This window comes from Martes martes (assembly GCF_963455335.1).
Source record: "Martes martes genome assembly, chromosome: 17".
NCBI lineage: Eukaryota > Metazoa > Chordata > Mammalia > Carnivora > Mustelidae > Martes > Martes martes.
Genome location: NC_137905.1, coordinates 28,344,580 through 28,487,940, shown reverse-complemented (window position 1 = coordinate 28,487,940; position 143,361 = coordinate 28,344,580). Strand labels below are relative to the sequence as shown.

General features: G+C 46.6%; 3 protein-coding genes across 4 annotated transcripts; all 3 read left to right on the top strand.

Moving 5' to 3' along the window:
• The first annotated feature begins 37,657 nt into the window (after nucleotides 1–37,657).
• MMP2 (matrix metallopeptidase 2) lies at nucleotides 37,658–62,332 on the top strand. Its single transcript, XM_080828401.1, has 13 exons — nucleotides 37,658–37,901; nucleotides 40,407–40,633; nucleotides 41,568–41,716; nucleotides 42,784–42,912; nucleotides 43,149–43,322; nucleotides 46,068–46,241; nucleotides 47,144–47,317; nucleotides 49,017–49,172; nucleotides 50,545–50,680; nucleotides 54,268–54,404; nucleotides 55,446–55,605; nucleotides 59,862–59,971; nucleotides 61,427–62,332. Exons 1-13 carry the CDS (start codon nucleotides 37,746–37,748, stop codon nucleotides 61,528–61,530), a joined length of 1,986 nt encoding a protein of 661 aa, XP_080684527.1. The 5' UTR covers nucleotides 37,658–37,745; the 3' UTR covers nucleotides 61,531–62,332.
• Nucleotides 62,333–64,131: 1,799 nt separating this feature from the next.
• LPCAT2 (lysophosphatidylcholine acyltransferase 2) lies at nucleotides 64,132–131,478 on the top strand. Of its 2 annotated transcripts, none has more exons than XM_080829548.1 (14): nucleotides 64,132–64,587; nucleotides 75,883–76,022; nucleotides 78,691–78,908; nucleotides 80,732–80,844; nucleotides 82,793–82,853; nucleotides 83,893–83,951; nucleotides 85,200–85,234; nucleotides 89,751–89,805; nucleotides 99,104–99,186; nucleotides 101,462–101,587; nucleotides 103,360–103,513; nucleotides 122,020–122,118; nucleotides 126,417–126,552; nucleotides 129,727–131,478. In XM_080829548.1, the coding sequence occupies exons 1-14, from the start codon at nucleotides 64,417–64,419 to the stop codon at nucleotides 129,909–129,911; spliced, it is 1,635 nt and encodes a 544-aa protein (XP_080685674.1). In that variant the 5' UTR covers nucleotides 64,132–64,416; the 3' UTR covers nucleotides 129,912–131,478. The 2 variants fall into 2 exon arrangements, with proteins under 2 accessions (XP_080685674.1, XP_080685675.1); XM_080829549.1 differs by lacking the exon at nucleotides 64,132–64,587 and adding an exon at nucleotides 64,791–64,909.
• On the top strand, nucleotides 113,932–114,859 carry CAPNS2 (calpain small subunit 2; the record flags this gene model as incomplete). Its single annotated transcript, XM_080829405.1, has 1 exon — nucleotides 113,932–114,859. One exon carries the CDS (start codon nucleotides 113,932–113,934, stop codon nucleotides 114,688–114,690), a length of 759 nt encoding a protein of 252 aa, XP_080685531.1. The 3' UTR covers nucleotides 114,691–114,859.
• Nucleotides 131,479–143,361: the final 11,883 nt, after the last annotated feature.

Below are 143,361 nucleotides of genomic sequence, written 5' to 3'. Positions count from 1 at the left end.
CCTCCTACTCCATTACCCTTCAGAGCAGTGGACTTATTCCTATATTTTTACTGAATTCATAGCTGTCTACCCCTGCTTGATTTTGAACTCTTTGAAAGCAGAGACGATGGTGTGTGACTATGACATAGAATGAGTGCTAGCTATATGGATATGAGTTGGAAGAAAAAAGAAGTATTTTCAATGGGAATGAGCAAAGAATCTGACCATATCCCCAGCATCCCTGTATATGAAAGACCACAGAACACCCTGCAAGGCCTTACATGGTCTGCACCCTTTACCCAGCCTCCCTCCTTCACTCACTCCTGTTCTGCCACCTCCTCTGGAACACTTAGCTCTGGCCTCACTGGTGTTCCTCGTGTCCTGGCTTCCTCAGTGTTCCTGCAATGGACCAAACACATTCTAGCCACAGGGCCTTTGCATATGCTACTCCTGGAATTCTTTCAATATCCATGTGGCTGATTCCCTCTTTTCATTCCAATCTCTGCTCATATAACACCTTTCCAGTGAGGACTTCTCTGATCTCCACACAAAAAAAATAAGCCTCCCCTCGCCACACTTGCTAACCCTCTCTGCTCTGCTTCATTTTCTTCTCATAGCCCTTATCACTTCCTGGATCCTGTGCTCAAAGACTCGTTTTCCCTGGATCCTGTGGCAAGGAAAATGAAGCTCTATCCTCAGCTGAGCTCTTGAATATGGGTGGGCTCCAAATTCCCAGCTGCTGTTAATAGCATTCGTGATAATCACTAAGTACTAACTGTATCCCAGATATTCTGCTAAATGGTATATCTGCGTGTATAACTCCTACAGTACCACTATGGAAAAGGTAGTTAGAAGCCCCACTTGGTGGCTAAGGAAAATTGTATTCAGAGAGGTTAAGTGACTTGCTGCCCATGCCACAGCTGGGATTTGTACGCGCACCGTCAAATTTCGAGAGCAGAGTAGTTGGCAAACAAGGGTCCTTGGCCAACCCCAGCCCACTACATGGTTCTGTACCACCCGCAAGCTGAGAATAACAATTTCCATTTTTAAGTAGTTGGGGAAAAAATAAGCAACAGGATCACACCAAGTCCACAAAGCCTAAAATGTGTACTAGAGCAAATGTACCGAATTACGAATCCCCTGCATGTTCCCCATGCGTACAGAGGGGGTGTGGAGAATGGGCGCATATATAAGTAACATTTATTGGGTCCCCCTTATGCTCCAGACACCAGCTAAGCCCCTTTGTGGTTTTTCTCCTACCTCGTCCCCTGGAAGCTTGGCTGTAGCTCGGAGGGAATGGAGTCCTGGAGAGGAAGGGACGGGGACCGGGTCAGACATTAAGAGACAGAAAAGGATGTGGAATCACAAACTAATGGCTGGTGAGGCCTCTAACGTTCATCTGATACCAGCACCTTGTTTTATGGATTCAAAACAGGAAGCAGCCCGGAGTCCCCTGGGGAGTCCTGGAGAGGCCAGGGGCAGCGGGCTAACGTTGCAAGCCTATTGCAATCCCTTGACCAGACGTTTACCCCGGTGCTGTCGGTCCTTCCCTCCCCCATCATTTCCAACTCCTGGGGCGTCTTCCCCAGCCTACATCCGGCCCCCATCCTCTCCCGTCCTGACCTTCCTCCTCACCCACCGCTGCCCGCCTGCCAGGACGACTCCAACGACAAATTAAGCGAAGGGAAAAACTGAATTGATATGATCTGAGCGAGGGAAGCACAAAGGCCCCAGTTTCCTCTGCACATTATACAGGAAGATCTGGGCCACGTGGGGAGCGGGCACCGGGCCCTTTGATGTTTGCTTTCCTGCAAGTAACAAGCAGAAGGACATGGGAAGCCTCCACCTCCTCCATCCAAACTCACAACAGCAGGTTTCCAACCATGCTTGAAACAAATCCAGAGATGAAAAAAAAAAAAAAAAGAAAGAAAGAAAGAGAGAAAGAAAGAAAAGAAAGGAAGCCTAGGAGGAGGAGAGAGACAATTGTTGTTTAGAGAGCTTTCAGGACAACGGGACCCTTCAAAACTGACTATAGGACACGTTAAAGAGCCTACGGACACCTGCAACACAGCGCTGGGCTGAACTCCCAAGGGGGCATCCGCAGGAACATGGGCCTGAACTGAGGCTGGGGACACCAGGCCCTCCTCTGCACACGTAAGCTGGGATTTCTGACAGCCTGGCCCAGGATGCTGCCACCTTGCCAGCTCCCGTGCTCACTTTCACCAGTCAAGGCACCTGGTCTGTAAATGTAAAAATCCAGAGACCCTCATGCCCAACTCTGGTATTCATGGTTCAGTGCGTGACGTGGGTCACAAATCATGGCCGCAGTTAGGTACTAAGGGGAAGATCTAGTCGATTTATCTCTCTCTCATTCTGTCCAAATTTTTATTGCAGTGAGGTGGGAGGCTAATATGTGGCTCCCAAATCACCTTGGGCTTATTCTGTAGCATTAGAAGTTCTAGAATATTCCAAGATGCCGACTGGAGATCAAAGCTCTTGTACCATTACAACACCTTCCTGCTTTCATTCACCATGTTGGCCAAAAACATTATTTAGGAATTAGAGAAGAAATAGATATAGGCAAGAAATAGCAATAGGATTTTCCTTCCAGGAGGTGGGGGGATTGAGTAAGATGCATTAGTCTTTTCTCTTTGTTGAATTATTTGTGGAATGACTTTTTTTTTTTAATCTTAATATGCCAACAACTCTACTGTCATTATTCTACAGGTGGCAGAACTAAGGCTCAGCAAAGGTAATCGAGTTGCCCAGAGATCATAGAGTTTTAAGTGATGGAGCCAGACATCCAGCCCGGGGCTCTCTGATTTTAAAACCTGAGCTCCTTCAGAAATACCCATTCATATTCATCTTAAAATGGCCATGTGGGGGCGCCTGGGTGGCTCAGTGGGTTAAACATCCAATTTTTTATTTTGATTCAGGTCATGATCTCAGGGTCATGAAATTGAGCCCTGTGTAGGATTCTGCACTCAACAGGGAGTCTGCTTGGGATTCTCTCTCTTCCTTCCTTCCCCTCTGCCTCTCCTCTCTCTCTCTCTCTCTCCTCAATAAATAAATAAAATATTTTTTAAAAATGTCCTTGTGGCCCCCTGTGCATTGAAAGGGTCCAGCTGATGTTCTTTGAAAATGATACCAGAGTAACTTGGACTTGGCACCAGCCTGGGCTTGGACGTGTCAGCATTGTCCACTCTGCCAGCAAAGTTGGAAGGTGAAGGTCTTTTGCTGTTGACATACATAAGTACCAGCATGATCTGCACTCAGATTTATTTCCCCATCCTTGACCTCAACTCTCAATTTCTTAGACTTGTATTTCCACCTGACTACTCAGCAGTTTGACTTGAATCTCAAACTCAACTTGGCCAGATCTACAATCTTGACATCTTCCCCTAAGCTTTCTCCCTGACCATTGCCCAGGTCTTTCTTATTCCAACAACGGCACCACCATTCATCTGGTCAACCTAGCCAAATGCTTTGGAAGTATCTATTTGATGAATCCTGGAATTTGAACCCAGATCCTGCCCCAAGGGACCAACTGATCTGAACCCGTGGGTGCAGCGTGAGCATCTGGAAAGAATGGGTTAGTGGGATGGCTCTCCTGAGGGCAATCATACAGAGAAGAGGTTGCACAAGAGACTAGAATATGGGTCTCTAGAAAAGAATGCCTCAGTGGAACCACTTAAGCATGTAGGAGGGAAGAAAGCTTCCAAGGGCCTCTCAGTCAATACAAGTTCCTTTGGCGGAAGCTCTAGGGTCCAAACTTAACATGGCATTTTCTCCGTGCCTGACCCTGCTTATGTGTTTTAACCACTGTCTGTCTATTAACTCATTGAGTCCTCACAATAACACAGGGAGTGGGGAGGTATATTTCTCTCCCATCTAAAACTTCCAGGGTTGGTGGTCTGGGTTCTCCTCCCCAGTGGGGACCCTTGTGCCTTCTATCTTGTTACCCTGCCTCATTTGAGGTGGCTGCTGGAGCTCCAGCCTTTACGCACAGTTCCAGCCTGCAGGAAAGAGGAAGCTATAAAGAAAGGAAGATATAAGACAGTGTCTCTAGTGAGGACACCCTCCAGAAGTTGCATGTCCCCCCTCCCCATATGACCACTAACCAGAATGTGGTCACGTAATCACACCTAGTTCGAGGGAAGCTGGACAGGACCTCTTCCAGGCAGCCAAGGAGACATTTAAAAGCCAGGGGTCTCTCTTGGGGAGGAAGAACAGAAAATACCCATTAGGGCACAGTAAGGGAGCTCTGCCCCACAGACTGAGTAAGCTGGCCTGGAGCAGCCCAGAGAGCCTTGGGACTAGTTCACCAGTGTATCAGCTATCTGTTTCTGCATAATAACTTTTTCCCAGCCTTCACAGCTTTAAACAAAGCATGCGTTATATCACGCAGTCTCTGAGGGTCAGGATCCACAAGCAGGTAGGCTGGCTGGCTCTGGGTCTCTCGGGGGCTCTCACAAGCAGTTGGAGCCACTGTCATCTGAAGGTTCAGCTGGGGTTGGCGTACCCACTTCTAGTCTCCCTCACACGGTTGTTGGCGGGCCTCAGCCTCAATTGAAGGCTTCAGTTCTTGGCAGGGTGGGTGTCTCTGGGTGGCTTCTGGCAACATAGAAACTTGTTTTCTCCAGAGCCAGAGATCCAAGGGAGGAAGGCAGGGGAGGAAGAGAGAGAAAAAGAGAGAGAGAGAGCATTCAACATAGAAGCCAATCTTTTATGACCCGTCCTCAAACAACATACACCATTACTTCTGCCATTTTGTTTTGGTCACACAGCCCCACCTTCGTGCAAAACCAGAGGGGACTAAGCAAGAATGTGAATGTCAAGAGTTGGGATCTGTGGACCAACTTGACGCCCGACTAGCAACCATGGGTAGGTAAGCGAGAGGCAGGGGATAGACAGAGGCTCAGGAAGGTTCACTGGCCCCAGACAGCAGCAGGTCAAAGGGTAAGGAATGCAATAGAATATTCCTTGGGACTGCCCCCTGATACCTACCCGATCACCCCTAAGGAATAAACCTTTTTCCAGTTCAAGGAGAAAGACAGTCTTACTAGCACGGAATGAGCAGCACTGGTACCCACACTACCTGCCCTTCAAGCGTCCCCAGGAACGAAGACAAGACCACTGCATGGGTAAACATCTTAGCTAAGTAGGGATGCAGGGCACCACCGAGAAGTGAGCTCACAGAGGGCTTCGCCAGCTCCCGAAAGACCGCTGCTCACTGTTGGAACTCGCTAGTATGGACGAGCCAGTCATTCCCGGGACTGACAGTCTCCACCAGCTCATTATCTGGAACCGGGGACCCAATACCTTGTAGAAGGTATAAGTCATCATAGAGGCAATGAAATGCTCACCTCCCTAACCAAATGCCAACATGGAGGCCTTTGTGCCCTCTTTCAGCAGGGGAAAAAAATCTTTAGTCTTATTTTCTCCCAAGCCCAGGGGTTACTCAGGAAACCAGCTTCCATGACTTGTACACAGAGGCTAATTTGTACAGCTGTTGCCTAAGAGTGGGGAACAAGGCAGGGTGGGGAGGACAATGGCAGGCAAAGCACATTGCTGGAGACAGTCCGCCATTGAACTCGACCTTAATATTCTAGTCCATGAGCCAGCACTTGCACTAGAGCCTGGTTTAAAAAAAAAAAAAAAAGGAAAAACCCACACACATTCTTTCAATTTCTAAAGGGAAATTTGACTCGCGTTGCAGAACAAAGGATGAAGAAATAGAAGTAAAAGAAAATCAAAGAAAAAGTGATTTGGATTCAAGGGGATCAGATGTTTCATTTACTGCAGGTTGGAGACCTTCAATCAGTCAAATGAAAGGAACATTTGTATTAAAATACCTACGAGGCAGAGAGAAAAGCCTTGATCGGGCGCGGGAGAGTAAAGTTACAGCAATCTTGCTGAGAGATATGAACCCACCTTCGAGGCTATCTGTTCCCAATATTGGAGGTTTTCTGTGTTACGAACCTGAGATGAAAGGTAGTCGTTTTAACGTCTGGGTCTGGAAGCCAGACGCTGAAATTAGCAGCATTCTCGAAGTGCATGCTGGAGGGCCGGGGAGCCCAGAAGGGGGTGAAAATGTAGTTGCTTGATGAAGATGAAAAAATGTTAATGTAACACTGAGGGTTTGTCACCTCTGCAAGCAGGTGGTGGACAGGAAGTATGAAAACACCTTCTACCAGATGAGAAGGGGTAGGGAAGGAGCACTAGACTGGGAATCAGGGGACCTGGGATATAGCCGCTAAGATGGTAGCTCCATGATGATGGGATTTGGTGGGTCTGGTTCACAGTGTCAAGCATATAGGGGGTGTCCCATGGATAGACATCAAATGAATGTACGAACGATTAAGTGAATGTGACCTTAGGTAAACCCTTCTCCTTTGGGGCATAAGTCTTGCAAACGAGAGAGGGTTTTCCCAGTGGGATGGGTACCATCTGGTTGGGATTAGGTGATAGACATGAATGTGACACTGAATCATATTGACAAACAGATAAGGGGATTGCTAGTGAACTATCCTTCGAGCTTTCTGAGTTCCTGTAGGAGAAAGTCTCAGTCCAAAAGTACTATGATTTTAACACCGCTGTTCTGTTTCTAAACCCCTTTTCATCATTATAAGAGGGAGGCCTCAGGCAGGGCATCCAGCTAAGGTTAATAACACGATTTCTTTGCTTTGTATTTATTTTTATAGTTACTTATTTATGGCGAGCGATAATAGTTTTCCTTTTACAGGACTGATTTTTTTTTAAGGTTTCTTTGTCAGACAAAATTATAGTTCAATAATAGAAATAATAAATAGTTCAAGAGGGTTGTAGATAAGGCAAACATTTTTTTTCATTTTATGTTATTTTATTTCTCTTCAGTGTTCCAAAATTCATTGTTGATGCACCACACCCAGGGCTCCATGCAATACGTGCCCTCCTTAACACCCACCACCAGGCTCACCCATCCCCCCACCTCCACTCCTCTCCAAAACCCTCAGTTTGTTTCTCAGAGTCCATCGTGATGGGGAGACTTGAATGCCTTGGGCTTGGGAAAAACTGTCTCAGCTGACCTCCAAGGTCCCTTCTTGGCAACACCGACCATGGGACATGTAGAATCACACACCTCTGGTTTGTGAAAACAGAACCAGGTGTCTCCAGCAGAGGCAGGTGTAGCCTAAACTTTAGGAGGATAAGTCCGTCCATTCAGTAAATATTTATATGGGAGCCTGGTTGACTCAGTCGGTTAAGCGACTGCCTTCAACTCTGGTCATGATCGCAGGGTCCTGGGACCTTCTCCCTCTCCCTGCTTGTTCTCTCTCTCTCTCTCTATCTCTATCTCTCTTCCTGCCAAATAAATAAATAAAACCTTTAAAAATATATTTATCAAGGGCATTCTATGTGTTCACTGCTGTCCTAGGTACTGGAGATACAGCAGGGGGAGAAAATAAACCAAAGAATCCTTGTCCTTGTGGAATATCTATTCTAGGGTTTTGAGACAGGATGGGGTTGAGCACATGAAGTACACTGGGGTGCAAAATTTAAGAAGGTAGCCACTGTCAAGGTCATGCACACCCAGACTGAGCTTGAGCACGGTGTTCAACTTGACATAGTTGATCATTATGAGGGCTGCGGACTCTGCCCCTGGAGGCTCTGCTGTTTGATCTTGGGTGGGCCCCCGAATCAGTATTTTGCCGTGGTTTTCCAGATCATTCCATGAGTGGTTCATGAGAACCACTGAGTTATAGCTCATTTTTATAGTCTGGCATTTTTTCAAAGGCATCTATTTCCTAAAGTCAATCATTATTTATCAAACAATTTCACTTAGAATCGAATAAGTCAGTGAGTTGTCACTCACCACGATGACAAAAATAGCTCCTTTCCTTTATGTGTTTATCAGGTATCAGGGCTGTTCTGAGCTCATTACACTTGTTGCCTTATAGAGTCTGGCAATCCCCTATGGATAGGTATGATTCCCATCATGGCCTCATTTTGCAGATGATGAAACAGAGGCAGAGAGAGTTTAAAGAACTTGCCCAAGGTCACCAGAAGAGCCACACTCCTAACCACGGTGCCCTACCACCTCTGTGGAATGACCTTGGTGTCTGAGCCCTTGGGCACAGGGGTGACAGTGAAAGTGAGTGAAGGAGGGGGTCATTTGTAACTTAAAGCTAGCACAGAGAAGTAGTCTTTACTTCTCCTCTCGTCCTCCCAACATCAGGCACATTCCAGCTTCATTTTGCTTGAAGTCACATGTTAAAGCCATGACTATGTAATAACATTTCTCTCTGAGGGAAAAAAACAACAATGCACGCTCAAGAATCCATAACAACGGTCCTCCCACCCTAACGCTGGGGTCGTCTTGGGGAATGGTAGGGTGTGCGGTAAACTGAGATTCAGATCTGATTTAGCAAAAGAAACAAGAAACTCAAACTTAGCATGAAGGCCCTCAATTTCTATGTGGGTTCTCACTTATATATACCTGTGAGGGGCAGATATATGCTTTGTAAAATGTACAAGACAAAGCTGGAGGGAAAAAAAAAAATCCCTCAGGGTCTGGTCTAAGATCTTTGCATGATCTAGGACAAGCGCTTGGGTTTCTCTGGGCCTTAAATCTAAAGCCTAAGAACATAAAAAGCATCATTTATTCTTTCTTCAACTTTCAGTGACCATTTCTACATATTAATTCTAGTCAATACGTTGGTATTTCCAAAACCCAGATCTGACAGCATCCTCTGTGGTTTTAAACCTGCAATGGGCCTCAGGCCAAAATGGAGCAGGGCGTCCTGGGTCCTTGGCACTCTGGCCCTGCCTACCTTTCATTCCTCACCATCCCTAAAACAGATGCTCCCCAACGCCCTCTTCCCCTCCCTCCCCCAACATTCCTGGCACTGTCCTACCCCTTGGGGGGAGGGGCGGCTGCCACAGGCTCTTCTAGCTTCCTTGTGTGATCTACCCGCAGCCTTTAGCTATGGACCCATGGCCAGGCTCAAGCTTTCCCCCCTGGGGAGGGCTTCTCCTGCTGTCTTACAGCTTGGGGGCCCAGCAAACGGGGGAGGCAGAGCTAACAGTTAACCCCGTGAGGTAGGCAGGGGAGGTCTTGAACGTCAGAGAAAAGCCTTTCTGAAAAGTCACTTTTGCAAAAGCCTCCAACCGGAGGACTCATTCGCCAAGCATGGAACCCACCCGCAGAAAGAACGAGAAAGCAATTTCACATGTTGGAAAAAGGCCCAGGGCAGAAGAAATGAAAAGCCACCAGTTGGCAGGAGGTGTGACAGAGGTTGAGCAGAAAACCCAGATCGAATGGGAGGCTGAACGTGCCTGGGCCGCATATGGGCCCCAGCCCTCAGCAGGCTGACACTCGCTTCTAAAGGGCTCAGACAGCCCCTCCCACACACAAACACAAACACACACAGGGCCTCCTTGGCCAACAGGCGGGGAGAGGGGCACACGCACAAGGCCGGCTCTGGGCTCCAGGCTGCGGGGGACAGGCTGATCCTTTCAAGGCAGAGCAAGGTCCTGGCTGTGTCTCCATCAGTCACCAGGAAGGAGACCAACACCCCCACCAGGAGCATACCCCCTTTTCTGCCTTGGACCTTCTCCCTGGAAAGCAGAGTCTCAGACACCAAAATGTCACCCATGCAGGGACAGGACGAGAACACCATGCCCAGCGCAGCCTGGCACTCTCCTGCTCAGCCCCAGCTGGCTGCAGCCAGATCCGGATTGTCCCTGACATATCAGACTGGCACTTTCATGGGAAATCTTTGGTTGGTTATGAAGATGATGCTCGGTTTTTCAAAAATACCGTACGGTACAAAATAAAGAAGGCCTCCCGTGTCTGAGCTCTGATGCATGGGCTCAGATTAAGCTCATTGAATTCAGACAAAATAAATATGGCCCTTAAGTCTGCATCACTCTCTTTCTTTGGCTGAGAATTAAAATTCTGTCGTTGAATTGAATTTTTCTTAAGATCAAGATGTTTGGCTTCGTGGGAGACAGGGTTTCAGTAGGCAATATATTATTGCCTACTGAATGTGTTATCCATAGACCTATTGCCTACTGTGTACTGATAACAGGCCTATCTGTAGTATATTATCTATCAGGCAATCAGTAGTATATAGGCAATAGTAATCAATAGTAGTATATTATCAATATATTATCATGATCAGTTTTCTGGGCGTTCTCAGCGCATCTGTATTTTTATCTCAGAGCAGTCTCCATAGCATTACTTTCTGTTTTAATTTTAAGAACAAGAAACTTTCTGCACCCTCATAGGTTGGACTCCGTGCCACAATTTTACAGTTTGGGGAACTGAGGCCCAGAGAGGAGATAGGCTTCTGGGGCTCATGGAGCAGGCTAGACGCCCCCATCCCGGGCTCCTCTTCTATCCATCCTGGCTTCGCGCCCCTCGGCGTATTTGTCTAGCCTGCACACCCACACCCGCTGTGTTTGTGTTTTCCCTGGTCCCAAAAGGGAAGCCCACCAGGTTGCCAGATGTCCCAGGCTCCAGGGAGCGTGCGGAAGTGGTCTGCCCTCGATGAGAAGCAGGCCCGGGCCGGGGTGTAATCTGGCCTTCTCATCAGGCCCGACTTTCCGCCCACAGCAGATAAGAAGCCGGTGTGGCGGGGACTGACGCACGGTCACGCACCCAGGGCCCCCTCTGCGTTCTTTCATCTGGGGTCTGTGGCGGGCCTGTCCTCCCCCTCTTAGGCACCAGCGAAGCCCTGGGACCCCTCAGCCCATGTGTGAGGGAGAGGCATCTCTACCTTTGCTGGGTCCCGTCCTTTCCCCCCTCCTTCCCTTTCTCGGGGCCCTCCGGTTTCTGGGGGATCTGTTGAACCAAAGCACCTGACACCAGAATTTTCTGCTTTATAGTGGGCTCCTGCATCTCCCTAGGGAGCCTGCAGAAGCTGGGCGAAGCCAAACTTAGGTTCTAATGGGGGCATCGCAGGCTGCTCGGCTGAGAGGGACTTCCTGGGTCATGTCAGAGGGCACCTCTTCAGGGAGCCCTTGCTCCAGCTTCTGGAAAGTGGTCTTGATGCTTGAGGGACTCCGGCTCACTGAGCCCAGCGAGGAGCCTGGTGCAGGGCCTGATCTCACAACCCTGAGCCGAAATCAAGAGTCGGATGCTTAACCGGACTGAGCCACCCAGGCGCCCCCATTATGTCTTTTTTCTAACTCCTTTGAACCCTCCTAGTTACATCACAAGAGTCTCTGTTTGAAGGTAGTGTGTCTTCAACACCCAACACAGGCTGAGTATTTTTGTTGTTTCCTTCGTGTTTTAACAAAGAGAGAGTACGCTTTGGCCTCGAGTCTGTCCCAGGCCGTCATTCGAAGGTAGAATTTAAGAAACAGTTTCTTTTGATTGAAGGGATTTGCATGGTTCCTAACCACATGTCTATTTACGGTAGCGACATGGACTTTGCTCTGTAGATAAATAGACCTAATTCTGAAAAGCACATCCACTGAAACGGGAAAAAAAAATCACTAAGTAGATAAGTTTCGATGACACTCAGATATGGCCAAATTTATAAAGCGAGCCACAAGGGAAGGAAGTTCTGAAATCACCGAGATAATCCACATGGCGGGGGCGGGGGGGGGCGCGCCTTGGCTATCAGCGTGATTACGATTGCTGTTTTTTGGTGTCAGTTCAAGAGATGCCACGAATCCTGAGAAGCCGGACAGGTTCCAAGCCCAGACGCCCTCCCCCATCGCCTCCATCACCAGGACTCAGGCTGAAGAAGAAACCAGAAGATACTCAGGCTGATACCAGGACACTAAGACTCAGCCCAATGGGCTCAGAGATCCTGCAAAACAGGTGGGACAAGCTGAATGGCCTCTCCCATTCTGAGGATCAGACAATCCTTGCTTGCTGGGTCCCTCATTTCTCTCTGCTGGGTTCAAAGCCAGATTCACCAATGAGATATGATCTTTATGTAACGCAGCCCTGGGCTTCCATGGAGAAACTTCACGGCAGAAAGATATTCGATGCAGAAGATCTCTGGGGTCCGGCAGATTCACCTTTCCGAGCCTCGGTTCCTCATCACAAAGTGCTGTTCCCAATGACACCAACATCACAGGGATTATAGAACCACTAAGATGAGAGAGAGAGTGTCTCACAAAATGTGGGAACATTACACTGAGATTAGGTGAGCGGTGCGTGGACAAAGCATTAAGTAATTACTATTCACTCGAGTTTCTCCGTCGCACCAAGGGGAAGTCTCGGTGTGGTACTAACATGGCTTAACCACACTCCTCCGATGCTTGCCAAGTTAACCCTCCCCCCGAGGCGGAGAGCAAGGCCCTGGGCGAGGTCCAGCTGGGATCTTAGGAGCTTGCCAGGAGGGATGTGAAGACTATGCCCTCAGGTGAGCCCTGGGAACAGAATAGAAGCCACGGGGACAGCACCAGTTAGAGCCGGACCCTGAAGAAGGAGGAATATTCCTCGGACCAAACAGGCTTGGAAGAGCGTACAGGCATGAGGAAGGACAACCCCTCCAGAATGGGGGGGTGGGGGGGCTAGTCTCAGCCTAGTTTGTGATATGCAGCCCTCCAGTAAGGCCGAGGAACCCCTTTACAGGGTATATCTTTTTAAAAATGTGACAGGAAAAAAATATGTATTGTTCCCAAGGATTTTAAAAAATTGTGAAAAAATATACATAATATAAAATGTACCATTCTAGTCATTTTTAAGCATAGGGTGAATGGCATTAGGTACACAATGTGGTAAACCGTGACCACCATCCATCTCCAGGACTTTTTTCATCTTCCCAAGCTGAAACTCTGTTCCCATTAGACAATACTTCCCTCACCCCTCCTCCCCCAGCCCCAGCACCACCCTGCTGTCTGCCTCCATGAATTTGACTCTTGGTACCTCATCAGAGCGGAATCACACAGTACATGCCTTTTTTTTTTTATATGTTTCTTTCTAAGATTTTTGTATTTATTTTTTTGAGAAACAGAGAGAGCAAGCAGGAGGAGCAGCAGAGAGAGAGGGAGAAGCAGGCTCCCCGCTGAGCAGGGAGCTCAATGCGGGACTCAAACCCAGGACCCTGAGATCATGACCCAAGCTGAAGGCAGAAGAGTAACCCACTGAGCCACCCAGGCGCCCAGAATTTGTCCTTTTGTGCCTGGCTCATGTCATTCAACATCACATTCTCATGTTTTGTTACAGAGTAACAGTTTCACAAGGATACAAAAAAAAAAAAAGACTACAAAGAAAATAAATTCAATGGAATGACCGTTGTGTGAATAATCTTAAAAGATACAGTAATTCCTGTGCATTTATCAGCCTTTACATAACGTGATATAGAAGTGGGTCTCATGGTTATTTCGGGATAGTAATGAGTCTCTTTCAAGATATCCTATAAGAACTATCACGTGGCATGAAATATCTGTGATATCGACGAGTGACAAAGACATACAAGTCGGAAGTGATAGTGCCGATACACTTGTGGTTTGTTATCCGAAGGAACTTTCCTTTGAGACTGAAGGAAATGCTAACTTTCAGACAGAAATTCACACCCCACAAAATGTGTGTGTGCCCATGGGTGTGTGCAGGTGTGTGTGTGTATAAATTTCCCCCATGTAACCTCATCCGCTTCCTGAATTCTTCTCATGGGCCTTCTGGGGGTTTTCTGCTCCATGAACGCCAAGTTAATGAGCCCCACCCGAGAATGGGCATTTTTTGTTCTCCGCTGGCTATTTATTTTGTAAAGATTTATTTGTTCATTTTAAAGATTTTATTTTATTTATGTATTTAACAGACAGAGATCACAAGTAGGCAGAGAGGGAGGCAGAGAGAGAGAGAGAAGAGGAAGCAGGCTCCCCGCTGAGCAGAGAGCCTGATGCGGGGCTCGATCCCAGGACCCTGGGATCATGACCTGGGCCGAAGGCAGAGGCCCAACCCACTGAGCCACCCAGCTGCCCCTGTTTGTTCATTTTAGAGAGAATGTGCAGGAGCAGAGGGAGAGGGAGAAGCAGACTCCATTCACACTGAGCGGGGAGCCCCATGCGGGGCTCGATCCCAGGACACTGACCGAAGGCATGACCTGAGCGGAAATCAACCGTTCAAATCTCAACCCACTGAGCTCCTCTCCCAAAGCTTATTTCAGTCTTGGCTCTTAGGTGGGGCCGAGCCAGAGTCTCCCCACTTCCACCTGACCCCAGAAACTGGCATGGACAGTGGGCTGGTCTCTGAACCCCAAGCAACCTTTCTTAACCCCCCACCCGCCCTCCGGGCGGCCTAAAGAAGGGAGCGATTCAGATCCAGGACAAGCCCGTCATCCTTGCTCTGAAAACCCTTCCCTTAAGCCTCGTGGCTCATTTCCATTTGTGCCCCCCGAGACGCACTCCGCACTCGGATGAAGCCAGCGTGGCTGAAATGGAGGAGACCGTCCCCCCAGTGTAGACGGCCGTGTTCCCACCAACAGAGGAGGCGCACTGCCTGCTTCATAGCGTTGTTTCATTTTTCTCATCTGCAAACAGGCTTTGGATGGCCAACCTTTAATTAAGATGCCGTTTTCTTGTCAAAAGCAATGTGTTCTAATAAATACCATCTGAGCTGGGGCGGGGGTACCACAGAAATTATAGCTGTAGCTGAAAACCATGAAGGCCTTCTGGAAGGGAATAGTTTCCATGTGCTTCGGAGAGGAGGACACGCCCCGTGGACCATGTTCCCCGGCTTCAGAGCCAAGCCACGGGGCCGGGGTCCTGCCTTCTCTGGTGGAGAGAGGGCAAAGAGAGGCCGGGCTTAGGCTTAAATGATCCCTGCTCCGGCGCTTCAACTTTAGAATCAAGAAGGTACAGGGCAGGGAACCTGGGTGGCTCAGTGGGTTAAAGCCTCTGCTTTCGGCTCAGGTCATGATCCCAGGGTCCTGGGATCGAGTCCCACATCGGGCTCTCTGCTCAGCAGGGAGCCTGCTTCCTCCTCTCTCTCTGCCTGCCTCTCTGCCTACTTGTGATCTCTGTCTGTCAAATAAATAAATAAAATCTTAAAAAAAAAAAAAGTGCCTGGGTTATACATGAAGAAGATCTACTGACCAATTTAAAAAAAAAAAAAAGAAGGTACAGGGCATGCGATGACTGTGGACAAGACCCATGGGCTTTGGAGGAGGGAGTTTCTAGAAAGGAAAATGTTTATGCAGCCTGACATATCTCAGCATCCCTGTGACCACCCCTCACCCCCAGCACCTAGAGCCGCCAGATAAAATCCAAGATGTCCAGTTACATCTGAATTTCAGGTGAATAATGAATAGATTTCTTTTTTTTTTTTTAAGACTTTATTAATTTGACAGAGACACAGTGAGAGAGGAAACACAAGCAGGGGGGAGTGGGAGAGGGAAAAGCAGGCTTCCCGCAGAGTGGAGAGACCCATGTGGGAGTCGAACCCAGGACCCTGGGATCATGACCTGAGCCAAAGGCAGACACTCAACCACTGAGCCACCGAGGCACCTCAATGAATAGGTTTCTTTAGTGTAAGTGTGTCCTTTGCAATGTGCTAAAAATATACAAAAACATGATCATTGTTTTCCTGAAATTCAGATTTAATGGAGTGTCCTGTATTTGCTAAATCGGGCAGCTCTACCACCCCTCTAACAGGATTCGGGAACCTCTCCTTATAAAGAAACGCTGGGCCAGCCTGGGACATATTGAGGTCAGCTTAGAGAGATCTTCACAGTCAGCACAGTGGTTAAGAACGTGAACCTGGGAGTCTTAAAGGCTCAAAGTGACTCCCAATCCAGGGCAGTTGCTGCCTAGAGGGTTGACCTTGAGAAGGTTCCTTGGCCCCCCAGACCCTCATGTTTGTCCTCTGCAGCATGGGGAGACTGAAATTCAGGGCCAGTATTTGCCAATATCTAGTGTGACTGCCTTGTACTGGTTATTTAAAAATGAGAGCATTTCCCAGGCCAGTTGTTAAACAGCCTCGCATCCCTACCTCCTCCAAACTCCTCCCCTTCTCATAGTCAGTGAGTATCTGGCACAGACAAGAGCATCCGGGGCTCAGCCAGGGGTCTCTTCTGATGGGCAGGTGTCATGATTTAGGGACCGTGATGTAGGTTGACTATCACTCCTGTAAGGAATACCCCTCTAGGAAGTTTAAGGGTTAAATGAAATGATGTGGAAGAACTATGTGTTTCAGGACCTGGCCCATAGATCTCTCTCTCTCTCTCTCTCTCTCTCTCTAGCACACACACACACACACACACACACACACACACACATGGTGCAAGAATGAATCCATATTCTACCTACAAGGAAGAGCCTTGTTTTTCTTGTTTCCTTTGCACATAACAAAGTTTTCTCTCTCTGTGTATATGTATGTATAGATACACACACATACATACATATATAGACACATATACGTGATGTGTGTGCTAGAATTGCAAATCACATTAATTTTAACAAATCGTAAAGATCATTCTAGTTCTAGTTCCATTCCTTCCCTTTAACATGGTAGAAAACTGAGATCTGGCTTCATTTACTGACTTACCTAAACACGACCAACTCTATACATTGGAGGAGAATAGTTTTGAGGAATCGTAGGAAAGATGTTTTGCTCAAAAAGGTCTCTTTCATCCAACCGCCACAAAACCTGAAATTCCACCATTAGTATTTTATGCATCTTTTAAAATCAAACAGGTGTATCAAGGTGTTTCTCAAAGCTCCCTCTGTTCAAGCCTGCAATGACCCAGGGTTATCCTGGGTCACTTGAGTGCTGGGAAGACGGAGAGAGGGGGCAGTAGGAAGGAGATTCTAAAGAAGCTGAGAGACACATGTGGTCAACTTGAAAACTTTGTGACAGGCTGGCTATGCACAAAAATGTCCCACTGTGACAGGTGTCTGTTTGGGCCATTGCATGATACAGAAGACAAAATGCATAAATACTAACTGATCATTTCATTCAAAAGAACTCTGACTAGAAAGCTGGACCCTTGATGCCGTCTTATGCTAAACAGAGCTAAAAGCCTCTCTTATTTTGTTGGCCAAGGATTTTTTGACTGGGTAGACGGAAATGTTTTTCACAGATCTACAAAGCATCGATGGTAAAACAAAGCCTCGAAATGTCCAGGAGCAAAAGTGTAGCCAGGACCGTATCTGTTCATATACACAAATTGGTTCTCCCACTTGGGTGAGAGCTCTAACTGTTGGAGATCAACGTCCCTTGCATTTGGATGTGTCCTTCCCTGCTGTCAGTGAAAGTCAGTCCACCTATGTGTTATTTTGGGGACAGCTGACGAGAGCTAACCAGTTTCTGGGATCAACTGGTTGATCCATTTTCTCTACAACCAAGGAAATACAACCCCTTCCAATAATTTTGGTTGGTTTGGAAGATCGGCATCTAAGGAAAGGAAGGAAACTTCTAGAAAACCGGGGGGATTAAAATTCTGGCGATTTCTTCTAATACCAATATTTGTGACTTATTAATTACCAATGGGTGATCACTAAACGCAGAGAGGTTTTCCCATCAGAGTCTAATTAGTTTCATTGTCTTCTCTCTGAGTTCTATTGTATTGCACTCTACCCATCGGCTGCCTGTTTTAATTAATTTTGCTCCGCATTCAAAGCTTTTGCTTTTGTGCCTCTCCGTTTGATTTAAATTCCTTTTTGGAGATAAATAAATAAATAAATATCAAAGCTAATGAGACTCTGAAGATTCGAGATGTAAATATCATATGCAAATTCCTTTTTGGGTCCCAGCTCGGCGGAAGACCAAAAATAACACTTGGAAGTTTGATTAAGAAATCTCAGGCTCCCCTTTCCAGACCTCCCTCCAGACAATCTTTCTGCTGGCAAATTCGGTTATTTGACAAAAAAAACGTTCCCCACACACGCAAAACCCCAGAAGCGAGTTGCTTTCAAGAAGAGCGCAAACGGGCCTCAGATTATGCTGAGCTACGGAAGAGCCATCTCCAACGGACTGATTCGGGTCTGTCCTGAGAGGTTTCCGTGTCTGTGTGTGTGTGTGTGTGTGTGTGTGTGTAGGCACGTGTTCACACGCTCATACATCTTTCACACACATGCGGACTCACGAATACCAAGACCACAGACATGTGCATACACAAGTTCATGCAGACACACAGACAGATTCCACATATACACTCACACATACCTACACCAAATGCACACACGCACACACACACACACACACACTCATGCAACTTCACACACATGCGCAAAATCACACACACCGACACTCACACAAACGCACACACATTCGCGACACACATTTTCACACACACACACAACCTCGCACTCCTATCCATGCACACACACACGTGCATCATCCCCTCACACACGCACCCTCATTCACCTACAAATTCACACACGTGCACGCGCACACACGCCCACGTTCTCCCACACAGCGGGACACGTGTATCATGCCTCGGCTGGTCCAGCTTTCCCGTTTCAAACCTCTGTCTCCAGCGTCCTCCCAAGGGACACCTCTGTCAGACAGACCAGGACCCTCTCCACCCCTCCACCTCCCCCCTCTCCCCGCCTCCCCACCCCCTTATTCCCCCAACCCTGTGAGGTGCAGGGCAGGCTACACAGTTATTAAACTGTATCCAAAGTGCTCTGACATTGTGCAATCTGCTTTTACCCGGGCTATTTGTATCCTTTCCCGAGAAAGTCTGATTCATTTCCCAGAAAGGTTCATCTGCTATTAATCTTTCAGGATATAGTTAGTGTTGTGATATTTTCAGATATTGTTTTCGGGTGGCAGGGGGAGGGGAGGGCGGATTTCACATGGCTGTCCCCTGGCAGATTCTGAGCTTACACAGTGCCTGTAAGCAGCTCAGAATTGTGTGACAACATTTCCATGCAAGGGACTTACAATCATGTTTCATTAATTCGACGTGAATGAAGCCTCATTTCTGGCCTTGAGGAGCTTAAGATTTATGTGAAATTAATAACAGAACAGATGTCTTCACAATTTGGTTCCTCTGGAAAAAAAAAAAAAAAGAACCTGATTACTTTGAAAACTTCAATGCTTTAAAATGCAGACCCAGGGAGTTTTTACTCTGGGGTAAAGAGTGATGCCTTGATATCATCCACATTGCAGAACTAAGTGGAATTTAAATGTCAGATTTATATTAAATAGTCATATTCCCCATTATGACATATAATAAACAACAGCTTATTACTTTCATTAATAAGATGTGTTGGACATTTAAACTAAAGCTTCCAAGATAGAGCTGGCACCTCGTAAGCAGGAGACACTGGGGAGGTGTGGGAAATATGCAAGCAGCCTGGTTTTTAGCTTGGTTTCTGATAATTTAATCACTGATTCCTCCCAGGAAAACAAAATGCATCTGTGCTCACACAAAACTCACCACTTTATAAAGGACTTGAGTCATCTCCTGCAGACATGTGTGCCGAGGGCCAAATGCTCTCCATTTCACAGGACATTTTAAGTCTTGCCTCTTTATTTTATTTTTCCCTCTTGCCTGAAATCCTTTCCCTTCATCTAGCCTTCTGTAGCACTAGGTGCCTCTCCAGCTGAATTTTAACACTCCTCCGGGTTCCAGTGTGGCTACACAGCAGTGGGGGCTGGGTTTTTAATTCCCGAAGTCCAAAGAGGGCAAGAGCGATGGAAAGCTCCCTCCATGGGGATGGGTTGTTCTGGAAGTGGGAGAGAGAGAGCTGAGACACCCCCCCGCCCACTCCCTACCCTCCCCCGCCCCGCCCCACGCCAAGGCATCAGGTAGTTCCCTTTCCTCCGGCAACACGGCAACACAGGTTAATGAGGGTTGCAGAGGGTGGGAATTGTCCAATGGCAAAGCCCGGAGTTAACTACTAGCTTCCAGAATCCGTTCCCTACAACCACTGTGATGGTTCTCTCTTCCAATCCAACCACGGCGGCTGGACTTGGAACCTTCCCCACTTTCCCCACGAGAAAACAAGAACATGGAGCCAAATAATCTGAAAGCCCCTCACTTTAACAGGCTCCGTTGTTGGGGTCTAGTCGCTGCCTTCCCTGTCCCTTGTTCTCTTATTTCTCTCCTTTCCCTCCCTTCTTCCCCACCTGGACCGGGTTAAGGATCCCAAGGTCCAGTCATCTCTGCTGACTGACCCACAGATGACGGTCTGGAGAAGCTCCAAAGGGAAGTGACCGGTCCTAGCACCTCCTAAGGGAGTGTGGCCTTGGGCAAGACACAGAGTAGTTGGAGTCCCTGTCCCCTCATTTGAAAGGGGACAGAAGCAGCCCCGTCCAGGGCTCTTGCGATGATGCTAAGAGCCGATGCCTGGAAAGTGCTCGGCAGGAGGCTCTCCACCAATTGAGCTACTGGAGGGGTGATAAGCCCTTCAGAAATTTGCAGGTTTGAAAAGACTATACAACGCACCTGCCATCTATTCCCAGACATCCCTGAGTGGGGCTCTGAAGCGACAGGACACAGTCGAACTCTTTGATATCTCTGTATCACAGGACCGGTCACCACTTCCTTCTCCCCATGGGGCACTGGGGCCAGCAGGCCCTCACCACACTGGCAGTTCGGGAATGAATTCTGGCAGAGGGGGGCATCCGCGGTGGCCGTCTTATGACCCAGTTTCCTATAGCTGGCCCCGCTCACTTTAGAGGGGCTTGCAGGAGCCGTGAACCTTTGAGATTCCTGAGCTGAGAGATGCCTGATGATTGTGGCATGAGTCACTCAGCTCTAAGTGGTGGAAACCCAAGTCAGATAGGGTTCGGCGAATAATGGTGGTAATGATCCATTTACTAGTTTATGCAACAGAAGAGTACAGGGGTGGATCGAGGTACTCTGACAAGGTTCCTAGGACTCAGTTCCTCCTAACTCTCTCCTTCACTTTCACTTTGTGTTGGCCCCAACCTCAAGCAGATGCTTCCCTCATGGTGACAAAATTGTTGCCAACAGCGCCAGCTACACGTTTCTGAGGTTGGGTCCCATGAAAAACAACACATACTTCTGCCCCGAAATCTAAACAACAGCCATTGGGCATCTCCATGGCTCTGATGGAGTCATTTGTCCATCATGAAACCAATCAGTGCCCAAGGTCACACGTTAACCTGGACCTGGGGATGGATTCCTGTTGGCCCAACCTGCCCAAACTTGAGAGTAGAGAATTCTAAATGGAGGCCAGGGCTGGGGGCAAAACCACCGATGCCTGTTACCATGGTGACCTCTTTTTTCATGCTGAAGGGATGACAGCCATCTTGTTTCAGCAGAAAAGGTATCAAAACTAACGGGGGAGGGGGGGCGCCTGGGTGGCTCAGTGGGTTAAAGCCTCTGCCTTCAGCTCAAGTCACGATCCCAGGGTTCTGGGATCGAGCCCCACACCCTGGGATCGAGCCCCACATCGGGCTCTCTGCTCCGTGGGGAGCCTGCTTCCCCCTCTCTCTCTGCCTACTTGTGATCCCTGTCTGTCAAATAAATAATATAAATAAAATCTAAAAAAAAAAAAAAAAAAAAAAACTAAGGGAGGAGACACCTGGCCAATCAGCCATCAAGGCTCTGGCAGAGCCAAGGCTCTGACCCAGATGTCTCAGTTCAGGACTCCCTTTGCCACAGCAGGGCTCCTATCCCAGGCTGCTTGACAGAGCCTGCTCCAAAGCCTTGTATGAGATTGTTTTTAAAGTTCCCCCATATTTCCTTCCAATCCATTTATGCATTATTGAATGTATACAAACATGGATTTATCTGGAATTTATTTGGATATAAGTTGTGAGGTAGGGGTCTAATTTTATATATTTTTTTTCTAGATGACTGCTTAGTTATTCCAAAGACAAATATTTATTCAGTAAGTCATACCCTCACCCCCACTTCTTTGAAATTCCCAAACCTTGGAATGTTTCAGCATTCTACATTTAACTCATTGTCTGGAGGCTACGCAATTATTCCACAAGGCCAAGATCACTCCTGGGCTCGTGGGAGCCATCTTGCACACAAGGGAGACGATACAGGTGTAATAATTCTGATAAAGAACCAGGGCTGTGAGCAGGCACCCACCATAGAACTACAGCAACCCACGCCATCAATAAAAGCGCGGTGGGAATACTTCCCACCGTGAACCTCTGCTTGTGTGTAGGTTTCAGCCACGAAGTGGAAAAATTTGAACACCGAAACAAGACATAAAAGTGCACAGCTCTGTAAACAAAAACTTGTAGCGCAAGCATTGAGGAGGTTCTCCTGTAAGCTTAAATTCCCAGGACACGTGGATTCACCCCCAGCTAGGACAGCTTCTGGAACATGCTGTTAAGTTTGTGACTCTATAGACATAACCAGACAATTACCTTCTCACCAGCAGCAGTGTTAACTCCTGGAAATTTCCTTGAGCTTGAGGTGATCTTGGGACCTCCCTCCCACAGGGGAAGGCCTGGGCACCCTTTAATCTTCTTAGAGCAAAATCCACTGGGTAAAATTATAATTTGATATGGCTGCACTCAGCCAATAGAAACTCATAAACCGTCTTAACATCATAATGCATTGTGAAAAAGAATCTCTAAGTACCAGGAAACATATGAGAACCCCAGGCTTCCATTCATCTCATCGCTAGCTTTATGCGAGGGCAGCATATTAAAGTGATTTCAACTTCAGAGCAGAGCTCCCCGAAGAGTGCTCCAGTCTTAATTAAAATGTCAATGAAATACAAAAGTGCATAGGGGACATTCTCAGAAATCATTCCCTTGTAACTTCCGGCTGGCTGGCCACTCCTTCCTTCGAGCCTGCTAGCTTGGCCACTCAGTACAGGTACTCAACCCACCCTTGTACTCTGCCATCGGGGAGCCCTGGTCCAGGCGTTCCCATCCCCCAGGGAGACCAGAGGGAGGTGGCCCACAGATCCTGCTTGTAGGCTCCCCGGATCTCGAGCTGCCCCGAGTGGAAAGCATGGAGTAGCCTTACTTGGGTGCAGAGCCCAGAGCTGCAGAATAAGGGTGGGCTGGAAAGGTAGGGGGAAATAAGAGAAAAATCAGCCTCAGACCAGCTGCGTGCAGCGTCAGTGAACTGAGGGAAACAAGAGGGACGTGGGAATTTTTTTTAACTCAGAAATTGAAAATGCAGAGACCTATGGTAACATAAGGGAGGCTGTAGAGAAGGGGCAGAGGAGGAGGGAGTGGTAGAGATGGCCACGAGCTAGAAATCACTGTACTCTCAAAAGGGGTCCCTACTCAGCTTCCAGACGGTTTACGTGGGGGAGTGCTAACCTGATATCACTATACCTTCTGAGTTTTTTTAAGGAAAAATCCAGAAGTCTGCATTTTGCAAATGTGAGATCTCATGATTTTGTATTGGCTACTTATTAAATATTTAAATAGTATTTATATTTGTTAATATTATTTGGAATTTAAAATCTTTGCATGGATCAACGTATGACCAAAAGGAAACATGTGTGGATGAGTTTCTGTCCTGGGAGGGCACTATTAGGTCCCAGGGATGTCCCTTCCTTAATCTCTATACCCATCCATCCATCCATGCACCCGTCCTCCAGTGAACAGTCACCCATGCCTCCAAGTTCAAGTGTATACAATAAAATAGAAATGAGTCTAACCACAAATTCAGTCTTCTCTCCAGTCCCATTCTGATCCTGTCTTGGCTTGAGAAAGGGAGGTAGCCAGATATAGTATTTAAATAATATTGTGTGTTGGGGACGCCTGGGTGGCTCAGTGGGTTAAAGCCTCTGCCTTCGGCTCAGGTCCTGATCCCAGGGTCCTGGGATTGAGTCCCACATCGGGCTCCTTGCTCAGCAGGGAGCCTGCTTCTCCCTCTGGCTCTGCCTGCTTCTCTCTCTGCCTGTGCTCACTCTCTCTCTGACAAATAAATAAATAAATAAATCTTAAAAAAAATTAATAATATTGTGTGTGTTTTAAGCACAGACCAGGAATTAAAAGGCAAACTTTTTTGACACACCTGTTTTGACTTCTAAGTCGCCTATGACCTTGGATTCATGCCTTCCCTTCTTTCTCACAGCACAAGCTGAAGAATCTTTTATGAGACTTTTCCATTATCAGAGCGACCTTTCCTGGTCTGGTTCACGACCTCACTTCAGGCTCCCAGCCGATGGTCACTCTTCTGTTGACGTCCCCTCTGGCAAGCTAGCCTTCAGAGGCTTGCTTGTCTGAATCATGACTTCCATGTCCCCGGGGGTCCTTGTGCATGGTGGGGGAGGGGTGGGGAGGGGTGAGGCTCTTAATAGCAGGGGTAAGGCAAGCCCTGCTCTGTAGGTGGTGGCCTTCCTTTTGGTTTGAGGTGAGGGCTTTGGGAAGAGGCCTATCCTAATTATCCCCCACCTGATGTCACTGATACCTTTTGAGCGCAGGGACCTCCACTTGTCGCTTCTACAACCCCAGTGCCCAGCACAGGGACTGCACAGAGCAGGTGTGTCATTGCCAGGGGAACTGGCCCACTGCGGGGGGGGGGGGGGGGGAGAGACCATTTTGCTGAGGGGGAATTAAAGATCAGAGAAGACAAGGGACTTGCCTGAAGCCCGTTCCTCTCTTGTCCCTCACACCTCTGTCAAAGGAACCCAGTTCGTGCTAAATACTTAACTGTCACTCGACTGCCCCTTCCAGAAAAGTGTCCCTGTTTAGCATGATCTCTGCTGGAAAGACAGTTGCACTGACGGGGGCGGGGGAGGGGGGAGGGGGATTCCAGTCATTTCTGAAGTCCCACCTTTAAGGAAGCATTTAACTTCCCTTGAGGCACAAGCAGGGGGCCCAACCAGCCTTGACCTTGGGATGGCTAGTAACGCATCAGCTCAAATAGGTCTGGGGTTGCAAAAATGCAACACCGCTTCTGGGCTATTCTGTAGGAAGAGCTCAGAAAGCTGCTGCTAGATCGCGGACGCCTGCTTTTTCTGTGCCTAGTTTGCTGAGTCCGAAGTTCCTGTTCTCCTTATCTGCTTGTCTTTTCCTGTGTAGCAGGGACTGGGGGCCCACATGTTCTCTTGTGCGTATTCGGGGGGGCTGGAGCCTTTCAGGCTGTGTTTTCTGATCACCCAGCCTGGGATCTTTATTCAAGTGTTTTTCCAAATGTGTGGGTCGGCCTCTTCTTCAGCGGATAACTTGGCCATAATTGAACGTGTGTGTTCTTTCCACTGTGTCAAACGCTCTCCTTTTATGGGGCCAGCCGTGCTTTTGGAGAGGCAGGGATGGGGACAGAGGCTTAGGTTCCTTCTCCTTCGGATGTGCCTGTTGCTGAGAACTAATGTATATTTTCTTCATCTTATCTGTCTTTCCAGCTTTTGATTGATAGGAGTGGGTATGTTTCTTCTATAAGAACGAACCACATTTATTCAACAGATTACACATTAATTTCACTGCCAGGACATCGTATGAACAGATAATCTCCTAAAAAAAAAAGTTCTGGATTTCTTAAAAAGTGAATTTAATTATAAATAGTAACATGTGCTGGAGAATTACAATTATGAGAAGTCATGTTCTGTAAGTCTGAAATGACAGATTATGTTTCAACGACTTATTGGGGAGGAATTAAAGAACCCCATTTATTAGTTGTAAATGTATGATTATTATGGCTTTGCTTGAACACGCACGCGCGTGCGCACACACACACACACACACATGCACACCGCTCACGGCATATTCTAGCTGGATTTAGCACCCCTAATCCTTTCGACAAGAATCATATTTTGCACCAAAAGCTGCCACTCCATTAATTTGTTTGTGAGACAGAAGCAGGCAAGTAATCTTTGTCTTCTGATCCCTGAATGGCAATAATTTCAAGTCCTTTGTGGGCATGTTTTTCGGTGTCCCTCCCTCCCTCCTTGAAAAGTGATTACAAAGTTGACACAGGTCAGAGAACAGAAATGCTATTGTCACGGAGGAAATGAAGAGGGTTTTGTGGGTATTGGTGGGGAGGGTGGGGGTAGGGTATTGGTGGGGGAGGAGGTGGGTGGCAGAGGCTGCAAAGGGCCTGGGACGGAGCTGTGCTTATTCCCAACCACAAAATATTTACTGAGCATCTACTACATTCCAGGCAGCATTCCAGGCACATTTGAGGGGTTATCTCAATTAAGCCTCTCGGAACAACCCCCAAGGTAGATATCTGGTGAATTTATTTTACAGATGGAGGAAAACTGAGGTTCAGAGAGATCATCGAGCAACTAGCCCAAGGTAACTGAGTTTAGGGAGCAGGTATTAGAAGGGCCAAATCCTACATAGTCGGCACAGCTCCCCGTTCCCGGCCGTGGGTGAGACACACAGGCTCACTGGGAGGGAAGGAGAGTTGTGGGCAGTGCATGAGCTGAGAGGTCTGTCTGTATAGTGCTCTTGGAGACAGGAAGAGAAGGAGGGATTCGTGGTGCTAGGACAGGATGGGGAGAGTGGTGGGGGGGCTATGAGAAGGCTTCTCTGGACAAAGGAGAAGCATTCCCAGCAGAAGGAACAGCCCATGCAGTAGACAATTTTTTTTTTAAGATTTTATTTATTTATTTGAAAGAGAGAGAGAGCGCAAGCAGAAGGAGAAGCAGGCTCCCCGCTGAGCAAGGAGCCCAAGGCGGGACTCGACCCCAGGACCCTGGGATCATGACCTGAGCCAAAGGCAGACACTCCACCGACTGAACCACCCAGGCATCCTGAAGTAGACAAATTCTGAAGTGTGCAAAGAAAGGGCTTGTGTTTGCAAACGTGTGAGGAGGGCTTATGGCACAAGGAAAAGCAGGGGAGGAGGAAGGGGAGGCAGAGACAGGACTTAAGTCTGGAAAAGTCACAAAGGAGGGTCTCTAGCACCAAGCTAAGGGGCTTAGACCTTCTCCTGTAGACGGTGGGAAACCATCGGTGGTTCACAAACATGAGCTGGCCTTGGGGAAAAACGTAGGCAACTCTTTCACCTATAGGCGGGTAACACAGGCCCGGGAAGGCTGTAGAAGCCAGAGAAAGCCCACGCCATCCAAAGGGGCAGCCAATCCTTGGCTCTGATCCACTGTGGACAGAGAACCCAGAGCTCCCCGCTGGTTACCCGAAGCTGGAGACGCGGTGGCTGGGTTACAGAAATAGTCCCTCCTTTTTCTGGATCCGTGCCCCACACAGTGTGACTTGCTCCCTCTTCCCACCGCATGTCGGAACCTTCCTCCCCAACCCTGGAGCTGTTCACCGACGTCTCCTCGGCCAGAACGGAGCCTGGCTTTCGGGCGGCCTCGCACACCTCCACTGTCTCCCTCGGGAGCCTGTCCCCACGCTGAGCACCAGCCCAGACCCCGCCCGCCCGCCCGCCAGCCCACGGGCTAATGACAAATAACAAAGGTTTCTTGTTTCACGCCCGGAGCTGTGGAGTCTTCTGTTCCGCGGAGAGAGCTGATACAATAACTAATTCGTGTTTTGAGAAACAACTCTGGGGACATCCTTCCCCTCCCCTGCTCCCCCCACCACCCCGCCACCCACACACACATCGAGGGACCAGAGACTCAGCAAACATTTCTGGGTCACCAAACATCCGAAAGGGTTCTGTTCTAAGTTGCTGGGGTCCAGAAAAGGGGAGGAAGCCCAAGAACAGGTCACCCCCGGCCACCCACCCTGTCCTTGCTGCAGGAGGCGTGGCCCACCCCCGGGGCCGCTGTGGCCTCAGCACCCAGTGCCCCCAACTCATGCACGACCACAGGCCCCGATCCCACCATGTCTCCCTCAGCGCCAGCTTCCAGGGCCGTGTCAGGGGCTGGGACACCCAAGGGCTCTGAGCCCCAAGCATTTGAATCTGAAATCTCTCCCTTTGGGGTACCACCTGGTTTGAACACTCTGTGGACCGAACAAGCCCTCGGGCAGGCCGCAGTCCACCCTCCAGCCTCCAGTGGGCCTACGAAGGGACCTGCATCCCCGGATGAGAGCTCAGTGAGGCCCAGGGGCTCAGAGCAGCCTCTCAAGCTAGATCTTCCTCTGTCCCCAAGGCCCTGCTGTTGTGTGAATTGGAAACTCTCTGGGCAGAGGCCCCTCCAGCAGCTGTGGAGACACACACAGCAGGTCAGGGCTGGTCTTAGCTGGAGGTAAGCCCCACTCAACCCCCAGCCAGGGCCTATGGTTTAAGGTGCCATGTGACATACATCGGAACTTGAATCAGCCCAAGGGTCTTTCCCCTCCTCAGCCTTCAAGGCCCCACTCCAGTGACGCCTCCTCTGGGAAGTCCTCCCTGCTGCCCTCCTTTGACTGAGATTGCTCCTTCTGAAACTCTTAAAGCCCTGGGAGCCCCCTTCTTCAGCTTCTGTCTTGTCCTGGGGGTCCCTTGTCACCTCCCAGTCACCCCCTACCACGTGACCAAGGAGGGATGCCCACCTGCCACCCACATGGGTGTCCACAGGCTCCAGGACAGGAGTGGGAGGGGGGAGTGGTGCCTCTGAAGGAAAGGGGGGATGCATGGAGGGGTCCTCTGGGAATCTGAATCAAGGGGAACCTAAAGGCATCGAAGGAGGCTGGCCTCCCTCTCTCCCACTCTGCTTTGCTGGGGGTGGTGTGCCTCGCGAAGATTCCCCAGGGAGACTGGCATCGCCTACAAGGTGCACGGTGGACACCCCTCACCCCTCCCTTTCCTCGGTCTCCCTCCTAGCTGCTAATCTGCGTTCCCACCATAAATCCCCCTCAGAGTCTGGCCCAGAGGCACGTACTCCGGCGAACCTCCACCAGGTGAAGGAAGGGGCTTGTCAACCCCTTCCCGTTGGTCACCGAGCAGGGAGGCAAGGACTAGGCGAGTTTGACGAGCTGGAACAGCACCTGGAGAAAGTTCCAGACTTGGAGATGGACTTGGGCATCCCAGTTGGGACTCCAGGAGCCTGGACTGGTCTGCGGGTCTCTGGGCGGTGGCAGGGAGGACAGGGGACTGAAGTCAAGCTAAGGGGATGAAGGGAGCTGAAGCCCTGGGGAGCAGAGGGGAGCCGAGTGGCATCTGTGGCCAACCTGGGGGAGGGGGAGGTCGGGGTGGTACTTACAGCAGAGGGATTTTCTGGATTCTTAGAAAAACAATAGCCAGGGCTTGTTGCTGGGGCAAAAGGATTGGGGTCACCAGCTGGCTGTTAGGTACTGTGATTGGTTCCTGATGCTTCGGAATTCAAGGACAAGAGGCTCTTGGGGACACCGGCTAACCCCCAAGCGCCCTAGCCTTCTCCTCAGCCCCCACCCGGGGCCCCACAGTATGTAGGATGTTCTGATTGTCCATTCCCCTCTCCTTCTCACTTTGCTCTTCTTTCCCTGGGGCGTGTGGTGGGGATGAATTCTTAGCGGTGTTTCTCCGAGCCATGTAGTGACCGCACAGGCACAGGAAATAGACAAATCATCTCAAAGCCCTGGGCTTCTTGTCCTTTGCCTGGGCACCTGCTGAAGGCAATCGTTTGCTAGGCGTAGAGTAGGGTACAGATCTGGGCTTGGGTGAGGAAGGGGGACATTCTGGGTGGGGGGCTGGTGGAATAAGGCCATCCCTGAAGGTAGGGAGACAACAAACCCCAGTCCTAGGATCTCAGAAAGGTGTGACAGAGGCATCCCCGGGTTCCCATCGTCCTCAGGGCACAATCCAATTCCTTAGCTCAGCCAAACAGCATCATTTGGCCCCACTGACCTCCCCCGCAACTTCATCTTCCTTTATTGCAACAATGAACCCTTCCCGCCATTGGGGTGCAAGCAACAGAAATAAATCCTGACTAACTTAAGGGCAATGGGGATTATTGGGGTGACACCAAGCAAGAGCCTCACAACCGACGCAGGGGTCAAGATGGGGATACCAGTCCATGAGGCCCTACAGCCAGCATGCTTGGGCTGCCAGAATTCTCTTTATGTTTCTGTCACTCAGGATTTCACGGGCTTCCCATTGGCTGAGCCTAGATCACAGCCCAGCCGTAAGGTAGTCAGAGGAAGGGTCTGGCCCAAGAAAGCTTCAAGGACTCACTTGGCTGCTGAAGAGTGAAAGCAAGTGCCCCAGTTTATCGTCCTCAGTGGGAAGGACGGAACTCCCCCAGAGGAAGAGGGGACACGTGTTTGGTGATCAAACCCACAAATGTCCATTGTGCCTTTCACTTGCTTTGTAGCAGCCACAGTGCCCTGCTTTTTGTTCCTCAAATACCTTTGCACTTGGCATGCTCTCTACCTAGAACATTCTTCCATCTGTTCTGTACATGTCTGGTTCCCTTTCTTTCTTACTTTCTTTCTTAGAACTCAGATCTAAAGTCTGTTCCCCTCAAAGTCTCCCACCCCACCACCCCTTCTCAAGATTTCCCCATCAGATCATCTCGAGACCATCGTCCAAAGGGCTTCCCACCAGGCCAAATCACTTTATCTATGACCATGTCTGCTTTGTGTTGCCTGTCTCCTTCCACTAGAATGTAGGCACCATGAAAGCAGTGACTGTAGTTAGTCATTAAGCCTTTACCATGTAAATAAGCAAATAGGAACAAGGAGACCCAGACAAGGGATGGGCAGCCTGGCCAAGGAGGCCCAGAGAGGAGACCATGATGGCATTGAGGGTGCAGAAGCCAAACTTCGCCCATGCTGGGACACTGGGTATAGGCTGGCTGGGAGGATGGGCTCCGCAGCACATTGCCTGGGTAGGTGCTCACTGATTGTGCCTCAGTTTCCTCATCTTGGAAATGAGAATCCCAGACACGAAGTGGGTGACTATTTTATTGCTGAACAAGTGGGGAGAGGCTACAAATAAAACCGCAGAAGTCCCTTTAAAGGCATGCTTCTCAAACTTCACCTTTCCCAGAATTATAATAACGTGGAATGTCGTCAAAAGGTCCTCAGGAAGCATTCCTCCTACCCCAAAATTCTGATTCAGTAGCTCTCAAGTGGAATCCTGGAACATTCCAGGCACAGCCTCCCATGATTTTCAAGTTGAAACCGAGAGGCTGTAATTGCGCCTTAATGACACTAGATAGAGCCACGAGCCCAGAGAAATGGTCCGACCCAGGCCTCTCAGAGCCCTGTGGCTGCTTCCCCAAGAGTGGCCACCAGATGGCGTAGGCTGCCTACAGAAGGAGCCACACCTCTGCTGTGCGGCAGGGAGAAAGGGATACCCCTGCCTTATAGAATGAGAGGCAGAAGGGGTACACACACACACCCTTCCCTGCTAAGGTGGGTTTTAGCCACAGGGAGGAGACCTGAGACCAGGGGAGACCCAGTTTATTTCAGGGTGATGGATTTCCAACCCCTGTCCCAATCAGGGTCCCATCCGTCAATAATCTCAGCAGTTCCTCCCAGGGCAAAGGCTTTGCATTCAGTAGGTGCTCAACAAAGACCTGATCACTTGAACAGATGCACACACATACGCACAAGCCTGCTTGGTGAGCCCCATGGAAAACAATTAGTATAAAGGTAGTGATCATTTCATTATTAAGTGCCTACTGCATGCATGCCAGGCACCGTGTTAAGTGTTTAATACACACTGACAGATCCTCCCCCAAAGCTCTGAGAGGTGGCTCTTATGATTACTGGACACAGAAGGGGAATGAGGCTCCATGGGGTTAATCACACAGTCAGGAAGCCGTAGGCAGCCCTCAAGCGTTGTTGCAGAGCAAGTGCTCTGAACCAAGGAGGGCTTCCTGGGGGGTGAGTTCGGAGCAGGCTCCAAAGTAGGAGAGAGTCATGGACTAGCAAAGGGAGGGCATTGAGAGAACACCCCTGAGCAAACGGGAAACCAGTGGGCTGAGAGTGGAGGAGAGGCAGGTGTTTGGCTGCAGGGGTGCTGGAAGGGGGTGGAAGCCAGTGGGGTGGGGAGCTGGCTGACAGAGGACCCACTGGCTGGGGAGGTAGCAGCTGCTGCGGGGGAAAGAGTCAATAGACTCAGGTTCCAGTGCTACACGCCCATGCTGTGTGTCCTTAGTCAAGTTTCCTAACTTCTCTGGGCTCCCTTTCTCTCCTATTCACAGCCCAGTCACAGGTTCATTGGGAGACCTGAGTGTAGCGACCTATGAGAAGGTACCTGCCACAGTTCCCCTTTCAAAGTGAGCCCCCTCGGGTTGTCGCTTTTCTTTTTTTCTTTTTTTTTTTTTAAAGATTATTTATTTATTTGACAGAGATAACAAGTAGGCAGAGAGAGGAAGGGAAGCAGGCTCCCCACTGAGCAGAGAGCCCGATGTGGGGCTCAATTCCAGGACCCCGGGATCATGACCTGAGCTGAAGGCAGAGGCTTTAACCCACTGAGCCACCCAGGCACCCTGGTTGCCACTTTTCTTTCCCTTATCATGTAACCTAAGCAAATCTTTCTCTGTGCCTCAGTTTCCCCCATCTCTCCTGGGTGGCTGGGTAGAGTCGTGTTTGGGTGCAAGGGCTCTGGTGTCAGAGAGCCCCGGGGGTCTCCTGGTGCTGATACTAGGTGTATGACCTCAGAGGCATCCAACCGGGGCATAGGGATGCTGTTCCAGGGGGAGGACATGGCCTTGGGAGGGCAAGGAGCAAGGATGGGGTAATGCACTTCTGCTAAGCCAGTTCCCAAAGGGTTGACCGCTGGTTCCCAGCATATCAGCAGCCGGCGGCACAGGTCCTCTGGTCCAAAGGGGATGCAAGCAGCACATCAGCACTGCAGAGGACAGATTACAGGAGTCCTCTCTGCAGCCTCCCTGACACCAGGAGCCCTGGCCTTCTTAAATGCCTCCAAGCACGGGGAGCTTACTACCTCCTGGTATTCTGTGCTTCTCTTTGTCTGCTCAAGCAATGGCAGGAATGGGGCCCCTTCCTAGCTGATGCCCTGGTGAGGTATGAATAAAGAATCAAGCAGACAGACTGGCACCATCAAGTCCATAATCCGCACAGTCTCATCCACTGAGGACGCGTACCACTGCTCCCCCCGCCCACCCCGTCCCCGGCAGGATCCTGCCTGCATTAGCAGCCTGGTGGTGGACCCTTCCCAGGTACCACAGGCATCACCCAGCATGATTTAAGGTACAAATAACAGAAATGCTACTCAAATTGGACCAAGTCTAAAAGGACTCATTAAATCGAAAAATCCAAGGTGAGATTGGTTTCAGGTAAAGCTAGATCTGGGGGTCTCAATGAGTGTCCCCAAGTCTGTGTCTCCTGCTTCCCTCTCCACTCTCAGGCAGCCACGAACCCCTCAGGTAGAAACCTCCAAGTGTCTCCCACGCCTCAAGGCGACTCGAGGCTCCTCAGGCCCAGCCTGCACCACAGGGGAGGGAGGAGCCGTATCCTGAGCCAAGCTCAGAGTGCTGTGAACACAAGAACAGAGCGGAGTGCTGAGCAGGCACAAAGAGTACCACGTTCCATCCTGACCATCCCAGCCAGAGACCACACATCTGGACAAAGACAAAGGCCGAGGCTAGAGCTAATGGCATGGGGGAGAGCCAGGGGGGTGGGCAGGGAGGGAGCCCCGGAGGAGGCAGTGACTCAGGGACCTCAAAGTTGGCGTGGTAGGAAGAGAACAAAGGGACAACGGGCAAGGTGGGGGCAGCAAGGAAGGAAGCCAACGGCCTACTTGTCTGTCCCTGCCCAGACAGGATCTTTAAGCTGTCTGAAGGCCTTTGTGTCCACCCGACTAGTCCACGAAAGGTCAAACACATCTTGCCTGTCTTCTGCCTCTGCCTATTAAGGAGGCCACTGTCTCAGCCTACCTTGTGGACACTTTAAGGTCTCATTCCATTTTTTTCCTACTGTTGGGAAGTTCTACCTGATGTCTACCCTAACTTTCTCCTGCTGTTGGTCACAAATGAACAACTCTGCCCTCAGGCTCCCCAAAGTCTGAAGTGGTCTGTCCTTACCTCACTCCACGTGGCAGGAAGGGAAAATGTAGGACGCAGTCCTGGCCTTTCTAAGATAAGAGAAGCCGCAGAGGTTTGAGTTATCCAAAATGACTTCCAGACCACCCAGTTCAGAGCCCTCACGTGCTCCTTCTGGCCTCTCCTTTTGCTCCAGGGACACCCCACCACTGTCTCCCATGGTTACTGAAACTTTTTCCCATGTCCCCACATCTAGGGGAAAACCATTCATTAATTCAACCATTTATTTGACACATACAGTACCTTCTTTGTGAAAAACCCTATTCCAGTGCAGGAGTCAAGAAACAAATGAGAAATTAAAGTAACAGCATTGGTTCAAGGCTATTGTAACTTCCCAGAAGGAAATAACACGGGTGGGGGGTGGTATCCTTCTAGGGGATGGTCAGTCCAGGAAGGCTTCATAGAGGAGGCCGCATTTGAGCTGAGACCTAATAGACAAGAAGCGTGCAGGCCAAGAGGGATGGGTGTGTCAGCTGGGTCATCCTGGAAGTACATTCTGAGATGGACTTGGCTCTCTGCCTTGTGATCTCTCTGTCAAATAAATAAATAAAATCATTTAAAAAATAAAAAGAAGATGCAGTTGGGAGTTGTCTTTGCTCCTGCAGAAGGTGCTCCAACCTCCCACCCCCGAGCCCAGCCCCCTCCCAGAATGCATGGCTCGGCTCTCTGCCCTTGGCTTTGGGCTGCGGGAGCCCAGCTAAAGGCTGGAGGGAAGAGAACAAGACCAGGGAATTCGTTCCTGGGTCCCTCCTCCCACCAACACCAGAGAGGTTTGGGGGCACCTGCTCTGTGCAATTCTCCCTCCTCTTGGTTTCCTGTGACCCCCTGTCCTGTCACTCCTCTGGGCCTGTAGTGGTCACAGTCCTGGAGCTCCTGGCCCAGGTTCCTGTACTTCAGGCTGGCTTCCCCAGCACCCCGCCCACAGGCTTTGGATTTTAATCCCTTCCTCAATAAGCTTTCCTAGAATTATCCTCCTTCAGGAGGGCCATCTGCCCCCTCCTGGATCCCTGACTCCAAGGGAGAGGCCATGGCAGGTCAGGGAGGGTTCCCCAGCCATGGCAAGGAAGTGGGGTTTTTTCCTAAGACTGGGTTTCAGTCGGCAAAGAGTTTTAAGCATAAGCAGAGCGTAGCCAAACCTTCTGAGCCTGGCAACCACAGGCCTGGGTCCGTTGACCCGAAGGCTTACTGATAATATAAACAGCAAGTGAACGCTCTTTTGATGGTATATGTATGTATGATATGATATATTCTTACAACAAAAGAAGCTAGAGACAAGAAAATGCTATTAAGAAAATCATAAAGGAGAGGAAAATACATTTATAGTCTTGTATTGTATTTATGGGAAAAAAAATCTGCATACAAGTGGACCCACACAGTTCAAGCAAGGGTCATGCTGTTCATGGGCCAACCCGATTTCCCAAGGAGGACACACTGACTACAGGTCCTGGGGGTTAGGGTTTGATCGTATCCTGTTGGGGGGGGGTCACAGTTCTCCCCACCATACAACCCCTTTACGCTGACCTGTACTAGGATTGCCTAAAAGATGCTGCGGTCCCAAAAATAGCTCCAAATCTTGGCGGCTATCATGCAAAAGTTTGTCTGGTTGCTTTCTTGTTGTGGTTCCATTGCACCGACATGGGGCTACCAGGATTAGCATGGTGAAAGGGGTACACAGGGAGCTCATGTGGTCACCAACAAGTTCATTACCACCAGACCCAGCCTATGCTCTCCGGGTGCCTTAGGCCCGAGTCGCTGCGGGGCACGGCCACTCCTCCCTCATTTCTGCAGCTGATGCCATCTCTACATGGGCACCAGGGGCCTAAGCTGAACACCTTGGAATGCCAAAGCCACAGAGGTGGTCAAAGGCACATTCACGGCACCTGAGTGGCTCAGTTGGTTAAGCGGCATTTAGCTCGGGCCATGATCCCAGGGTCCTGGGATTGAGCCCTGCATCGGGCTTCCTGCTCGGTGGGGAGCCTGCTTCTCCCTCTGCCCCTCCCCTCTGTCTATCTCACTCAAATAATTTTTTTTTTTTAAAGAGGCATAGTCAAAGCTACTCTCTGCAGAGAAGCCCCCAAGCTTTGATGTTTAAGCCCCAGTGTCTTACAAAGCCTTCTGAGAAACGATTAAACCCTGAATGGGGCCAGCGATGTAAATGAGCACAGCTGAGCATGTGGAGCCCCACGAGAGGCAACAGAGAACAGTGGGGACTGTGGCAAACCAAAGGCCACGCCTCATCTAAACCGGGCAGCTGTGATTGAGCTCTAGGTACTGGCTGCCATGGGAAAGTTGGCACCCAGGACTGCCAGATCTTGGGGCATTTTTAAAAGAAAGCCAGAAAGTCAGATTTCTACATGAAGTTGCCCAAGTTTCAAAACGCTGTTCAGGCTGGATTCAGCCCACAGGCCACGAGCTTGCAAGCCGGCTTTAGTGAGACAAGTTTTTCCATCTCCCCAGCTCTCCACTCTACAGCTTGGCTCTCTGACTATCCGCAGGACATGGACCTGTGTCAAATGGGGGCAGAGCCAGGAACAATCCCCTCCTCTGCTGACCTCAGACTCACGCTCCCTCAAATATCCAGGGCTTCTCCGGGTGGGTCAGGCAGATGGGTCCGACTCCCCCCCCCGTGGGGCTAAGTCCCTCCCCAGGGCCTCCTTTCAGAATGAGAACTGGCAGGCCTGCAGCACAGGGCCTCCAGGCAAGCCTGTGCATGCCCGAAGCCCACTGAGACCTTTGGAGGCTTTTCTGGTTCTCAATAGAAAGTCCAGACTCGTCACAATGACCCCAGAAGGCTCTCACTGGCAGATGGTTCCTGACCCTTGCAGCCTGTGACTTTGTCCCTCAAACGGGTCCCTGCTGACCCCAGTGCCATTTCTTCACCCTGCCCCCCCACCGCAACCCCAATGGTACCCATTTCGGATAGAGGGAACTTCCTCCTGCAGGGCATCTTGCTGTCTGTCTTCCCTCTGGACCTTTGCAGGACTGTGCCTGAAACATCCCTCCCACCACAACCCCCACCCAGCACTCCTGTGTTTCTGTACGCATTAGCTCAGAAGTCACATGTCCCTTCTTCCAGGACACTTCTCCGACCATGTGTACTAGTTTAGGGGCAGAGGACAGATGTTCCCACAGCCTGCTGGAGTTTCCCCTTAGCGCTTAATTCTCTTCCCTGAGAGAGGGAGGGGATAGGGTCCGTAACTGCTGTGTTTCCAAGTGTCTCCCAGCATCATGCCCGAGGCCAAGCAAATGCTTCAGTATTTGCAGTAGGAAGAAAGGAAGGAAGGAAAGAGGGGAGGCAAGGAGAGGGAGCGACTTTCCCTGTTTCCATCTCTCTCTCTTTCCTTTTCTGTCCATCTCTCTCCCTGCTCTCTGTCCTCATCTCTGAAGTTCTAAAACCTCCCCTGACAATGCAGCGGATCATCTGTTTCTGAGTGCGCCTCCCCATCTTGGACCAGCAGGCCGTCTTGCCCTCGCCACCCCACCCCCACCTCCACCAAGGCGTCCCTCCGGGAACGCTGCTCTTCAGCCTCAGGACGTGGAGCGTCTAGGGGGGTCGCTCCAGATGTTTCCCCGCAGGGGGTCCTGAGGCTAGACCGCAGGGGTGCCGAGGTCGCGCACGGGACGGGGCACGCCAAGGCCCGGAGCGGCGGGGCTGGCGGCGGGCGGTGGGGCTCAGAGGCGGGGAGAGGAGAGAGGGGAGGGAGGGCGGGGCGGCGCGGGGCGGGCCTGAGCGCGCCCCCCTCCCTGCGCAGCCCGCGCCCTCCCAGCCCAGCAGGCCACATCTGGCGGCTGCCCCCTCCTTGTTTCCGCCGCATCCAGACTTCCTCCGGCGGTGGCTGGAGGCTGCGCATCTGGGGCTTGAAACATACAAAGGGGCTGCCAGGACCGGCGGGAACGGGCGGCGGCGGCGGCGCGGGCTGGGGGCGCGGGGGCCGGACCATGCGCCGCTGAGCCGGGCCAACCCCAGGCCACCGAGTCGAGCGGCCCCTCGGAGCGCAGCGCCGCGCGGCGGAGCAGGCGCCAGCCAGGCGGCGACGCGGCCACACGCACCGAGCCAGCGACCCCCCGGGCGACGCTCGGGGCCCGGGAGCGCAATGACCGAGGCGCGAGGGGCCCGGGGCGCGCTCGCCGGCCCGCTGCGGGTGCTCTGCGTGCTGGGCTGCCTGTGGGGCCGCGCCGCCGCCGCGCCGTCGCCCATCATCAAGTTTCCTGGAGATGTCGCCCCCAAAACGGACAAAGAGCTGGCTGTGGTGAGTCGCAGCGCCCGCCGGCGGGAGTCAACTTCGGAGAAACTTCAGAGGACGGGGGTCTCCCGAGCGGCCGCCCCCGCGGTGGGCACGCGGCGTGGGGAGGAGCTTCGGGAAATGGCTTGGGGGAGGGGGGCTTTCTTTGGCTGGCTGAGGGAGGGATCTCTGGCAAACTGTAGGGGAGCCTTAGTAACTGGAGAAGGCCTTTGATAACTTGGCAACTTCGGAGACCGGCAGGGTGGGCTTCTCGCCGGTGGTGGTAGGCAGGGGACGCTTTGGCAAACAGCTGGAAGGGAGCTCCTTGGTAAATAAGGCGGCATTGTCTAGTATCTGGGGGATCTGGCACGGGAGCCGCTCCGTAAACAACTTTTGGACACATCTGGGAGGTTGGCTAACAGGCCCTTGGCAAGCGTCTTCCTAGGCCTTTGGCCAAAGGCCTGAAAGGGGTCTCTTTTGAACACGGATCCTTTGAACCCCTGTGAGACTTTGGGAAGAGGGTCCTTTGGCACACAATTTGGGTTAACTTTTGCACACGTGTGGCTGGGAACTCAGGGCAAAGCAGAGCTTGGCCAACGTCAAGGGGCCTTTGGCATACATCTGGAGAGAGGCCCTGGAGCCGATCTTTTGGCAAGTTTGGGAGGCAGGAGGGAAGCAGAGGGCGCATCTTTTTCACCTGGCTCAATGGACCAGTTGGCCACGAGGGTCAAGGGTTGCACCTCGGAAAGTTTCCTCGAACTTCTGCAGCGGGGTTGGAGAACCAGAGGACTGAACTGGCCACTGGCCGGCCAGGCGCCGGGAGGGGCCGGTGCACGAGGGCCCTGGCGCGTGGGGCGGGGGCGGATGGAGCCCCGAGCTCTGGTAGGAGCACCGCCAGCCCGCCCTCCCTCCTGGCGGCACTCCGAGCTGTGGCTCAGAGGTTGTTTTGCCTCAAGCTGGGCCGGCTGGAGGAGCTCCCCACTGCCCTGCCACAGACCGCAGCGTTACACAAGGGGGCTGGGGGCATCAGAGGTGCACTTCCTCTCACCCTGTGAGCGCCTCAGGGGCAGGGACCCCTCCAGATGTGCCTTCCAGCCTGCAAGACATCTGCTTCCTCACTCCTTCAGCCACCAGAGGAATCTATTCTCCTGCAACCTTGTCCCCAACCAGCCCAGGACAGGACTTTCATATCCTCTGGTCACCCAAGGAACCCCTTCTTGGGATGTGACACCATCACTCCTCTTCCCTGCATACAGGCCTCTGTCCCTGCTGGGCAAATGGGTGGGGAGACCTTACACTTTTAGGGGGCTCCTTATTTCAGGGGCCTGAAGCTGGACTGCACGATGAGATGGCTGTTGGTAGAGGGTGAGCTCTGGAGCCTTGAAAAATCTTGGTGGGTCCCCACACCTCCTACAGCACAGGGAAGTTGGTGTAGCCTGGAGGCCATGCAGGAGGAGGCTTGAGAAGCCTTTTCTGGACTTACATTGTCTGGCTTCACATCAGGCAGTCATGAGCAACTGGCCTCCTTGGGGAATTGATGCCACTTCTCATTCTTAGCTGCTTCTGCAAACAGCATGATGGTGGAGTCTCAGGGTTAAGGAGAAGGTCATCCAGGACATCTTTGAAGGGTACCCAGGTCATGGTAGACACTCAACAAGAGATATATTTGTCATTATTCTCATTGTCACTATTATTATATTCTCTAGTCCCCTTTCCTAACTACCCCCCCCCAAAAAAGGTTAGGGCCCCTGTAATAAAGTCTTTTGGTTCTTTTCATTATTCCGACATAGCATACATCACACATCCCATTTTCAATTGACTGTGGTCCATCTGCCTCCCCACACCGGGGTCTGAACCCTGGAGACTAGAAACTTCTGCCATGTTCACTAGTTTCTCCCCAGTACTGGCACAGGGCTTGACACACGGTAGGAGTCAAAAAACACTTGTTGAACAGATAAATGAGCTCGTTCGTCCCTGAAACTCCCTAGAGGCCTGTTTGCTTTAGGCCTCAGTGAGCACAGAGGACGGGATGATTTTCTTTTTAGAAAGGACCTCTCTGGGATTTGAACCCAGGTCTGTCTGCTCCTGGAGTCCAGACACATAAGCCTTGAATCTCTTTATAAGGAAAGTGAGGGAACCAGTCCCGCTGTCATCAGCAGTGGGGTGAATTAAAAGAGGGGCAGAGGTAAAGAAGAGAGGCAGAGAGTTAGGAGTTCCGAGCATGGGCTCTGGAGCCGGATGGCTTGGGTCCGAATCCGCTTCTGCCATTTGTGAGCTGTGGGTTCGTAGGCAAGTTTCTTAACCTCTCTGCGCTTGAATGTCTTTCTCTGTATGAGGGAGGTAGTACGAGTAACGCATTGTGGAGTTGCTATATGGGGCATACAGTAAGCGTCCACTCCGTGCCATGTGTTACAGCTTTTCTGTCACTCAGCTGGTGGGTGACAGAGTGGGTTTGGGAACCCGGGATGTTACCCAGGACCATTGGGTCCCAGACTGCTTGGGTCAGTACGACGCCATGTTCATTTCTTCCAGCAATATCTGAACACCTTCTACGGCTGCCCCAAGGAGAGTTGCAACCTGTTTGTGCTGAAGGACACACTGAAGAAGATGCAGAAGTTCTTTGGGCTACCGCAGACGGGGGAGCTCGACCAGAGCACCATCGAGACCATGAGGAAGCCACGCTGTGGCAACCCCGACGTGGCCAACTACAACTTCTTCCCCCGCAAGCCCAAGTGGGACAAGAACCAGATCACATACAGGTGCCAAGGCTAGGTGGCCGGAAGCAGGGCCCCGGGGCTGGGGGACACTGGGTCTCCTTGTACCTTGACTTCTCCTTTCTTGGGGACCCGGGGAGTAGCCGGTGTGGGCCTGGCCCCTTGTGGAGTTCTGTCAATAAGGTTCTTAGGAAGTGGAGTCAGACCGGAGCTTGAGTCTCAAGCTCTTACTGGCTTTGGGGCAGCGGGCTCCTTAGGTTCCGGTGCATTGAGTCTTGACTTTCCAGTCAACAGAATGGGGCTAAAACCTAACCTTCTTTGTAGGTTCGCTGGAAACTAAGCTTGGTCCCATATATAACGGGATATCAAGAGAGACATCAGCGTTCAGCATACAGTGAGAGCATAAGGAATGCTAGTCACTCTAGTTCTTAGACAGGCTCGCTAGGGCGGGGTGGAGGGAGTTGATGACTGGCTGCTGATTGAATTTTATATCCTATCATTGAGTTGTTACCATGGGTCGTTGGTTGGGCTGAGAGCTCTGTTCTGTATGGCTCATGCTGGATTCCAAGGGTGAGCTCTCTGTCCCGTAGCCTCCCTGCCCACCAGCCAGAGGTGAGAAAGGAGACTCTTGAGCTGGGGCCATGGAGATGCGGGCTGGTCTAGGGCCCCACGGAAGCTCAAGGCATCCTGGGCAGGCTGTTCTCCCAGTGAGTTCTGCTCCACACGCACACATACACCTGCCCACGTGTACACACTCATGCACTCAGACGTGCGCACAGCAGCAGCCTGTGCACTCCTCACATACTCAGGCACACACTCGGGAACAGCACGCGGGCATGCACATTCACACCCATTCCTGCACGGTCACACAGCGGCACACACACACGTTTAGGCACGTACGTGCACGCTTGCGTGCATGTGCACACTCCCATTCCCCCGTGCACACAGACACACTCGCATGCATTTCTATCCCCTGCAGGATCATTGGCTACACGCCGGACCTGGACCCTGAGACGGTGGATGACGCCTTTGCCCGTGCCTTCCAAGTCTGGAGCGACGTAACTCCACTACGGTTTTCTCGTATCCACGATGGGGAGGCGGACATCATGATCAACTTTGGCCGCTGGGGTAGGCAGAAGAGGGGTGCAGAGACAGAGCGGTGGTCTGGCCATCGGGGGGCCCCGGGATCCTGAGCAGAGCTTAGACAGGAGGGTAGAAGACGTAGACACTGGGCGGCCACACTGATATGGGGTCAGGTGACGTGACAGTGGGTACAGAGGGTGTAATCCTGAAGGCAGGCGGTCTGTCTGCCCCATCCAGCATGGTGGCCACTAGGGGCACAGGACCATTCACATTTAAATTAGTTAGAATTAAACTGAACTGAAAATTCCATTTCTCTATCAAACCAGCCACATTTTGGCTTCTCAGTGGCCACATGAGATCAGTGGCTCTTGAGCTGAACGCCACAAAGAATACCCCATCATCACAGAAAGTTCTCTTGGCTAATGCTGGTGGACACTGAGGCATTCTAGATGTGAGACTGAGTCAGGAAGAGTGGAGCAGTGTAGACTCGGGAGGAAGTGGGCTAGATCCAGGGACCAAGGACGCCGTGTGGATTGGTCCTGTGAATGCTGGCGGCAGTGCGGACCTGAAGGTGGGTGGTGTGGACATTGTGAGTAATACTGTGATGTGGGTAAACGACATGGGCACAGGCAACAGTGTTGACACATGGGTGGGTGGCGAGCTCCTGGGTGGCAAAGCATAGCTGAAGGTTAACGTGGATTTTGGCGATGGGATGACTTGAGGGTAAGCGACAGGGCTGGATGGGCAGTGTGGATGTGGGGTAGGTGATACAGACAACGGTATAGATGAGGGACAGTGGAGAGTGGTGAGGACATGGGTGGGCGTATTAGTCTGTGGGTAGGTATAATGTCGTCGGCCGTCGTGTGGACAGTGAAGGTCAGCGGTAGAGATAACGGGGGGACATATAGACTTGAGGGGGCAGTGCAGACCATCAGATGATAACAGTCAAGTCAGGAACACTCTACTGAGATGCTCTGTTCCCAGGATTGAATAACCACACCGGACAGGGAAGGGGACGGACGTCAGGGCAGCTAAGGCCCCACAGATGGGAGTGTGGCTAGGTTTCGGGGCCCAGCTGGGGCAGTTGGAAGCCGACACCCTGTGTGTTGCAGAACATGGAGACGGATACCCTTTCGATGGCAAGGACGGGCTCCTGGCTCATGCCTTTGCCCCCGGTCCCGGCGTTGGGGGAGACTCCCACTTTGACGACGATGAGCTGTGGACCCTGGGAGAAGGGCAAGGTAAGAGAGTGAATATCCGGGGCACGCCCGGGTCTCCTCTCTGGTCCCCCGCATGCCTCGCTGTCCCTTGGCCACAAGGACTCTGGCTTCCCTGGCCACCTCGGGCCTCTCCATCTGCTCTGATGGGACCAGAGAGCTGGCCATGGGAAGGAGGTCCCGTAACCCGGCTGAGTCAGAATCCCGGTCTCCAAAGAAGCGCCTGGAGGGGCTGACCGCCCACCCTGTGTCGCCCTCAGTGGTCCGAGTGAAGTATGGGAACGCCGATGGCGAGTACTGCAAGTTCCCCTTCCTGTTCAACGGCCGGGAGTACACCAGCTGCACAGACACGGGCCGCTCCGACGGCTTCCTCTGGTGCTCCACCACCTACAATTTCGAGAAGGACGGCAAGTACGGCTTCTGCCCCCACGAAGGTGAGCGGCCGCCTGGCCCCAGGCTTTCCTCCTCAGCCTCCACCTCCCCAGGTCGCCCCCCACCCCCGTGCCCACTCCTCCGCAGGCCTGATGCTGCCCATCAGCCAGCGTCCTCCCACCACCTCATTCGCGCAGGCCCCCACCCTCACGTGAGCCACAGCTTCGTCCTTCTTGTCCACACATTTATGTGATACTGTCATTAAATCAGTTGGTTTGTTGGTTAGTTTTGCCATTAGCAATAATAGTTGTGAAATCACAGGTTTGGTGTGCTAATTATGTTTTTTCTAATATGTGTGAGAATGAACTTGGAACTACTCAAATGCCCAGTGGTTTTCTCTAGAATCACTCTCTGCCCCCAGACCAGGATGGGGGTGGGGGTGGGCGCGCCTCAAGGACATGAGGAGAGAGGCTGGGGGATGGATTGGAAGCCCAGCAGCAGGAGTGGGAAGCAAGACTCAGACACCAAGGCTGGTACCCAACCCAGCTTGGGGACTCCGGCCCTGGGAATGTCAGTGAGTGTTCCCGGTCCTGATGCTAACTCTTCTAGTGTGTGCATGTGTGTGTGTGCATGTGTGTGTGTGTGACACACACACACACATCTGGTTGTGGGGGCGGTTTCATATCTGTCCGAGTCTTTGTCTTTGCTTGTGTCTGCGTCTCTGTGTCCTGGCAAAAGAAGTAGCCTGACTCAGTATTCTCGTACGTGTTTTTGCCAATGCTTGGGACACGACATTTTCAGATATTTTGAAACCATATAGAAGGAGAAGTTTTTTAAAGGGATAAGGTACTGATGTACACACTCAATCCTTTCTTAATATATTCTTCATCGTGAGACACACTTCGTAACCAGAAATCATAAAAAGACAGCGTGTACATCTTCGTACGTGGTCACGTCATTAGATTGGATGATTCGAGAGGTCAAAAGCCCAGAAAACTGGGGGGAACACAGGAAAAAAACTCCAAAATTCATTTTGTGGATACGTGTTTCTTCTGCATCCCGTAAAGACTCTTTGACCTATCTATGCCTCTGTCTTTTCAGATGTAATTTGATGAGTTTGTGACTCTCTCTGACCCCATTGCAACTGAACGCTGAGCACCAGCCGTCTTAACAGAAGGGAGGGAACAAAGAGCTAGTTAATCGTGTTCCTGTTTACACTTTTAATACCAAAGCTCGCACAATACTTTGTATTAAGTAAGAGCTCAAGCCATTGACCATTCATGAGTCAGAAACTTTTAAACAAAAGTAGTTTATGTATGTGGCTTTTCCCAGGAGGGATTCAAGCAGCCTTAACCCTGCCATGTGTCAGTCCCTGTGATTAGAACAGAATGCCTTGATCGTGGAAGTGGAAACAGCTGTAATTCATAAATCTGGTTTATCCCCACACTGGCCATTAGCCATTTACTTGGTCTTTAGCCAGATGCAAATACGTAGAACACGCACGGGTTTGGGTCTTGGGATAGATGTTCTGGTTACTCAGGCCCTCCTGACTGCTGAGTCAGTGGCTGTTTGTCTTTATCCTTGTTGGGGGCTGGATCTGAAAGGAGATGGGGGCTTCCTGGGGGGTAGACCTGCAGCTGTCGGGAGGCCAAAGGCAGAGGCTGGCCTCTGTGGAGGTTAACACTTTGCCTTTCCTTCTCTGAGGCCAACAAGGCATCTGGCTTCAGTTTGGGCTCTCCCCGGTATCTCACTGTTTGTGGCCTTGTGGGGGAAGGTCTCTTGGTTGGGGAGAGGGGAGTAGTGAGGATATGGGGCCCTGATCCTGTGATCCCTGGCCCCCATTTTGGTCATGGTGGAGTTAACGGGGGGCTGATGAGGTCACTTCTGGCGCCTTTGCGCACAGACTGCCCTTGTTACGCACTTGTGGTTTTTGCTCATTGGCAATTCCGGAGACACATCATTTTGTAGCTTTGGGGTGGATGAAGGCACGGGGGAGTGGGGGGAGAACCCATGCAGATGAGCCCAGACTCTGAACCCCACTCCCCCCAATTCTCCAGTCCTAGCCTCTGTCCTGGGGAGATCGGAGAGGGATCTCAGAGAGCGTGTTAAAAGGTTTCTGAAGACACCACCTCCCTTCTGTTCCCTCTGTCCTCCTCTGCTCCTCCTCTCTGTCCAGCAGGGACCACAGCAGGCCATCCAGGAAAGCCCCTGGGGTTGAAAGGGAGGTGAAGCTTCCTGTGTGTGTGTGTGTGTGTGTGTGTGTGCGCGCGCGTGCGCATGTGCAATAAAGACTGTGAGCAAGAGAGAGAGAGGAGGACCAGGAGCCTTCTCAGAACTGTTTTCCTATCTCTCCAATGGAAAGACTCTTATGGTCCTGCCATCCACAGTCTGCACGGTGTGGGCACGGCCAGGCAGCTTGGACCGTGACCTTGAGGTGTGGGCCGGGCTCTGCAGACCCTGTGCTGTGTGCCAGGTTTTAACTGTTTCGTTGTTGGGAGGAGAGGGTTTGGGTGCATTGAGGCGGGCATCCCTAAGGTCTCTGGGAACGGGTGGAGCCGGCCAGGGAGGCAGGGATGCTCTCCAGGAGCCCAGAGAAGCACCAGGGCAGGGTTGCTCTCCAGGAGCCCAGAGAAGCACCAGGTCCCCCACCACGGGAGACGGTTTTGAATATTCTCACGATGCTATAACCTCACAGGTGTGACCTGGCCACCGGCGCCTTCCCCACGCAGGCGCCCAGCTGATCCCCAGCCAGGCAGGCGGGTGGCCTCTCACATTCACACCCCTTCCCTCTCTCCCCCCCTCCCCAGCCCTGTTCACCATGGGTGGCAACGCTGACGGGCAGCCCTGCAAGTTCCCGTTCCGCTTCCAGGGTACATCTTACGACAGCTGCACCACCGAGGGCCGCACGGACGGCTACCGCTGGTGCGGCACCACCGAGGACTACGACCGTGACAAGAAGTATGGCTTCTGCCCCGAGACCGGTGGGTGTTGCCGCCTCTCCCTGCCCCTTGAGGCCGGCAGCCCGTCCTGAGAGAGAAAACCTACCAGAGCCCCCTCCCCACCCCAACCTCCTTTCCCCAGAACTGGGGTGCCAGCCAGAGTGCTTAGTGGCTGGGACAGCATGGGCACCCACATCAGACAGACAGTGCATGGGCACCAGTAGCCCATTGAGCTGAGTTGGAGATGCCTAACGTCCGGCCAGCTCAGAACCCTGTCTGAATGGTCCACATTCCCTCAGCCTCCCGGGTAATCCTCTTTCTCTCTCTCTCTCTCTCTCTCTCTCTCCCCGTCTCATCTTCAAGTTTTTCTTCCCTGCCTTTCTTTGCTCTCATCCGCATCTCTAGCCTTCAGTTTCTGTTTTGCAGTAAGGACTCCCTGCTTCCTTTCTCCCTCCCTCCCTTCCTTGCTTCCTTCTGCTTCTTCCAGTAGATCTTTACCGAACACCTGCTTTCTGCAGGAGACCCAGGTAGGTCCTCCCCAGGACCCTGCGTGAGGGCGCTCACGGTCTAAGGAAGTATGTGGGCACCGTTAGCTCTGCCCGGCCCCTTCTGCCTCGGGTCCCTCTGGCCCCATCCATGGGAGGCTGAATAAAGCTCTGGAATCTGGCTGTGTGGGTTTGAGTCTTAGCCCTCACACTTCTGGCAATAACTGCTCAGGCAAGTTTCTTTACTTCTCCAAGCTCCATTTTCCCATCCATGAAATGGGGGTAATGAATGGTCCCTACTGCCCAGGGTTGTCGAGACGTGTATAAAGTGCTTGCTTCGGGGCCCGGGGCTGAGCGAGTACCCCGGACGCGTGGCTCATTAAAGTCCGCATTGTGTCATTCCCTGGTGGTGGCCTCAGATGCCTTACTGCCCCCTGACCCATGCCCCTCCCTCCACAGCCATGTCCACCGTTGGAGGGAACTCGGAAGGCGCCCCCTGTGTCTTCCCCTTCACCTTCTTGGGCAACAAGCATGAGAGCTGTACCAGCGCGGGCCGCAGCGACGGCAAAATGTGGTGTGCGACCACGGCCAACTATGACGATGACCGCAAATGGGGCTTCTGCCCGGACCAAGGTACGAGGCTCTGACCATTGGGCAGAAACACCAGACACCGCCCCACCCCTGCACCAGAAACCTTCCAGGGCACCCCCACCACTTATGGCATAGACTCCAACCCCCCAGACCCCCGCCTGTGTTGGTCGAGACACGGTGGTGGCGGAGGTCCTGCCCAACCACAGAGATGCTGTCTTTCCCCTCCAATCTTGACCACCCTTCCAATGGGGTTCTTACCATCCCAAACATTCAGCACTGGGCACAGGGTACCCTATACCAAAGAATGATTCCCCTATGGGGCATCCCCACCTTCAAGGGCCTGGGTGGGCAGGAGAAGGGAAAAAAACAGAAGTAACCTCATTCTCCAATGCCACTGTCCACACAGCACAAGAGAGCCCCCCGAGCCTTCCTTGCCCCCTCGACACCATCCTTGGCCAAGTTGTGAATGGGGGTTCTCTGACAGTGCTGAGTGCTAAGGACAGAGCCACCTGAGACAGCTCTCAGCCCTCCAGGGCACACAGGCTGGGGCAGGAGAGTGACCAGGAGGTAGGCCATGACCTTACCATGTGGTCAGTGCAGTGAGCAGGCTGCCTGGGGGCCCCATCTGATGGCCCCAGATGGCCAGGTGAGAGGGTTGGTCCGTGGCTGGTCAGAATTCGATCAGCCTCTTTTTCTGTGACTTTTCTTCTTTTTTACTCACAGTGAGGTGGAGTTTGGATCATGCTAACTGAGAGAGGCTGGACAGAGGAGTGTTTTTTAAACCCCTGTCAAACACCATGCTGGGGCCTAGCATTACCCGCTCTGCCCTAGTTTCTCCTTAGAGGCGGGAGTCTCCCTCTGCTGGTAAATGGCGTGGGACTCTGGGGCTTGTGTGGCACCCTTGGGGTGTACGTTAGGTTGCCAGGGCTGTCATAGCCCAGTGCCACAACCCGGGTGTCTTAAAACGATAGGAATTCATTCTCGTGCATTTTAGAAGCTACGGGTTCAAAGTCAAGGCATTGGCAGGGCCAAGTTCTCCCAGAGGGCTGCCTTGTCCCTGTCCCTGTCTTTCTTGTTACGTGGACTTCTATGTATCTTCTCTTCGTAGAACGACTCGGTCACATTGGATTAAGGGCCCACCGTACCCCAGGATGACCTCATTTTCACTGAATTTATCTGTAAAGCTATTTCCAAATAAGTTCCCATTCCGCGGTGCTTGGGGTTAGGCACCCCACTTATTTTTGGGGGGAGACTCAATTCATCCCACAGCAGGGTAGAAATGGGGTTTGCCCTCTGTGGCCGAGCCTGGGCAGCCACTCCAAGGGAGAGTGGTTTTTACTGCTTCCTGGGGAAGATATGGTGGACCCACTCTCTTACCTCTTTGGAGACCGTGCATGCAAGTTTTGCCCCTACTCTTTGTAGAGAAGTACATAGAGCCAGAGAACAGGATTTTTAACAAATGGGACTTGAAGTAGAGGATTTGCATCTGCTCCTTGCTCTCCTTTATAGCACCCAGGAATCCCACCCTGGAAAGGGACAAAGGGACTTTGGCTGGCCCTACTTGAAGGCAGTGGACATAGTCTCTTGGTCCCAGAACTCTTAGGAGAAAGAAGAATCGATATAAGCCAACCGCAGAGCTCTCAGCCCCACTCAGGTCCCATTGCTGGGGCCAGAGCCTCGCTGCTCTCTCAACTCTCTCCCTGTCTCTCTGCCCCCACCCTTTCCCTCCTGCGGCCCTCAGGGTACAGCTTGTTCCTGGTGGCAGCCCATGAGTTTGGCCATGCAATGGGGCTGGAGCACTCGGAGGATCCTGGAGCCTTGATGGCACCCATTTACACCTTCACCAAGAACTTCCGCCTGTCCCATGATGACGTCAAGGGCATTCAAGAGCTCTACGGTAAACCTCAGCGTGGGGGCCTCCGGATGGGGGTCTGGGGCGGTCCTGCAGCCTGGGATGGAGGCCCAGGGTTCTCCAGGACTGCAGGAGACAAAGGCAGGCGGCAGGAGCGTTGATCTGGTCTGGGGGTAGCAGAGCCACCCCCCAAGGGTTAGCCCCTTTCCTTTGGCTGGTCCTTTTCCTTTCCAAATAACACCAGGGTTCATGCCCCTCTTGGCTTCCCAGAGCCACTGCGTGAGGTCGGCAGGGGAGAAACTGGCTCCCTATTTTCTAGGTGAGTAAACTGAGGCCCAAGGAAAGTGACTCTTCTGGCCCACGGTCACCAGGTTTAGAACCCAGGACAACGAGCTAAACGCAAGGCAGAATCACCCAGTGTATAGAAAGACCCTGATGATATGGTGAATGAAAGTGCCTGATTTTCATGCCGATTTTTTTCTTCTCTTTTAAGATTTTATTTATTCATGTGTGAGAGAGACAGAGATAGCAAGAGAGAGCATGATCCAGGAGGAAAGGGGGAAGCAGGCTCTCCACTGAGCAAGAAGCCTGACTCGGGGTTTGATCCCAGGATCCTGGGATCATGACCTGAGCCAAAGGCAGACGCTTAGCCGACTGAGCCACCCAGGCGCCCGATTGTTTTTTACTTTAATGTGTAGTAGAGCTTGAAACCAGTGATAAATTTACTAACACTTATGGTGAGGTTAGAGTGGGCCCATTTAAAAAAAAAGAAGGTAGCTATAAAATGGTCCTGGACCAAGTCACAGCAGCGGGAGTGGTGCTGGGTGACAGGGCTGGGGGCACATGGATTTGGGAATGAACACCAGATCGAGGGAGAGACGCCGGGTTCGAATGTGTCCACCACTCACCAGCAGCAAGAGAGGGAGCAGGTCTTTACCCCCCTGGACTTGGTTTCCTCATCTCTAAACTATGGCTGGTTGCCACGAGGGACAAAGGGATGAATCCTGGAGAAAGTTCCACACACCCAGTGCTGGACACAGAGGTGGCCGCGGATGTCCCTGACTGTCCTGCGGGCTTGAGAACCTGAGCTTTGGGTTTGAACGCTTGGGCGAGTCACTCAACCTCTGTGGGCCTCAGTTTCCCTACCTATAAAGCAGAAGTAATAATGGTAATAATAACGGTGGTGGGGACCGGTCAGCATCAGCAAACAGCCTCTGTCAAGATTCAGGTTTCTCTTTACTGTCCTCCCCGCGCCACGTCCAGGCATCCTCTCTGTGTCTTCCCCATGCTCACTCCAAGGCCAGAATACTATTTTTTCTGATCTTTCGCAGGCAGGGGTGGGTGGTCTTAGAAGCTCAGCCTGGTGGGGATAGTCGCTGGACCTGGGAGGGTCTGAGGTCACGTCCTCCTTTTCCAGGGGCTTCCCCTGATACCGGCACGGGCACCGGCCCCACTCCAACTCTAGGACCCGTCACTCCTGAGATCTGCAAGCAGGACATCGTCTTCGATGGCATCTCTCAGATCCGTGGGGAGATCTTCTTCTTTAAGGACAGGTGAGTGCGGGCGCTTGCTCCTTGTCCCTGCCCTCTGCCCATTCCCTGTTATTTTTGGTTCCCCAACCCTCGGTCAGGGAGCCTCCTGGGGGCTTCACAGAATGGCCTGTGGAGACACTTTGTCCCGTGTATCAGACAGCCCCCAGATGTCAGTGGCTTACGGCAGCGGACATCTCTTTCGCTCTCTCCTAGTCTCTGGGTCTGCTCTATTTGCTTTGGTTGTCTGGTTTTCAGTCTGCGGTTTGGGTTCGGGGATGTTCAGCACGTCCCTCATTCTCCCGGGGTTAGCAGCTGCTCGTGGCAGATGACAAGCACAAGAGGCAGAATCAAACCACATGAGCACATTTAAAGCCTCCACACACATCACGTCTGAGAATTTTCCATTGACTAAAGCAGATTGCATGGCCAGCCCCAACCCCTGCTGTAGAGGGTGGTGCCGTGAGGTCACATGGCAAACGCACATGGATGTAGAATTTTGAAATAGGGGCAGAGGGAAGAATTGGGAACAACAAACCAGGCTCCCACAGGCTTTCTCCTGGAATGGCCTTGACCCCAGACAGCCAGATCATTCCTTGGAGGGGGAGCAAGTAACCACAGGGGAGATGTGGTCGCCTTTGTGCTAGAGATAAAGGCCCCAGCTCAATCAGCCAAGAGCTGAGACTCACCCAGCCGCCCTAGCCCTCCCAGAGAATGGCAGACATAATGTAGGACTGCATTAAGGTGTCTGTCCATTATCCATCTGTACATATACATACATTTATACTTTCATCCATCGTTCATGTATTTGCTCATCATGTATCCATCCATTATCCATTTATCTATTACCCATTGGTCTGTCATCATCCATCCGTCATCCATCCACCCATCCATTTATCCTTCTACCCATCCATCCACACACCCAGCCAGCCACCCAGCCAGCCAGCCATCCACTCATCCATTCATCCATCCATCCATCCAGTCTGGTAATTGACAGAATGGGCTCTGGACCCAGACTGCCTAGCTGGGTTGGAATCCAGGCCCTGCAGCTCACTGGTTGCGTGAATATAGGCAAGTTAATCATGAGGCTTCTGTGTACCTTGATTTCCTCATCTATAAAACGGGACTAGTCTTCTCACCTATTTCATGGGGCTGTTTTTGGGATTCGAGGCTGTAAGATTAGATGCTTAGAATAATGCCTGACGCGGGGTAAGTGTATGCAATCGCGCTAGCTAGGATTGTCAGCAACAAGCCATTTGGGACCTACAGTGCCAGCTACTTTGCTTTAAGAACTGGGGGTGGAGGTGGTGTGCTGGGAGCGGAGGGGACACCTAATGCCTAGAGGAGCGTTGTCAAAGAGAGGTCCAGGGGCCTTCTACGCCAGAGCCCCTTAGGGAGTGAATGTTAAGAGTGTGGGTTGCTGCACCTGTCCGCGTGCCCTCTGGCTGAAATCTCTGGGAGTGGGCCCTGGGCATCTCCATTTTTGCAAATTCCCCATGAATCTTAGGCACATTGAAGTGTGAGTAGCAGCGGCCAAGTCTGGGAAACAAAGGCAGGGAGCGCTGACAGCAGTCCGTAGCCGAGTGAAAGGATGAAATTGCAGAAGCATTTGGAACATGCTTGCCTGGACAACCTCAAGTCAGGAAAGGCTCTGAGTAGGAAGCAGCACTTCAGCGGGCCTTTACACTAGAAGCAGATCCAGGGAGAGTGATGAGCTGACAGGTTGGGAGGGTGTTTGGGTCAGGGGGCCCTGCAGGACCAGAGCCACTGAGATGTGAGAATTCCTGGCTTGGGGGAGGGATGGAGGGAGCCTGATGAGGCTAGAAGGTGTTCTGCGAACTTTCGTGAAGGACCTCCTCCTCTGGTCTAGGCCCTGGGCTAGGTGCTGGGGGACAAGTGCCCTGCTTTTTCCAGAGTCTTCTGGCCCACAGGGAGATGACCAGGATGCAGAGAGAGAGAGGGGAGACTCAAAATGCAGTGAGAAGTCAGGTACCATCGGGCCCCCCTCCCCAACAGAGTCCTTAACCTGGAGCCCTTCCCACTTGGGAGGCCCTGACCACGTTCAGAGCTGAGACATGCGGACCTGGGAAAGTGTGCAGAGCACAGGCTTGGGTTTGGAGCCATCCCTGGCCTGACACAGCATCATTTCGAAAGGAAGTTGATGAGTGTTTGATGAGTTCATTGAATTAGCCAGTAAATACTTAAGCACCGCCCATGTGCAGAACGGGTGGTAGGCACTGATTTGGGGGCGGGGGTGGGGGAGGGGATGAGAAGGGTAATAGGCAAGAAAATTAAACTCAAACTTTGGAGTCAGGTCTGGGTTTGAATCCTGACAATACCATGATCTCTCTGAGTTTCATTTGTCGGGTAAAGATGGTGATACCTTCTTACAGTATCAGGGTGCCAGGAACAGGGAACCCCAACTCAAACCAACTTACACAGCAGAGAGAAACTGCTCTCATGCGGTATGAAGTCCAGAGATGGGGCTGCCTCGGGGGGCGGAAAGAGTTTCAGTGATTCAGTGATGCCTTTGTCCACTGTTATCCTCTGCATTGATTTTCCCTGAAGGCTGGGTCCCTCGTGGTCACACAGTGACTGCCAGGGGCCGGGGTGGGGTTGCATGGAGGGGGCTGCAGGCTTCCTTGGCCACATCCAGCAGGAAAGAGTGAGAGGTTCCCCAGCTGTGAATTCCAAGTCTGTTCAGTCTCGTGGGCCCACATGAATCATACAGTCACTGCTGAATCAATGCCAGTTGCCAAGAAATGCTGATAGGCTTAGACCAGCGGTTCTCAAAGGAGACGGCATGTGTTAGGATCATCTGGAAGGCGTGTTAAAACAGATTGCTGGGCCCCAAGCCCAGAGAGTCTGGTGCATAGGTCCCGAGTGGGACCCAGCGATGTTGTGTTCCCCAGTTCCCAGATGATGCTCATGCTGCTGGTCTGGGGATCATACTTGGAGACCAGCGGCTTAAGCTCATCAGGATGGGGATGGGGTCCGAAGGTGGGCAAGCTTGGATCATAAACACAGGAGTGGGGTGAGGAAGGATGATAGGGAAATAAACGTATCATAGATGCTGGTAGACCACCAAGAGTGCATATTATCTTGTCGTACTGTGCGATTGCATTTTACGCGACACACAAAGTGCTTGGCACTTAGTAGGTCCTCCATAAATAATAATAGTTCTCACCCTTGCCAAAATGCACGTGTCCATTCCATTGCAATTCAGGAAATACTTTGAATACCATCGGCTCCTGCCTCAGTGGACTTCTGATTTAGTAAGAGACATTTTAAAAAACAAACTACTTTTCCAAGGCACTCAGTGTTAAAAGGCTCAGAGGAGGAAGACTATGGTAGAGACAGAAGTAGTTAGGGAAGGCTTCCTGGAGGAGGGAGCAAGACAGGGAGCGAAAACGTGGCTTCTCAGCCCTGGCATCTTGCAGAGGGGGCTCTGCCCATTCTCCAGTCCTTCTCCATTGTGCCTTTGACCTTGCCTCCCCCTCTGGAGATACCACCACTGGGAAGTTTTTGAGTGGGTTTGGGGAGGCATATGTGGGAACAGCTGCAGAGTGACAGAAGGTGTGGTTTCCTTCGTCCCCTGCCCCCCACCCCAGGTTCATTTGGCGGACGGTGACGCCGCGGAACAAGCCCATGGGGCCCCTGCTGGTAGCCACGTTCTGGCCTGAGCTCCCAGAGAAGATTGATGCCGTGTACGAGGCCCCACAGGAGGAGAAAGCTGTGTTCTTTGCAGGTGTGTGGGAAGGGCTCTGCCTTGCCCTCAGCTCCCCAGGGTTCCTGTGCACCTATGCGTGCTCCCTTTCCTTTCTGGATCTGTTCTCTCAGTCATTAGTTCCGAAAGCATGGGCTTCAGGGAGAAGGGCTCAGACACCCAGCATCAAACAGCACTAGCCCACAGAATGAATGTTCCCTTACATTTTAATTTTCAATCCTTTCAACTCCTCTTCTAGAAGGAAAATCACAGTTCAGTGCGTTGTCTCTAACACTTTTCCAGTACTAGAGCCTTCGGCAGACAGTGATTTTAGCTGGAACTTTTTAAAGGGCCGGGTCATCTTTAACATTTAAAGAGAATTTATTTCCAAAAAATAAATGTCTTTCTATGGATTTCAAGATAAATTCCTCGAAAGCAAAGAATAAATGTACTAAATAATAGTATAGGAAGTCTCTGTAAGCAGTAAAAACAACCGAGGTAGGGTCCCGTGGCCAACATTTAGGAAACCCTGCTCACCCAGGTTTCATCGGAACCTACCGTGTGACAGGGGTCCAGGCCCTGCCCTCATGGAGCTCACAAGCTAGCAGGGGAGATGGAAAAGCAGGCTTTTAGGAGGAAATGCAGTAAGGCTGTGGCTGGGGAGGGAGGACCCACAGGAGCCTGCCCTGGTCTGAAACGTGGGCCCAAAGGCTGGGCAGCGTGACGAGTACACGTTCCCCCAGCCAGCTCCCTACCTCCTCCATCCCAGAGGGATCCTGAGTTGTGGCTCCAGTCAGGAGAAGGTCTCATGGCAGGTGTGACACTTAGGGTACGTGGCTTGGTGCGTGAGCGAGGGCTGGAGGCACCCCACCGCCCTCACTCACCTCCTCGGCCAGATAAGCACTTTGTAAAAACCATATATGGGAGACCAGATTCTGGGCACTGAACCGGAAGGGAGCAGGACCCTGTGTCCCCATTGAGAACGGCCACAGTGGGGCCCCCGGCAGTCAGACGACAGAAGGAACAGGCCAGGCTGAGGGATTCCAGCATGAGGCACCAACACAACCTTTGCTTCCGCCCCAGGAAATGAATACTGGGTCTATTCAGCCAGTACCCTGGAGCGAGGGTACCCCAAGCCGCTGACCAGCCTGGGGCTGCCCCCTGATGTTCAGCGTGTGGATGCGGCCTTTAACTGGAGCAAGAACAAGAAGACCTACATCTTCGCCGGAGACAAGTTCTGGAGGTGAGGGGAGGGCTGGGAGGGCGTGGAGGCGGGGGGCGGGGCAGTGGAAAGGAGGACAGCGCGGCCAGCACGCGGACGTGGAGAAGACGCTCTGTGGTTTCCGGCTTCCTGGGTTAGGGTCGGCGGTTTGGGGCCTCAGATACCCCCTCTCTGACCTCTAACTTGACAGGGCTGCAGGCCCTCTGAGAGGTCCGCAAAGGATGAACAGCACACTGCTGGTACAGGGCTGCTCGGAACCTCCTTTCCTTGTCCGAAGGCTTTGGCGGGGCCCATGTCTGCCCGGCCTGGAGCTTCCCATTTGGGGGTGACTCGCTGTAGAAGGGGATAATAAAAATGAGGCCAACAGCTGCTACTTCTGACTCTATATGCCAGACACTATGTCAAGGGCTTTATGAGATCAGTATTGTTACTATTATTCCCATTTTGCAGATGAGCATCTGAAGTTCAGAGAGGTTAGGTGTCTACCTTAAAGTCACCCAGCCACATCGTGGCGGGCTGGGATTTGAACCTCGGAATTCTGGCTCCCAGAGAACATGCTATTTATTCTTTACTGTTCAGTACTGTACCGAAGATAGCAGGGTCCTCTGAAATAGTGGTGGTAAAGGCAGGGGGAGGGCAGAGGATGAAATATGATGAAGAGAGGGATGGGGGCACCAGCTGCCTGCAGGAACATCCAAATTGGGCCCCCCTGGGAAGCAGCAGGTGTGTCTGGTGTGTCTGCCATGGGCCCAGTGTCTGTGGACGCAGACTGGCAGGGGGCCGGTTCAGAAGCAAGTAGCTCCCTGCTCTAGGTCATCAAAAGGGAAGGGTTCAATTCCAAGAGGCCACGGTCAGGGGTACAGGTCAGGGAGCCCGATAACCAAGAACAGTCAGTGAAAGGCCGCCCAGACTTCCGGAGTTTGATTATAATTCTTCATATTTCCCAGACAAGGAAACAGTGGCCCAAAGAAATGAAATAACGTGGTCTGTGTTATTTAAATGCAAGTGTGTTGACCACAGAGCCAGGACGATGACCGCATCTCCTGTGCCCTAACCCCACGCTCCTCCCCGGTACCCTCAGGGTCATTCGGTCAGTGGGAAGGGGTGGGGGGAGCAGGGGCTGGTTCCTGCTTTCCTCCTGTGGCTGCCTCTGGTGGGCCCTTTGTCTGGAACAGTCCAGCTTCCCTCCCAGGCCTCTCTCTTCTCCCTCCACCCCCGCCCCCAGCTGCCCTGCATTCAGAAGCTATTTGCCGGTGTCAGGGAGGAATTCCAGACATATTGCTAAGACACTTAGCAACTCAAGCTGATGGATATCTCAAGCCTCAAGAAAGAACACAGTCAGCCAGGAAACCTCGGAGCGGGCTTTCCGCCCACAGGATCCAGAACAATCCTCAGCACAAGCACATACTACAAATGGCCTTTCTGCATGGTAGGCGCCCTGAATCTCCTCTCCAAATCTTAGAATGTGGACAGTGAAACACACGGACACACAGAAACGTGAATCTCAGAATCCGATCATAAGGACGGGTGTCTACGGCTCATGGTGTTGGAAGGACTTCTCTAATCTCCCTCCAGTGCCTCCTGGGGGATTGGTAAACACACAGGACAGATGTAGCCACGTGTGAACGCAAGGGTGTGTGAACGCAAGGGTGTGTGCTGTGCTGGTATATTGCTGGGTTTCGGGGAGAGTTACCTGCTCCCCGGTCCCTTTCTGCAACAAGCCCACCTTCCCAAGCTGGGATCCAGGAGGCCCTGCTCTAGGTCAGCGACGCTTACTTAAAAGCGGCTGAGCTGAAGGCCTTACTGGATGCTCTGGACTGGGTTTCCAGAAGAGACAGATGTGTCTCCCAGAAGAGGTGGTTGATGAACTTGACACTGTTACCGGAGCTGAGTCTGCAGAGGGCCCAGAGGAGAAGGACAGAGAGCCCCCGATGACAGAAGACAAGCATCTGCCTCCAGCCTGGTATCTCCCTTATGCCAGGGAGTACTCAGCTTCTGCTTCTGGAAGCTTCCACTAAACCCACCAATATACACTCAGCATCCCCTATGTCCCAGGTGGGACATAGGAGATGTATGTCCATCCACACCACCCACCATAGCTGGGTGCTGGAAGGCAGTGGTCGAGAAATAGTCACACTTTAACTTGTGGAGCTTATGTGAGAATGCGGGAAATAGACATGTGTGCATTTCACCTTTATTTTTTATTTAAGGTAGATACTATTCTTAGCCCCATTTTCCAGGTTTAGAAACTGAGGCTGAAGTGTCTCAAGGATACACACCCATGGAAAAGTTGGGATGCAGGTGTCTGTGTTCTTAACACCTGCTCTACACTGCCAATTCCTACAGCTGCAGGGAAATATAGGGTGTCACAGAGAAAGAAACCTTTTTTTTTTTTTTAAGATTTTATTTATTTATTTGAAAGAGAGAGTGTGAAAGAGAGAGAGAGCATGAACAGGAGGGAGAGGGAGAGGGAGAAGCAGGCTCCCCGTTGAGCAGGGAGCCCAATGTGGGGCTCGATCCCAGGATCCTGAGATCATGACTTGAGCCGAAGGCAGAACCTTAACCGACTGAGCCATCCAGGCGCCCTGAAAGAAACCCTCTAAAAGACTGCCAGCAGGAGACACTGTAAGAGCCTGGGGACAGAGCTAAATGAAGAGCTCCAAGCCCCTGCAAGAGGCAGCACCTTCTGATGCCATGATGCCGTGTTCTTCCCTGAGAAACAGAACTTGGAACCAAATCAGTTCACTTCTCTAAGCCTTCGTTTCCGCATCTCTAAAATGGGATTGCTTCCTACCCTGCCTGCCCTCTGCGGGCAGACTGGACACTAGCAGAAGACACATAGCTCCAAGCGGGGGTGTCAGGGAAGGCGATGTGGGTGGAGTGCTGGGACTCTGAGCTGCACACTTGAGTTTGGGATGCCAGGTCACGAGGAAGCATGTTAGGTTTTGCAAGCAGCCTTATGATGCAGCTGGGATCAAGGAAGGCTTTTCTGACAGTTCTCAGGGTGACGAGGAAAGGGGGAAGCAAAGCCCCCTGTAGAAGGGAACTTACAGGGGACGTTGTTGGTGGTGTCTTGGGTCGGGGTGGTCGGGCTGGCCGTGGGGACGAGGATCCACTCCGAGGCACGGCCGAGGAAAGCCTGGCTGTCACCCGAGTGGCATTCAAACACAGGTCTGTCTAGACAATGAGCTCTGCAAGGCCAGGACTTTATCTTGACTAATGCAGTAACCACAGGCAGACAGAGGTGGGGGAGCTCATTAAGTATTTGGGGAACAATGAATAGGTTGAATGTAAGTGGAGAAGCAAAGGAACCAAAGGGACCCCAGCATTTAAAAAATTCTCTCCGAAATGAAAAAGGTGGTGGCATGGCTAGCCAGGAAGAAGACTCTGCCAGCTAATACTCAAGGTATTTAGCTGCATAACAGGCACAGCCCAGTGTAACTACTCACCCTGGTAGCTGCAGCAGGGACGGGGGTGGTGGGAGAACCGCCCTGTGACTAACAGGGTCTAGGTTCCCAAACCACCTTGCCCTGTAACCTGGCCATCCCGGGTGAGATCATCTCCTGGGATGGGGACTGTCACCTCCATCTGATTGATAAAGAAACAGCAGTTTGTCCAAGCCTCTCAGCCTCACAGTGAAAGAATAATGAGGCTGGAACCTGTCCTTGTCCAGTGCTCCTCATACCACAGCAGGGATCAGAGTTTGGAAAGAGACTAACATTTCCCAAATACCTACAAAGTACCAGATACGGAGACAGACACTTTGCGTATGTTCTCTCATTTGCTCTCTATGCTAATTAAAAACATTAACTACAGCCCCATTTTACAGTTGGTAAAGTAGAGGTTCAGAGAGCAGCTCGCAGCCCTGGAGTCAGACAGGCCTGGGTTGGATTACCACTGGGAAGCTGGGTGCCCTTTCGAAGTCTCTGGTCTGTGAAATGGATATTACGGTAATAACTGTGTCCTGGGATTGTCACAAGGATTGACTGAGAAAGTATATGGAAAGCGGTTAGCACATTGCTTTACACGTTAGCAGTAATCACAAGATTGCTTTTAGGGGACTGTTGAAGGTCATGTAATTAGTGAGTAGTGGAGTTGGGATCCAGACCCCAGTCTGACTCTCTGGCCTTCCCCTCCAGCCGGCTGCCTCCCTGCAGGGCTAGGTCTGATTTCCCAGGCTCAGCCAGGAACCGGCGGCTGGGCCCTCCCAGCCAGGTTTGGAGGAGGGCTGGCCTTTCGGGAGGTCCCATGGGTTCCTCATATCTGTTTCCTTGCAGATATAATGAAGTCAAGAAGAAGATGGATCCTGGCTTCCCCAAGCTCATCGCCGATGCCTGGAATGCCATCCCGGATAACCTGGACGCCGTGGTGGACCTGCAGGGCGGCGGTGAGCCGCCCGAGCCCCTCTCCGCTTTCTAGGACGTGCCTCCCCGCCCCCAGCCGGACCCAGCTCCTCCCAAGCACACACTCCCTCATTGTGCAGGGAGGCAGGCAGCGCTCAGGGGGGAAAAACAAACCAGCCCCTTCAGCCCAGTGCTGGGAAGGCATCCAGACCCCTGACCTCCGCTCACTCAGCCGGCTCCAGGCAGTAAGACCCAGAAAGGCCCGTCACAGCTGCAGGGCCTGGAGCCAGGAAAGGGAAAGGCAGGAGGCCTGCTGGAACAGGAAACACGGGCTCTGTGCCCTGGATTCATTCTGGGGTTTGGTCCAGGCCCTTTCAGGTTCCATAGGAGGCCTTGTGACTGCCTCTCATTAGCAGAACGATGGCTCCATTTGAGACAGGACAGACTTTGTCGTGCCCTGCTGCTAATGTGGCAAAGATCTCCCACTCACCTCCATGTGCCCCTGGGCCCTCACTGAATAAAACACAACCAGTATCGGCAAGGGATAGCATTTGGAGTTTGCAAAACATCTTCCTGGGGAGGCTTCTGTGAGGTCTGCAGGGGCCTGGAAAGGGGTCCCAGTTTGGCCTTTTTAGAAGAAGGTTGCATTTAAATTTCTCAAGGATTTCTTCTGAGCCCCTCTGCTACTCGAAGCACATAGCCCTAACTTCCGGTGGTAAAAGGTCTCACACGTCCAAGAGAGACCTGTGTATTATCTAGAGGGGACTAGGTTAAGGAGTATCTTCAAGAATAAACATCTAGGGAGCACCTCCTAGGTGCAGGGATTTTCAAGGAAGTAAATGGGGTCATGTACGTAGGGGTCCCACATTTTCAAGTCCATGGTGCCAATGAGCAAGGCAGGCAGGGCAGACAGGGGTCTGTGGCGAACCGAAGGCACGTGGGTTATTTACAATCACCTGCTTCTCCTGGTTGCTGCAAGAAAAGGGGGGGGGGCGTGCCGTTAAGATATTCTAGCTGTTTTAAAAGGAGGTGAGAAATGCATATTTCCGTGTGGAATTTCCAGATGTTTTTGGGTTGGCAGCTTACTCAGAATTCAGAACAAAACAAAACAAAAACCTTTTGGTGTGAGCCAAATACAACCCATCTGTAGGCCGGACAGAGCTAGAAGCCTCCTGGTGTTCCATATCTGGTCTCTGGGAAGTGCTTCGTCTGTGCCCGTGCTCAGTGGAGTGTTGTTATTTGTATTTATAATAGCACATAGTATCTCATTTAATCCTTGCCACAAGCTCGAAGAGGTTGGTATCTTTAGCCCCATCTTCAAGATGAAGAAACAGGGATTCCGAGCGCTTACTTCCACAGCCATCCCCCTTCTACCGCTCTCCAAGGGCTCTCCTCTGGTTGGAAAGCTTGTTCCCTATGGCGGGTGACGCTCAAAGCTCCCGGGAACCTTCCATGTCTCAGAACGCGGTGGTGACAGCCTCCCCTCTTTCTCCTCCCAGGTCACAGCTACTTCTTCAAGGGTGCCTATTACCTGAAGTTGGAGAACCAAAGTTTGAAGAGTGTGAAATTCGGAAGCATCAAATCCGACTGGCTGGGCTGCTGAGCGGGCTCTGTCTCCCCCAGGCCCTGCCTCTCCGTCATCTTCTGCCAACCGAGCCCTGAAGCCAGGGAAGGACCCGGATGGCCTGGCAGCCTTCAGCTCTGTACTTAACCAGCGTGCTCACCCCTCCCTGGTAATTTAAGGTTCTGGAGAGTGGCTCTGCCCTGTGTCCAAGGAACGGTGCTGATTGTCCCCCTCCCAGCCGCCCTCACCTCCCCACTCCGTATCCTACCAGCCCTCCAAAGCCACCCCCCAAAGAGATGCTTTGATGTTCTCAATGCAGCCCTGCCCTGGGCTGCCCTGGTGCTCCCACACTTCAGGCTCTCCACCCCCCCGCCACGACTTTCTGTGGCTGACAGCACCCTCAGAGCCAACAGACAGAGACTGTCTCAAGAGGGCACTGGTGGCCCGAGAGCCCGGCCTGGCAGTGGGATGGGGACATGGCCCCGCGGCCACCCCACACACCCGGCTTCTCACTGCTGGCTGCCTTAGGAAACTCTCCTACCTTAGCAGATCGCTTTGTACACACTTTGTTCTTTTCTTTCAGTTTTTATGTTTCCACTTTGACGTTGAATTTCTTGACAGAAGGACTCAGGTTGTCTGAAGTCACTCCACGAGGCATCTCAGCCCACTGTCGGGATGGTTCTTTCATTCCCTCTATTTAGTACGTCCCTAACCCATCACTTCCTCCACTGGCTGGAGGAAACCCCGCTCAGTCCCGTCCCCCCTTCCCTTCAACAGTTCCCCATGGGAAATGTCAACAAGTACGAATAAAGACACCAACTGCGTGGCAGTGTTTGTGGGCTGTTTTGTTTTGTTTTGTTTTGTTTTGTTTGCAGCGTCTAGAGAGGATAGAGGAAAACAATGTAAAAAGTTTACATCTCTGCTCCCTCTGGGGCTCAGGTGACCTTTGCTGCAAAGGTCAGAGCTGCCAAAATAAATAGCAAGAGACCCTCCGAGTGGGGGAGCTGCAGTCCCTCTGTCCCGTGGAAAGAGCCTTGATATAGGGGTTCAGTCACTTTGCGGCAGGGTCTCGTTCAAGACCCCCTGCCTTTCTGAGTCTCTGTTTCTTCGCTGACAAGAACGCCAGTTCTAACACTGCTACTACTAACAGTGAACAATAGTAACACCCCCTCCATCAATAGAACGTTTACTCTGTGCCAGGCCCTTGACGTGCCTCCCTTGGTTTAACCTTTACGACAACCTAAAGACGCGGAACCTATGATCCCCTTCTCTGGAAATCCCGGAGCTGCTGGGATAACAAGTTGAAGGACTGGGGTTATCTCAGAGCCCCCTTCTGGCTTTAATTAGACTTATTGCTTCAGGCCTCTCATGGTGGGGCTGGTGGAGAAGGGGATGAGGAGTAGACCCGACTCTCTGCGGGTGACCTTAGTGGGCGGGGAGTCGTCTTTTCTCCTCCCTGTGGCCTGCCCCATGGCTCAGGTCCTTGAGGGTCCTAAAGAAATGTCTTCGGTGCAAGTTTCTGGCTAAAGAGCCACATGGGACTGCCAGCCCCAACTTGAAGACCCCCGAGGCTTATATCGTGACTGTAATACACTATTATTAACCTGCTCTATTACACTGAGAACATTCAGCTGCTCCACGACGTAACACCTAAATGATGCCATTTCTGAACTGCTTTTCTATGAACATGGCACATTTTTAAAAAATTGTTTCCACAGGGGCACCTGGGTGGCTCAGTGGGTTAAAGCCTCTGCCTTCGGCTCAGGTCATGATCTCAGCGTCCTGGGATCGAGCCCCACATCGGGCTCTCTGCTCGGCGGGGAGCCTGCTTCCCTTCCTCTCTCTCTCTCTGCCTGCCTCTCTGCCTACTTGTGATCTCTGTCAAATAAAAAAAAAAAAATTGTTTCCACAACCCTATGGCATAGACATTAATCTTTCCCCATGCTTCGATGAGAGTACAGGCTCAGAGAGGTTAATCAAGGAGCTGCAAGCCACACATTTCTCTGGTGGGGTTGGAAGATTTTGAGATTCTGCAGTAGATGAGTATGAAGCATCGCTGAGCCAGGGCCCAGATTCAGATTCTCACCATGCCCTCCAGCCTGATGTGAGCAGCTCACCTGTAATTGTAAATCATTCCCCATCTTCAGCCTCTTCTTCCCTGAACTCAGGGCTTGACCTGCTGACCTCAGGCTTATCTTACCCAGAACACCCCCCCCCCCATCTACGTCCAGATAGGCCCCTGAACTTCCTCAGGGTGAAATGGAGTCACAGCCCAAATCATTTCCCTTTTCGGGGCCAAGTTCCTCATCAAATGTGGAAGGCAATAGTTGTTTCTGCCTTTTTCTAGTAACAGCATTGGGAAAGCTCAGTTTTCCTTTGGACAGCCATCTCCCAGAGTCAGTCCATGTTTTGAGGGGAAGATTCGACCCCAGGTACCAATCCCTCCGTTGTCAAGTTTCTTTTAGCTGTAAATCTGAGTTCCGTATATCCCCATTTTACAGAAGGGGCCAACTGAGGCTCATGGAGACATGGATTTAGCCAAGGTCAGCCACAGAGCCCGGAAAAGAGATTGGTACTCCAGGTGGGCGTGACCCTTAAGCAGAGAACTCTGCCTAAACTGTCATTGGGGTGCCCTGCTCTGAGGGAGAAAGTCACCTCCAGGGGGCGGAGCTATATGACCAAAGAGGAAGATCCCACACCTTAAGGGGTGTGGCTAGCGCTCAGTGGGTGGAGCCAGGCCCGGAGCCTATGGAGTCAGAAGGGTGGGGCGAGACCGGACTGTGTCTAGGTGACTCGCGCCTGCGCGGAGGGCCCGCAGCAGCGCCGCGGGCTGGGACTCCGGAGAAGCTTCACTGGGTCTCCCGGGGCGCTTACTCCAGTGTTTCGCATCCGTAGCTGGGTCCGGTCCGACGGTCCGGCTGGGCCATGAGCCAGTGTGCGGAGGCGGCGGCGGTCGCGGCCACTGTGCCGGGCGCGGGCATGGGGAAAGCCGGGCTGCGGCCGCCTATGGTGCCCCGCCAGGCGTCCTTCTTCCCGCCGCCTGTGCCCAACCCTTTCGTGCAGCAGACGCGGATGGGCGCCGCGAGGTGTCTCCAGGTGAGAGCGTGGGTCTGACGGTGGAGGCAGACGCAGGTGAGAGATGTGGGACCGAAAGAGGAGGCAGATCCAGAGAGGGATGTGGGTCTGAGAGAGGAGGCAGATCCAGGGGAGGGGTGCGGATCTGAGAGGGGAGGCGGAGCCAGGTGAGGGAGGTGAGGGATGTGGGTCTGAGAGAGGAGGCAGATCCGGGGGAGGGGCCTGGATTGGCGGGGAGCTGTTGTCTGAGAGGAGTGTGGATATGATGGGGAGGTGTCCTGGGTGGGGGGCGCAAGTCTGAGAAGCAAAGGCTCTGCGGGATAAAGAGATGCGGATCTGCAAGGTGAAGCCTTTTGAAGAGACCATAAGTCTGGAAGGGGCAGAGATGTGCGTATGAGAATAGAGGGCACTTGGAGGATGGTCCGAGGGTGTGTGAGAGGAGAAAATGCAAAGAACATGTGGGTCTGAGAGGTAGGTCCTAAACAGGAGAAAGCTGAGCCAGTGGCAGTGGAGACATTCCATGCGGAGAAGGGAGATCAGTCTGTGACAAGAGCTTCAACTTGAGTTTGTTAGAGTGGAGGGCTGGGCAATCTATAGGAAAGTGGGCTTGGGGAACTATTTTCTTTCTTTCTTTCTTTTTTCTTCTGCCTTAGGGAAGGAGAGGAGTCAGTCTAGGAGGTGAAGAGTGAGGGAGAAGGCAGAGAACCCAGGTCTGGAATTAGAACAAGTAAGGCTGGGGTGATCCAGCTGAGAAGGAGCGTCAAGGATAGGAAATCATAGTCTAGGAAAAGGGATAATGTGGGTCAACTTAAGGTATATCAGAAGTCTTCACCCTGATTCAGTTCTGAATCAGTCTTCACTCAAACGCTTCTAGATTCAACACTTCTCCAAACTTTCTTCCACTGTTAAAAACTGCTGAATACAAAAAGGAAGTTTCCTTTTCTTTCCTTTTTCTTGTAAAACGCTCTTTTACCATTAGCAGTTACAATTCGGTCTGTGGACTTCCTCTTTGGTGCAGTTAGCGATCAAAGAACAAGATAGAGTGTGCAAGCTACGTTTGTCCTGTGTGCTCTGCATGAAAAAAGAGGTTTTGATGTTTTCCTGTCCATCTCACGTATTTCTTTACTTCAGATTAGAAATCGTGTTATTTTTGCATAGCCCGCTTATATGCACTGAGACTTGTCCCCCGCAGTGGGTTAGAGTAATGGTAAATGGGGGTCTGTTGCAGAAGGGTGTGAGAGAGGAAGAGGAAGATAATGTAGTAATACCTCTTTGTAAAGAAACTAAATGTTTAAAAATTTAATCTTCGTGTCTTTAAATGGACAGGTGCCCCCTTTGTATCTTAAAATTTCTGAAACATTTCTAAATACTATTACTCAAGACTATTACTCAAGATTAATTTTAGTCTGATTTGGTCAAAGTAGTCATTCTTCAATGTAAATATGTCTATTTGGCTTCATGTTTTGGAGAGAGGACCAAAGTGGTATATTTATAAAGAGACTAATTGTTGGTGTTGGTTTTCTTTTTCTTTTCTTTTCTTTTTTTCATAGCATGGCCTGTTACTATTTGGAGAGCACTTTGGCATAGCTTTACGAGAGCTGTAGTATAATGGAAAGATGACTAGTCTTAAATCGGGAAACCTGCTCAGGCTGTGCCGTTTTATCAGTTCGTTGTATGACTTTGGCCAAGTCACTTAACTTCTTTGAACTTCGCTTTTCTTATTTATTAAATTGAAAGAGTCTTACACCAAAGAAGGGTTAAAATTAAGTGAGAAAATGTGTGGAAGAATCTGGACTGTTTGGTGATGTTAATATTGATAGTTATGCTATACTATGTTGCCTACAAATCTTATACTGTATTTAAAATTTATGATTTGTATTGAATGGAATTGAATAGGTCTAGATTTTTTATGTTTTGTTTTGTTTTGTTTTTAATTAAAAATGTAGACTGGAGATGGCTACAACAATGGCTTCAACAGTCTAGGCAAAGGGAAGATTTAACCAGACATGATTGAAAAACAGTATTGTCTGTATTATCAAGTTTAAAAGATCAATATGCTTTCACTTAAGTATGACTTACTATGATCAATTCAGACTAAATTTAACCTTGAATAATGATCAATATCTTGCTTCAGGGCTGTTGTCACTTTTGTATCTCATTGTAGAACTTAGCTTTGCCCTTCCCCTTCTCTTTTTGACAGTTTAAGGTCCTGCTGCTTAGTGGCATGGAAACAAGTAGCCTAGCTTTCATTTCCTCAATAGAATATGGAATTGAAATAAGTGTTTGGTAGTAATTGTGGGTCATTTATCATACCAAAAGTATTTGTTAAATATCATTGTGTACCAGGCACAATGCTAATTTCTGGAGATATAGCAGTGGACAAGAGAAACAAGAACTCGGCCTATGAAGAAAATCCAGAGAAGAAGATTACGTTAATAGAGTGTTGAAAGCAGGTCTCCCTCCAAAGATGATGCATTACCAAATGGGAATATGATGGGCAATCCTCTTATTTTGTCAAAGAGTTAATCAAAGTTGGTTTATTTACTGTTAAACACTATTATTTGTTGCAGACCTGGAAATGGCACACAAAAAAATTTGCCCAATATTTGACAACTTAATTAAGGTGTTCATTCACATTTTGAATGTGAGTTAGCTTATGTGAATATACTATAACCTCATTCTAACTCTATCTTCAGGATCTATGCTATGGTCTTTTCTTGCAGTAAAGATTATTTCTAGGTCATTTTGCAAGGCTGTTTGCAAGGCTTATTTGACCCGCCTTGGAGGTCACCCACTGCAGTCTTTTCTCCAGGGGTGTTTGCCAAAACAATCAGAGGCAATTGCTTAACGTGACAGCTACCTGAGGCAGTGACTAGTGATTGGAGTGAACAATAGGCTTAACCAAACAGCTTGCAAGAAGAAGCAAGGGAATGAGATACCCTTAGGGGTTTGACATATTCATGGGAATCTAGAAGGGTATCTACATGTATAGGTCTGTGTGTATTCCCAGGACTATGCACGTGACCTGAAAACAACAACAACAGAGACTATCCTAAGCTCTCATCTCTAGCTAACCATCAGGCTTTGTACAAAGAGGAGGTAAAAGCTAAGACAGAGCTGTGGACTTCCACTTGGCTATGTGTTGAAGGTGTGTTCCAACATGTGCACAGAGACTCTTCACAAACATTGAGGAACTTACTGATTCCAGGCGCTGAAGGAAATCTTATCTAATATTAGCTGACTCCCAAACTAATTGGTCAGAGACTTCAGTAGCCACACATGACCCATGACGAAGAATACATCCTTTATAGAATTACATCATAACAGTTACTGAACAAGCAAATAAAAACAACAGATAGCAATAACGATGCACCTTGGTGATGGAAGAGAATCTGATTTTCAGAATTGTTACTTATTTAAAATGTTTGGTTTTCAACAAAAAAAATTGCAAAATATGCAACAAACAATAAAGTATGTCCCATAATAGCAGTCAATAAAAACTATCTCCAAGGATCCCAGATGTTGGACCTACTATCCAAAAACTTTAAATCAGCTATTTTAAATATGTTCAAATAACTAAAGGAAAAAAACCATGTGAAAAGAATCAAAGGAAAATATGAGACAGTGAATCACCAAATAGAGATGATCATTAGAGATAGAAATTATTTTAAAAAGAACCAAAAAGAAGTACAATAACTGAAATGAAAAATTCACTAGAGGGACTCAACAGCAGACTTGAGCAAACAGAAGAATCAGCAAATTTAAAGATAGTTCAATTGAGATTAATTGATCTGAGGAACAGAAAGAAAAAAGGTTGAAGAAAAGTGAATAGAACCTCAGAGACCTGTAAGATAATATCAAGTGTATCAACATAAGCAGAATGGGAGCCACAGAAGGAGGCAAAGAATTTTTGAAGAAAAAATGGCTGAAAACTTGCCAAATTTAGTGAAAAATATTAACACATTCAAAAAGCATAATGACTTCTGAGTATAATAAACTCAAAGATATCCATACCTATACATATCATAATCAAACTGTTAAAAGGCAAAGAAAGAAAGAGACTCTTGAAAGCAGAGAGAGAGAAGTAATTCATCATACAGAAAAGGATCCTGAATAAGAGTGATGTCTGACTGCTCATCAGGAACCATGGAGGCTAGAAGGCAATAGGATGATATACTCAAAGTGCTGAAGGCAGAATATTGTCAACCAGGATTTATATAGTCAGAAAAACTATCCTTCAAAAATAGTGGAGAAATTAACAAAAACAGAAGGTGTCACTAATACACACGCTCTGAAAGAGATACTGCAGGGAGACCTTTGGTTGAAATGACACTAGAGAATAACTCCAATCCACATGAAGAAATTAAAATACTGGTAAAGATAACTACGTGTATAAATATAAAAGACACCATAAATATAATTTTTATTTGTAAATCTTTTGTCTTCTATGTGATCTTTTTAAAAATTAATTAATTAATTTATTTGACAGACAGAGATCACAAGTAGGCAGAGAGGCAGGCAGAGAGAGAGGGGGAAGCAGGCTCCCCGCTGAGCCGAGAGCCAGATGCGGGGCTCAATCCCAGGACCCTGGGATGATGACCCAAGCCGAAGGCAGAGGCTTTAACCCACTGAACCACCCAGGCACCACTGTCTTTTATGATTTAAAAGACAACTACATAGGGACACCTAGGTGGCTCAGTCAGTTAAGCATCCAACTCTTGATTTCAGCTCGGGCCATGATCTCAGGATTCTGGGATCAAGTTCTGTATTAGGCTCCACACTCAGTGGGGAATCTGCTTCTCTGCTTCTCCCTTTGCCCCTCCCCTGATTCATGTGTACACATATGCTCTCTCTCTAAAATAAATAAATCTTTTTTAAAAAGACAATTACACAAAGCAATGTTTAGAAATCTGTGTTGATAGATATACAATGTATAAGATGTAATTTATATGACAAAATTAGCAAACAGGAGGAAGGAAGAAATAGAGTTGAGCTATTAGAGCACAATTTTTATATCCTATTATAATTAAGTTGGTATTAATCCAAGCTAGGTTACTGTAAATGAAGTTAGGAACACTTAGGGCAACCACTAAGAAAATTAATTTTTAAAAAAGTGACAAGGGGGGGTACCTGGGTGGCTCAGTGGGTTAAGCCTCTGCCTTCGGCTCGGGCCATGATCTCAGGGTCCTGAGATCGAGCCCCGCTTGGGGCTCTCTGCTCAGCAGGGAGCCTGCTTTCCTCTCTCTCTCTGCCTGCCTCTCTGCCTAATTGTGATCGCTCTCTCTCTGTCAAATAAATAAATAAATAAATATTTTTTTTTAAAGTGACAAGGGAATTAAGATAGTACACTAGAAAATATTACTTAACATAAAAGAAGGTAATAATGGAGAACTAGAGAAATGAAAAAGACATAGATATGTAGAAAGCAAGTAGCAAAAGAGCAGATGTAAATCTTATCAGTAATTATGTTAAATATAAATGGAAGCAAGAGATGGAAGAATTGATAAAAATATACAATCCAACTCTATGCTATCTAAAAAGACACACTTCAGATTCAAAGACCCAAATAGGTTGAAAATAAAAGAATAGAAAAGATATACCATGCAAACAATAACCAGGAGAGAACCAGAGGGGCCATATTAATATCAAATAAAAAAGATCTTAAGACAGAAATTGTTACTAGAGATAAAGGAAGACACATTACAGTGATAAAAGGGTTACATCATCAAGAAAACAATTAGAACCATATATGCACCTAACAACAGAGCACCAAATACACAAAGCAAAACAAATTGAAGCAGAAAATACACAATTCAACAATAGTAGTTAGAGACTTCAATTCCCCACTTTGAGTAGTGGTAGAACAATGAAACAAAATATAAACAAGGAAAAGTCTTGAACAACACTCAACTAAGAAATATATAAAGAGAGCAGTCCATCCAGCAATAGCAGAAAACACATTTTTCTCAAGTGCCCATGGAATATTCTGTAAGACTATTATAATAGGCTATAAAACAGGTTTCAATAAATGTAGGAGGATTACAATAATATAATGTATGTCATCCAACCACAATGGATTGCAATTAGGAAAAAATAAGAAATTGGGACACCTGGGTGGCTCAGTGGGTTAAAGCCTCTGCCTTCGGCTCAGGTCGTGATCCTGGGGTCCTGGGATCAGGCCCCACATTGGGCTCTCTGCTCGGCATGGGGCCTGCTTCCTCCTCTCTCTCTGCCTGCCTCTCTGCTTACCTGTGATCTCTGTCTATCAAATAAATAAATAAAATCTTTTAAAAAAATAAGAAATTTAGGAAATTCACAAATAAGTGGAAATTAAATTACTGCTAAATAATCAATGATTCAAAGAAGAAATCATAAGAAATATTTGTAAATACTTTGGGATGAATGAAAATGAAGACAGTGTGTAAAAAATATGTGGCTAGCATTACCTTGATAACAGCATCTGAAAAAATATAAGAAAGGGTTACACTTCTATTCAACATTAAACTGAGGGTCCTAGCCAGTGCAATGAAATAAGGGAAGAATTACAAGACAGAGAGATGAGAAGAGAAAGTGAATTTTCTCAGTCAGAGAAAATCAAATACCATATGATTTCTCTCATATGTGGAATTTAAGAAACAGACAAATAACAAACAAAATAAGCAAAGGGGAAAAGAGAGAGACAAACTGAGAAACAGACTCATAACCACAGAGAACAAACTGATAGTTACCAAAGGGGAAGTGGGTGGGGGGATTGGTAAGATAGGTGACGGGGAGTAAGGAATGCACTCTTCCTGATGAGCACGGGGTGATGTATGGAATTGTTGAATCACTATATTGCACATCTGAAACTAGTAGGACACTGTAATGTTCCCCTAACTAGAAATTAAAATAAAATCTAAAAAAATTAAAAATACAAAAAGAAAGGAAAAAATATAACTATTTATTTCACAGCTGTCATGTTTGTATATGTAGAACATTCTAAAGAATCTACAAAATGGCTAACAGCTAGAACTAGTAAGTGAACTTGGCTAGGTTATAGGACATAAGATTAAAATTTAAAATCAGTTACATGTTTATATACCAGTAGCAAACGATTGCCATGTAAAATTAAACTATCTTGTTTATAATAGCAATAAAATAACATTAAACAATTAGGAATATATTTAACCAAAAAGATTGAAAACAACAAAACACTGTTATGAGAAATTAATGAAACTTTATATAAGTGGAGAGATGTTTTATGTTTGTAAATTGGAAGAGTCAATATTATCATGGTGATAATTCCTCCCAAATTGATCTATAGATTCACTGAAACCCTAATAAAAATCCCAATAGACTTTTTTGTTTGAGTAGAAACTGACAAATTAATTCTGAAATATATGTGGAAATACAAAGGAACTAGAGTAGCCCCAAAAAAGTTTGAAGAAGAAAACACTGCAGAACACAGTACTTGATTTCAAAACTTACTAAAACAAAACAAAACAAAAACAAAAACAAAAATAGCTGCAGAGTTGAGAGAATGGGGTGTCAACAGAAGAATAGATGAACCAAGCAATGAAACATAATGGAGAGCCCACACATGTGTGTTTGATTGATTTTTGATAAAGTTGTCAAGAAAATTCATTATTATCAGGTCTTTTCAACAAATGGTATTGGAACAACCAGATAGAGCTATGGATGAAAATGAACCTCGATCCCTAGCGCATACCACACACAGAGAGTAATTTAACATGGATCATAGACTGAAAAAAGCTAACACCATACAGCTTCTAGAAGAAGAGAATATAAAATAGCATCATGACCTGGAGGTAAGTAAAGATTTCTTAGAAACGACACAGAAAACTAAAACTAAAAATCGATAAATTAGTCTACATCAGAATTAAAATTCTTCTCATCAAAAGATACCATTAAGAAAATGAAAACGCAAGACGTGGACTGGGAGAAAATATTTCAGTACATATAACGACAAAGGTCTTGTATGGGGAGTATATAAAGAACTCCTACAAATTGATAAGGGAACAATTAACAAACCTGTAAAAATGGGCCAAAGACTTGAACAGACACTTACAAAGAGTTAAAGGAGTGACCAATAAGCACATGAAGAATGTGTGCAACCCCATTGTTCATCAAGGAAATGTGCACGAAGGCCACATGAGATATTATTTTATACCCACGTGAATGGCTACAAAGACTGACAACACCAAATGTTGATGAGGCTGTGGAGCAAAAAAAAACTTTTCATACTTCGTTGGTGATGTAAAATGGTACAACCATTGGAAAAACAGTGGGGCAGTTTCTTATAAAGTTAACCATACCCTGGGGTGCCTGGGGGGCTTAGTTGGTCACGCATCTGCCTTCGGCTCAGGTCATGATCCCGGGGTGCTGGGATTGAGCCCCACATAGGACTCCCTGCTCAGCGGAGAGTCTGCTCTCTCTCTCTCTCTCTCCATCTGCCTCTCCCCCTGCTCATGCTCTCTCTCAAATAAACAAAATCTTTAAAAAAAAAAAAAAAGTTAACCGTACCCTGACCCAACAGTTTCACTCCCGATGAAGTCAAAATCTATGTCCAGACAGAGACTTGAACATTAATGTCCATGAGAGCTATATTCATAATAGCTAAATGTCCATACAAGGAAGAATGGATAAATGAATCATGGTATATTCATACAGTGGAACAGTAACTCTGCTGTTGAAAAGGCTTCGCTACTGGTACATAAGGACGATGTAGGAGAATCTCAAAGATTTGAAGGGAAAGAAGCCAGACATAAAAGAATACCTACTGGGTGATTTCTGTGTGACAATCTAGAACAGGCGAAACTAGGGTGAAAAGGAGCCTGTCATTAGCTGCCGAGGGCCTGGGACGGTGTTCCGACTGTTGAGGGGCACAAAGGAACTTTTTTGAGTGATTGGACTGTTCTGTATCTTAATTGACGTGGTGTTTGCTTAGGGATATATATTTGAAGAACTCATAACCTGGGGTGCTTGGATGGCTCAGAAGGTTAAGCCTCTGCCTTCAGCTCCGGTCACGGTCTCAAGGTCCTGGGATTCAGCCATGCATTGGGCTTTCTGCTCAGCAGGGAGCCTGCTTCTCCCTCTCTCTCTGCCTGCCTCTCTGCCTTCTCGTGATCTCTCTCTCTCTGTGTCAAATAAATAAATAAATAAAATCTTTAAAAAAAAACAAACAACCTCATAATCTGCACACTTAAAGTAGATGCATTTTTTTTAAAGATTACTTATTTATTTATTTGACAAAGAGAGATTACAAGTAGGCAGAGAGGCAGGCAGAGAGAGAGGGGGAAGCAGGCTCCCTGCCGTGCAGAGAGCCCAATGCAGGGCTTGATCCCAGGACCCTGGAATCATGACCTGAGCCGAAGGCAGAGGCTTTAACCCACTGAGCCACCCAGGCGCCCCAAAGTGGATGCATTTTTATTTTATATCAATTATGCCTTGATAAAGTTGATTTTTGAAAAGAATACTAAGACCAAATGTTGGCAAGGGACCAAAATTCTCATACATTGCCGATAACACTTGGAACTATTACCACCACTGTGGAGAGCACTTTGGCAGTTTCTTATCAAGTTGAACTGTCTGTAACCCAGCAATTCCGCTCCCAGGATAAGAAAGGAAGACACATATCCGTGAAAAGGTTTGTACAAGAATGTTCATAGGGGTTTCAGTCATAAGAGCCCACGACTGGAAACAAGCCAAAGACTGATCAACAGAAGACTAAATAAATTGCCCCATATGCATACAGTGGAATCATATTCTGCAATCAAAAATAATGAATTACTCATTTACAAAATCACATAATTGAATTGCAAAAACATTACATTAAGCGAAAGAAGCCTTAGACACACAAGAATACATAATATATGATTCCTTCGTATGACGTTCAAGAACAGACAAAACTAATCTCTGGTGATAGAAATCTCGCATCGGTTGCCTAAGAGGCTAGGAAGAGGCCCGAGATGACTGGAGGGCAGACGTCGTCTGTGTCTTGATTGCGATGGTGGTAGGTACAAGAGTACACATTTATCAGAACTCACTGAACTATCTACTGAAGAGCTGTGCATTTCCTTGTATGTAATTTTGACTTCAAACACGCACACATGCACACACATAATTTGACAGAGATCAAATTAGATCTTAAATCGTCTGACAGAAAAGTAGGATCATTTTGGTGTTCCTCATAAATTATTTGATGATGCCCAGATTCACAGTAAGGGCCAGGAAAGGCAGAAGGACAGCGCTGTTTGAGTGGTGTAGTTGGCTAATAGAAGAAGGGTAATTTAGCATGCAGAAAAAAAGTCAATATGGTGGGACGCCTGGGTGGCTCAGTCTATTAAGCATCTGCCTTTGGCTCAGGTCATGATCCCAGGGTCCTGGGATCGAGTCCCGCATGGGGCCCCTGGCTCAGCAGGGAGCCTGCTTTTCCCTCTGCCTCTGCCGCTCCCCCTACTTGTGTGTGCTCTCTCTCTCTCCCTCTCTCTGACAAATAAATGTTTTAAATCTTTTAGAAAAAGAAGTCAATATGGTATAAGATTAAGAGCAAAGGCTTTGTAAACAAGCTGGGTTCAAACCCTGGTGCTGCCACTTAATAAGTATGATCTTAAGCAGCGTCACCTAAGTTCCTCTGTGCCATTCTCTTCCTGTATATAAAACAGCCTAAGGTTGTAGGAATCAAATGGGTCCCTATATGCCAAGTGCTTCTTGTGCCCACTATATAATGAACATTCATGTATTATTGGCCATTCTTATTAATTTCATTCTTATTCTTACTTGTTTTTTATTTTATTTTTTCCTTCTCCATCTTCTTATTGTTGTTAGTTATAAAGGACTGGCAGGTCTATAAAATAATGCACTTACTCATTCACACTCTAATGCGTTCATTAACACTCTTCCTTCTATTGATAGCTCTCAAAAACCAATTTCCCCTCTTACCTTGCTAGCTTCTGCTTGTCTTTCAAGATCATTCAGCCTTCAAATCCCCCAGGAAGCTTTCCCTGACTGCGTAGTGAGATACTGCGTTTCCCCAGCATCCTCTAGTCACTTTCCTTAATCAACAGATCAGGTGTTCTTATAGTACCTGGTTTTCTTCACTGTTGCTTTTGCTATATTGTAGGTGGTGTACAGCAGGATATAGTACATTATTTTTCTTTGAGCTGAGATTCATGTCTGGTGTGGGGTAATATTCAATTCATCCTTTAATGAACACATGAATGGCACAAAACTTTGCTCTTCTGTGTTTCTGGTTCGTAGCCAGAACATTAAAATACTGTCCATTCATCTATTTTTTTTTTTAACTTTGGCTTTCAGATTTTATTTCTTGGAATTATCCTGCTTCCAATCCGTGCCTTGTTGGTCGCATTAATTGTATTACTTGCCTGGCCATTTGCCGCCATTTCAACTGCATGCTGTCCTGAAAAGCTGACCCATCCAATAACTGGTTGGAGGAGGTAAGAAAGAATAATGTCTAAATGTTAGGTAAATCAAATAAAGAAGAGTTTACCATAGTTCAGTCCTCGATCGATAGCTTTAGCTACTGCTGCCAACTCAATAGTCATCATTTATTTCCATTTCTCAGATGAAACGGTTATTGATTCATCGTTTGGAGAAATTGCTGCCTGAGCACCTCAGGATAATCTGTTGAAGCTGTAATTTCCTAGTATTAAAATATTGTTTTCTGAGTTATTGCTGAAAAGCGATAGATCCCTTGTTCTGGAAGACCCAGGTAGTAGGCCTGAAACTATTACAGCTGAAAAATGCCTGCCTTCTGCTCTCCCTCAGTCTTAATACTTGCTTTTGTCCCTCTATAGTAACTACGTATTTTCTGCAGTGGCATAATTAAGCAGGTCAGTTACAGTGTATTGAATACTTCAGTGATTATTATTAATCACAGTTTAATTCTTAATCAGTAGGGCCTAGCTTTTTAAAACATCAGCGTAGAAGCAGAATGGAATTGCTTCTCGAGCATTATCTCATTAGGGGGGTGTTAGAGAATAGACTTATCACAAATTAACAAAGTCACTGGTCAAATTTCACTCCTCTTGGGCAGAGCCAACTTGTTGCCTTATGTTTATCCTGAGAGCGAAGCCTTTTAAAATGTGCATTCCTTGGAATGGGAAGCCATCGCTGAGTTTTAGGGCACCGTGGAACTTTCTAAAATTGTGCACATTTTTTTCTTTGTACGCAGGGTCCATTCCTTCCGTCCAAATCTCAAAGGAGAATGTCCTCCAAAAATTTTTGAAAACCACTGTTCTAGAAACTTTTAAAAATATGCAATTCACCATCCAGTTCATGTTCTAGTAAATAAATGTCAACATTCAGCCCAAGGCTGGTTTGAAACAGAAGTGAATCCAAGGCTGGCAGTGTCCCCAGAGAACTAATACCACCTCAATCCTTGCAAATTGCACTGCTTTGTTTTAGAGCTCAAGGTTGTATGTCACTAAAAATTACTTTATGAGAGGTTCGTTTTTTGGGTTTTGTTTTTTGTTTTTTGTTTTTTCCATGATGTGCCCATCCCTTTCAATTACCCCCTTGGTTTCTATCGTTAATGGCTTATGGAGCCCTATAATGACGGAGGGAATAGTCCAAGAATCCAGAAAACAGATTTAATAAATGTTAGGGGGGAAAAAAGTTCTATTTTTGCCAATTAAGCAACTGTCTCTACTTATTCTCAAACAGGTAACATTGACGTTAATTATGCAGCACCCAACTTTTAGCCTTTTTGAAATCATTTGAGTGGAAGTGTTCAACAGCTTTGAACATGGGATATTTTAGAATGCAATTGTCAAAATTTACATCGCCGTAAATCAAAAATAGGAGGTGTGAAAATTTGGTTAACGGGGTGAGCTTTTTATTCTTAGGTAAATGGACATCTGAACTGGATAGACTGAGAAGGAGAGATACAGTCATTTCCCCGTGCCCTCTGGAAAAGTGCTTTGGTTCTCTGTGTCTTACTTTCTCCTTACAGAGAAACTTCCTCAGTGGCCGGTTGCTTCCTAGCCCCTCACTGCATTTGACAAGACTGTTCAGAGAGTTAGACAGGAAGCCTATTTTTTTTTTCAAAGACTTTATTTATTTATTTGTCAGAATGAGAGAGAGAGCGTGCACACAGGCAGACAGAGTGGCAGAGGGAGAAGCAAGTCTCCCCGCTGAGCACGGAGCCCAATGTGGGACTCGATCCCAGGACCCTGGGATCATGACCTGAGCTGAAGGCAGCCCCTTAACCAACGAGCCACCCAGGCATCCCAGGAAGCCTATTTTTTAAGGCTCCCATTAGCTGTCTTATAGGAAAAACACATGTTTTGCTTTCCATGAAAAGCTGTATGCTTATTTACAACCTCAGATGCCTATTCTGTGTTTGCATTTCTAGAAGTGGGTTTTTGTCTCCCTACTCAGTTGAGCTTCTCAAGGACCGAGACTGAGTCTTATTTGTCTCGTGTGTCCAGCGCAGGTCACCTGGGCCCAGTTTGATGAATTATTTTCTAATGACAGAAATTCTTTTTAAAAAGGAAGCAATTCGATATCTGAAATTAAGTGCATCTATGTTCCAAGGAAGTGAGATGGCAAATTTACCTTTTAAAATATTTGATGATGTCTAAGAATTATAATGGTCTAGGTAATAAGGCTTTTAAAAAAAATTACTCCGAGGACAGATTCAGCATGAGAAGTCTTTGGGGGAGATAGCAGCATCTTTGTTACCCAAATGTACGTTCCCAAGGTGTCTGCTCTGAAGGACTGTACTCACGTGGGTTTCTCAGTGGGGATGTGTGTTGGCAATGGAGTCACTTGATAGCCATACACCCTTGGGAAATTTCGCTTCTCTCTGCCTCGGTTTCCCAGCTGTAAAATAAGGGTGCTAATAAATAATACCCATTTCATAAAATTGGGCTGAGGATTAAAGAAATCTAAAGTCCTTAGAATAGTGCCTGGCGGAAAGAATGCTTCATATAACTGTGAGCTATTCTTAGCTCATATTTTAAAATGAAGTATTCTGACACGTTTGGGTTCTAGTGTTGTGTTTTAGAGCAAAACCCTACTGTTAGCTGGGATTAGCAAGACTAATTGTGTCTTTTCTTTTCTTTCTTTCTTTCTTTTTTTTTTTTGTATTTCTTTCCAAAGGAAAATCAGTCAACCAGTTTTGAAGATTCTGGGTCGTGCCATGTTCTTTTCAATGGGGTTCATAGTTACTGTGAAGGGAAAGGTGGCAAGACCCACAGAGGCCCCGATTTTTGTCGCTGCCCCCCATTCCACATTCTTTGACGGGATCGCCTGTGTCGTAGCCGGGTTGCCTTCGATGGTCTCTCGAAATGAGAATGCACAGGTTCCTCTGATTGGCAGTAAGTACTTGTAAGACAACAGAGATATTTTCATGCTCATGGTTCGCCTTAAAAAAAAAAACCGAACTATCGTTTATCAGTGGGCTTTTTAAAAACTCTCAAATAATGAAACATTTCAAAACTATTTCCTTACTTCTAGTGAGGAACTATATGGAAGGAAGGAATTTATGGTAAAGGTTAGAGACCTCCCTGTCTGTACCCTTAGAATTCTTTCAAATTCTTTTTTTTGTCACTGTACCGTCACTGCTTGGTGTTCGTATATCTAGCTAGAAAGACCAGCTTTCAAGTCCCAAACGTGCTTGATTTTTCAAGAGTGAGAATGTAACTGAAGAATTTGTGAAAACACTGGTTACATGCTATTTCACGAATTTCTCTTTGGGGTATTAGGCTGATAGACACATGAAGTCTTTTCCTCTTAACTCTGTTTTCTTATTATTGCCCCAGAGTCTCCATGAGGGACCAACGTGAAACTCTTTGAAAATTAGAATGTGGAACGATAAGTGCCTCCTGCCATAAAAAATAATGAAGACAGTGAGATGTGTATCCCACCAGATGCTTTGGTCCCTCCCTAGGGTGCGGGTCTCTAAGCAACTGCTCCCAGTCGTCCCAAGGTTATTGCAAGCATCCAGTGGTGAGAGAGTGGGTGTGGAATTTGCCTGATGTTACCTTGGCACTCTGGAGAAATAGCATAGTTCCTGCTACTTTGTCACTCAGCTAAGAAAAACACACATACACACTCTTTCTCTCTCCTCTCTCTCTCTCTCTCTCTCTCTCTCTTTTTTTCCAGTGTAACCACCTTGCTTTGTATAATATGGCACTTTCATGAAAAACTGTTTAGCAGTAGATTTTCAGTAAATTGGGGCACTTGGGGGGGCACCTGGGTGGCCCAGTGGGTTAAAGCCTCTGCCTTCCTCTCAGGTCATGATCTCAGGGTCCTGGGATCGAGCCCCACATCGGGCTCTCTGCTCAGCGGGGAGCCTGCTTCCCTCTCACTCTCTGCCTGCCTCTCTGCCTACTTGTGATCTCTCTCTCTGTCAAATAAATAAATTAAATCTTAAAAAAAAATACATTTAAAAAATATTGGGGCACTTGGGTGGCTCAGTCTTTAAGCATCTGCCTTCGGCTCAGGTTGTGATCCTGGGGTCCTGGGTCCTGGAATCGAGCCCCGCACTGGGTGCCCTGCTCAGTGGGAAGCCTGCTTCTCTCTCTCCCACTCCCCCTGCTTGTGTCCCCTCTCTCTCTCTCTCTCTGTGTGTGTGTCAAATAAGTAAATAAATAAACACGTTAAAAAAAAGATTTTCAGTAAACTGAGGTTTATTATGCATGTATGAGAAAGCTCCCCACTTAGAAGACTGGCTTGTTGAAAATGTTAGTAAAATTAATAATTGCTCCTTATCTGTGTGTACTCTGAATTCACACAATTAGTTGTCAGGCTATTCCTAAAATAAAACAAGATAATCTTGTAGTATATCTTCCAAAGGTTGAATGTCATTTGAGGAAGAAGACCTTCAGGGAGAAAATTGCATTTGTTTCCTTTCATACTCTTGCTGCTAACTTCTGTTATATCAATGAAATCTTTGTAGGTATATTTAAAAAAAAAAAAAAAACCCTTCTTATAAACTGTGAATTAGAGCAGACTTTTTTAAAGTTCTCTTTGATTTGCTGTCTTTTAACTTTACATAAAAATTGTTTTATGATTTATCCAGTATCATTGCTATGGTAGCTTTAGCCAAATATATATCTATATATATATCTATATCTATCTATATATATATATGTATATATATATATGACTTGGCTCTGACCTTTTGTTTGTCTTAAAGGACTGTTACGAGCTCTGCAGCCAGTGCTGGTGTCCCGGGTGGATCCGGACTCTCGAAAAAACACAATAAATGAAATAGTAAGGCGAGCAACATCCGGAGGGCAGTGGCCGCAGGTAAAACACGGGAAATGTCCATTTAGATATATTGCGAGTTTACTTACTGCATATGTGGAAATCATTTGGACCCACAGATGGCAGCATCTGGGGACACCCGTGCTGGGTGTCTTCAGCATAATAGAAACAGAACAAATGAGTGAGTATTAAAAAGTCCTCTTTCCTGTGAGAAACTCCATGTGATTAAATATATCATTCTCTCTTATCCTCCAAACTCTTTGAAACAATTTTTACTTTATGTCATAAAAAGTAATTCTCTACCTCTGAATTTATTTATTATCTTAAAGACAAAATATCAAAGCGCAATTCTACTCAATAATATGGTAGGTTTATTTATTTATTTTTTTAAAGCGATTATCATCATCTTGTCCAAAGTTTATTTAGGCAGGGCTTTTCACTTCAGGGGGTACATCAGAATCACTTATAGAACTTTTTCAGGCTTTCAGACCATCTTACTAACCCCGTCACCTAGAATGCCTTTCGAAGTTGGCGGGGGGCAATATTTTCTGGATAAAGGGAGCCTCCTGGGTAATTCTGGTCAGTATCGCTCTGCTTTGTTCTGGGTATAAGCAGGGGACTCTAGAGAACTCATGATCTGCAGTGATCTGGCCACCCATGATGATGAGTAGATGTTAAAATGCCAAGAGGAATATGTGGGTTTCTAAACCCACAAGGAGGTTTAGAAACCAGGGCATGTGAGGAATGATTTTTAAAAAGTGACCAGGAAGAAACAGCACTCGGAATAAGGGTTCAGTGTTTCTCTTTGGATCCAGGGACTCTATCTAGGACTGGTAGTCCAAAGTTAACAAATTGGTAAGATTTCAGCCCATCTCGCTCATCTCAAGGAACTTTCTATCCAGATGTACAATGATCTGATCTGAAATCCTTTTCCAGAATTTTCAGGCACTGACTAAGCAACCACTTGGGGGGGATATTGTAGAAAGAATTCAAGCATTGGCATACTGGATGGCTTTTAATGCCCCCTTCCAGGTCCGAGATGTTATGATTTACACTGTATCCACTCATTAATAGAGTAACTATAGAGTTTCCATTGAAGGAACCATATTTGATACTGTACCCAGTTGTGATAGGAAACCTGTTTTTGTTTTTAAATTGGGGGGTGAATTGCATACACTTACCATTTTTATTTTATAAATAACCCATCATGGTAGCACTTTTGCCTGATAATGTTTTCCCTTTATAATTATCATTTAAAAAAATACCAAATAGTTACACATACTAACTACTGTGGGTACAGGAACTTTCTGTTTTTATTTTATGTACTTAGCGATTCAATCATTGCCAAATTCTAAAAGCTTCAGAAAATCCAGCTTGTTCACTTAATGGGGAAACTAACTGCACTGTGTGACTTTCACATGAAGAACAGAAAAGACTATGTTAAAAGCTAAAAATACTTTCTCAAAAAAGATACTGAATTGTATTCCATATGTCTACTAACCCAAGTAAGCATAAAGCATGTTGTAAGTATTTCTCCTTTTTTCCTCCTCCAAATATCCCTGAACTGTATGTTGTAGGAGTGAAGATCCTTGAATGGGAAAACAGAAACAAGGAAGTCGTAATGATTCGGTTAAGGATGGATAGCAGGAGAGGAAAGAATTTAATGTCCTCTTTGGCCATGATGTAGGGTCTGCATCTTCTTTTAAGTTTATCCGAATTATTAGCATCGTCATTAAGAAACATTTATTAAATGCATTTTCTATTCAGAGCTTTAATCCATTTACTAATTATCCCAATGGTCAGACAATAGTGCTTTTAGAGGAAAACCAGATAATCCGATTCTAACTTTCAATAGCATCAAATGTTAGCCTTTTAGTGCACTTTTGTTTTATAAGAATTGGCAGCTCTTTGTGAATTCATAAGAATGAGTAAAGAGGTAATCTATTAATTAGACTGAAATATTAAATCTACGTATTCCTTTTCTCCCAAGATACTAGTTTTCCCAGAAGGTACTTGTACTAATCGTTCCTGTTTGATTACTTTTAAACCAGGTGAGATCAATTAAATTATGTACTATAACAAAGTATGGACGATTTCTCAAATGATTTGATACTAATACACAAAATGGCTTGTTTGTGCTGGCCGTTTCCCAGTAGAAAGTTTTTAACATTGCAAATCCTCAAAACTCACTCCTTTACTTTCTGTTTTGGTTTCATAACCCCTTTTTCCTTGGATTGTGCGTATGTGCCTGTGTGTGTGTATGTGTGTGTACATGTGAACCATATTTGATATTGTATCCAGTTGTGTACGTGCACACACATGTACACACACAGAAACCACTGACAGATTTTTCTTTTCCTCCAAGGATACTCTTATAGTTCCTGCATTATCCAGTAGAAAACTATTTTGGTGATCGTTATAAAGCCTTCAGATGCCTTCTTTGCTTTACTCCTTTTTTTTATAAAATATTATAAAGTCACTAATTTCATAGTAATGTGTAATTTAATACATAATTTCCTAGTAACTGGTAATGCTTTAACATGTTTTTGTATTAGTTGCTGGAATGCCCAGAGCCAAAGTTAGAACTCACTTCTAGTAAGTGGGATAGTCTTTGCTCCCAGGTATTTGCTTTTATTTATTTTTTTTATTTGTATTTTATTTGTTTATTTATTTGTTCTCCTCAGTTTCTCTTGTTCTTGTCTTTGTCATTACTTTTTTAAAAATAATGAGTATTTTTTTGAATAATGATTATTCTTTTTATAAAAAATAAAAATTTTTTATATTTTTATTATAAAAAATAATTTAATAATTATTTTTTTGAATAATGAGTATTTGGAAAATGAGAACACGTCGAAATGTAAATAAATATTTTCAGCGACTTGGACATAACATAAATATTTTGGTTTCATAACTCTGAGTTTTAGAACACTCTCGTTTTGGTAAACACCAGGGATTTACAAACCTTTAGCAAATAGTTTATATGTACTCTTAAACCAGTAAGGATAGGTATACTGCTTATTATTAATTTTCTTCACTGTAAACCATATAGTCCTATAAGGAAGATGCTATAATATTTCACTGTGGTTATAGGAGCCTTCATTCCCGGAGTTCCGGTGCAGCCGATCCTCCTCAGATACCCAAACAAGCTGGTAAGCATAGTGTTTTACAGTGGGAAAAATCTCAGACATTCCCAACAGCACAAATTCTCTAGTACCCCTTTTAATCTTTGAATAAAGTCCTGAGTAGATATATCGTGGATGAACATGAGCAGACCCCGTTCCCCTTGTCACATGAAGGTTTTAGAAGTTTGCAAGATAGGCATGTACTTGGGGACACCAATATTATATTTTGTCTCTGCTGTTACTAAGCTCTAGGAGAGCGTTTCTTTAGCTTCTACTCTGTTGTCAAGGTAATGGTACCATTAAGTCTCAGATTCAAGTTCTTCTTAGACTGGGTAGCAGAACACTTGCGTGTAGTTTGTGATTTTCACTAAGCCCAAAGGGAGACTTTCCCAATTCAGTGGTTATTACTGGAAGGATAACTGGCGTAGCAGGATAAATTTGGGATTGGCTTGGTGTTTCATTTCTGGCTCAATACTTACTAGCCATGTGCCTCTTAGCAAGAATCTGTCAGCCTACAGAAAGTGCATAGTTGGCTTAGGAGACAGTCTTTCTGCTCCAGCCAGGTACACTGTTGTCCTCTGGATATGGACGGTGCCACCATTTCCCTAAAGAAAGATTTTCTGGAATCTGTTTTGGTTCTTAGAGGAACTTTCTCTACTAGAGACTTTACATAAAAAGTCAGGCTGTAATTAACTACCTGTGTTATTTAAGGTCAAGAGTCCTTGAGCAAGTCAGCTTTTTTTCAGTGGCTGGCTTCTCAAACTTTTGATATCCGTGGTTAAAAAAATTAGAATCCATCAAAATTTACTTATGCTTCTGCCTGTTTGGCACCTACTGAAATTCTTTCACTATGTATTACTTTAATCTTTTCTCCCAAATACCTGCCCCCCCTCCCCCGCCACCGCCTTTGGTTGAGAATGGTTATATTCTGGGTTTTGTTAGCAAATTAATTTCCTAGCTATGTTCATATTAGGAGAAAGATAGCTAACATGCACATAGTTTTATTAAAAATAAAGAACAACTTAATTCCATAAAAAGATAGGTGGTTACATATGGAAAACGGATTTTGGTATGTTGATATATAATCCAAGAATTCACAGAGTAATGCCCTGCTGATAATAGTCTTGTTTTACGTTTCAGCATACTGCTTTTAATTCAGAAGGAAAGTATGTGAATACCAATATGAAAATAAGATTTGTTTTATTTTTAAAGATTTGGGTTTTATTTGGCATTTTTTTCACTGAACTAACAGTCTAACTACTTCTGTTATTGTAGGATACCGTGACTTGGACATGGCAAGGATATACATTGTAAGTCACTTCTCTTTATTATTGGTTTATTTGAATTTTATTTAAGTGAAGAAAAACAAAGATCATTTACTCCTTTTTTTTAAATAAGCCTTGTTTTTTTTGTAAAAGTAAAGATTTCTCTTTTTTTAAGATTTTATTTATTTATGTATTCATTTGAGCGAGAGAGTGTGTGTGGAACTGAGGGATAGGGAGAGGGACAAGTAGACTCCACCCACTGAACTAGAGCCAGAGCCTGACACAGGTCTCGATCTCACAACCCTGAGATCAGGACTTGAGCTGAAATCAAGAGTCAGACTCCCAACCTACTGAGCCACCCAGGTGCCTCTAAAAGTAAAGATTTCTAATCAGCTCCTAAAATCTTGTCACCGAGAAGTCTTTGTAGAGAGCATCACTCTCTTGCCCGTTAAGCCCCCAACCCCTCCCATGTGCAGAATTCTGTCTGCCATGTTCTTATGGGTCTCAAGCGTGTATCTACCAATTCTTAAGAACCAGTCCAGTGACCTGGTTTGCATCCTACTTAGCTTTAATCTTGTAGTTTTATTTCCATTGCTGGCTTGACATGATAGCTGGTGTCTCCATTGTTGTTTTACTCTATCGGTTTAAGCAGTCCAGAGCCATTGCGTCATAGGGCCTGAAATAGCCGTGATGTGTCTGATCTGAGCTGAGAAAATAGCTAAGCTTTCAGTTCCGTTCTTGGATTCTAAAAGCACGGGGATCAGCAGTTTCTATAAACATTTAAGAGAGGAGAGAAACACAGCTCACCAGTAAGCCAGCTGAAGTGAAACAGGCCTTTGGAAAGAACAGAATATGTACTTACTTTCCCTCAAGACCTTTGATCGAGGTCCCCCTGGATTAAGTCCGAGCCCATCCACACTGCAGTGAGAGCCTTGGATAAAATGCCTGGATTGGAGGGCTTTGCCTTGGGCCTTCTCCAGCAAAGCCTTTTGATACTGAACACAGAGTTTACATAACATTGTTGGTGCACAGACAACCACTTGGACATATTTAAAGAGAATCCTCATTTGCCTTCAAGTACCTTGTGACTTCCTTAGATCATCCCAACAACATATGAAAGTCTGATTTTTTTTTTAACTGCATACCGATTTTCTCCATGTGTGAATTGCACTGAAATAATGAATTTAAATCAAAGTAGGGAACTGACAGGCCAGTTACATGCCTTAGTGGTTATTAACACGTGAAGCACATATGTTCCTGTTACATATGGACCTGTTACCAAGGACCTGCTTGGGTCCTTCATAGTCAAAGTAAATGACACTCGAACTAAAGACCATCGATTGCGAAGGACATGTAGGCATTATGTGATCTTTAACTCCTCTGGAAATCGGTTTATTCCTTTGGCCAGAATACATGTTTCATGTCACTGTTGGTCTTGAGTTCCTGGTTTTCAGCTTTTTATGCAAGGGCAAGCGAGGAGAAGCAAATCATACAAAAGCATTGTAGAAAAAGGAGTGCCTGAAATCTGGGTGTCCTGAGGTGTGTCGTCCTCGTGGCTTTTATAGTTTAAGCTCCTTACAGCAACAGTGACTGCAGGCTCCCTGCGTGGTCATTGTGCCTTGTGTAACTTGTGTGGCAGCCCAGATGGGCGTGAAAGTCAAATACAGGAAGGCCTTCCCGGAAGGGGAATCAGGATAGAAAATGGAGTGGCTGGGGGAACCTGGGTGGCTCAGTGGGTTAAAGCCTCTGCTTTCAGCTCAGGTCATGATCCCAGGGTCCTGGGATCGAGTCCCTCATCGGGCTCTCTGCTCGACAGGGAGCCTGCTTCTTCCTCTCTCTCTCTGCCTGCCTCTCTGCCTACTTGTGATCTCTGTCTGTTAAATAAATAAATAAATAATCTTAAAAAAAAAAAAATGGAGTGGCTGGGTTAATCCAGCCTTCTAACCTGGGACGTGTGTGATAAAGGGAAAAAGAAAATAGGAGAGGGCAATCAGACAAGAGAGGGAAAACGTTTTTCCAGAGGTGAAGATTTCTTAGGACCGATAAACACAAAATCCTCGAAAGGCACGATTGTCTTTTGTCCAGATGCCACATTGCACCTGCCCGGGGTGACTTTCATTTCCACTTCTATCTTCCGGTGGTCTTCATGGCGTATTTAGCACTGTGCTGTTACTGTCAAGTCCGTTTCCTCAGTTGCTTTCGCTCTAAGGGCAAGTCTAGACTGAGATTCTAAGGAAGAGAGTCTATACTAAGGCAAATAGCCTAAGGGAGAGGGGTAGTAAACTTAGGGATACACTTAGAGAAGGGGAAGCTATGGAAAAGAGGTGTTTGGTTTGTGTGTAGTGTAGACAACACAGGTTTAATGAGATCTTATGCCTGGCTCCTTCCTTCCTTCCTCCATCCCTGCCCCCCATCTCTCCCACCCACCCTTCCTTTCTTCCTATCTTTGTCTTTCTTTCCTTCTTACAGCAGTCAGAATTTTCCGAACAGATTTATCTGTTTGAATCACTAAATTCCAAATCTGAATTTAGATAATTCAAGAATAATTTAACTTCATGGTAAATAATGTGGATTGATTTTGCTTGCTTGTGGTTGATAGTAAACAACCTTTTTCCTCTCAGATGGAAAATCTGAGAACTGATACTTACCTTCACAATTTATAATTATATATGGAATTGGTACATCTACCTAAATTCCTTCTTTTAACTAAATTCCTTGTTTAAATTTCTAAATTTCTTGTCTGAAGTAAGTCCTTTAAGTAATTTTTTATAGATAAATCATACTTTAGTTTTTTTTTTTTTTTTTTTAAGAGAGAGATGATAGAGCACAGGAGTGGGGAGAGGTAGAGGGAGAGAGAGAATCTCAAACAGACTCCCCACTGAGTGGAGAACCTGACACAGGGCTCCGTCTCAGGAACTGAGATTGTGATCTAAGCCAAAATCAAGAGTAAGATGCCTTCAGGGAAATACAAATCAAAACCACAATGAGATACCACCTCACACCAGTCAGAATGGCTAAAATTAATAAGTCAGGAAATGACAGATGCTGGCGAGGATGTGGAGAAAGGGGAACCCTCCTACACTGCTGGTGGGAATGCAAGCTGGTGCAACCACTCTCGAAAACAGCATGGAGGTTCCTCAAAAAGTTGAAAATAGAGCTACCCTACGACCCAGCAATTGCACTACTGGGTATTTACCCTAAAGATACAAATGTAGTCATCTGAAGGGGCACGTGCACCCGAATGTTTATAGCAGCAATGTCCACAATATCCAAACTACGGAAAGAACCTAGATGTCCATCAACAGATGAATGGATAAAGAAGATGTGGTATATATATACAATGGAATACTATGCAGCCATCAAAAGAAATGAAATATTGCCATTTGTGACGACGTGGATGGAACTAGAGGGTATTATGCTTAGCGAAATAAGTCAATCGGAGAAAGACAACTATCATATGATCTCCCGGATATGAGGAAGTGGAGATGCAACGTAGGGGGTTTGGGGGTAGGAAAAGAATAAATGAAACAAGATGGGATCAGGACGGAGAAAAACCATAAGAGACTCTTAATGTCACAAAACAAACTGAGGGTTGCCGGGGGTAGGGGGGGTAGGGATAGGGTGGTGGGGTTATGGTCATTGGGGAGGGTATGTGCTAAGGTGAATGCTGTGAAGTGTGTAAACCTGGCAATTTACAGACCTGTACCCCTGGAGCTAATAATACATTATATGTTTATAAAACATTGTAAAAATTAAAAAAAAAAAAAAAAGTAAGATGCTTCACCAACTGAGCCACCCAGGTGCCCCAATTTTAGTTTCTGAAGAGCAAAAACAGGTTGGCTGTTTTCTTAAACATGTAGATGAAGCCATTCAGCCACCTCATCTGTCTAAATGAGGTGACATAAAAATCCCATTGATGTCCCATCCCAATAGTCTAAACATGTATTAGGAAGCCACACATAGAAACAACTGTCCCAGAAATGTTCCTTGAGAGGGTTGGTTATAATCACTTTAAAGCCTTTGTCTTTTGTCTAGCTTTGCGGTGAAAGAAAATTTCTCCATAACTAAAACATTGACTATTAATTGGGAAGTTATGATAAAGTTTCTGCTGTTAGGGATAGGCCCTCTGATTTCCTTTTTCTTTTTCTTTTTTTTTTCATATCAGAAAAGAGTTTCGAAATGTAATGTTCTACTCAGGAGTTGTCCTGTAAACACATTCACATACCTTAAAATGTGGCCTCGGTAGTTCCTCTCGGGTCTTAGACCTACGAGCCCGAGTTGTCAAAGAGACCTCAAATTTGGGGGTTAGCGTGCTGAGCTGCAGCTCTGACTCACAAGGATGTATTTGGTATTACATTGGGTGATTTGACTTTTGAACATCACGAACACTTGTTCAAGCCCAAGGAGTGTTACAGCGGCCGGGCGACACGCATAAATGCGGAATATATATGAAGTGTGACATGACGGTGCTTGTGTACAAAGAAAGGATCGTTGAGTAATGATATTAGTTGATACTTGTATTACCACATAAAGATGGCCTGCTCTTTTTTTTTCTCTTCAGCATTCAGCTTTGTATGCTTACTTTCTGCCAGCCCTTCACAAAGGTGGAAGTTGAGGTAAGTCTTTCAACACGCAGCCTCGGAACCGGACATTAGGCCTTCCCTTTTCTTTCGAACGTCTAGTCTAGGGACCCCAGCTGTACAGAGGTTGGAAGTTAAACCCACCCCCTAAAATGAGCTCTGGTCTTTTACACATTGTCCACCTGGCTCTCAGATCCAGCCCTGAGAATCATACCAGGAAGTACCACTAACTAACCTCTGGGAACTTCCGCCCTTAGATGCCCTTGGCTGACTGGATTTGCATAATTGTTCTCTCTCTTATTTCTTTCAATGCTGACCTCTGCCCAGGGGGTTGGTAGGCTTCACTTCCTCACAGAAGGAGCTACTGCAGTTGATGGAGTCCTAGAGCTCCTGGAAAAGTATGTTCTGTCAAAGCAGAAGCCCTCACTTTGCGAATCCTTGTGCACACGGAAGGCCTGGGGAAATCCTGTCTGGGAGGCCGCTCATATCATCACGAACGAGGCAGTCTTTTGGTTGGAGTCGCAGCGGCAGGCAGGGGGTGGGGGAGTAATTCGATCTTCTGGAAAATTCTGACCAGATTTTTAAGAATCTGAAGGTTGATTCCAGAACCATACTCAGATTCTAGGAATGACGCAGAGTGGACACCTCAACGCAGACTTGAGTTGGTTTTAGTGATGCTCTGAGGTTGCCTTTGAAGAGAAAGGGTCAGAAGGGTGGGGCAGACTCTTAATTTCATTTTCCAGTTGCATCCATAGATTGTGTAATGAGAACGTGAAGTTTGCATGCGTAATTTAGAATCCTGAGTGGGGGTCCACGTTTCAAGTGACGGGACATGGAATTTAAGTCATGAGAATACTGTCTTTTTACTTTGTTTTATAGCTTAGGCATTTAGCCATGTAGAGGTTGTCAGTAATGCCAAATGGCACAGGAGGGCAAATTATATCTCAAAATGAGTCTCACCATGGTTGAAATTTTTCTTGAGACTTGCAGGTTGCCTGCCTGCCAGGAAAAGATGTTTCTTAACTATATGCCACACTTCCCCACATTTAAAACCAACTCAGTATCAGGGTGACCAAAAAACACTCGTTCTTAAAATAATGTGCATAGATGTTTCTAGAGAAAAACGCTAATCTGTGCCCTAATAATTAGTTTAAGAAGTACTAGGGTAAACACAATGGATCAGATTTCTTTCCTCAAGAGCTGTCATTGGCTTTGAGGTGATTCGACCACAGTACCCCTTTTTCTCCGGATACCTCCTGAAACTGGTGTTCCAGAGGATACATTCTGGGGAACCCTATCAGGAAGTAATATTGTATTATTTCTAAGTACTCCAAGCAGGCTCTTCCTTCTTTAACAGCTGTTCAGATCAAGTAGCCCTGTGTTCTTTCTCTAAAAAATAAAAAAAGAAAAGAAAAGAAGAAAAGAAAACTCATACTTGAAACAGCCACGCTGTCTTCTGTGCAAATTTGGAAGATACTGTGTATACAGTATATATGCTCCCCCTAACCATTTACCCCTCCCCAGATAAAACAAGATCTAGCAACAGATGTGGAAATGCACATATGTACTTCTTTTTTTTTTTTAAAAGATTTTATTTATTCATCTGACACAGAGAGATCACAAGTAGGGAGAGAGGCAGGCAGAGAGAGAGGGGGAAGCAGGCTCCCTGCTGAGCAGAGAGCCCGTGCGGGACTGGATCCCAGGACCCCGAGATCACGACCTGAGCTGAAGGCAGAGGCTTAACCCACTGAGCCACCCAGGCGCCTCAGAACTGTACTTCTTTTGTCTACATGTGTCAGTGGTCAAATTGTTACAACAGAGGTAGCAAAGTGCTCTTTTTTTTTGCCCCGAACATTATTACCACATTTCCTTTCTGTGTCATGGCCGGCCTGCCTACCTTCCTACCTTTCCTTCCTTCTTACTTTTTCTTTCTTTCTTCCTTTCTCTTTCTTCCTTCCTTAGACCTTCCTTCCTTCCTTTCTTTCTTATTACAATATTTGCTTTTTCCACCCAGTTCTTAGACTGGTCTGCGTAATATTTCCTGGCGAAGAATATATCCCTTGATAACATCACAAACAAAATGGCTACCAGCCTGTGTAAAATAGAAGAATCGGTGAGATTCAGTGTATTAGAATTGAATGGCAAGAGGGTGGGAATGCGTGGCCTTTCGAGTTCCGTCTTCTTAGTTTAATATATTTATTTTAGATTTACGGTGCAACCTTTCACTCTGGGCACTCCTTGCTACTTTTTGACTTTTGAATATTTTAATTCCTCCCAGGTTGGGTTCAACTGAAAAATGTATCCCACAGCCTGTCAGGGGCTGGGTGTATCCACACCCAGCTCAGAACTCTCGAGATCTGGGCACGGCCTCCAGGCTTCGGTACTATGTCCGAGGAGGCCCGGCCTGAGCTACCACACATGGAGCTTACACGGAAGCCTCAGTGCGTTTAGTTGCACCAATGTCAGGTGACTTCGTTACTCAGAAGCTCCCTCCCCTGCCCACCACCACCTCCATGTTCTCTAAAACTGTTGGAAATTGGGGCACCTGACTCTTGATCTCAGCTCAGGTCTTGTACTCGGGACCATGAGCTCAAGCCCCACACTGGGGCTCCACACTGGGCGTGGAGCCCACTTAAAAAAAAAAACAACTTGGTGGAAATCCTAGTTATTGTTTTTTTGCATATTTTTTAGAACTTCGTGAATATTCATTAGGTAAGTCTAGTTGAAGATATGTCGTTCAAGAATGTGGTCTTAGTTTCATGGTTTTTAAAATGAACTTTGAGTGGATCATTGGGTGTCCTTTTAGACACTGCCGTGGTGAGTCACGGGATATGGAAGGCCCTATTCTTTGATCTTTTACAAGTCGTCCCTCACTGATGACCATTTCCAACTCTGTAGTCCCCAGAATCACTAGATCGCTAAAATCTAGGGAGTGTAATATTGAGGGGTGTTTCCTCATCTCCTCTCCCCACTCCCTCTCTGCTTCCTCGACAGAGACTTATTTTCAAAAAGACCGTCCTTTTCTTGACTCTCGAATGTTAAAAGTATAATCACTTCCAAACCGCGTGCCCTCTGTAATTGATCTTCCGGCATCCTTGAACAATGGGGCCATGTGTGTCCACAGAAGGTTCTACTGAAAGTTGTCCTCTGGGTCATAGTGGCCTCGTGGGTGTGTTTAAAGTGTCTTTTAGTGGTTACTTTTATTGGCCAGCTACTTCACAAGGATGCCTTTATAAGCAGATGGCCTAGGGGCATAAGGAAGAAAGAAGATAGCTAGTAGGAAACATCCCAAAATGTGACATAAATCAACAGTCTGCTAGTTGTATCTCATGAGAGAGGATCCACACAAAACTAGACTATTAGGCATTATGTGAGCAGCAACGGGTTTAATGAATGGAAACAGGGCGTTCACGGCGACCGTCAGTCTGTTTTCTCCTTCTCAGGCTGTGTCGCCATTGTACTCAGAGCCACCACATGCAAATGATTTGTCTGGAGGCATATTTTGTTTTCATAAAATTCCTTTGCAAAGCTTAAAAGGAGCTTCTGGTGGCTAGCGTTAGACCTACAATACCTTATGGTGGGCAATCCATTGCTATAAGTAGTAGAAAAAGGTTGATTTTTTCATGAAAAAACAATTCTGATTTAGGAAACGATTGTGACAATGAGTGTTACAATCAATACCTGTATTGATAGCAACTTTTTAAATCTCTAAAGAGTTCATTACTCAGGGAAGGTTCAGATAAATTTATATGGATTACTTAAATATCCAAACACACTCAGATGACTTATAGTTTTGAATTTAAAACGAATGGACCTTTTAGAAAACCTTTATTACATGAATACACACACATACATATACACACAAAACCCATATATGCCCGTTTATGTACTTGTTCTGACAAAACTAATTTCTTCTGGAACTTGGTAGAATTCTGAAATTTCTAAGTAGTACCAGAGAAATGGAGCGTTATATCTATATTTTTATTTTCTTTGAGAGACTGCATGATTGGGGTGGGGGAAGAGGGGCCGAGGGAGAGGGAGAGAGAGAATCTCAAGCAGACTCCGCACTGAGCACGGAGCCCCTCCTGGGGCTCATCCCACGACCCTGAGATCATGACCTGAGCCGAAATCAAGAGTTGGATGCTTAACCCACTGAACCACACAGGCACCCTGAGAAATGGAGTATTGTAAAAAAAGAGTAGTAGCTAGGGTTTTGTTCCAATTCTGCTGCTACCAATCTGTATGTGCTTGAGTAAATGAGCCTGTGTTCTTGCTAGGAAAACGGGGATGTAACACGTCTTTTTTAGGGTGGTTAGCATTTAATAAGGCGACGTAGGTGGGAGTACGGGGTAGGTGTTCAATAAGCATGCACTTCTGTTCCCCTCACCATCTCAATTGTTCTGTCCTTTTGGGAAGAAAACAGCAAATGTTAGTTCCCACATTCACATTTGCTCTTTGAAGCCTTCACAGAAGAATCATGGGAAGAACCAGAAAGACACATCTGTGGAGACCGACTCATGAAATCCTTTTCTGTTACTTGGAAAAAGGAAAGCTGTCGGTAGCGTCGTCATTCATCAGTCCTTCTCCTTTTTTACAAGCATTTATTTAGTAGAAAGGAATGTGCTCAGTGCGGTCAGGAAACAATGAATAAAGCAGCTTTTCTGGTCCCGAGTATTCGTGTGAAGGGTTGGCTCTGGGTATCTGAGCGCCTTCAAAACAGGCAGAAGAATTCTGACTTTCTCTTGTGCGTAGCCTACGGCCCGAGAGATGGTGGGGCACTGTGGGACCAGAAGGGCAGAGGGGGGTCTTCCTATGGGCAACATGTCCGTTAGCCGCCTCCTTATATGGGACACGATGGTGCGGAGCCGCCAGGCAGAGGACCAGAGCACACTCGAGCGAGGAGGGCAGAGGCACTGGGGGCCAGTCTCAGGAGAGATGGAAAAGAATTGGAGACATTCGCGTGGGCCTTTGTGGGGAAGGCGAGCCTTCCCTCTACCCACCTAGGTTCCAAAGCTGGATCTGTAAAAGGATCTCCCCACAGGCAGATTCGTAGGAGAAAAGTATACAGATTTATTCACTTTTAATATGTGCACAAAGGCATCCAAGGGGATAAAAAGTGAATGCCCAGAAAGTGGTGAGGAAGGGGAAGGAGATGTTGGCCACTCGGGAGAGTCAGTGACCGTCAGGAAGGACAGATGGACCCTGAGAAGAATAGGTTGGGAGCTACGATAGTGCGTGATAAAGCTTGTCTTTGTGTGATGTCGCCTTCCAGTCCCATCTCCTGGGACAAGAGTCCATCCTCCCTGTTTGATGAAACTCCCCCAGGAAGGAATTTATGACAACCAAATTCCTTTTGGAGGTGCTGACTGGAGGCAAGTAAGGGAAGTTCAGAGAAAACCTTTCCCCGCATTTGCCATTTTTCAAGTGCCTTTACCTCAAAATAATCAGTGCACCAAAGCGGTACCGCATGAGATAGCTTTTCCTGAACTCCTTCACTATTTTCTTTCTAAAGTTCAGCGTGAAGTGCCATTGAGGGGAAAGGAGAATCGGGACCCTAGAAGCACGGACTGTGTCCGAAACATTAAACTAGGATGGTAGCAGGTCCAAAAGGCACACCCCAAGCCGCCGCGAGGGTCAGGTCAAGTCACTTGATCCTCACGTGTCACAGAGACATAAAGGAAACAGACTCAGGATTAAGATCCCATCTGGGGGCACACTGGCATGAGCGAGAGGATAAAGGAGGACTTTCAGCAAAACAAACAGAACCGCTGTTGTATGTGGGGGCAGTATGGTCATCTTGGGAAAATAACGTAATTTTCAAGCAGCCGTGAGGACCCTGTGGAACATAACATGAATTTTGTGGTCAACCCATGAGACCGCGGCCCTTCGTTTTAGCACCCCTCAGTGGTCTCTCACGGGGTGGGAAGGAAGGAGCAGGAGAGGTGATCACGTGTTTGCGGTTGGCGCCGTGGATGTGGCAGAAGGGGGAGATCCTAGGTGACAGAAAGTCAACAGGGAAATCCAGTGAAGACAGGCAGCCAGCTGTTGCCAGGAGGGAGTGGAGGAAGAGGGACGGGCCTGGTCCTGAGAGTGACCAGCGGGTTCTCACAGCTGTGTGGGACCGGGTTAGAGAAGTGAACAAGAACTCGTCAGAGGAGATGACCGCCATTGTCAGAGGAGATGGCCGCCATTGTCATTGTTATTGTCTCTGTGACCAAGGCACAGCTGAGAACCCACGTGGCCAGGTGAAGGGGCTGTGAGAGCAACAGGTCTGATGAGCCATCTGTGTGGATACTCAGGATAATGAGAGAAGAGAAAGGTGGAAAGGAAAATTGGGGGTCCTGAAGTCACTAGGGTATCGAGCTATGCGTTAGGGGACAGTAGTAGACAATGGCAATCATGTTTCCCTGCCTTTGGCCAATCTTTCTTCCCAAATAAAAGATGTTGTTTTTGCTGTGAGCCTTGAATGACCACATACGAAATAGGAATGTGAAAAAGAGGGCAAGGTCTGCTCTGAGGAGAAGTGACTTTTTATGAGAATTTCCATTGTATTTCTTCTCAGGAGGCATGAGGGGGGGCCTCCAAGGCCCGTGAGGCTCAAATCCAGGTTTTTAATTATTTTGTACTCTCCGTGGAATTTTCTTCTTCGAGAACAAAATGCCGTACAATAGGAGGGTTATTAAAAACCATTTTATGGAAAATATCACCTGCACTAAAAGGAATTAAACCCAGAGCTCATTGTATTGGTTAACAGTTGTAGCAGCAATTTATTTTTCTGGGTTTTCTGGGTGTGCTTTTATAACCTACAAATTAAGCGTGTTACAAACGATCATGTGGCTTTTTTTTTTTAATGAAGAATTATATGGTGGCTTAAAACTTTATCGTTTTATGTTGTTAGAGACTTTATGAACATTGATTTTAACGTTGCTCTGGATAGAGAAGTATTGTGGGGACCTCTGGTGGCTTAGTTTATTTTTCCGTCTTGAAGAGTAGATACTGAGTGGAAAGCTAGATGCAGAACTCCAGGTGGAGAGGGACTTTGAAATCATTGAGCCAAACTTTTTCATCCGGCAAGAGAGGCCACTCAGTGACCTCAGTGATTCAGACCCGATTCAGACCTGATTCAGACCTGACCCCCGTCAGGGCTGAATGACTTTTCCAGGATCTGATGGCAGAGCCAAGGCCACAGCCAGGCCGAGTGCTCTTTCTGCAGCATCCCTCCAATCCCCTAGGAGAGAATGTTCATCGCGGTACGTGTCACACTGCGCGCTGTCCCGCGATTCGGATCCATGTCATCCTAAAATGCCACTTGCCTCCCTGCTGTCCTCCGCGTCCGCACTCCCTCTCTTCTCTCACCGAGTGGTTGCGGTCGCCTCCCGGGCTACTCCCTGCTCTCAGCCTTTTCCTCTTTGGCTCAGCCATTCCCTACCCCGGAGATTTCTGCTCAAAAGCTTGGCCTTGGTCACCGCACTCCCTTGCTCAAACTTCATCTCCAAACCGCCCTTGCCCAAAGGCGTCTTAACGTGACTAACGAGATTTGAAAACAGGTCCACAGTGAGTCCAGAAGTGGTGTTATTTATACAGATCTTTCTTTTTCTTTCAAATCACAGTCCTGCCACTGGGGTGTGGCCTTGGCTACATGGCGTAGCCTCTTCAAATCCTTCTCCACCCAACTGATGGAAGTGGTAAAGCTGGCCTCCAGGAATTGTGGAGAGTTAATCTTATAAATTACCCAGCACACAGTAGGTGCCTAATGGATGATAGCTCTTACTGGTGGACATGACTCATTTGTCATAACTTTTTACCCTACCACCTGGAGGGCCCCTGGCAGGGGCTTCCTTGTCCTGTCTTCGGGGCTTAGTGCAGCATCTGGTATACAGTAGGTGCCAAAGCAGTATTTGTTGAACGTAAGTGGGCCATGAAAACTTGAGCAACTCATTTGATCTTTGTGAACCCCGATCCTAAGGACAAAAATTGGGAGGACTGGTGAAATGAAATAAGGCATGTAAAGCGCCTAGCACTGTGCCTGGTTCGTGGTTAGAATTCAATGAACAGTAGCTACTGGCAAGATCATGTTTACCCTGAAAAAGCCAAGATCAAATATTAGCTCTTCTGTAAAGCCTCTTTGGCTGCTTTTCCCTGCCCCCACCCCCGTCCAAATTAATCATTTTTTATCCCTCGCTCTCATATTCCAGGAAGGATAGGTTAGTGGGGAAAATAAGGGTTTTAGATTCTGACCGAACTTGGGCTGAGTCCTGGCCATGTGACCTGTATAACACTAAGCTCACTTAATGAAGCTTCTGAGCCCTGTCATTGAGGGTAGTGATACTTAGCACATGCTGTGTTGGTCTGTCTTTTAAAGTATGGGTCTTTTTTTGGAGCAGGAATACAGTCCCGTTAATCTTGCCTTGGTTAATGGTAGGTGCTCAAAAACGATGTCAGAACTTAAATATAGCACCACAATCTCATTAGTGTTCAAAAACTATAAATAAAACAAGGACGGCACCAATGAGGCACCACCAAATATCAAGTAGAGGAAAAGAAAGTAAAATTTAAAACGATAAAGCAAAACACAGTGTTGGGCCAAAGCTAGACAGCCCATACTAAGGGTTAAAAGAAAGCCGAAGAAATGACAAAACATGGGGCACCTGGGTGGCTCAGCAGGTTAAAGCCTCTGCCTTCGGCTCAGGTCATGATCCCAGGGTCCTGGGATCGAGCCCCGCATCGGGCTCTCTGCTCCGTGGAGAGCCTGCTTTCTCCTCTCTCTCTGCCTGCCTCTCTGCCTACTTGTGATCTCTCTGTCAAATAAATAAATAAAAATCTTTAAAAAAAAAAAAAAGAAATGACAAAACATGACATTTGAACAAACAATAAACTGAGGCTGACAGGGGAGTGGGTAGGGAAGATAAACCATAAGTGACAAGCTACTACTTGTACTGACGTTTTCACACAGAGGGCTAGGGAATCCAGTGTGGAGAAGAAGGTCTTCCTACCTACAGCTTCACAGCTTCCAGAATTCCAGGCCGTGGCTCAGTTCGTCCTCATCACAACCTGGGCAAGTGGGTGATTATCGCCCTCTTGTCAGAGTCCAGGCGACAGTGAAGAAGACTTCAGGAACAGCCTCGTGAACACACAGAAAGACCCAGGGCTTGGCTGCAGATCCACTGAATCCAAGCACAGTGTTCTTCCCACTATAGCATATTACCTATGTGCCGGAAGGGCGGCGGGGGGTGGGGGGAGTTACTATAATGATAGATAGCTTATAAATGAGTATATGTAGCATGTAGCATCTTAGCCCTCACCGTTGTAATGGAAAGGTATGCTTGTCTTTCAGTTTCTGCCTGTTCAGGTACCAAATGATGAAGAAAAAAGTGATCCCGTCCTTTTTGCTGGTAGAGTCCGGAATTTAATGGCAGAGTAAGTGTCTGTGTGTGATTGCCATCAGGAAATTGTTTTTAAATGATTGGTCAACGGCATTTCATGTAGTTTTAGGATTTGGGTGTTTTGTTTTGTTTTGTTTCATCCTGACGGCCTCATTCCCTACTTCATTTTGGTAAGTAAAATAATGTGCCTGTAATATGTGGTCAGAAAGACAGTCTACAAACATATTCCCCAGATGCAGCCCCAAACTCATGGAAATGTCTGTCACTGTCACACATTCGTGGCTCGCCTTCTGGGCCCCAGTCTCCACAGAGCTGCCAAGGCCAGGTGTTTCAAAGGCATTAATGATTATAGCCATACAAAGGAGAAAGTTTGCAAGGGAAGGCAATAGATGCACAGAAAAGGGAGGAAAGTCACCCCCATTAAAGGACGCCTGTAAATTTAGGATTTGTAAATCGTAAGCATCAAGCAAATATTTTCCGGCACTTAAAGGAGTTTTAGCTGGCCATGATTCTGATTAGATAAATCACCTTTCATCCTGTAATGAAAGAATGAGTGTTGTACCGTCCTACCACCCGGGCAGCCCTAGAGCCTCCCCAGTGTGCACCCCACACCAGGCAGCACCCCCCTCTGTCATTCCAGTTAGTGGGCTCGGCACGGATAGGCCAGTAGTATGTATTCCTAGTAAAAATTCAAATGAGATATCTAAATCTAGCTTCAAAGCTGAATTTGGTTTTATAAGCAAGATAGTATATACATAAATTCATATTTCACAGCAGAATAACTATATGTTCACAACAGTCTAAGTGTTCATATGCTCAAAAACTTTTTTTTTACTATGCGTACCTACATGTACTTGATTTTCCCAGCTTCTAGACTGGCTACAAAATTTGTTTTGAGTTGCTTTTCTTCCCTTTCTCCTTCCGTTTCCATACCAGCTTATGTCCGAAAGTTAGGAACTAAGATCGATTTTAGGAATTGAGAGAATTCATAGAAGATAGTTGGACTTCCCAAAAGGTGCCTATAAAACAGAGCAGCGGGTTGATTAGCCTGCCTTTTTCTGAATTTGGAGGCGTGGAGGCATAAGGGCCTTGAATAAAGAATAAGAAAGACCTCGATTAGCTGCACAACCATGGACAAGGCCTTCTGTGGCTCCTACTCCTAGTATTTAAAGTCGGAGTTAAAGTCTTTGCCTTGACTTTCTCCTGGTATTGGTGATCATGAGTCTCATGGAGGAAAAGTGTATGACAGAAGCATTTGAAAATAGTAAAGATGCAAATTAGCAGTGCTGCGTGACTCATCATGAATATTTACCCAGTAGTGTGCCGGGCCATTTACTTGGGTTATCTAACGTAATCTTCATAGCAACTCTTGGAGCCAAGCAAGGAAAGTGAGACTCAGAGGGAGATACCGTCTGGGCTGGGACTCAAATCCACACTTCCTTTTACCCAAGCCCCAAGCTCTTAACGGGCATCTCTACAGTCCACGCTTATAAATATAAATTCCCGAAATATTTAAAATGTTTATTTTCCCAAATAAAAATATTCATATACCAAAATATTTATTAATCAAAAGCAGCCTATAGTTGTAGATAGAAAAAAAATTTGTTCTTATTGCGTCTGTTGAAATGTAACATTCTTAGTAGTGATTCAACAAAATCAACAAAAATAGTTGAAGACAGAACTTTAGGATTCACACTTGAATATCTGTGAATAAAAGTTCTGTGAAAAGGAACCTTCAGGAAATTATTTTAGGTACCGCACAGGCTTTTTTCTCAGGACTTAGTGTTTTTTCCAGTTGTTGTTAATATCTATTTTTTTCAAATCTAGTTCATTATTAGACAGACCTCTGAGCAGGAGGGAGCCAGGAGGGGGTCATGCCCTCCTTTGAGGATGGATGGTGTTTAGGTTTGGAAGAACTAATGAGCTTATTCTCAGTTCTCTTTCATATTTTCAGAAGACTGTTACGTAGCAGGAAGTGATCTCCAGGTTTGAGAGATGAAAAAGTTAGCGATTGAAGCTGGCTTCAAGCTGAAGTTGGCTAGTATCATGGTCCCAGTTAAAACACAAAACAAAATGACCCGCCGACCAAAGCTCGCAGACAGAAGGGGATTAACTCGGCCACAGGAAGTCTGTGCAGCGGAGAAATATGTCTCTTTGGCAATACTAAGCCAAAGCTACTGCCTTGAAAAGTAGTAAATACTTTCCCGTTTACTGTTGTTTGTTGACCAGTTCAGGCCTGATGAAAAAATCAGTGCCCTTAAAAAAATAAAATAAAAAATTGAATTTGTTTGCTTTTAAATGCCTCTTAGAGCTTTGGGAATCCCAGTAACAGACCATACCTACGAAGACTGCAGATTAATGATCTCAGCAGGACAGCTGACATTGCCTATGGAAGCTGGGTTGGTGGAATTTACCAAAATAAGCCAGAAATTGAAGTAAGTATGTTTTGAAATTGCTACACTTTCATAAAGGCGCCCCCCAGAGATCTGACGTCTTGTTTCTTTTCTCGGGTTTCCTTAATGCTCAGCTCTAGAGCATTTATTCTAGACCCTGTGGCTCTAGAACCCACGGGTTTCATGTCCCATGTAGTTCACTTAGTTGTGTTTTTTTTCAAGAACGGTTAATTCAGGGGGTGCCTGGGTGACTCAGTGGGTTAAGCCTCTGCCTTCGGCTCAGGTGATGATCCCAGGGTTCTGGGATCAAGCCCCGCATCAGGCTCTCTGCTCAGCGGGAAGCCTGCTTCTCCCTCTCTCTCTGCCTACTTGTGATCTCTCTCTCTGTGTCAAATAAATAAGTAGAAATCTTAAAAAAAAAAAAAAAAAAGAATGGTTAACTCAGAAGCATGGGTACTGGTCACAGGAGGAGCCCGAGAGATAGTCAGTGTGGACCAGCACAGACCTGCCCTTCTCAGAAGTGTCTCAGAGCAGTCTGTCTGTCCTGCTGCCCCCTTGCAAAAAGGACGACATAATTAGATGGTCCTGGTGGCAGTCAGACCTCATGTGAAGTCTGAATTGATTTGTAGGGGAGCAATTCTGACCCTCTGACCCCTTAAATACTTCCCCTCGATCTTCAGGGTGCATAATTCTTTTTTTTTTTTTTTAAGGCAAAACCCCTTCTTTGTACCTTTATAAACAACCCCTTTGAACCATCTGCTATTGAAAGGTATCACCCCCGATTCCCTTATTACTGTTCATTCTGTTTTCAGAATATATCGATTTGCAGAATATATTGATTCAGTAGGCTTTGGCATCCTCCCAAGGAGAGAGCTGCAGAACTGGTTATTGTCTTAAAGGTCAATATTGGGAGATAATATTTTGATAACTGATAGAGCAAATAGGATTCATATCTTCTAAGTAACAAGCATGGTTGATATTATATTCACAATATTCGTGTAATTTGATTCATTTGAAAAGTTTAGATAGTTACTGAAATCAGATACAGAAGAAAGCAGCATGTGTTAGGTCACCTGTTTAATTGGACAAGACAAAGACAGGATGTGATGTGAGCTATGGTACGTTTTCTGGCGTTATGGTGTTTCTGTGTTCTAGAACTTCGCTTGGAGGAAATGTTTGTCATCTAATGAATCTCCCTATCCCAAAATTTTGTGCAATGTGAGTTCATCATCAGCCTGGAAACTTTTAAAAGCAAGAATTGCATATATTTTTTAAAGATTTTATTTATTTATTTGACAGACAGAGATCTCAAGTAGGCAGAGAGGCAGGCAGAGAGAGAGGGGGAAGCAGGCTCCCTGCTGAGCAGAGAGCCCGATGTGGGGCTCGATCCCAGGACCCTGAGATCATCACCTGAGCCGAAGGCAGAGGCTTAACCCACTGAGCCACCCAGGCGCCCCTAGAATTGCATATTTTTTTTAAACAACCCAATAAGTACTAAGTAATATTTAGATTCAAATACGATTTCTTATTTTCTTTTCACAAGTCATTTATTTCCTCACACTGCTCCTGTTCTCAGTTACTTTCCTCTTCCTTAGGTCTTTGAGAAAACTACAGTCTCATTAATATTCTTCAAAAAAATCAGAAGCCTGTGTACACATTCCATAAGTACTCTAAAATACCCATTTTATTCTCATTTCCAGATGTAACACTTAAGATATTGTTCCTTCTGACGGTGACTCAAACACCATTCATAAAATGTCCATGTGGGTGGTAAAGGGCTGACCGCATGTGTTCATGAGTCTTTGTTTGTTTAGGTTAGACTGGGATGGTGTTCGTAAGCAGTTGGACGAGTACGCAGTAATCGCAAGTTCTTCAAAAGGAGGAAGAATCGGAATTGAAGAATTTGCAGAGTATTTGAAGCTGCCTGTTTCAGATGTCCTGAGACAACTCTTTGCACTCTTTGACAGGGTACGTTACAACATCGTCTCTAGCGCCCAAACATCTTTACTCTGCCGGTCTCCACGGAGCATAAATCAGTAGGTCATTAGAAAAAATCGGCAGGTGACTGTTAGAGGAAGCAAGACCAAGCCCAAGTTTAATTTCATTATCTGGTTTTCCCCCTTAAGTTGTAGCAGTAATAGTAATATAATTGTGTGTGTGTGTGTGTGTGTGTGTGTGTGTGTGTGTTGCAACAATTATGATGGTATCTAGTTATTTTAAACACCAGGTCAGAAATAAATAGTGTGACCATAAAACCACATTTGTAATATAGAATTGGAAAGGCTTCTATAACTGGCAAGAACCTAAGTCTTTTTTTTTTTAAGATTTTATTTATTTATTTGACAGAGATCACAAGTAGGCAGAGAGGCAGGCAGAGAGAGAGGGGGAGGAGCAGGCTCCCTGCTGAGCAGAGAGCCCAGTGCAGGGCTCGATCCCAGGACCCTGGGATTATGACCTGAGCTGAAGGCAGAGGCTTAACCCACTGAACCACCCAGGCACCCCAAGAACCTAAGTCTTTATGTCAAAATTCATTCATGGATGACAGAGGTGATATTAGTCTATCCTGAAGGCTTCTGGACTTCCCCCAAGACATGTGAGGACCAAATGGATTTTATTTTCAAGTAACGTTTTATGACAAAGTTTGCAAGTAAAGCTTGACTGTTCGCCATTATATTGGAGGTATGATTTTCTGCTTATGAGTATGTAAGTATGAACAGTTAGGTAACTGAATTGTCAGAAAGTTTCCCTGAGAAAACTGTATCAAGATTTCAAGCTCTCCATTTTTAGTGTGTTTTTTTAACGTATAAAGTTGACAGTGAAGTTTACTCTTTTGGTGACAGTATTACGAGTGTTCGTAAATGCACTGAGGCATGTAACTCCATTCAAGATACAGAACACCTGCAAGAAACAGCTGTAGCCACCCCCTTTGTAGTGAGATCCTTGCCCTCCCCTTTACCCCCAGCAATCACTCCCCCTCTGTAGCTTTGCCTTTTCTAGATGCCATGTAAATGGAATCAGATAGTGTACATCTTTCTGAGTCTGGCTTCTTTCACTTGGCATAATGCATCTGAAATTTGGCCATGCGGTCGCACATATCCACAACGTGTCCCCTTTCCTTGCTGAGTGGCCTTCTGTTGTATGGACGCCCCATTCTCGGAGTCCCCAGTCCCCAATGGAGGAGCATTTCAGTTTGTTTCCAGTTTGGGGCAATGATGAATACAAACTGTGAATATTCTTCTGTAGGTTTTTGTGTAGATCTAGGCTTTCGTTTCCCTGGGGTACAGACTTAGGATTGTGATCTTGTTACTGTCTTATCTGAAAATGACTTTACTTTGCAGGCATTCCTAAAGGATATTTCTTTTATTTATTTATTTATTTATTTATTTATTTATTTATTTGACAGACAGAGATCACAAGTAGGCAGAGAGGCAGGCAGAGAGAGGAGGAAGCAGGCTCCCTGCTGAGCAGAGAGCCCGATGTGGGGCTTGATCCCAGGACCCTGAGATCATGACCTGAGCCGAAGGCAGAGGCTTTAACCCACTGAGCCACCCAGGTGCCCCCTTAAAGGATATTTCTGTTGTGAATAGAATTGACATGAGAGTCCTTCCCTTTCAACAGGTTAGCGATGAGGTCCTGCTGCCTTCAGTCCTCTGTGGTTATCCTGCCTATCCTGCCTTACTGATTTTTCTTTAGTTTTGGCTCTCCTCACCAATCCTCCTTGTCCAGAGGTGGTTGCCTTTTGTATTTTGACTAGAGCTCCTACTTGTAATCGGAAGGAGAGATGGGCTCGCCCGGGCTTTTTCCATCCTGGCTGGCTCCAGAAGTCTCAGTTCTCTATGGACCACTGGGAAAAGATTTTGCAAAGAAATTATAGCTTGATGACAGAAACCAGGACACAGCTTTTTTTTTTTTTTTTTTTTTTTTCTCTTTACCCAGAGCACTGGGTACTCATGATCCTAATGACTCATTCTCTGACCTCTGAGATGAACCATCCTTCAACCTGAGGCAGGGGAGCAATCTTCTTCTCTCTGGAGTGCCCGGTCCCCTGTTCTTGGCTTGCTTGCAGCACAAAGATCATCTTCCCTTGTCCCGGAAACAGTCGTGTGCCACTGTAGTTGAACTCCTAGAAAGTGTAATGAAGGTTTAGAAGAAAGGAGAAGTAAGTTATCGGCTATAACCGCACAAGTTGGAAAAATAGAAGCACTTCTTACTTGTACTATTACCAGTCTCTCTGCGAGCTTCATGTTATTGCGTCTTCCTTTTTGGCTTCAGAAACCAGGCAAGTAATTCTATACGAAGCTTCTAGAAATACGAACTTGGTGACAGGAAGGAATACGGCAGGGATCGACAAACAAGGACAGGAGATGGGGGAATGGGACATGAAACGAGGGCTAAGGAGGAAACTCAGAGCATATCTCAGACATCGGGTTCATCAGGATTTTCCATCAAAATTGGAAATTATATCTATGGAGGTCGCCATCCCTTTTCAGGTGTCAACGTGTCATTGCTGGCAATTCCAGGAGCGTTAGGACACCCGTTCTGTCTTTCGGTGGCTGATGATCCCTGTCATTTCTCTGGTAATCTTAAGGATGGGAAGATTTGGGAGTAGGGAAGGGAGGGTACAAGGATTAAAATCGCGGGGTTGACTCACTCGGAACTAGAGGATACAGCGAGCCTTGGCAGTGAGGTTGGCCAATCACATTTCTGCATGGACAGCTTCCACCGGCGCACACACCACTTACAACCATGAGTGTTTGTCACTTCTTTATATAGTGTGACTTGGCTCTCACTGGAGACCACGAGATGGTCTTTCCAGCAACTTTTCTTTTGATCTCCAGCATACTGGAACGTTGAGAAAATAGCCTGGAGAACGAGAGGGACTCACGCATGGGACCTTCCTTTCTCTCCTTTCCTTTTCTCCTTTCTTTTTTCCTCTTTCCCCTTTCTGTCTTTGTCTGTCTGTCTGTCTTTCCTTTTCCCATCTCTAACCTTTCTGCATGTCTGTGCCTGTGAAGATGTGCTTTGTTTTGAGAAGGCGAATTATGCGATTGTTGCCACGCCCTGGGCACATACCCACTTAACTCCCAGGCTAGGCTTGTTTTCTGCGTCTCTTGAAGTCATTTAGCTGGGGAATGTTCCACGGGAAAGACGAGAAGTTCAGTAATGCCAGTTTGTTTCTCTCAGAGTAGCTTATCTTGCTAAACGCTATGCTTAATGAGGGGTGGGGGGTCAGGGGAGGAAGGGTGGGAACGAGAAAGGGCGGGGTGTGCCTGTGGGTCTTCCAACAGCTGTAAATGTTTGCAGTGCCGACAGCTGCCCTCAGCCTCTCTGTCTTCCCCCAAGACTAATGAGGTTGTGTTGGGATTTGGGGGATGGGACAAAGACCTGAAAATCTCTCCACATTCCCTAACTCTTTCTTCCCATGTACAGTCTTGGCTGGTCTAGAAAGACTTCATTATGGTCTTGTCTCAGTTTGTCCCTAAAAAATACACTGTCTCTTCAGCTGACATCCTGCTGACATCCTGACATGTCCTTTCAGATTCTTGAGGGATCTGATGACAAGTAAGGTCCGACAAAAACATGACATTCGCCATCCCAAGCATGGCATAGTTCCCTAGTTTTTAGAATCATTGCCTTCGGAAAGATCCTATCTCTCTGAAAAAGATAAATGAACGTTTTCATCTTTGCATTGAATTTCTCTTTTTTATTTTTTACGGACGTATCCTGAACTCTCCTCATTGGATGGGCCGGTTGTCCAGATGAGTCAGAGCTGAAGGCTAAGACAATGGTTTAAAACAGCGGTGTCTCAACATTTTTTATATTCATTAATTCAGTTTTAAATACGAGACTTTTTGCCAGCACTCCGGAAGGGATTGAAGCATCTTTAATGGGATTAAGAAACATCACTAACTCACCTGAAGTCATTATAACGCAGTCATTTTTCCAGTTCTAACCATGTCTCAGGGTGTCTGTGACAGCAGACCTGTCCCCTGAGCCCTCCCTCAGAGCTGTGTTCCTGAGCCAGCAGTCTCCGATGTACCTGTAAGACAGTCCTCAAATGCTTCGGGACACAGCTCGCCCCTGGTGCTGGCTTGACTAGGCACCATGTTATCTGCCTCTCACTTCTTATGAGCAGCAAGTCCCACCTCCTCTAACTGCACCTCCTGATAGACTCAGTTTAACATTTCATCAACACCCGTATGCCCACACGCTGATGACCAAGCCATATTTAGGGGTCAGCACACTCTTCCTGTAAAGAGCCAGATAGTAAATATTTTTTTACTTTATAGCACATATGGTCCAAAACTTTCAGGGCAGCTTGTACAACCGAAGAGAAAAGTTCATCATAGCCCACTCAGAAAGATCTCTCCGTTTACCCGCAATCACCTAAGCCACGAAAGTACCCTGTCCCAACTCTTGCACGAGCAGAAAATCTGCACGCTACAGCACCCTGCCCTCTCCAACAGGAAGGGGCAAGCAAAGATGCTTGTTATTCTTGGCACTCAGGATTTCATGCTGGAACTAATACCGAGAACTAGGCAGGCAGGAAAGAACTCAGGATAAAGAGACGCATTCATTCCACATAATGTGAAACGGTAATAAACGATTTACAGAAGTTTACGATAGCCGAAAATGCTGGATTGTCCAAGTGCTAAGGCACACACACACTTTTCCTGCCCAACAGTTAAACAAAGGACGTAGTAAATGCCGGAGGAACTAAGTGCACGTTAGAAGGCCGAGAGAGGGAATATCGTGACGGTTTTCAAAATTATTTTACAGAATGGCAAGAACAACCACTTATCTAAATTTTATCAGGTGATGGTCTGTTTTGCAATGTTATTGGTAAAAAAAAAAAGCATGAGCTCGTGCTAGACTATATGAAGCTGAGGAGTTAGAAACGAGTCTGTCTCGTCTGTGAAGACGAATAGTATGAGACCAGTAGAACTGAGGGAGGGTAACAGCCAGAGGCAGAGAGAGAAGACAAGAAGAAAGATTCAGAGGATCACTTTTAAATCAGATGGGAGGTTCCCTACCAATTAAACGGTGGTCACTGTAAGGACTGACTACAGTCCATCTATCAGTCCTTAAATTTTACCAACCTGCTTTGTTTTCATCAGTTTCAGAAACAGAGCAGCAGTCAGCAAACTACAGGGGACTGGACCAGATCCAGCCTGATGCCTGTTTTGTTAATAAAGTTTTATTGAGACACACCCATGCCCATTTGTCTATGTATTGCCTGTGGCTGCTTTCTGTCTTCAGTGGCAGAGGTGAACAGTAACCAACAGTGAAGTCTTCTATCCTTTAAGTTTCCAGTTCAGGTGTGATTTGTAATATAGTATTTCATAGGTCATGTGAAAAGAACTATTGATTGCAATCTCAGTTCATCAGGATTTGTTATGTGAAATCTACCCATAACTTACATGATGCAATTGACAGAAAAAGGCTATGCTCTTCTTTCTACCCTGTTGTACGCCTTGTCCTAAATGTTCGGTGGTCCTACGTGTCTGACCATCTCCCTGTCCATGTTCCAGGTTGACTGAGCTCCTCCATTCTGCCCATTACAGTATTTCCTCTCACCAAGTGTTGTTACATGAGAAATCTCCATGTAGAAGTAAGAATTGGGAGATGCGTAGAAGGAACAGAAAGGAGGCTACATGAGTTAAAGCTTAACTTTTTCTTCATAAGCACAAGTGAGCAATGTCTGTCCTCCTCCATTAGCACAAGGGAGGAAAGAACAGAGCTTTGTAAAGACCAAATTGTGTCAGACCAATTTAATTTCCTCCTATGACAGAGTGACGGTCGAAGATGATAAAGAAGAAGAAATAGATATTATCTGTATGGGCTCTAGAAAGGCTTTTGATTTCATCCAACATGACATCCTCATCAATAAATTAGGAAGGTCTGGTCCAGATCACGCCACAGTTGGGCGAAAGCCCCTCTTGACAGAAAGGCTTTGTGGCAAGTGGGAGCTGTATATCCTTCTGGGTTCAGCGCCGCCCCCGCCTTGGCATTCTGTTTGGAGGGGTACCATACTGGAGAGGATGCCACCCAGAATACTTGGGAAAACCAGACGATAAGTCAAAGCGGGGATAAGGGTATATCCTTCAAAGGGGTGGAACCATACCCAAGAAAAAGGAAGGTTAAATTCATTCAACACACAGCATGAGAACACTTGGGCTGGAGAAGGAAAGGAAATGCCACCGCCACCATTTCAGGACACGTGAGGATCTAGACTCCCCGAATTCTAGAGCTAAAGGGATCTTTCACGTCCAACTGCCCACCTTCCTCATTTTGCAGAAGGCAGCCAGCCGAGAGAGGCAGTGTGTGCTCGAGGCTACACAGCTGGTTAGTTGTAGGACTGAGACTAGAATGGCTGGTCCGTGTCTTTTTAACTTCAACCTGCACTGTTGGCTGTTACACACACACACACACACACACACACACACGTGGGTTCTTAGGGCATTTTTTATACTTCCTATCGCTCACCCATTTCAAACCTACAATTCTATGATTTTTTGAGTAAATGTGCCAAGTTGTGCAACCATCCCCCTAAATCAGCTTGAGAACATTTCCAGCATCCCACTGAGTCCCCTGGTGGCATTAAGGGTTAGATCCTGTCACCAGCTTTCTCCCAGCCCTAGGCAACCACAGCAGGGTTGTAAGTCCTTTAGTGTGATTCGAGACCTGGTCTAGAAGAGAGACTTTCGGTCTCTGTGGATTTGCCTTTTCCGGACGTTTCATGTAATGGAATCGTACAGTAGATGGTCTCCTGTGTCTGGATTCTGACTACTTTGCCTAAAGTTTTTGCCGTTCACCCATGCTGTAGCATGTATAGATGATCTGTCCTCTTTGCTCACCAAAAAGTACTCTGTTATATGGACACGTTGTATTTTTTTTAAGACTTTATTTATTTATTTGACAGAGAAAGAGATCACAAGTAGGCAGAGAAGCAGAGCAGAGAGAGAGGGGGAAGCAGGCTCCCTGCTGAGCAGAGAGCCCGATGTGGGACTCGATCCCAGGACGCTGGGATCATGACCTGAGCCAAAGGCAGAGGCTTAACCCACTGAGCCACCCAGGCGCCCCGACACATTGTGTTTTATTTATGCACCAGTTGGTGGACATTCAGGTTGTTTCTACCTTGAGGCCATTATGAGGAATGTGGCTACTAGCGTTCATGTTTCTCTCTTTACTTTTTTATATTCAGTAACTTTCCCCCTTCACATGGAGGCTACATTTTCCATCAGATGTGTCCTCTTCCCCTACTCTTTTTCCGTCCCAGTCTGGACAGTAGAGTTCCCCCAGATGGCAACCCAAGATGTTATTAATGTTCTAATAAATAGCCTCGGGGGATTCAATGGTCCAGAGAAGAAAAGGTTTGTTAATCTAATAAGAGTCTTTTATTCCAAGATGGCTTATGAGAAACTATTAGCCAAATGTCCTCCGTCTTCATAGGAAATAAGTGAGAGGAATTGGATTTAAACCTCAGGGAAAACCACTTCAGCTGGGCACGAGGAGGCTTGTTTTATGTGGCAGTGGTTGCTATCAAGTTAATTTGCAAAATTATAAAAACAAAGCCCATGTAATTTCCTCCGAGAGAAGCTCCTATGAGTGGGTTTACATCTGTCTGAGGCCAGATGGCCCTGTGATCCCCTAAAAGGAGGACAGTCCTCTTGGGGCGCTTTCTTCTGTGTGGTGAAGGAAGACATTTGGCCTTTGGTGTTCACAGAGGCCATTTCATTGTGCCCAGGAGACCAGTTATTGGAGTCATTGTGTCATAAAACCAGTGGTTAGAGAGTTTTACACAAACCACAGGGTGTGGTGGAAGGAGACGTTGCTCCCGTGCCCTGAACAGAGCAACGTCTCCCAGCTGCTGCTCTCTCCCTAACGATAGCTACTACAAGGGTGGTTGTTCAGGTCTAGAAATTGTACAGTTTACAGTGTAATTTCACATCTCCTCTCCTTTTGACTTCACCTTCGAGCCTGGAGAGTTCCCACTGAGAGACCGACCATCACGTGGCCATTAGTTCAAAGCCCTTTCCAGCCCGAGTCCGTTCTGCCGATCTGCCTGTCTCTGCTGCTGAGACAATCATCACGTTGCAGTTTCTTAAAGACCACACTTCCTTTAGCGCCTCTGCATTTTTTGCTGTGCTCTCCCTTCGCATCCCTTGTCTGCTCGGAGAGCTCTGGCTTGGCTCGTAGTCAGGCCTGCACGTTATCTCTTGTGTAGGTCAGTGTTCTTCTTGGCAGAATTCATCACTCCCTTTTTGGGTACCCACAGTCCTGGATAAGAGAGCACACCACTTTTCCTCAGTAGCTCACCTTCCCTGAGTCTTTCTTTCCTTATCACAAATATTTTGTCTTTCAGAGGAATTCTGTGAAACTTAAATACCAAGGAATACTGTATACAAATGTAATAGTTTGGTATTAATAATAGAAATGTGGGGGATTCCTGGGTCACTCAGTCAGTTAAGTGTCTGCCTTTGACTTAGGTCGTGATCCCGAAGTCCTGGGATCGAGTCCCACGTCAGGCTCCTTGCTCAGTGGGGAGCCTGCTTCTCCCTCTGCCTGCTGCTCCCCCTGCTTGTGTGCTCTCTTTCTCCCTCTCTCTCTGACAAGTGGATGGATAAAATCTTAAAAAAAAAAATAGTAGAAATGTGAATATAGACATCAGGTTATAATTACAACTAGTTTTTGGTGGGTGTTCCCAATCCTTGAGCACAGCAACCCTAATGTATTTGCCTTTGTCTCCTAAACACTGAATCCAAGTCCTCATACTTACCAAGTGAAATTGAATTATTGTGAAGTAGGCATAATGAGATATTACCACCTCGTACCCATTAGGATGGCCAGTCAGGAAAGGAGGAAGGAAGGGAAGGAGGGGTGAGAGGAAAGAAGGAAGGAAGGGCTGTTGGCTGGGCTGTAGAGAAATTGAAACCCCTGTGCACTATTTGTAGAAATATTAAATAGTGTATCTACTGTGGAAAACAGTATGGTGGTTCTTCAAAAACCTAAAAACCAAATTACTCTATAATCTGAGAGTTCTGGTAGAAACAACCCAAGCATCCACCAACAGACAAGTGGATAAACCAAATGTTTCTTATACATACAGTGGAATATTATTTAGCTCTGAAAAAGGAAATAAATCCTGACACCTGCTACAACATGGGTGGACCCAGAATACATTACATTAGGTGAAAGAAGCCCATTACAAAGGAACAAATCCTATGTGGTTCCACTGTTGTGAGGTCCCTGGAGCAGTCACATCCATAGAGTCAAAAAGTGGAACGGGGGTTGCCAGGGCCTAGTGAGAGGAGAGAATGGGGGGTTCCTGTTTAATGGGGACAAAGCTTCAGTCTGGGAAGATGAAAAAGTTTCTGGGGATGGACAGTGGTGACGGTTGCACAATGATATGAATGTACCTAATGCCACTCAGCTGACCTCTTACGGTTATGATGGTAAATCCCATGTTACGTGTACTTCACCACAGTTTCTAGACGTTGAAATTCAGATTTTAAAAACGAGATGCAAAGAAGTCTCTCCTGGTTGGTTCCGTTTGTTCAGGGCACGGCAATCAGTGGATGGTGTTCGATGTTGAGATAATGGTTACCCTGGGGAGGGAAGAGTAACTAGAAAGCAGGAGGAGGTTCTAGGGCATGGCCGTATTCTATCTTTTGATCTGGCCGTTATCACATAGGTGTGTATGGTGTGTGAACTTCTCCGAGCTCTCCAGTTGTGACTTGGAAGGTTTTCTATGTGTCTGTTATACTCCAAAAATAATTCCAGAAATGGAGATCCTTAGGGCCACAGCAGACTATAGAGTCAGACTCTCTGAGGATGGGACTGGGGGACCCCGCAGCTAAAAACCCTCCCTTCCAGGTTTTTCTTAAGAGCATTGGATTTGGGGAATCTTCACTAGAGGAAAGGGATCGGAGAAACAGCCTCCCAATGCCCAAGAATCCCATTCTGCACTAACAATAAATATTCCTTAGAAAAGAAATTCTTGATATCTTGGAGTCACTTAGCTTCTCTGGTTAGGAAAACACCTATCATCTTTCAGGTGCCGAGAAATCAGTGATGTAGAGAAAGGTGTGAATGTGTATTTTAATATATTACATTTAAAAATAGTATTTCTTGTCATTTGTCATACGCACAATGACTCACGAATATCTTATTGAGGCCCTCTAAAAACAGGCAGGTGCTAGGACCTAATGGAAGTCAGGCTTTCGGTAGGAGGGGAGACGTAGCACTATGGGGCGTGGTCCCCTGGAAGCAGGTACAGAAAAACCAGTTCTTCGACCTGGAAGCTAATGAGACTCCATTTCAACTCTCTCCACACCATCTCCGAGACACCAGCAGCTCTCACACTTGCTTGTCAAACCAAAAGCATGTTTCTTGCAAAGGCTTTATTGGAAGGGGCCGATCGAGGTCTTGGAGAAGCTCTTGGAGGCCTTCTTAGAGGAGGCGGTCAGAGAAGAGGAGGAGGAGGAGGAGGAGGAGGAGGAAATATTGGAGGGATAGTTGGAGGAATCGTGAATTTTATCAGCGAGGCCGCGGCAGCTCAGTACACCCCAGAACCGCCACCCACTCAGCAGCATTTCACCACCGTGGAGGCCAATGAAAGTGAGGAAGTTCGTCGGTTTCGACAACAGTTTGCCCAGCTGGCAGGACCGGACATGGAGGTGGGTGCCACTGATCTAATGAATATTCTCAACAAAATCCTTTCCAAGCACAAGGACCTGAAGACCGACGGCTTTAGCCTTGACACCTGCCGGAGCATCGTGTCCGTGATGGACAGTGACACGACTGGCAAGCTGGGCTTCGAAGAATTTAAGTACCTCTGGAACAACATCAAGAAGTGGCAGTGTGTTTATAAGCAGTATGACAGGGACCGCTCTGGGTTCCTGGGAAGTTCCCAGCTGCGCGAGGCCCTGCAGGCAGCGGGTTTCCAGCTAAATGAGCAGCTTTACCAAATGATCGTCCGCCGGTATGCTGATGAGGATGGCAGCATGGATTTCAACAACTTCATCAGCTGCCTGGTCCGCCTGGATGCCATGTTCCGTGCCTTCAGATCCCTGGATAGGGATGCAGACGGGCTGGTTCAAGTGTCCCTCCAAGACTGGCTGCAACTGACCATGTATTCCTGAAGCCGGCCCCTCCCCAAGGACGGGACTCCTGACAGCCTCGCCCTCCCATCCCCACGGCGGCTGATACCCTGTCCCAGAGCTGTCATTTCCTGCGAGCTCATATACCTCCCTGCGTGCTTCTGAACTGGGACTGCCCTTTGGTGCTCAATTAAAACAGATTTTTTTTTTTAATGAGAAATGTTCTGAGTGGTTTGTATGTCAGCTCTGTGAGATACTGGATGTGTAGGGACGTATGTATGGGGTCAGGGGGCATGGGGCAGAGCCCCCTTGGAATAGATTTTAATAGGGCATCGCTTATTTGGTGAGCGAATTCCAAGGAGCAGGAAACTTGTCATTGAGAATGAAATCTTGAAAAAAGAAAACCCTGGAGTAAATCAAGAAAGCCCTCAAGAGATCTATTTTTCCCTTTAAAAAAGTTGAGGAGGAGGGAAGTTCAGAATCTGTTTTTCTCTTAATTTCACATCTGGTCTTTCCATTATGAAAAAAAGAGAGAAAAAGAGAAAGAAAAAGTGTTTTCCTGGAAACCTATTTAACTGTACAGAAACAGGTTCAGAAATGAGAAAAGAAGCAATTTCATGTAGGGAAGTATATATAAGTTTTTAACCATGGAGCGACTGTCTGAAATTCCAAAATTCTTTAGTCCTGTTTCTCTAGTAAAATAAGCACGCAGCAAATTTGTTTTGTTTTGATGTATTTGTAAAGAGGGTCAGGGCATTGGGGAATGAAGGGTGGACCCGGAGCCCAATATGTCAGTCTCAATCATTCTTCACGTGCTTCATACAAAATCAGGCTTGCCCAACGCACGTTGGCCGGCTCTTGTCGTGTCTTGCCCTCCCTCAGAGCTAGGAATGTTTTGTTGTTGTTGCTCCTTTCGGGAAACTGTGGACAGAAGAAATGTAAGCGAAGGAGCAAAAAAGGGTGTGGGGGGGAGCATAGAGTGATCAGTTATTTGGTATATAAAGGAATATAGAGATCTATAAAGATATTTAAGTACTGCTGAGTGTTACAGGGGTTCTCAGTCTGGACCGTGATTCAGAATCACAGGGAGAGCTCTTTAGGAATCCTGACGGCTGAGTCCCACTCCGGATGCGTTGAAGAACAATCTTTCGAGGTGGGGCCTGGAGACGAGTATTTTTAAAGCTCCCCAGGTGATTCCAGTAAGCAGCCAAGGTCACCAGCCTGGGCGGTCCTCCCTTGCTTGTGTATGGCCCTTGGTTTGGCTCTGTCATTCTGATTCAGGCAGTGATGGTGGGGCGGGCAGAATCCAGAATGCCCAGCTAGGCAAGTAGACTGAACCACGGGGGCTGTGTATGCAAGGACTCAGTAACCCTAACCTCCCCCTGCCGCACCCCTGCCCTGCTATTTAATTGGTCCCCACCCCTCCCGCTTCTCTGGCTCTCAGTGCATTCCTTCCCTCTCTCTCCAAAGGCTAGTTTAGAGGGTCCTCCTGAGTTTGAAGATCAGTTCTTCCTTCCTCTTTTGACCCATTTCGAGGAAAGTTTAACTCTGTTAACAGTCACTCTCCTGTTAACAGTCCGCAGCGGCAGGTGAGAAATCCCCAGGGCCAGTGAGGAGAGGTTGGCTTTTGGCCTCCACGCTCACCATCGTCACCATCGTCACTATCATGTGATATTTATACAACACTACGTGTGTATACTTCTGCGCGGAGTCAGGCCCAGAGACCTGACATCTGCCTTCCACTAGGGACCTGTACGTGTAAGCTCGCTCCGGTGGGCTGCCCAGCCAGCTGTGCTCATATCAGAAGGAGGCTGCTGCCAACAACCACACACGTTAATATCAGGATCCCCATGTTAGAATCAGCCCATTCATATGTCAGGCGTGAGCGTAGGCATCTAGCCAAGAAAGGGGAGAGCTGCCAAGGTGCCTTTTTTTTTTTTTTAAAGATTTTATTTATTTGACAGGTAGAGATCACAAGCAGGCAGAGAGGCAGGCAGAGAGAGAGGAGGAAGCAGGCTCCCTGCTGAGCAGAGAGCCCGATGCGGGGCTCGATCCCAGGACCCTGAGATCATGACCTGAGCTGAAGGCAGAGGCTTTAACCCACTGAGCTACCCAGGCACCCATGCCAAGGTGCCTTTTAAGGCCTCAGAATATTAGGTTTATTATTTAACCTTTCCACATGATGACTGCAGAAAGGGCAACCGAGCCTTACCCCGGTGGTCCTCAGTTATTTCTAAATATTTTATGAAAGTTAAGGTGGTTGCGTCGTGCTGGGAGTGGTGGTATTTTTCTTGCTCCTCGGGTCAAGGGATTATCTGCTCTTATGATTCCCTTCTTGCCTGCCCAGGGCAAAACATCCTGAAGTCACCTCCATGTCCCTTCTGTTCTCTTCTGGATTTGTATGAAGTTTGTACGGGTCACCCCAGTCATTAGAGGAAATGCTAGAAAATCCAGTCTAAACTCCGGACTTTGTCAAGTACTCAAAACTTTGGCATTGCGTAGAACTGAGAGCCTGACAAGTGATTGAACTTCTTAGTTTTTATCCAATAGTTGACATTTTCAAGACACATTTTCAATATAAGGGGGAAGAGTATTTACCTGATGATTTTTTTTTTATTTTGCCATTTCTACATGGAAGCCTCCTTATAGACTGAGACAAGGGTCTTTGATTCATATCATTCCATCCCATGATCTTTCAATTTCTAACATGAAACAATACCATCGATGTAGTAAGTTGAAAATAGTACTCAGTGATTTTAAAGATTTTATTTATTTATTTGACAGAGAGAGATATCACAAGTAGGCAGAGAGGCAGGCAGAGAGAGAGAGAGGAGGAAGCAGGCTCCCTGCCGAGCAGAGAGCCCGATGCGGGTCTCGATCCTAGGACCCTGGGATCATGACCTGAGCCGAAGGCAGAGGCTTTAACCCACTGAGCCACCCAGGCACCCATACTCAGTGATTTTAAAAAGCATGTGAAGTTGCACAGTCTCCATCTTTTAAATTTCAAAATACCCCATATGATTTCAAAAAACACCTTTATCTTAATGTGATCCACGGGATTCTGTAACCTGTAACAGCAGGAAAAAGAACGTAGGTCTGTACTTATGCGCGTATGCTGTGTACCTAAGAAAAGCAGACCTCCAAGAATATTCAAAATGTATACATCATCTTAAAGGTCACATTTTAAATGTCTTGAGTAGTAGTGGCATGTGTTTTTAAGAACTTCTTTTTTTTTTTTAAGTCAGAGATTTCATCAGTAATATTGCACAGCTAACCCATGCTGGGGCCTTGAAAAAATATTCACGGATACACCTGCAGGGCCCTGATATTTAACACGTCTATTGATCTTGAGGTGCTTTCAGAATTACTTCTTAAAAGTGTCTGTGTTTAATGCTAAGTGGATTAAAGCAATTTAATTCTGAGAAAATTGGTAATGCAATTATGTATGTGGGTGGAAATATGCTCTTAATAAGCGTATTTGAGTAAACAGAATACCTCTTCCCAGACTCCTCTGGAAAACTGAGAATTTACTGTATTTTGATAATAGTACTCTTTTGGATTTGTAGTTATCTTCAAAGACTCAAAGTCTTTTTCTGTTGTCTGCTGCATAGTAGCTTCTGTTTTTAGATAAACATCCCTGAATTGTTTTGATGGCATTGATTTTCTCTCCTTTGCAGGGATGATATCAGTTATAACACACCAAAGACAATATAGTCCTTATCCTTGGGAGTTTACCATCTCTCAGTGTATTCAGAACCACATCCTTAAATGTTGCTGCACTTGCAATGTTGTCAAATATATCCAGTTCAGTAGGAATGAAAATGTTGACTAAATCCAACTAGGAAAGGCCTTAAGGAATGGCTACCTGAGAATCAAACACAGGAACACCACCATTCGTTCCTTCTGGACTTTTAAATGGACCATGTCTGAACACGTGGTCTGCCTTCCCACTAGTCAGAGAAGCCAACGTCGTGTGGTTATGGGGATAGCACGGTGCAGGGGCACTGGGAGATGACGGTGACCCCCAACTTTCACTTCCGTGCTTTTCTGATCCTGCTGACCACCAGGGAAGGGGTAGGCCCCACCATCCGGAGTTTCAGCCAGGCTCAGTCATGCTTTCTCTTCGCAGTGACCCAAAACAAATTCTTAGTTGCTACTCAGGACTGTCCTGGCTTCCAGATTAGGACAGATAATGGAGGGACTAGAGTCTCCTTCCAGAAAGCTGGGCACCTCCTTTGAAATGTGGCCCTGCAATATTTTCAAATCTAGATTTTTTTTTTAAGTTTATGACTCTTCCTGGAAAGCTCAGTAGGTTTTTAAAGAAAAGAACCACAGATCTGAAGGATAATTTTTATCATGGAACTGATTTGAAATTAAAAAATTAAAGGAGTGTGTTTTGTTGTCTACTTTAAAACTATCTGTTTTTGAATGAATTTTATTAAGCTACTTGCTTTAATTTGAATGATTTAGAGTCCAATTATCTAAATTTTCATTGGAGTTCATGGTAATAGCAGGTTTCATGACCTCAAATAAAGCTTATGACTCATTCTTTTTATTTCAAATCAATTAATTAACATATAGTGTACTATTAGTTCAGAGGGAAAGTTTAGTCATCAGTAACATATGAGACCCAGTGCTCATTCTATCACGTGCCCTGCTTAATGCTCATTACCCAGTTACCCCGTCGCCCTCCCCACCAACCTCCATCAACCCTCAATTTATTCCCTATAGTTGAGTCTTTTATGGTTTGTCTCCCTCTCTGATTTCATCTTACTTTATTTTTCCTTCCCTTCCTGTATGTTCATCTGTTTTGTTTCTTAAAGTCCACATATGAGTAAAATCACACAGTATTTGTCTTTCTCTGGCTGACATATTTCGTTTAGCATAGTACCCTCTAGTTCCATCCACATCATTGCAAATGGTAAGATTTCGTTTTTTGGATGGCTGAGTAATATTCCATTGTGTGGTGCGTATATAAATGTATACACACACACAACATCTCCTTTATCCATTAATCTGTTGAAGGACATCTGGGCTCTTCCCATAGTTTGTGGACGTCGCTGCTATAAACATTGGGGTGCAGGTGCCCCTTCAGATCACTAGATTTGTATCCTTTGGATTAATACCTCGCAGTGCAATTGCTGGGTCATAGGGCTCTCATTTTTTTTTTTAAGTTAAAATGAATTAGTTGAATGGATTATTTATAAGATTCCTTCCAGTTCAAAGTTTTATTATTCTGAATTCAGGAACTTAACAACATATTATTGTATTGATCTGATAATAAAATACCTGAGAATAATTTCCATGCTGCTTTTTCCCCCTTCCTATTACTAAGATGAAAACTTACCTATAATTTCCCGTGGAATTGTCAAGGGTCTGCTTTTTGTCAGTCAAAACCATTCAGAGATAAGATTGTTAATGAGTATTAGAGGTCCAGAACATTACCTTGTTTTGTGAATAGTGGTGCTATGAAGGGTTCTTTACACTTCTCTTTCTCCATCTGCAAAATGAGTTACGGTACTTGACCTCTGTTATACAGAGGGGTCAGTGGTATAGATGAAAATTGGATGCCTCACCATAGAGAACCTAAATTCAGAAGAGTATTTACAATCATACAATTATGATGGCGTCCTCGTTGTCCATTGACCATTCTTCTACTTCTTCTTCAGACCTTCCATTCAAGACTTCTGTGTTGCCTCATAGAGGAAGCCAATTGAGGAACTAGGGCATCTATCGTGAGCAGTAGGTCTGTGGTTCAGTGAGCTGCTCGGGCATCTCAGCCCTTGATGGTGTGTAAGGAAATGAATGACGGTGGCCCAAGAAAGAAACTATGTCTCTTAAAACTCCACCGCCTCTAAAATTTCTGGGGCCATGAAAATGTTGTAGCTATTGACTGTGCTGGTGGTCACCTGTGAATACATTTGCCGAAACACATTAACTGTACCCTGAAGATGGGTGCTTTTCATTGGATGTGAATGATACTTTTTTTTTTTAAAAGATCGTCTTTTTTTTTCCACCAAAAAAAGTGGTTCAAGAAAAGGAAGAGAGGTGCCTGGGTGGTTCAGCGGAAGCATCTGACTCTTGATTTCGACTCAGGTCATGATCTCAGGGTTGTGAGATAGATCCCTGCACTGGGCTCCATGCTCAGTGGGGAGCCTGCTTGAGATCTCTCCCTCTCCCTCTGTCCATTCCCACATTTGTGTGCTGTCTGTCTCTCTCTCTCTCTTTCTCTCATATAAATATATATTTTTTTTAAAAGGGGAAAGGAAAGGAAGAAAACAGCTCCTTTGTAGGTAACCAGACAAAAATGGAAGTCAGTTGACCTGAGTTGTTTCAGGAATAAACCCTGTTCCTTAAGGGAAATCTTTAAAGTATCTTCGTTTCTAAGGTCTCCAGTAGGAAAGGGAAGTTAAATTGTTCCTCCTTTTAGTTCCCACCCTGCAGTAAGATAAAGGAATAATATAAAAGCGACTCTTAATCTTTTGAGTCTTGGTTGCTTTGAGGAGCAGACCAGAGCTTCAGTTTTTCTTCCCTAAAAACACGTACATACCAAAACTGCACACCTTGTCAGGGGCTTCACGGCCTCCCCTTTCCCCAGGCTCATCCATGAAACCACAGTGAAGAACACTTGCCTTAGTTTTAAAGTGAACCCAACATCATAGGTAAGGGTCAAAGAGAAAAAGGTAGTCTTTGTTTTCAGCGCCTGAGTGTGCTAGCAATGGAAACATACCGCCACCCAAAGAAACCAGTCCTTGCCCTGAAGGAACTCCTGATGGAGGAGATGTCTGATCCTTAGTCACAGTTAAAGATTACGCTCTTATTGACGCCAAACATCATTTGTTCATCTGTCAAGGACTGCGCTAGCTTTGTTGTTCCTAGTTCGCACTTTATCTGGGAATTCATCACTTGAAGATTTGGCTGCCGAAAGGCTTCTGACACCTGGGATTATCCTCATAGGGCTTCTGTGCAGTTCTCTTTCCTTTTCCCCACTTCGTCCTCAGGGTTCCTGTCTAGGTGAGTGGTTGATGCGTAGGAAACCCTGCTTTCGGTCAGCCTGACTTAGAATCATCAATGCCTTCTTCGTTGCCATCATGAAATACCTCCTGCGGTGTATCAATAGATAAGTTCGGGGTCTCCTGGGTCTAAATGCTTCTATTCATTACTGAGCAGAAATATATCTTTCTTCCTTCTGAATTGGGAACAGGTGGACCCCTGGCTTGCTGTTGGCTCTTAGTGCAGAGTTTTTTCCAAGCAGGCTCAGTGCGTGATGACATTGAGCCGTGTGACATGCCTGGGTTTCACCTTTGGGGCTGTGATTAGTAGTAATTCAACTAGTGGGCCCGCTAATTGATTTCTCCCCTCCTTCCACAGAACCACGATGGCAGTATCGACTTCCGAGAGTACGTGATCGGCCTGGCTGTCTTGTGCCACCCTGCCAACACGGAGGACATCATTCAGGTGGCATTTAAGGTATTGTCAGTCCCCCTGAAAGCCTCTCAGGCTGCCTCGTGAACAAGCGTTGACGCGAAGCGTATTATTTGAAAATCAGTGAAATCTGATAGTCGAGTTTATAGATCTGCTCTGTACATGGGGGTAACGTGATGACGACCATTGCTCCAGAGAATAAAGAAAACACGGCATCGAGTTAAGCACAAGGGAAGGCATCAAGACTGGAAAGCAGGTGATTTCACAAATTAGCTTTAAAAATGATTTCTGTCCAGCCTCTCCATTTTGAGGCCCCAAAGTAGTTTATAAATAAATACCACCTGTCACCAGCCATCCTAATTCGCCATCTGGAAAGTTCCGATCTATCCTGATTTTCTCACTCTGTGTGCCAGAGATATTTTAAGTGCTCTTTTCCAGGTGGAGTTGATGCTGTGGTGATGGGGTCCGATGAGCTCCCCGAGACACGTCCCAGGTCCCCACCCTGTGTGTTTTCCTGTAGTATCATGTGTATTTCCACAGTGACATCGGGGAGTGGGGTGGCCAATGAATAAGACCCCGTCCCCAGCAGGACTTGGTGGAGGGCTGAACTTTGAGGACTCAGACTCTGTTTATCCCGCCCATGCCCAAGAGATGGGGGGAAAAGACACTCCCAAAATGTGTTTTTCATTTTTCTGAGATAAAAGGGGCTTCTAATTAGTATTAGAATTAATTAGATTTAATTAGGTGTCTAATTAGTATTTAGGGAGGATGTCCCTAAGGTTGTGTAGTCTGATCTCAAGTGAAACAAGACTCGGTTTCCCTGCTTGCCTTTGTTCCGAGCTGTAGATACAGACCCATCCTGACTTGGCTGTCTCTCCACTTCCGTCCGCCATGACACCCGAGGACCTTCCCTCTTCCTGTTTCCTACTCTCCTCCCTTCCTGGTTTCTGAGAAGAATATCCCACTGTGATTCTGACAGGTTTTCTTTCCCTTCTATCGTCTAGAAAGACGCTCTTTCTCCAAGAGTCCTTTGTCACGTGTTAGAGGCCGCCGGGGCCAGCCTCAGGAATGTTCCCGCATTCTGCCATTGACAGAGAAGTCCCCAGGCTTTCTTTTTATTTCAGATTGGTTTAAACTGAGTTAACTGCGAGGCCCGTAAAGAACTAAGTGGTTGATGCTTAGCAGATGGTCATAAGGCAAGGGCCAGAACTTTTTCCAAGTTTAAAAAACGTTTGGCTTTTACAGACTTATTCATCATAAAACCTAAAATTATACACATAGCTAACTTATTCCAATCCAGATATTTCTGTCTGTGTTTTGGGATTGTATTCGTAATTATAAGTTGAGCTGAGCAAACGGTCAGTTTGGGTTTACCGATGAAAGATCCGATAGAAAATTTGGCCCTCGAGCCCAGTAATTAAATTGTTTTTAAAGACGTCGTGAGATTTTTCTCTAGCCTAGACCTTGGTCTGGTGTGGAGGAGGGAAGCAAGGAGGACTTAAAACTATAATTAGCTCTTTTTCCAGTAAGACAAGGATCATGCTCTACGTTGCTTCTTTTTGCCACATTCTCTTTCAGGGGTGTTGGATGTTTTTGAAAATATTTTGGCCCACTTGTATTTTGCAATGGAGTGTTGCCCTTTTCTATGCACAGGACCCTGTCACTTCCTTTAATCTGGGAAGGCCTTCACAGTGAACTCCCCATCCCTGAGCCCATTTCGTCATCACAGAGACCTGCAGAGCTAGAGGGTTAGCTAGAGTTCTTCAGCCGTGAGCAACGGGCATGCGCTATGGCCGAGACATCTATCGTAAGGCCGGGGAGCGGGCTCCAGGAGAGTCCACAGGCCCCGTGTGTGAGTGTGAGCACCTCCGCCTCTGCCCTCAGTCACACTCCAGGAAGGGTCCAGAGGGCCGGCAGCCACGTGCTTGCTGGAAAGACAGGATGTCTGGACTGAGAGTCCCACCGTATTCCAAGCAACGGACAGATCTCATTCCCCACCGGAAACTGGGCTCTTGAGCTTCCTACCAGGGCCCAGAGCGCGGGATTTACCTTAGGTCTGGGAACGCTGTAGCCGAGAGACTATCGGGAGTGATGCGTAACTGAGGGAAAGTGGCGTTTCTCTGAGGGGCCCAGTCTGGGGCAGTCGTGACGAGGCCAGAGAGAGAGAAAAGAAAGGTACCCAGTATGGACACGTGAAGGGACTTTCCACAGAAGCGAGAGCCACCAGAGCACCAGACGTGACAGACAGAGTGCCGAGGATTGTGTCAGAATGGAAGGCCTCTCAGGAAAGCTTAGCTCCCGTGAGGTGTGGGCTGGGCTGGTGGGGGGGGGGGGGTGATCTCCCGGCAGTTATTGCTGGAAGTCCAAGCCCATAGAAAGCCCTGGGCTGCACTTCGTGCAAACAAATGCTAAGCCACTTTTCACTCTGCGGTCACTTTTCACTCTGTCTTGTCCCTCGCGTAGGGGCTGGGGGACAGAAAATGACCAAGTCCCTGCTTTCTCAGCTGGAGCAGCAAATCAACAACCTCAAGCGCTAGTGTTTTCTCCCACCCTGGTGGACAGTTAAAACACTAGTCAGTTTGTGCTTGTGGTTCTTTTTGGGATGATGACACCTTATCCAATGCCTCAGATCGTGTGTTTGGTCACAAGCAGAGGCCTTAACGGCCGGCGCTCTAGATGTTGCCTGCCTGGTTTTGGATGCCAGCTCCACCACCGACCAGTCGGTGACCTTGGGGAAGGGACCCAGCTGTCTCGAGCTTCAGCGTTCTCATCGGGAACCCAGGGCTAATGACGGCACCTGCCCAGCCTAAGACTGTGGTGAGAGTGTCATCGGGTAATACAAGGACAGTGACTTGAACACTTCCGGTCGGGGCCTGCCGGGAATCAGAGCCGGCATCGTTTAAAACCGTGAATGCCCAGGAGAAGATTTTGAATATGGGATAGTAATGATCTAACAACAACCACAGTTTTGCTGCTTGACTTTCAATCCGTCCCACCTACTGCCTTTTCCTTTCGGCCTATAAACATGTTCCGACTCTCCCTTCCTAAAGGCAGCCTCCTTTTGTGCTTGGCCGATGCCCCCTCCCTCCTTCCTGTTATTTCAGGAGCCCGTGCTGGCTGTCTCCACCGCTCACCTCTCTCCGATCCCAGCCTCCCATGACCACCTGGCCTCCCGTTCCCTGAAGCCGCGCTTCCCGGAGGCACCCGGACCTCCTAACTGCCATCCCAGCAACTCTCTTTGCTTCTCGCCTGGCCTCACAGCAAATCACAGCAAAAAAAAATCACAGCAAACCTGGTGATTTGCTCAGGGGGCCTCCACCGCCCTCAGAGGGTCTCCCTCTTTCCAGAAAGCCTTCCGGAGTCCCAGGGGCACAGTCCTCCTTTCCGGTTCTCTCTGAGGACTTCTTCTGAATCTTTTTTTTTTTTTTTTGCCAGCTCCACTTCCCTACACACACGTGAACCCTTGCTGCTCCCAGGCTTCCTGTCACTTTGTGCATTCTCTGCAGATAAGCTCCAGTCCCCCCAGAGTTGGCAGTACTTACCAGAAGTCATGGCTCGAGCCTCAACCGCTCTCCTGGGCTGAGGTGCTCCCTCTCGTACCTCCCCCGGGCACCTCTGACTCCAGTCTAACCTCTCCAGGTCCAGCTTTCGATCTCCCGCTCTGGGGAGCGGACCCCACTTTCCCCCAGGGGCCCAAGCCAGAGCACCGCAGGCCACTCTCGCTCCTTCTTGCCGTCCCCACAGGGCCCCGACTGCCAGCCAAGCCCCACCTTTGTGTCCTCATAAATTCTGCCCCTTCCCATCCTTCCTGCTTCTCCACCCCCACACTCTTCATTGCTTTCCCCGCCTCTAGACTTTCCAAACTTCTGACTCTAATCCATCCTCCACACTCTCAATGCCACGCTGTCATAATCCGACAGGGTGAGGTGAGGCATCCTGCCGCCCATCATGGCCTGATTCCTGCTTGTCCATCCGCCACCCGGTCTGAGCCCCGGGCAGTCACTGCCGCCCTCGTCTGATCCAGGAGTATCTCTTGGTGTTCTAAGACCCAACTCAACCTGTCAAACGGGTAAAGCGTTCCCTGACCTCTCCCATGGGATTCATCTTGTTCTCCCCAGGACTTCCATGCCCTTGGGTCTCACTGTTGTTGAACCCCGTGCTTTCCTTCTGTCTCTTCCCATGACCAAGCCAGGTGTCGCGAGGGCAGCAAAGACCACTCTTCCTTCAGATACTTCTCCCTCACCCCTGGCACAACAGATCTGCGAATTAATAGACTTTATTTTCCGAGATGATTCCGTACCATATTGCTCTGCTCATCCTTACATGTTTTCTCTTTCCTTCAGCTCTTTGATGTCGATGAGGACGGCTACATAACAGAGGAAGAGTTTACCACCATTTTGCAGGCTGCCCTCGGGGTGCCTGACCTGGATGTTTCTGGTCTCTTCAAGGAGATAGCCCAGGGGGATTCTGTGTCCTATGGTGAGTAGGCAGTCTGGTTTCTGCGTTAGTTCACTAGGAGGGGAACCAGACTATGGATGGACCCTCACGCAGGAGTGTGGTTTCCCTCCCCTGACTGGATCAACCATAGAAATAGCAGGAATGATGATGACGACAGGAACAGGAGCAGTAGTGGGGTAAGAGAAGCTAATTACTGAGGACTTACACCCTGAGTACTCTTCTAAACATTTTTAAATAAATCTTTATAGCAAGGTTATTTAATCAGCACGTTTAATATTATTTTATGGAATTTATGGAATTTGACTTATCATCAGCTAGAGAATGTCAGAGCCAGGATTCAAAAACCAAGAGTTTGGTTTTAGAGCCGCTGCCCTTCCCACCTTCCCTCTCATCAGCCGCCCCTCCTGGAAGGGTCTTTTCCTTTCTGCTATCACTGTGGTCAAGCAAAACTGAGCAAGTTAACTAGAGTGGTTGTAACTCCACTAGAGGGGGACAGACTGGGCACCAACGGTAACGACGGCGGCGAACCCATCTGTCACCACGTTTGACTTAAGTAAGCTTTCATGGAGGCTCGTTTTCTGCTGCCCCTTGGATGGCACCCCTGTGAGGTCAGGACCATCATGGCAGAAGAAGACCCCACGGCCAAATGGCAGGTCCATCCGTCAGGGACCAAGCTTTCTCCAGATGGCTTGGTTCACATGTCTGTTTCCCTGTCTTAGCTTTGAGGTGGTCATTCCTGTCAGGTTGGCTTCTCTTCCCCCAGCCTTTGCCCTCACCCCCTCCCATAGGCTGTCGGGGGATTCCTCTGGAATGCCTCTTTCCTCATGGTGTTCAGAGAGTTTTAGCTGTTAACTTTCATGGAATGGGAGAATTAGATCACATACTTCTCTTACTCTCCGTTGTTCTTGGTTTTTTTTACTATCATTCTGCATGCCCTTTATTCTGTTTGAGGTAATTAAATGCCTAGGGCACTTACTCTGTTGAGTTCATGGAAGGAAGGGAGGAAGGAAGGAAAGGGAAGGGCAGGGAGGGGAGAGACAATGGGAAGTACACACTGAGATAAAATTAAGAGTCATAAACCCCATGTGTACTAACTCTCTGTCCATTTTTCTTTCATAAGTAAGACTCTTTATTGGTCTGAGCTGCCAATATGGAACACTTATTTGGAGCAACTATTTCAGTGGAAGTTACACCACAATGATTTGTTAGGTAGTCATAACTTTACCTGTCGATTATAACAAATTTTTAGGGAAATCTGCTTTGCTTTTTGGAATTCAATCATTTAGTTTTAGAATACACACGATATCTCCCTTTCCCCGATATTATGCCAGTTTCCTTTTTTGCAGGAATGCTTAGAGGTACTGAAGTATGATTTTATGAAAGAATAACTATTGAAATGTGTCAGAATGTGACCATCTAAACTGTTTTCCTCCTCAGTTTTCCATTTAGACAAATTAATTGATTTCCACAATTCCACAGATTAGCCAATTCACAGCACTTCTTCTAGAAATGAGTTACCTTTTTTGGGGGGGGGAATGAATCACTTCTTAATGCCACTGACATCCCCCCCAAAAAAAAAAAAATGGAGACCTTGATCTTTTGAACAGATCCCAAGTCTTGAAAGATAGACTTTGGTTTCAGCAGACCAACTCTCATGTGTCCTTTCCATAAAAGACCTCTGCACCTCCATCACTGAGACAGACTTGTGCAGATGAACCTTAATTTTGGATGTTAAGAAAAAAATATCTAAAGACCATGTTCATAGCTTGCCTGATTCGGAAACATAAAATGGTCTATGAATGCAAAATAATGTTGCAGTTGCAAAGAATGATTCGGACTCAGTCCAAGGGCCTCCTTGTTACTGAGACCTACTTCTGTCTTCAAGAGTTGTTAGTCTAACGTGCTGTGAAGTAGACTCTGGGTTATCAGAGGATTTAAAAAAAATAAATAGAAATAGATCATGGGATTAAAAATCCTTTTATTAGAGAGCCAAATAGGTTGCGGATTCAAAATCTAGGCTCCTTTTGCCATATAAGCTCAATAAAGTTTTCTCCATCCAAACAGAAGAGGAGAGAGGGATTTCAGAGTGGAGGGGAGCAGCACGTTTCAGAAACTCCAGGTTATGGGAGGCTCGACATTCAAACTCTGCTGGTTAACTTGGTTAGCCTTCTCTAGCTCTACCCTAGTTCCTAAACCTAAAACACCCAAGACAGAAAGGGGCCCACCACTCCGAGGTCTCGTGATATGATTATTATATATTGTATGTTCTACTTGCCTTCATTGCTCAGAAGTCAGGGCTCAGCTTGTCAAGACTGTGTATTTGTATACCAGAATGAAGTGTGGAAATAGTTTTAAAAACCAGTAAGAAAAAGTCATGGTCAATAGCATTTTTAAACATTTTGTATTATAAAAAAAAATGGTAGCCATTCAGAAAACTAAATGAAACATAAACACAGAGGGTAACAAGGTTTCATAAAGCAAGCAGTTGTGTTACTACTGCTCAGGTCAAGAAAGAGAGCTTTTCATGAACTCTGGAAACCCCTGTGCTCCCTTTCCCAGCGACAGCTCCTTCCTCTCTCCTACAGGGGGGCATGGCTGACCTGACTTTAAAAAGAATACTCTCCCTTGCTTACTTTTCAGCACATCACCGCAAAGTCTTTAAGTATTATGTGTTCGTTTTGCCTGAGTTTTTGAACTTCATAGAAGGGACTCCCATAGTATATGTTGTTTGGTATCTGGCTGTTTTCACTCAACATTATGGCTTTAAGGTGTATCCATAGTGTTAACAACACAGCTGTTCCTTCCTCTCCATTGCTGTAAAGCCCTTATGTCCCATGAAAATGCTACAAGTCTCCATTTCTGCTGTTGACAAACACCTGAGTGGTTTCCATTTCTCACCTGTCATAAGTAACTGTGGCTGTGAACTTTCTTGGGCCTGTCCCCCAATCACAGCAGGCGCACATTTCTCTAGGTTATACACTTCAGAGTAGAATTAACGGGTCATGGAGTATGTGAGTCCTCAGCTTTTCTAGATAATGGAAAAATCATCTTGCAAAGTGGCTGCACAGTTTCTAAGAGTGGAGTGAGAAGATTTGGCGATAATTGTATTATTAAGGTCATATATGAATCTGTCTCATGCCAAAAGAAGATTCGCCTCCGTTTATTGGATTTTGTTTGTTTTTTCCCCCCTTTCAGAGGAATTTAAAAGTTTTGCCCTAAAGCATCCAGAATACGCTAAAATATTTACAACCTACCTAGACCTCCAGACGTGCCATGTGTTCTCATTACCGAAGGAAGTCCCGCCAACTCCCTTGTTCGCCAGCAATAAAGTCAGCCCCGAAAATCATGACGAGAGCACCTCAGACAAAAAAGATGACTGAAAGCAAATATTCACAATAAGGGAAGGCTTTTCCTTGAAATTGTGAAGGCATTTGTTGATAGTATTTTCAAAGTGATTTCTGAGTAATGATGTTTAAAATGAAGAGCTTTTTTAAAAAAATTAAAATGGTAGCTTTTCTTATTAAAATGCTTTTATCCACGTATGTGTATTATTAAGTAATATTCCCTTTCTTTTATGTTATATTGTGTTGTACCGAGGGGTTTCCTGGTGACAAAGATGTTTTTATGGATTTTCCAGTTTAATTTGCAAATGCAAACGAATGAAATGATCTCATTTATTTACTGATGAACATTAACCAATGCTGCAGAGAGTTTTAAAAAGTGAGAACACTCTTTAATCTACTTCCCTCTAAGCACACGAAGTGGTAGTGTTATCTCGAATCCTTTCCCATTCCAGAAATAGGAACGCTGTGGGATCTTATGCCTCTAACTTCCCAGATGCATTCTTTCATTTCTAGTTCAGTTTCTTGGATCACTGAATATGATGGATCGGAAGGGAGAGCTCCCGTTAATTCGATGAGACTTCTTAGAACTCATATCCTCTTTATTGCAGATTTCCTTACCCACCTGCTAAGGAAATCATATCGTTCTACAGTTTAGATCTTTGTGTTAAAAAGCAAATCCATGGTCAAAGGCTAAGTGGGAATTGCCTTATTGCAGATAACCATGACTGCCTGCCTGGTGAGAACATGAATCACTTGCCACGGAGTCTAGTTTGAGTTGGGGAGTTTAGAATGTAGGGCTTCCCGACGAAGGTGAGGCAACAGCATAACCCCCTGGCACAAAGCTAGGCAGTGACACCTTTCCTTCAGGTGACACAGTAATCTCCCCCAAGTGCTGTTTTTATTGGATGTCACGCATCATACCTATTGTTAACATCGCCCGCATTTGAAATTTTGAACAGAGTATCAATTTATATAATGCGATGTACAAAAAAGAATAGTTGGTTCGTTTCCAAATTCTGTCTTTGAATTCAATCTCCTTGTATTGGTGGTGTTTCTGAGTATATTGACGGTTTACCCCCAAACTCATTTTTTAAAGCCATTTGTGAAGGGGGGGATTTGTCACGAGAGTTGAGTCATCGTTTCAAACACATTAAGCTATGAGTGTTCTAATTTAATGAATGAATTTGGATGTTAAATGTGTTATCCTTCCATGTATAGGGTTGTTTGCTTTTTCTGTGTCTTAAATCTGTGTAGACAGAATATTGAATGAGCTGAAAACAGTTGCTTAAGTAATTAGGAAAGTACCTCTTTATAATAGTGTCTGCATATGCAGTGGGAAGGATGTACTACTCAGGTACCCTGATTGCTTTTTATCATAGAAAAGCCACACATTACTCCTATGACTTGTGAAAAAGTAGCATTGTAAACCAAAAGTTTTCTATGAGGCTCTTGAAAACGATCCCTTTGTTTTACTGTCTTAAAATAATATCTTGTGCTCTTGAAGTCCACTTCTGCCAATGTAATATTCCTATTTTATTATGTTACTTGAATAAACAAACTTGCTACATAAAATTCTTGGCAATTAAAAAATTCTGGTTTTGCCATTTTGTCTCAAAGGTAATATTACCTTTTTAATATTATGGCTTGAACGTGTTTGCATATTTATGACTGTGATTCATCATTCTTGTTTGCATTTAAGCTTTATGAAATGTCAGACATGATATTACTGTAATGAAAAACTCAAATTTTAGCCAAAGTTGTAATAGTTAGTATCCTTAAGGCAGCTGACTTTCAGCTGGTAGGGCGTGTGTGATAACACAGTCAGGATCATCAAGGTCCCTGTAGCCCAGGCTTCTCCTTTAGATTTCCTTCCAAGATTCTTTTTTCTTCTTTAATTAGGAATCAAATTTCATTAAATCAGGTCAGTACACTATGGTTTCCTATCATCACTTAAAAAAAAATAGGTTACTCTTTGAAATGAGAAATACTAGATCCTAAGTCCTATACACCATAAAAATTTCAATCAGAACAGTCCTGTTGCAGGGTAATGACGTGCTACATGCTTATGGACCCAACGGCTAGCATTATGTGTATTTCATACTCCCCTGCCACTGTTTCTAGAGTTTTGGAAGGCTGGCTATGACCGCTAGCAGTGGTCCCTATCACGGATACAGAAAAGAGACGTCTCCCTTTTAGAATTCAGGTGGGCTGCCGTCTGCGGGAGGCATAGCAGTGCAAATACTGGATTCCCAGAGTGGGAAATTCTCCCCTTCACACTACTGCAAATGCAAGGTGGGAAATTGGCACTCTAGGCGGGGTGGACAGGCGGGCTCCCTACCAGAAGAATCCTTGTGTAGGGGTGCCTGGGTGGCTCAGTTGGTTAAACTTCCACCTCTTGATCTTGGCTTGGGTCATGATCTCAGGGTCGTAAGATCGAGCCCTGGGTGGGGTTCTGTATTCAGCACAGTTTGCTTGAGATTTTCCCTCTTCCTCTGCCCCTCCCCCACCATGTGTGCACGCTCTCTCTCTCTAAAATAAAATAAAATAATAAAATTTTTTTCAATCCTTGTGTGTTTGTTTATATTTAGCAATTGCCAAAGAGGATTAAAAAAATCACGAGTCAGAAACCATTCCCTAGGAAAGGAGACATAGTTAGAGTCTCTCCCCCCCACCCCCGCATTTCTGTTCTCTTAGATAAACTTCCATTTTTTTGCTGTTGAAGTGTTATACCAGGGGATTAAATTGGCGCTGCTTGTGATCTGATAGAGGTGAAAGCCCACAGAGTTCTTGATCCAGTATATAGCTCACAGACTTGAGCAAATACGGTAATACCCCCCAGACCTCGTGTCCCCTCGGGCCCTTTTTATGTAGCACTTGTTTCCAGGTGATCCATAAACTTCGAGTGTGTGTGTGAGGAGGAGCGTGCTCTAACAAGTGTCTCCCCTACACTGGGACGCCAGCTTGCTATTTTTTCTAACATGGGAACCTTAGCGTGTTCTTCTCATGCTGATAAAAGAGTCTGTGTGCATTAGAAAAGATAACAAAGAAAAGAACAAACAGAAAAATCATGGTTACTTCTACTGCCCCAAATCTACAATTACTAATTTTTTGCAATGTTTCATTGCACCCTTTTTTCTAGACACTCTTACATTCTCAAGATAACGATATGCCTGTTACTTTACGCTGTTACTTTAATGACCTTTTATGAGGTCATTAAAATGTCCCATAAAGGTACATTTTTCACTGTCCCTAATATTCTGTCAGACAGTTAGAAGATAATATGTGTGTAATATTCTTTTCAGACTGAACATGAGAGTTTGGTTTTCATTTGGGGGTATTACAAAGATCCGACTCAGTACTCCATAATGGTTCATAATGAGAAACAGTTTGTCGATGGACTTATTTATGATTTCCAAATTCTAAAATGAAGATATCACTAAAGATATTATAATTATTAAATTTCATCTTAAGCTAATTTTATTGCAGGAAAACAATTGGTATTGTTATCCCAGATTACATAGAGTGTGGTCATTTTAACGTCATGTAGGGGTTCACAAGTTCATGTTTTTCAAAGGTAAGTACAGGGGTGCCTGCGTGGCTCAGTGGGTTAAGCAGCTTACTCTTGATCTCAACTCAGGTCGTGATCTCAGGGTCATGGGATCAAGCCCCACTTGGGCTCTGTGCTGGGTGTGGAGGCTGCTTAAGAGTCTCTCTTTCCCTGTCCTCTTGCCCCCACCCCCCAAAAGGTAAGTACATTTCATCTTTTAAAAAATATTTATTTTTCCCTTTGTAAAAGTAACAGACTTACTAATTATTGTAATAAGTGATAACAACAATGGCCACCAGTCTGGAGTGCTTACCATGTATTAGGCATTGTGCTAAATGATTTACAAGTATAATTCATTTAAAGACTTAATGAAATATTGGTACTGAGCAAAATTTAGAGCAATCTTTAAGTCATTCATTTAGTGGCAGAGCTTGGAATTAAAACTGATTTTGTCTGACTGTGAAGGCCATGCTTCTAATCATTTACATATAGCATCACTATTGCCATATCTATAGAATTTATAGATTAGTATCTGCTATATATATTTTCCTACTTGTGGGTCCTAGATACCATATTTTGACTGAGTTCTTAAATGGAAGAGAGACAGAGGTGGTTCCAAATGGCTCTGGGCAATGGTTGAGATGGGGAATGATGGGTGAACTGAGGCCCAGGATAGGGCAACTGAAAATCCAGAAACCTTCCCATATGAATAATCCCAGTTACTGTAAATCAATGGAGAGGTCAACTTCAGGGTCCTATGGTCATCCTTCTCCTTTGTGGATAGTGAAGGAGCATGAGTTCTTTCCTTCTTCTGGGTCCCTCTGTTGTGGGTCCCTTTTTAGTCATGTCTCTGCTCTCAGAATAATGTCACATGACCAATAAGGTCAAGTTGGAGGGAACTGAAGACCAGGTCAAAATAAGAATACCTAGGGCCTTCATTCTCATTGTTCTGGAGCCTCCCCTTTGCTGTTCTCCTCACTTATAACTTTGCCTTCCTATAAATTCCCTTGCCAGACAGAGAGGACCGTGATTGTCCCAAAGCATAAACCAGTTACCACTTCTCCAGTAAATGCTTTCAAAAGCCGCCCATTGCAATTTGGACACAATCCCAAACATTCAACATGGCCCACAAGGCCCTACATGGTCTGGCCTCCCTCTCTGGAGGTCTAGATCTCAACCGTCTTCTGTCTCTCCCTCACTGAACTCCCACTACCCGCTCTTTCCTTTCCTCACACTAACTAAAATCCCTTCCGGCCTTAGGGGTCTCTGTACCTGGTTTTTCTTCCAGTTACAGTGCTGCTCACCTGCCTCTCTTTTTCACCCAGATTAAGACAACAACAACAAAAAGCTTCATTGAGATGATTCACACATACAATTCACCCACTTAGAGTGTGCGATGCAGTGCTTTTCTCTATGTTCCCAGACTCGTGCTGTCATCACATCTGATTTTTAAAATGTTTGTTTATTCAGATTCGAAATCAAATGTCATGTCCTCAAACAGAAATCCCCCACGGCCCAATCAAAACAGCCCATCCCGTCTCAGACATTCTCAGTCCCATTACCCTTGTGGTTGGGCTTTACACCCCTGGGAAATTATTTGTTTACATATTTATTGTCTGTTACCCCTACCACTTAAAAGGCGCGCCCGACACGGAGCAAACGCTATTTGGTGAATGAACAATGATAACGTTAGGTTTTCTTGACCGTGCCTCGCATCGCATGAGAGCAAAAATCATCTTTACAACAAAGTTGAAAACCTGGCATTATGACATGCCTAACATTCAAGGAGAAATGGACCAGGAGAGGTTCTGTCACTTAGGCCAGAGTTATATAACTGGCGAGTACCAGGGCCGGAATTCAAACCCAAGCCTGTCTGGCTTTGAATGAGGGGACTTCTGATTAGGCCGAGGTAACTTGAACCCATAAAATAACTAAAGGATATTATATGACAGGTTTCAATTTCCAGAAACATGGATACTAGATATGGCCACAAAACCCATAGAATGCTGAGCAAAATGTCACAAACATTTTGTGAAATGTTAGCAGAGCATGCAGAACACCAAGGGAAACCGACCCCGGGCAAAAATGAAAAGACAGTTGGAAACTGGAACTGAACGAAGGGATAAAAGTTCTAAGGGACATGTGGATGTTTGTTTGTCTCCGTAACAAAAGGGCTCGGTATTTTGCAGCTCTACAAGGCAAAGCACAAGGTTTTTGTGTGAAGTGGGGATCTGGGACCAAGATCTCCAGGGAGAAAAACAGACATAGGAAGGGCTATGCTCTCAGGAAAAGAGTAAACCAGAAACATTCAACTTCTGGCAAAGGACGACGGAGGAAATGTTTCTGTCTTGGCCTGGGTTCTTGGCTGGGGTTGAAAATCTTCCCTCGGATCTTTTAAAAAAAATTTTTTTTCACATCCGTTCTTTTCAATGTTTTAAGACTCATGTTATAGCCCAGCCGATGGTGTGTCTTGGTGAAGAGTCTCATGGGTTCTTGTAAAGAGAACGAGTGTTCAGCAATTGCTGGGTGTAATGTTCCATGAATATAAGTCAGACCCGGTTCATTGATCACTCAAGAAGTCCTCTTCTACCTTACTAATTTTGTATCCCTTTCTTCTAGCAGTTATTGGAAGAGGGATGTAGAAATCTCCGACGACGTAGTTTTATCAACTGTCAGTTTGTCCGCAGCTCTGCCATTTGGCTCATAATCATTTTTGATTGTTATGTCGTTTTGATTAACTGACCCTTTTGTCGTGATGAGTATTTATTTCTTCCAGTAATACCACTTGTCCTGTTATTAAGCAACTGCTCAGGCTTGCCAGCTTTCTTACACTAGTGTTTGCCTGCTTTATCTCTTCCCTTCCTTCCTCCTTTTAACCCATCTGTGTCTTTATACTCACGATGCATCTCTTAAATGACTATTTTGTGGTCCATTCAGCTCTTCCTTTTCATCTTGTCTGGCAATTCCTGCCTTTTCATTGGAGCATTTGGTCTACTTCTAGTTAATGTAGTTATTGATATGCTTGGATGTGAGTCTACATCTTGCTTTTTGTTTTCTATGGGTTCCATCTGTTCTTCGATCTTTTCTCCTTTCTGACTTCTTCTGAACTTTTTTTTTCTTTTTTTAGTATTTGTCACTTGGTGTTTTCTTTTGGCTTATTAGTTATATTTATTTTACTTACTTTTAGTGGTTCCTCCAGGGCTTATAATATAAACCTTTCCTTTAATATCATCTACTTTCAAATACTAATATGCTTTTTTACTTCTAATGTAGGAAGCTTACATTTTCTCCTATCCTATCATTTGTACTACTGTCATGTACCTTCTATGTGTCTTCAACCACACAAGACACACTTACGATTTTTGTTCTAAAGAGTCAAGTAAAATTTTGAGGAAAAAAGAAAGTTCTATTTATCAATATATTTACTATTTCCAACTCTCTGTTTCAATTTCTTCGTATAATTTCACCTTTCCATCATTTTTCGTCAGCCTGAAAATGTCCTGGAACAATTCTTAGAGTACAAAACTCCTGACAATAAATTCTCTCTGCTTTCTTTTGCCTAAATATGTCTTTATTTTGCCTTCATCGAAGACGTATTTTTGCCAGATACAGAATTCTGTGTTGACTTCCTTTTTCCTGTCAGCGTTGTCAAGATTCCATTGTTCTCTTGCTTTCATTGTGTCTGATGAGAAGTTAGAAATTATTCTCTTCATGGTTCTCTTGTATATAATGTATTTTTATCATCGGGCTATTTTGTTTTTTCTTACATTTTTTCTTTATTACTAGTGTTGAGAAATTTTATTATGATTTTCCCTCAACTCTAACCACTGTAGAATATCACAGCCAGGATAATGACACGGATACAGTTAAGACACAGAACATTTCCACCACCACAAGAATTCCTCATTGGGCTCTTTATAGCCCCTACCCCTGCCCTCCAATTCCCGCCTACCCCCTTTAGTCTCCGACAACCACTCGTCTACTCACCATGTCTATAGTTCTGTCATTTCAAGAATGTATCAGTGGAATCACACAGTATGTAATGTTGGAGAGACCTGTTCTTTTCACTCAGCATATTTCTCTGGAGATTCATTCGGTTGCTGATTCTATCAAGACTTTGTTCCTTTCTAGTCGATGACATGAGCGTACCATAATTTATTTCACCCTTCACCCACTGATGGACATCTGGGCTGGAAAACGGGAACAGAAAGAACCTTCTTTAACCTGATTATCTGCCAGGAATCTCTAGGAAAAAGCGCACTGAATTATGAAAGCATTCCTTCAAAATCAGAAAGAAGGCAAGAATGTCTGCTGTCGCTGCTTCTAGTTCCTGGTGTAGCGGAGGTGTTTGCAAGCACAGGCAAACGGGGAGAAGATCAAGGAATGAGAGAAGGACAATGTAAGGTATAAACAATTTAAGAAACTCTACAAATAAATTATTAGAATTAATAAGAGACACGGATACCATAAATTGCATTTTTTTAAAATATTTATTCATTTGACAGAGAGAGAGACCACAAGTAGGCAAAGAGGCAGGCAGAGAGAGGGGGGAAGCAGACTCCCTGCATGCTGAGCAGAGAGCCCAATGTGGGACTCAATCCCAGGACCCCAAGATCATGACCTGAGCCGAAGGCAGAGGCCTAACCCACTGAGCCACCCAGGCACCCCCATAAATTGCATTTCTACATACAAGTAATCAATCATTAGAAAAGGAAATACTAAAAAGGAAGATATCTGAAAATAAATTGGAAATACATTTTTAAGAACTTGTGGATGAAATTATGAAATATGAGTAAAAATGTGTTAAATGAGGACCAGATAGAATGCATAGGAAGATCTAATTAAACTTACAGGCTGACTTGACATGATAAACGTGTATTTTCCACCAATATTTCCATCAATTTGAGCAATTACAATCAAGAGCCTTCTGTGGTATGGGGGGGAGGGGGTGTATGTGTGTGTGTGTGTAAAAGACAAGCTGATTCTAAAAAGGTTATTGTAAAATGTAGATAGAAATACAAAGAGTCACCTATAACAAGTTCTGAAGACAAAGAAACCAAATTACATGTGCTTGCTATGGGGGCTTGCCACCTCTGATAGAAAACAGGATTGTAAAGCTATGGTAATGAATGCAAAGTGAAATCGTGCCCTTGTAAAGTAGACCGAGGACTGATAGCAAGCCTGGAGAAAGATCTCTCCTTTACTCGTCTTACTTTCTCCACTCATTTACCTTCAGTAATAACTATGTATCGAGCAGGTAGTTAGTGGGAGGTCCTGATAGAGATCCCCAGCATACAATGGTGAACAAAGCAACAGTCCTTGTCCTCCTGGAATACAGTCTTGTGGAGACAGATCATTCAAAAGTAGAAACGAACCTGTGATGGGCTCACGACAGGAAAGTGCAGTTGCTTTGTGAAGATATCAAAGGGTACCGGTACCCAACATTGACGGAGGAAGTCCTCCCTGTATCGGGAAAGAGGGGCAGAAGTTAGAGAGTGGAGGAGGGAGTGTTTCTTCCAGCAAGAGCAAAAGGTGCAGGGGAAAGCCAGGCTTATTCACGGAAATATCAGAAATCTAGTTTGGGAGGTGGAAAGATCCCGGGGAGACCGACCTCTTCGGATTAATTGCATTGCTTTCAAAGAGACCTCTTCCCCAGGTATATTCCCTATACTTGACAGGAAAAACAAGACATGCTTCTCACCTCATTTGAATCTTAAAATCCCACCTTACTCCAGGGATGTGAAAATCCCCTGGACATGGAACAAGGCACCCACTGGAGTATGAATAGAGGCATTAAGAAAGTGAACGGGAGGCACCTGGGTGGCTCAGTCGGTTGAGTGACTGCCTTCGGCTCAGGTCATGATCCCGGACTTCCAGGGTCGAGTCCCGCATCAGGCTCCCAGCTCCACGGGGAGTCTGCTTCTCCATCTGACCTTCTCCTCTCTCATGCTCTCTCTCACTCATTCCCTCTCAAATAAATAAATAAAATCTTAAAGAAAAAAAAAAGTGAACGGGAAACTAATCGGTTAAAAAATACTTGGTGGTGTTATTTAACTCATGTATGTGCGTATTTAACAGCAATGGTTTTCACTATCTGCTTTCAGTGAAACTGAAGGTGGACCAATCAACTTGTGAGTCTGTGGATCATTACATATAATCTTTGATAGTAGATACGTGATTTTTGGTAAATATCTTGAAAGTAATTTAAATAATGCTCTATAACAAATCCCTCCATTCCTACCGCTGACATATATGCAAATAAGCTTTTTCAGGGTTTTCACCCATAAAAAGGAAAATGGGGATAGTACTGATGGGGAATCATGAATGCTTGCAGCAGTAAGCAATACTCATGAACAGACACAAGACGTAGAGAGAAATCTTACCCATCTTATTAAAATGCATTTCCAATGCATTTTGTATCTGATACTAATTTCCTCTGTATTTGATAGCAGGAAGAATGTATAATACATTCCGTTCAATACATTCAAAACAGAGGATCTAAGACACACATAAAGATTAAAAGAATTGGGGGTGCCTGGGTGGCTCTGTGGGTTAAAGCCTCTGCCTTCGGCTCAGGTCATGATCCCAGGGTCCTGGGATGGAGCCTCGCATCAGGCTCTCTGCTCAGCAGGGAGCCTGCTTCCCTTCCTCTCTCTCTGCCTGTCTCTCTGCCTGCTTGTGATCTCTGTCTGTCAAATAAATAAATAAATAATCTTAAAAAAAATTGAGAGAATTGTGGTAGGTGATCAATAAAAGGTTATTGAGCTTTAACTTGTAACACAGAAACACAAAGAGTAAAAGGAATATTATAAAACAACCGAATCTTTAGGGAAAACTTGCTCATGTATGTTATTGTCATTTTTGTAGTTATTTTATCTTACTTTTTTAAAGATTTCATTTATTTATTTGTCAGAGAGAGAGAGCAAGCATGAGCTGGGAGAAAGGCAGAGAGAGGGAGGAGACGCCCGGCTGAGCAGGGAACCCAACCTGGGGCTCGATCCCAGAACCCCAGGGTCATGGCCTAAGCCAAAGGCAGACGCTTAACCAACTGAGCCACTCAGGAGCCCCTTTGTAGTTATTTTAAATAAAATATACATCCGTTGAAATGCATAGATCTAACTGGATACACTCATGTGAACCATCCCCTTATCTCGGGAAGTTCCCATGAATCTCTTTATATTCAGTCATCCCATCACCACAGAGATGACCACTATTTTAATTTCTATCATTACAGATTAGCCTGCCTGTTCTAAAAATCCTATAAATGAACTTATCAGATGCATACTTTAAGTACATAAATTATGTGTTCCTTTTGCAGAATGTAGTTGAGATTCATCTGTATCGGTGCATACTATTACACAGCAGGATTCTGTTGTAAGAATTACCTCAATTTCCTTATCCATTCTTCTGTTCACAGACACTTGAGGAGCCTGAAATTTCCCCTAAATATTTATTTCTCTCTCTCTCTCTCTCTCTCTCACACACACACACACACATGCACACACATGCACACGCACGCACACACACAGAGTTTTCTTCAGTGAGAAAACACCCACAATGTACACTTGCGCATTTTTCCACATTTCTGGGGTCAGTCCTCTCCTTGTCAGGGTTTTCAATTAGAAGGTGCTCCAAATTAATTTGGGTTAATTAAAGCAAAATCTCTGTGCTCCACAGAGCAGGAAAGAGTCAGGAAAAGCCATTTCCCTTGAAGGGTAAACACAGACCCGCGAGGGGCACTGATGGGCCCGCCGAAGTCACATTTCACTCCCTTCTGGGCTACATTCAGACGAGTGGGCTGACAAATGATTTGCCAGAGGTCAAATAAAATGGACCAGGAAAAACCTGGAAGGCTAAGAGGGTTTTCTGATGGAGCTAATTTACCTGAACCCAGGCGTTGTCTCGGAAAATCGAGCCGACCCGCCATCAAATCCAATGCTTGTTCACTAATCCCTCAGCCTTTTTCTTTCCATGCTACGTTTCCCTCCGTCCAAATTCCACCATGGATGGAGACCTAGCATTCCCTCCTCCACTCTGTCATATTTCTGGACACACCACTAGCCTCGTGCTCTCAGCCTGAGGGTTCCCTAGTGAAAAAAACAAAACATAGAAATCCTAAGAGAGAAGTGCCATCACCTTCTCGGGTGACAGCTTGGCTCTTGGTTTAAACTGTACCCAAACAGAAACCCAACCTTCTAGAAGCCACCTTTAAAACCTGCCCAAACTGCCTCTTGCCCCATCATCACCCTGCCAGGCCTGCATTATGCACATTGCGAACAACTTTGGCAAATGGAGAAGAGTTGTGGGAACATGTAGACACAATCCATAAATGGCCCGGAAGAAAAGGAACCAAATAACTGGACTCATGGACGTTCTATGACTCTCTGGTCCTCAGAGGACATTTTTGGAGAATGACTGTGTTCTTAGCTTGAGCTCACACAGGACAGCCACGAATTGACCTCAGCAGTGTCTCCACTCAGCCAAGGATTCCGTAGGTCATTTCAGTAATGGGGCCAAAAAGTGACGCGTGATATATGTTTTTTTAATCGTTCGCAAACTACTATCAAAAAGAAGCTACCTCCTTGGACCCCAGCAGAGTCTCAAAAGAAGCAATAGCCCCCTTTGGCAAAAAAGGCAGCTGGGACCCTGTGAGGTGAGGTCTCAGCCAGGCCCGCTCTGGCGGGGCAGAGCTGACCTAGGCTTCCAAGTCCCCTAACGCCCAGGTCAGCTCTGAGTTCCCCACAACACCCCTGAGCCGCCTCAGTCTGCCTCTCCAAGACTCAAGTCTCTGCATCTCTACAAGGAAACCCTTATCGGGGCTTTGTCTGCCCCAGAGACCCCGTGGAAAGGGACAATGAGACAATCTGGCTCCAGCCAGGCTACAGGTGAAGGGTGGGAGTGGTAATCTGACCTCGGATGGAGACCCCTTTTCCTCGGATGGCCCACAGGGCAGCCCCTGAGCCACATGAAAGGCCCGCACTTCCTCGGCCATTGTCTGAATTTATGGATGAATTCCTGCTGCGGTCACCCAGCCCCGGCGTGTTGACAGCAATGACGCATGGCTCCCCAGGGTGGGGTCAGCATGAGAGAAGAGATTGAGTGTTCTGGGGTGGGAGGAAAAGCCCTGTTTGTTCCCAGAGAGCTTGATCGCCAGGCTTGGGGCCAGGGCTCCTGCACGCATTTGAGGGAGGGGGAGACCTGCTCATGGCAAGAGGCTGCAGAGAATGGTGGCCTGGGACAGAGCCCGGGAGACACCTGCATGGGTGCTCAGGTCTCCCCCTTCCCAGCCTCCATGTCTGCCTCGGCTCACCGTTTTTGAAGTGGGCCTGTAATACAGAGAAAAGAAAGCCAGGGTCAGGGTAATTAGGTTCTAGTCCCTGTGTTCATGCACGGACTGATTGCCACATCTCTTACCGTCCTGGGACTCAGTGTCCTCATCCATAAAATGGGGATATTACTTCATGTACATATTGTTGTTACTAAATTTTAGTGAATCAGTTCAGACCAAATCCCCGTGTGTGTGTGTGTGTGTGTGTGTGTACATACATATGAGACCGAGACAGAAACAGGGACTGAGAGAATAAAAGAGAAAACCTTTCAAAGAAGAACATCCTAGGTAGAGTATTTCCTTGAAAGCTGGCATTATTGTCTGAGCTTTGGAAAATCGGGGACTCCGATGGATATAATCTGAGATTTTTCCTCCAAGGACCTCATAGCTCAGTAGAGATCTTGTCTAGGTTGTCCTTCTAATACCCTGGGACACCCATTTTACAGATATATGGAGAGAGGCAGAAGTAAGGCCAGGGAGGCTGGGAGAGACAGGTAGCTCAGTCTTCTCGACACTTCCAAATGGGAGCCAAGGAGACACACAATGAGGGGCCGCTTTGATCGAGCCCAGGTGTCGTCAAGCAATAGCTTGGGTGGAATGGGTTGCAGGTG

Coding starts and splice junctions, on each gene's coding strand:
- MMP2 (XM_080828401.1), top strand. CDS start 37,746: ATGACCGAGGCGCGAGGGGCCCGGGGCGCGCTCGCCGGCCCGCTGCGG. Junction 40,634..41,567: donor AAGAACCAGATCACATACAG/GTGCCAAGGCTA, acceptor TATCCCCTGCAG/GATCATTGGCTACACGCCGG. Junction 41,717..42,783: donor GATCAACTTTGGCCGCTGGG/GTAGGCAGAAGA, acceptor TGTGTGTTGCAG/AACATGGAGACGGATACCCT.
- LPCAT2 (XM_080829548.1), top strand. CDS start 64,417: ATGAGCCAGTGTGCGGAGGCGGCGGCGGTCGCGGCCACTGTGCCGGGC. Junction 80,845..82,792: donor CCGGAGGGCAGTGGCCGCAG/GTAAAACACGGG, acceptor TTTTCTCCCAAG/ATACTAGTTTTCCCAGAAGG. Junction 101,588..103,359: donor AAAATAAGCCAGAAATTGAA/GTAAGTATGTTT, acceptor TTGTTTGTTTAG/GTTAGACTGGGATGGTGTTC.